Here is a 144,179-nt window from a genome sequence, read left to right as displayed (position 1 = left end):
GACCTTCAACACCGTGGACCACCCCCCTTCCTGCTTCACACCCTCCACTCCATTGGCCTCTCCAGCACATCCTACCTTGCCAACCACTCCTTCTTTGTTTCCACCTCTGGTTCCTACACCCCAATTCCACCCTTCCATTTGGGGTCCCACAGGGCTCTGTTCTTGGCCCTTTGCTCTTTTCGCTATACACATCCTGCCTGAATTAACTTATCAGTTACTTCGGCCTCCAGTACCACCTCTATGCCGACGACACTCAACTCTAACTCTCAACTCCTAAACTCTCTCCCTCGCTCCTCTCTCGGGTATCTGCCTGCTTCTGCCATCTCCTCCTGGATGCCTAGATTTCCTAAACTCAACATTGTCAAAACCAAACTCATTGTCTTCTCTACTTCTGGAACCTCCCCCCTCTAACATCTCTATCACTGTTGACAATAGCACTATCTCACCTGTTTTCCAACTCTGCTGGATGTCATCCTCTACTCCTCTCTCTCCTTTGAGACCCACATTCAATCTCTTGCCAAATCCTGCAGCTTCCATTTATGCAACATTGCTCACATTTGGCTCTTCCCCTCCCTGTGCCACCAAATCTCTCATTGCACTCACTGATCATCTGTCGTTTGGACTACTGTGACCTTCTCCTTACTGGCCTCCCCTGTTCCCATCTGGCTCCTCTTTAACCTATACTCAATGCTGCTGCTAGATTTATCTTCCTTTCTTGCTGCTTCACGTCTGTCTCCTCCCTTTAACAAGACCTACACTGGCTTCCCCTTCCCCTACAGAATGTCACGGACTTACCTGATCCCCGCCGCTCCGTCCAGCCGCACTTCCGCATTCAGGACCATGTGACCGCACCCGGAGGCGGTCACATGACCACAACCCTAGAGGCGGGGATTTTGAATCCCCTTCAGTATAAAAACCTCACTCTGACACTCGCTGAGTGTCAGAGCAACACTTACCTGTTCCTGGCTCCTGCTCTTCGTGGATTGCAGTGTCTTCCAGCTTTCAGTGTCTTCCTGTGTGCGGATCTCTGCCTGTCTGACTTCCCTGGCTCTCCGTTCCCTGTGTACCGACCCGGCTTGCTGACCATTCTCCTATTCTTGTGACCCGTGTACCGAACCTGGCTTGTTGACTCCGAGTTGCCTTCTGATTCTGCCTGACTCCATTCCTGAGTACCGAACCGGCTTGTTTGACTCCGCTACCACCGCTTCACTCCGCTGTACTACATCTTTAGGCGAACCTGGGGACCGCGACCTGCGACTCCTGGCAGCGAAGCCCACCCCGCCTTGCGGCGGTTCTTGGTGAACACCGGGGAGATCGTTAGACTCCGCACCTCAGGTAAGCCAGTGCTAATCAAGATTAGTAATATAGTATCCAAAATCTGTTACAGTTTGCTCTGACCATGGATACCACAGCTAAAGATCTGTTGGAGCATTTAGTAGGAAGGATGGATAAGCAAGAAGCCAACCAAGAGCAACTTTTAAAATTTCTCAATAGTCTATCCACTCGGTTGGATGTTGTCCAGAACACCCTTGTGGCTGGTGGATCACCTGGGCCGGCAGTGGCTCCTGTACCTCAGGCCGCAGCAGCAGCTTCTACCTCGCAGTTACGGTTACCTAACCCACCCAAGTTCGACGGAGACCCTAAATATTGCAGAGGATTCTTAAATCAATGCTCCATACAATTCGAGCTTCTACCTGGGAACTTCCCTTCCGAAAAAACGAAAGTGGCCTATGTGATTTCGTTATTGTCCGGTCAAGCCTTAGCATGGGCTTCCCCCTTATGGGAGAGGGACGACCCCATTCTACATAACTTCAACCTCTTCTTGTCCACCTTCAAGAAAATATTTGATGAGCCAGGAAGGGTGTCCAATGCCGCTTCCGGCTTACTACGTCTCCGCCAGGGAAACCAGTCTGTGGGGCAGTATGCGGTCCACTTCAGAACTATGGCCTCTGAACTTCGCTGGAACGATGAGGCCCTAGTAGCTACATTCTGGCAGGGCCTTTCAGACCGAATCAAAGATGAGTTGGTATCCCAGGAGCTCCCTACGTCTTTGGACGACATTATCTCCCTCTGTGTCAAAGTTGATTTGCGTTTCAAGGAACGTAATTCCGAGAAGGAACAGTCGCGGCGTAGTATGATTCGCTTGGCCCCCAACTTCCAAACCCCGGTTCTCCCTCCTGAAGAGCCCATGCAACTTGGGAGGACCCGCCTATCAGCCGAAGAAAGGGAGAGGAGATTTCGAAACGAGTTGTGTTTATATTGTGGAGAGAGCTGCCATCTTCTGAGTTCTTGTCCTAAACGCTCGGGAAACGACAGGGCCTAACGAGTTCTGGAGCTGTATCGTTGGGCCTCTTTTCTCAGTGTCAGTCAGTTCCCAATAGTAATGATTGCCTGTCTATTCCCATTTCCCTCCAGTTAGGACAAAAGACCTTCCCGCAGTCGGCTCTTCTAGATTCCGGAGCCGCAGGAAATTTCATTTCTGCCACTGTAGTTAAACAATTCGCTATTCCCACACAAGCGTTGGAACAACCCATCTCTCTGATGGCCATTGATGGGGGAAGACTTCCTGAGGGGTCCATTCTGGTACGCACTATTCCCCTTCTGCTTCAGATAGGAGCACTTCATCGAGAGAAGATTTCTTTTTTAGTAATACAGAGGTCTACCAATCCAGTCATCCTAGGACTCCCATGGCTTCGGGTCCACTCTCCCACCTTGGACTGGAAATCTGGTCACATATTGTCATGGGGACAGTGCTGCTTCTCTCGCTGCCTACAGAGAGTGGTTCCTCCGAATAGTCCTAGACGTTCCCAAGAATTTCCTGTGACTCTCCTACCTGAACCATACCAAACTTTCTCTGATGTCTTCTGTCAACAAGAGGCCACTAGACTTCCTCCTCACAGAATCTGGGACTGTGGTATTGATCTGATACCTGGTAAACCCATTCCCAGGGGCCGGGTTTACCCCCTCTCCCTCCCGGAGTCTAAGGCTATGGAGGAGTATATCCAAGAAAATCTAAACAGGGGCTTCATCCGCAAGTCTGCCTCCCCAGCTGGGGCTGGCTTCTTCTTCGTAAAAAAGAAAGATGGGGGTCTCCGCCCTTGCATTGATTACAGAGGCCTAAATGCCATTACCGTTAAAAATCGGTATCCACTGCCACTGATTTCTGAGTTATTTGACCGGATTAAGGGTGCCACCATCTTTTCTAAACTTGACCTCAGAGGAGCGTATAACCTTATACGCATTAAGGAGGGGGATGAATGGAAGACGGCGTTTAACACCCGAGACGGCCACTTTGAATATCTGGTCATGCCTTTCGGGCTATGCAATGCCCCAGCCATATTTCAGAGCTTTATGAATGAGCTGTTTCAAGACCTCTTGTACCAATCTGTAGTCATCTACTTGGACGACATTCTCATCTTTTCTCAAGATCTAGCATCTCATCGTACTCATGTATTGGAGGTCCTCTCTCGTATCCGAAAAAATCAGTTATTTTGCAAATTGGAGAAATGCACCTTCGAGCAGAGACAAATTCCCTTCCTGGGATATATTATTTCGGGCACCGGTCTACAGATGGATCCCACAAAATTGAAAGCCATACTAGACTGGCCCCAACCTTCAGGCCTTAAGGCCACTCAACGCTTCCTAGGATTCTCCAACTATTATCGTCAATTTATCAAGGGGTACTCCTCTCTCGTGGCTCCCATCACAGCATTGACTCGCAAATCTGCTGATGCTGGTAGTTGGTCCTCTGAGGCTATCCAAGCCTTTATATTATTAAAGTCTCTCTTTTCATCTGCACCCATTCTTCAACAGCCAGATTGCTCTCGTCCTTTTGTCCTGGAGGTAGATGCCTCTTCTGTTGGCACAGGAGCCGTACTATCACAGCGAGGTCCTTCTGGAAAACTTCATCCCTGCGGATTCTTTTCCCGTCGCTTTTTACCTGCTGAGAGGAATTACGGGATTGGCGACAAAGAGCTCCTGGCCATCAAGTTGGCTCTCTCCGAATGGAGACATTTACTAGAAGGAGCGCAATTTCCTATCACCATATATACCGACCATAAGAATTTGCTTTACTTACGCACTGCTCGATGTCTAAACCCTCGACAAGCAAGGTGGTCCTTATTCTTCTCACGCTTTGATTTCAACATCACTTTTCACTCGGGATCTAAGAATACGAAGGCAGACGCCTTATCTCGCTCTTTTGATCCAGCCGACATGGAATCCTCAGAAGATAATAAATTCATTGTAAATCCATGTCAAGTATTGGCAGCTACACACCTGAAAAAGGGTTGTCCTCCAGGCAAAACATTCATCTTGCCACATCTACGCACCCGGCTCCTTCACTGGGCTCATCACTCACTCTTCTCTGGGCATGCCGGCATTCGCAAGACCTGGGACTTATTGTCCCGAAGCTACTGGTAGCCTTCCTTGCTGGAGGATGTGAAGAGATTTGTTGCTGCTTGTTCCAAATGTGCTCAACACAAGACCTCTAGGAAAAAGCCTTATGGATGCTTGCTCCCATTACCCATTCCTGATTACCCTTGGTCACAGATCTCCATGGATTTTATCACGGACCTTCCCCCTTCCAAATCCTGTACGGTAGTGCTTGTGGTCACGGATCGCTTCTCTAAAACAGCCCACTTTATTGCTCTCAAAGGCCTTCCTTCTTCCTCCTCCTTAGCCAATATTTTTATTAAAGAAATATTTCGCCTCCATGGCTGTCCTCAACATATTGTCTCCGATAGGGGATCACAATTCATATCAAAATTTTGGCGGTCTTTTTGCAATAAATCCGGGATTAAGCTTGACTTTTCTTCTGCATATCATCCCCAGTCCAATGGGGCTACTGAGAGAACCAACCAAGAATTAGAAAAGTTTCTAAGAATATTTATCTCTAGTAACCAAGACAACTGGGTGGATCTTCTCCCTTGGGCCGAGTTCGCCCATAACAACCATTTCCATGAGGCCATCTCTAACTCCCCCTTTTTTGTTCTGTATGGCTGCCATCCTAGACTACCCACCTTCTCTCAAGTTTCATCTTCTGAAGTTCCAGCAGTGGACTCTCTGTTTCGTAACTTCTCTGATATTTGGGAACAAACCAAGACAAATTTAAAGCAAGCAACTACTCGTTCCAAAAAATTCTACGATAAAAGGAGAAGAATGACTCCAAGTTTTTCAGTTGGTGATAGGGTATGGCTATCCACCCAGAACATTCGTTTAAAGGTTCCCAGTAAAAAATTTGCTCCCAAGTTTATTGGCCCATTCGCTATATCTGAGATTATTAATCCCGTAGCCTTTAGATTGAGTCTGCCTCCCTCTTTACGCATACCCAATGTCTTCCATGTCTCCTTGTTAAAACCGATGGTAACCAACAGATTCTCCACCTCATCCAGAACTCCTCCTCCTGCTGTGGATCGGGATCAAGTTGAATACGAGATTAAAACTATCCTAGATTCTCGTAAAGTTCAAGGTGCCATACAGTTCTTGGTAGATTGGAAGGGTTACGGCCCTGAGGAGCGCTCATGGGTAAGAGCCATTGATCTACATGCTCCCCGTCTACTTAAATCCTTCCATAAAAAATTTCCTTTGAAACCCTATTAGGTGTTCGGAGTCCACCTTTATGGCAGGGGGTACTGTCACGGACTTACCTGATCCCCGCCGCTCCGTCCAGCCGCACTTCCGCATTCAGGACCATGTGACCGCACCCGGAGGCGGTCACATGACCACAACCCTAGAGGCGGGGATTTTGAATCCCCTTCAGTATAAAAACCTCACTCTGACACTCGCTGAGTGTCAGAGCAACACTTACCTGTTCCTGGCTCCTGCTCTTCGTGGATTGCAGTGTCTTCCAGCTTCCAGTGTCTTCCTGTGTGCTGATCTCTGCCTGTCTGACTTCCCTGGCTCTCCGTTCCCTGTGTACCGACCCGGCTTGCTGACCATTCTCCTATTCTTGTGACCCGTGTACCGAACCTGGCTTGTTGACTCCGAGTTGCCTTCTGATTCTGCCTGACTCCATTCCTGTGTACCGAACCGGCTTGTTTGACTCCGCTACCACCGCTTCACTCCGCTGTACTACATCTTGAGGCGAACCTGGGGACCGCGACCTGCGACTCCTGGCAGTGAAGCCCACCCCGCCTTGCGGCGGTTCTTGGTGAACACCGGGGAGATCGTTAGACTCCGCACCTCAGGTAAGCCAGTGCTAATCAAGATTAGTAATATAGTATCCAGAATCTGTTACACAGAATCCATTAAAAGCTTCTCACCCTCACATACAAGACTAATTAAACTGCTTCCTATATCTCCAACCTCATCTCTATTCACACTCCATCCTGCCCAATGCAATGGGCCAATAACCGTCGCCTCTCTTTCCTTCTGATAACCTCATCTCACTCACGTATCCAAGAATTCTCCTGCGCTGCCCTCTTCCACTGAAATGATCTCCCTAGTTCTATCAGAACAACCCCCAATCTGTGCAGCATAAAAAACCTACCTGTTCCTGAAAGTCTATATACCTTGTCGATTACCTCACTCTCTCATCCCTTTTCCCAATCCCTCCTTCTCTCTCTCTCACTCCGTGCAACTCTGTCCCAATCTCACCCCTTGTGTCTTCGGTATGTCTGCCCTTCCCTTTAGGAAGTAACTTCAATTGAGCAGGGCCCTCTCTCCTCCTGTTGTCACCTCTTTTATCTTTGCTCTCCAGGTACTCTGCCCACCTCCTTCTTTTTTTAAATCCTTTATTTTGGTTGGTCAGTCAATAAAGAGTTAACACAGTATGAGGACAAACATTTAAAGTGTATACATATAAGAACATTAACATTGTGATAGGGACCAGCGAAGGTGCCCTTCGATAACTTGAAACATAAATTGACCATATTTTTATTTTTTTCTTGTTTTTGTTTAGGTATATAAGCAAATAATACAAAAGGTAGAATGGGGGGTGAGGGTAAAGGAGAGTTAGAAGGGGAGGGGGGGGACCACAAAGGCTGGTCCAGATATGTGGTTGAAAAGAAGGTATAATGTAAATGTTAGAGAATCAGAAAGTGGCTAAATAGGAACAGAGTCCTGATCACCACTCACGGGTCATGATGAGATTGCTAAGGGTCAGAGGGGAACGAACGTCCTGCAAACTGCCAAGGAGCCCACACTTGGTTGAAATTGTAACCTCTATCGTGTAAGTAGTAAGTAATCTCTTCCATGGCTACCACGTGCCAAATTTGCTTTTTGAGAGCGGATAAAGACGGAAAGGAGCTACGTTTCCAATTAAGGGCTATAAGAGATTTGGCGTCTGTAAGAATATGTGCAGTCAGTTTCCTAGAAAATGTATCAAGGTCTGGGGGAGGATAACAAAGGAGAAAAATCCAAGGGTCCTTTCCCACGGGAACCTCAAATAGGGTGTTGATGAAGCCATGGATCGCGTCCCAAAAGGGAGTAATAATTGGACAAGTCCACCAGATGTGTAGCATTGATCCCCTGTGGCCACAACCCCGCCAACAGTCAGGCGACGAGGAAGGGAACATTGTATGTAGTCGGGTGGGGGTAGAATACCAACGATAATAAATTTTATAGGATGTCTCTTTTAGTTTGGTCGATATGGAGCTTTTGGCTATCCCCAGTCTCATGTCCTCCCAGGCCTCCTCATCTGGGGGGGCCAAGATCCCTCTCCCAATCAGCTTCATGCGGGAGTTGCGGGTGGATAGTGGATTCAAGAAAGATATTATAAAGTTGTGATATCATACCCTTATCAATGGGGTGGAGTTTACATAGGTTTTCGAACGGGGTGAAGGGACGTAGTAGGTATCTGGGTGGGAGGGATCGCTAAAAGTGGGTGATTTGAAAGAACTCGAAAGGGTTAAGCATTCTAGCTGGGGGGCAAGGCTGAAGTTCTACTAGTGGGAGCCAATGGCCCTGTTTTGAAAAATCCGATGGGAATTTAAGGCCGGCCTGAGTCCAAAGGCGGTATCTTACCTTGGAGAGGCCCAGAGGAAATATAGGATTAAACCAGATGGGAGTCAGGGGGGAAGGGCAGATGTGAGTAGAAAGGTTTCGTCTCGACCCTCAATGGCAGCACTCCCCAGGCAATGGCTCTGCTGCTTCTAAGACTAGTCTAATCAAGAGATGCAAATTTGTTTCTTTAATAGTTTTTCAAATTAGTATTTTTTATTTTCCTCTTTCCTCTTCTTGTTTTATAGGAATCTTTCTTCTGTCTGTTAAATGAGTCATCCATCAATTAATTGAATGTTAGTTTTAGACACTTTGTTCCTGAATTGTCAACGAACGTAAAAGCCGATACGTGCCGTACTTTGTGTAAAATTGCACCGTGCATGCTCATACACCAGTGAACGCAACAGCATTCAATTCATCTTCGAGCGCAAAGAACCCTTACTACAGCCTACAATTTAATGGGCGGGACGGGGAGGAGAATAAGAGTGTGCACATAGTCAATGTACATTAAGGGCGTACCAAGCTAGAGTGCACACTGCAGCGTCCGATTCAAGCTTTGGGCATCTCAAAGGTAAGAGATTTTCAGTCGCATCACTTCCACCAGCTACAGGTCTGGTGGAAGTGCTGATTACTAGTGATGACAGCTGTATATGTGTTTTATGCACAGTAGACATTGATAACATCCTAATAAATGTATTTCATAGTGATGGGAAATCTAGTTATTTAGTTCATTCTGATCTAGTTTGCTCAAAAGATTAATTGATATAGTTCAGTTAGTTCATTTAGTTCAGTTAGCGCACTAGCTCTGGAACACTGCTGAGAGAAGTGGTTGGAAACATAGATCTTACACATACAGTAGACATGTCTACTATTAGCTCATTGGATGAGTTATAGTCCTGTTAAAATGATCAGATATGTTTAATATGTCTGATTATTTTTAATATTTTGAAAAGGGCAGTCATTTATACAACAAACTAGTAGGGACATGTTGAGCTCTGCAAAGTTGATACAATTTTCATTATTAATATTTACGTCCATATTATGCAGATGAGAAATACCCAAATTCAGAGTATTATAAAGTGTCACCTTTTTTGCTTTGAAAATACAGTAAATAGATCAAAAACTTAAGTTTTCCACTTTATCTCTCTTGAAGGTTTAATACATCTCCCCCTATATATGGTGGAGTAAACAGAACTACAGTATATAGCATGCACCACTCAGCACTGTGTCTAGAGCTGACAGGGAAGGTATCATGTGACTTGTGAGCTAAATGATTCAAATGACTCAAATGATTCAAATGATCCAAATGAACTAACTGAAATATTGAACTACTGAGCCAGGAGAATGACTCATGAGAATATAGTTCAATTATCAGCTCCACAGAGTCCCAGACAATGTCTGAGCATATCAGTGCCACCTGTGGTAGTTTAGAGGTACTGACTCATTAGTATTACATGAGAAAGCTGAATAGCAATACAGCTGTAGTAGCATCTACAAACCCAGTCAGGGCATCCAAGAGGAATTTGGGGTCTCGGTATAGCAACCTTCTGGGCCAACCTCCATATATAGCTGGAGAAGGGATGTGCGCCGCCGCGCAGCGATGCCGACGGGGGATGTGGCCACATAGTGATGGAGGCATGGCCAACGTGGGCTGCGATTGAGCCTCTTTACACATGACATTATGGGGGAATTTAATTAAGGATTTGTTTTCCTAAATTACACACTACATCCATTATTTTGGTAATTGGGAATTTGTAGTTTGATTTTTTATTGCTTATATTCTTCTATTATAGATATATACAGCATAACAACAATTATAAAGAAATCATCTTTATAGATCAGAAGGCATAAAGTCTCTTCCTGCAACCAGAACATGGGGAAGCCTCGTTAAATTTCACTACATGCTTCTTAAAGAATTCCATCAGAATGCGCTTTGCTAACATTTATATTTTTTCCAGTTTTGATTCTGTGGGGGGGGGGGGGGGGGGGTTGAAATCATAACATTAATAAAATTAATTTAGTGCACCTATACAATAAATTGTCTTGCCCAACATTGTCTCATCTAAAGCTTACAGTGTTATGCAAGTTTTGCCTTGAAAGCTATTACCGATTTAAAATATAAATCAGCAATGATTTTACACAATTATCACAGTCCTGCCAATATTAGTTTGTTAGGTTAACTAGTTAATGTTGGTGCACTTGTAGAAATGTTGGTAACTTGCATTAGATTTCTGATACTTGTAATGTCTCTATATCTCTGACAGGTAACTCAGTCTCTGAAATATGTACAAATTTATGTAAGGACTTCTAACTTGTGGAATTAGAGGCATATTGTTCTTTTTTTAAGGCAGCAATAATGACGTCACAGTGTTCGGTGTGCTCTCCCTCTGGATGAAGATGAAAATCTCAACCACTGTTGGGTCATGGACTAACTGCAAGCCTGATCTTGCTCCCTGTTCCTCACTGCTCAGACGCAATTTGCTAAAAGCGGGAGTCTCCCTTTCTCTGCACATAGGCTCGCTTTGCTGTGTAATCTCCCTCAGGCTACCTGATAGTTGATTCTCTGCAGGGATCTGGCTATAAGACCTTTCTGTACAAAGCTACACCCAGCATCTCTTTTAATAGCTCTGCTGTCTCTCTTTTTGTTTGCATACTCTGTCTTTTCCACAGACTCTTCTACCCAACCTCTATCTTTCTCCTGCAGCTGTCACACACAGCTCCTGGCTGTTCAGCATAAGACAGCCTGGTTACACTAGGGTGAAGGCAGATGAAGAAATCCAGGAGCCAAGAGACAACAGAGAATCCATCAAGAAAACAGGAACTGACCAGAACTAGGAGCAAATGAGGCAGCAGAAATTTTCAGGCAGACTGAACACAATTATGTGGCAAAGGATGTCATATTCAGCTGGAATGTATAACGTTCTTGATTGCAAGAGCAGCTACAGCAGTGTAGAAAGTGCTTTAACTCCTGCCACACTGGAATACATAGAAACTGCAGAAAGTATTATTGAGACTGAAACAAATATTTTTTGAGGCAGCAATAACGGTGTCACAGTGTTTGGTGTGCTCTCCCTCTGGATGAAGATTTCAACAACTGTTGGGTCGTAGACTAATTGTAAGCCTGATCTTGCTCGCTGTCCCTTGCTGCTCACACGCAATTTGCTAATAGCGGGAGTCTCCCTTTCTCTATACATAGGCTTGTTTTGCTTTGTAATCTCCCTACTTGATAGCTGATTCTCTGCAGGGATCTGGCTATAAGACTTATCTGTACAAAGTTTTCAGAACATAACAATTTATTTCTGCTGTACCCATACATATTATACGATATTTTTTGTTACAAAGTGTTTGAATGTTCAGAAAATTCCATTAGTTTGCTTAAACTTCCTGACACTGTAAAGAAAATCTACTAAAAATGGGCAAAAAAGTCTTTGCTTTTTTTTTTTCATGTTGCAATAAAGTGAAATTCTTAGAATTTTCTTCTAGCTACCACCAAGAAATACTTTGTGTTTTTTGGTTTGTCATCAATCCACCATTCCATTTTGGTGTCATAAGACATTTTTATCTTCTTTCTTCTTCCTTATTTCTTCTTACCTTTTTCTTCTTCCTTATTTCTTCTTACCTTTTTCTTCTTCCTTATTTCTTCTTTCTTCTTCCTTCTTCATTTTTTATTCTACTTTCTGTCTTTTTCTTCTTTTTACTTGCGTCTTCCTTCTTTCTTTTTCCTTCTTCTTTCTTCGCTCTGCTCTATTCTTCCTCCTTTCCTCTTTCTTCTTTTATCTTTCATCTTCCTCCTTTCTTAAATCTTTCTTCCTTACATAGCTGTTGAGCATTTTTAAAGGAAAATGTATTCTAGCTGCAGTAAAGAAGGAATTGCAATAGTCAATGCAGGATATAATGAGTGCACAAAATAAATAAAAAAAAATCAGTGTCTTCTGTGAGATATGTGAATATCCTGGAAATATTAAGATGTGTGTAACTGGATTTGGATACAGGTGCGGGGAGCAAAGGCCAGTTCTGATTATATTATAATATTCATTAAAATGTCCTAAGTAAAGCACACAGAACATTTTTTTCACTGGGAAAAATTTCATCACATTGTCATTACTTAATATAATAATAATATGCTCTTTTTGTTTCTCCAACAGTGATGAAAACTGTGAGAAATATCTGCACTTAAAATAAATGACTATTCTGTTCTGGTGGTTCTACCTAACTAAATGGAGTTCTCTGGGAACAAATTGTCTATGAGGAATGCTTTTTTAATATGTATCGCCCAGTTGTGCCTTTCAGCCATTTTGTTTATACTCTATAACAATGTAGATCGCTCAGCAGTAATTGATGCAGCTGCATATATGGACACTAACCTGAAACCAGCTAATCATACTCGAATCATCCTGGTTTGGACTTATCCATTTAATCGTTCATTTCCCCTTAATAGATGTCCATCATTCCTTAATATAAGTGGATGCTTCTATACAGACAACAAAGCATTGTTTTCTTCTGCTGATGCGGTTATTATCCATCACAGGGACATAATGCGCTCTAAAAAACTACTACCCCAGATGCCAAGACCTCCAAATCAGTACTGGGTATGGTATAACTTGGAGTCCCCTTCCCACAGTGCAAACTTAAACTTTTTGGACAACCTCATCAATCTGACCATGTCTTACAGGGCTGACTCTGATATTTTCTCACCTTATGGCTGGTTGGAGCAGAATAAGGAAGAGCAGAACTTCACTATCCCTCCAAAAACTAAACTGGTGGCCTGGGTAGTCAGTAACTGGAACCCACGGTCTAAGAGGGTACACTATTATGAGCAGCTTAAGAACTTTATCTCTGTTGACATATATGGAAGGCAGCATAAAACTCTGCCCAGAGATGAACATCAACAAACAATATCCAAGTACAAATTTTATCTGACCTTTGAAAACTCAGTTCATGAAGATTACATGACAGAGAAACTCTGGAAGAATGCCCTCACATCTGGTGCTGTACCGGTTGTTTTGGGTCCCCCTCGTGAAAACTATGAGCGTTTTATTCCTAAAGACTCTTTTATACATGTAGATGACTTCTCCACAGCCCAGGAACTAGCTACATACTTGTTGAAGTTGGACAAAGATGACAAAGCATACCGACAATATTTCAACTGGAGGTCCAGACTTCATCCTTTTTCAAAAACTACTATGCTCATGGGTTACTGTAGAGTTTGCAAAGCAGTGAAAGAAGCTCCAAAACATAAGACTATTGCACGACTTGGAGATTGGTTCAAATGAGTTAGTGTTAATGTAATGATCATAAAAGTGCAATGACCATTGCTTTTCTAATATTTATATTACTAAGAGTCAAGAAAAGGAAAGTCCTATATTTGCTGTTATTACCTCTAATGTATCTCTATTGTTTTGATAATTAGACTGTCTAGCCACATACAGATATAGTAAATATATCTTCATTGGATCAAAAATTAGCTGATGATTAAATGTTTACAATGTATAAATACATAATTAATATAAAACCAATAAAGTGCAATCTGAGTAAGTTGCCTTTCCTGAAGTAATAGACTCGGGACCATGTGGCCTTTCCCCACATTTGGGCTTGTGATCAGTTGTTATTTTGCTTTTAACACTTTAAATATATTTTGCTAATGATTTTATGACAAATGTTCTGTCAAACAGCATTTTTATGTCCAAATTATTAGTCCTTATAAATAAAAAGATAGAATATCACATTGTTGTTTTTATCATAAACAATTGATTGTATGCATGAAATATAACGAATAACAGCAAAATATTTGTCATTTATAAACAATCAGCATTTGGTTTGAGTTACATGTGAGGCCCTCTTTTTGGATGTTTCAGGAAACAAGAGGGGCAAATGGCTGGCTTTCATGAAGCTATTTTTTTAAGGAATTTAAGTCATATTTGTAAACATTGCAAAAAAGTAGTCACAAATTACAAAAAGTATCACAAAATCACAAAACAGTGAATATATCACACTCAGTCAAATATGTGAGTATATATATATATATATATATATATATATATATATGCACATACACACACACATACTGTATGTCTCTCAAAGAGACCAATGATAGTTAAACTACACAACCGTTTTTGGTAAGAGAAAGTGTTGCATCTTGATATAGATATATATATCGTCAGGAACAGCACTCACCTGAGTCTGCGTGACGCTTATGTGACACAGGGTTAACCAAACAACAACCACCTGGTCTGTCTAAAATGATTAAATCCTTCCATATCTATGCCACACACTAGCTTTGCGATACTAATTACCACCACCAAGGTTTTTCGGACAAGAGCGGACACTCTTATTTAGGAAGCCTTCGGTTCTCCCTAGCATTAATCTAGCACAATTTACTTTAATCAGAATTCACATAAACCACAAAGTTTGCACAGTTTCAATTAGGTAGCGTCTGGACCAAACTGTCGCGTGAATTCGTAAGAACACAGAGACTAGAACTTATTAAGTGTAATTTAATATGGAAAATACATCCACAATGCTTAAGATAAAAAGATAATAAAAGACAGACAAATATAGTGCAATTGTTTCTTATAAAATAAAAAGGATAAAACACAGAATTGATACCTCACTTATAGTCAAGGTTCTGTTGCTGGGAGAAGCAGGAAAAATGGGACCTCTTCAATATCGAATTGACTCCCTCAGAGTGAACCAGGAGTTACATTTTCAATACAGTTTTAAAACCAAGCTACAGGGCCCACAGCTTCCCCCTTCCTGTGACCTTATTCAGCTTGAATCTGTCATTACCATACAACCCTGTCTCTGCAGTCGGCATGTCTGGGGCCTCCCAAACATGTGTTAGATTTCATTGCCTTGCAAGAGATATCCTCAAAGGCTTTCACATTTGCGTCCTGCCATAAATGGTATAAGGTGCTATCCTTATCTACCAGCCCCCTCTGGGTGGTTTAACATACACAAAACCCCTTGATCAAACAGCTTCTAAGAGAACCATGTCACACTCTTTCTAGGAAGTAATTCACAAACATATATTTGCAGATTTATGACTAAAAATTAGCTTGCACATGACACCTCCCCTTTTTAAGAGATGGCAATGGGGATTGACTGACAGGTCATTGCCCAAACCATCTCCCAGAGATCCCACCTGGTTCAAATGGAATAGCTGTTAGCTGGGTCTCAATAGGTTCTCTGGTGAGACAGGTTAAGGGGTTAAATATCTCAGACAGCTGGGACTTCTGGTCCTGCAATATCTGTGGGCTAACCTCTGCATTCTTACCTACACTCTCTGTACCTCTCAATGACGGTGTCTCTTTGTGGGTGCTGCTGGAGAGAACGTCTCCCTCCCACAAAACCTCCTGTAAGTGGGAACCCCTTAATCCTGGCACAGCAGAAGACCTACTTCCACTCGGCCCTGCTTCCCCGCTACAAGATTCCCTGTCAGTGGGATACACTATGTGATTCTGAGCTGAGGGTCTAAGGAACAGGACACTCCCCTCCACCTTGGACTCATCTATCTGGGGGTGTAGAGTAACAGGGATTTTGGGCCCCTCATCTACCTCCTCTAAGCCGTTAGATGTCTGACTAGATAAGTGTGGGCTAGCAACTGACCCCCCTGTCTCTAGAGAAAACTCAGATGAATGGTCAGAACTCAGATGGACATCTAAGTAGTGAGCATTCGAACTACATTCCCAGCAGCAATGTAAGGATTGCTGTCACTCGCTCCTTCTTGTTGTTCAGGACTATGTGTCTCCCCCACATGCTCAACACCCCTGTGTGCAACTGGTTCAGGCACAGACCACACATCTTCACTCTGCCCTCCCGCCCAGTTACCATCTTCTGAGCATATTACCTGGTTAGAAACATGGTCTTTCTCTAGCACAGCAGAATTAATTACATTGTCAGCTGTCCAATTTCTAGCAAGCACATTATCTATACCAGTATCAATGCCAATATCTGCAATTACAGTATCCGCTGTCCCTATCTCAGGACAAGATGTCAGTGTAAAAACAGGTTTAGATTCTAACACAATACTGTTATTGGCATTATCCTTATTATTCGCATTAGGTACAATAATACATTTTCTTTCCTTGTCACCTCCTGGTGCCTGGAAAAACATGGTTACTCTCAGCAGGTTCTGGTCCTGTACCATGGGTGGCATTAAAATCATTACCTACATCAGATATAATAAGACATTCCCTGTCACGTCCTGGTTTACACATTTCAGGTGCCCCTGAACAGACCTTTTCCTTGTCACCTCCTGCTACCTGGGCACAAACTTTGGTACTTTCAGTTGATTCTGGCTCAGTAACAGGGGTGGCATTGACATCGTCATTACAGACATACTGAGACAACATTCTTCCTAAATCTGTTCCCAGTAACACATTTATAGGCATAATTTCCGAGACCCCGACATCCCTTATACCTCTTCCAGCACCCCAATCAAGGTAAATTTTGGCTACAGGTACAGTAAGGGGAATTCCACCCACCCCTTTCACAGAAATACATTTTCCTGGAATGAAGTCCTCTAACCCTACCAGTTCTGAATGTACTAACGTAACATCCGCACCAGTGTCTCTTAACCCCACAGTTACCTTGTCACCCACAGTGACTGTTTGTAGGTTGTCCTTCCGGCCCCCTTCTGGTCCCGCAACACACAGGACAGCTGGTGAAGATTGCAGGGAAGGTACCCCCCCAGCGGAGGGTGAACTGGTCTTCTTCTCTGGACAGGTGGTACTAATGTGCCCCACCTGGTTGGGTGTCTCCCAAAACAGGCTTTGCCCCAACCCTCCCAAAAGATGATGAAACAGTGGGTGATGGTGTTGAGGGGGCTGGCGTTGACCCTTCTGGCCGTCCCCCTTTCCAGGCCGACTGCCCTGGCACAAAGTTCCTCTTTTAGCTGCAGGTGCCCGGATGACAGTGTACTTGTCAGCCAGTCTAGCTGCTTCCGCAGATGATGTAGGGTCCCGATCCACTACCCATTCCTTCAAATCAGCTGGGAACAGAGTCAGAAACTGCTCCTGGATCATCAAATCTTGCAGAGCATCAAAGGTGGTGATCTGTAGTCCTCCAACCCACTGTTTGAAGGAAGCACACAGCTGAGCCACAAGTCCTGAATATGTGTCAGAGGCACTGCATTTTAAATCTCTGAATTTCTGCCTATGCGCCTCTGGGGTGATGTTAAAACGTTGCAACAGGGCACATTTGATTGCCTCATAATATCCGTCCATCTCAGGTGGAAGATCTGCAAAGGCTTCTAATGCTTTACCTCGCAAACCAGGGGTTAAATATTGTGCCCACTGATCTTTGGCCAGTCCATACTGTCGGCAAGTCTTTTCAAATCCTCGCAAAAAAGCATCCAAATCCCCGTCTTTCTCCAATACAGGGAAATTTTCAGGACGGGGTCTGCTAATACCAGCCTCTTTGGCTTCTGGCTGGCGATTGAGCTTGGCAAGCTCCAGCTCATATCTCCTCTCTGCCTCTCGCTCGGCAGCTTCTCTTTCTGCCTGTCGCTCTGCTTGGCGCTCCGCTGCCTCCATAGAAGCATGCCTCTCTGCTGCCTCCATAGCAGCGTGCCTCTCTCTCTCTGCTGCCTCCATAGCAACACGTCTCTCTGCTGCCTCCATAGCAGCGTGCCTCTCTGCTGCCTCCATAGCAGCGTGTCTCTCTCTCCTCTGATGGTCAGCAGCTTCCTTCTCCTGTATAAGTTGCATTTTAGTTGTAATGTCCGCTGCGCCCAAATATTTCAGGGTGGTTTGCAAATAAACGTCCATAGCAGTGTCCACACATGAATCATTACAATCATCCGAAATTAACCGTCCCTGGTTTTGAGGAATATCCACAGTCAGGTCCGCTCCTGAGTCCTGGCTATGCTCTTTCTCGGACACAACTGTGAGTTGATGCTGATCCCTCTGTACAAGAGCTTCAATCAATTGCTCCTTACTTTTTCCACTAGTGGGAATTCCTGCATCCTCACAATCTGAAATCAGCGCCTCCTTTGTCAAACGTTTATATGTAGCAGCCATCTCCTCAGTTTAATGCCAAATAAAAAAAAGATAAGAAAAAAAAAAGAGAAGGGGAGGGAAAGAAACAATTGCTGTATGTCTTATAATGTTTTAAGCATTGAGTTCAGTCCCCTAATTCACTTAAGTTCTTAAAAAATTAAAAATATATCCCACAAGCTTGCCACCAATTTGTCAGGAACAGCACTCACCTGAGTCTGCGTGACGCTTATGTGACACAGGGTTAACCAAACAACAACCACCTGGTCTGTCTAAAATGATTAAATCCTTCCCTATCTATGCCACACATTCAGGGCCGGTGCTAGGGTCCACGGCGCCCTAGGCATTTAGGCATTTTTAAAAAAGCGGCGCCCCCCCCCCGCAAAAATTGGCGCCCCCCCCGCAAAAATCGCCGCCCTCCTCCCTCCTCTCCTTACCTTGTCTCACCACCGCCGCCTCTCTGCTCCGTCTCCTCCCCTCCACTCACTGACACTAGTAAGTGGAGGGGAGGAGACGGAGCAGAGAGGCGGCGGTGGTGACAAAATAGCCTCTTCCCCCCCTCCCCGTCCATCTGAATGCTGTGCGGCGGCCGTGACAGGTATGGTGAGCGGTCGTCGCACAGTTTTAAAGTATTTTAGAATTCTGTGGCGCCCTCCAGAGCCCGGCGCCCTAGGCAAGTGCCTAACCTTGCCTAATGGGAGCGCCGGGCCTGCACACACTAGCTTTGCGATACTAATTACCACCACCAAGGTTTTTCGGACTAGAGCGGACACTCTTATTTAGGAAGCCTTCGGTTCTCCCTAGCATTAATCTAGCACAATTTACTTTAATCAGAGTTCACATAAACCACAAGGTTTGCACAGTTTCAGTTAGGTAGCATCTGGACCAAACTGTCGCGTGAATTTGTAAGAACACAGAGACTAGAACTTATTAAGTGTAATTTAATATGTAAAATACATCCACAATGCTTAAGATAAAAAGATAATAAAAGACAGACAAATATAGTGCAATTGTTTCTTATAAACTAAAAAGGATAAAACACAGAATTGATACCTCACTTATAATCAAGGTTCTGTTGCTGGGAGAAGCAGGAAAAATGGGACCTCTTCAATATCGAATTGACTCCCTCAGAGTGAACCAGGAGTTACATTTTCAATACAGTTTTAAAACCAAGCTACAGGGCCCACAGCTTCCCCCTTCCTGTGACCTTATTCAGCTTGAATCTGTCATTACCATACAACCCTGTCTCTGCAGTCAGCATGTCTGGGGCCTCCCAAACATGTGTTAGATTTCATTGCCTTGCAAGAGATATCCTCAAAGGTCTTCACATTTGCGTCCTGCCATAAATGGTATAAGGTGCTATCCTTATCTACCAGCCCCCTCTGGGTGGTTTAACATACACAAAACCCCTTGATCAAACAGCTTCTAAGAGAACCATGTCACACTCTTTCTAGGAAGTAATTCACAAACATATATTTGCAGATTTATGCCTAAAAATTAGCTTGCACATGACACATATATATATATATATATATATATATATATATATGATGTGGAAGCTGAATTTGAAATATAGAAGTGTTTACCAATCAGGATTACTTGTGTACTGACAGGACAAACATACTGTTGTAGCTAGGTTGCAAAAAAAACAATTCTTTATTCACAAGTTACATATACTGTGCTTATAAACAGGATGTCTCATCATAACTCAGGACATAAAATACCAAAATATTATTATAGTGTCCAAAAGATCATTTCAATGTTGTTCAATGCACTAAAATAAAACTACTAAATATACATGCACTGAAACTGGAGGGGATGTAGGTTCAGAGGGAATTTGAGGAGAAACTACTTCACAGACAGGCTAGTGGATTGGATAAGTTGAATAGCCTCCCATCAGAGGTGGTAGAGGCTAATACAGTAGAGCAGTTTAAACATGCTTGGGATAGACATAAGAATATCCTTATAAAGAATAAAGGATCAAATAGGGTTTGAGGTTACCATAGGTTAATAAAAAAAATGGGCAGTCCAAATAGGCCAAGCGGTTCTTATATGTTGTCAAATTCTATATTTCTATGTTACTCGGGCTGCAGAATCTAAAGGTAAAAGAGACGGGACGCACTATAGTGCAACATTGTTACCTTGTTTAAAAATTAGAGATGAGCGGTTTGGATTTAGAGAAATCTGACAGAACAGATTTTGGGGTACTGAGTCGAACTGAGCCATGACTTGGTGTCTTCCACCAATATTTGACGAGGAAAGCATAATTTCCAAGAAAATGTTAGATCTTGCACATTTTCAATTGAGTTCTTCTATATAGAATTAATAGCACGTGGGGAGGTCCATTGCTGAAATTGTGTACTGTGGGTTGGAGAGGGTGAAAAAGGCAATCAATTCAACTTGCTGTGATTTTACTGCAGAAATCTTTACAAATAGTGTACAGAGCACAGATGCAGGAATTGTGTGCTCAAGTGGGTGTGAGAGAGTGAGGAGCAGATAATCAGTGACTACTGATAGTAATACTAGTATATTAGTGTACAAAAAACTATTAGTATGTAGTCCAGCATCCAAATTGCAAATGCAAACTGATTCCTCTAATGCAATTCATGATTATCAAGAAAAATTCTTACGTCTAGTGCATACTTGTCAACTTGCTAAAGTTGGCGTCTGGGAGCGGTGGGCGTGATGGGGGTTGGGCTCCAAAATTTGCATCATTCCCGGTGAATCGTGGTGTGAATGGGCGTTCGTGACAGTAGGCTTGCTCAAATCCTTCATGTAATCTTAGACAGACTCAATGGTGTATAGGTATGTGGGGATTAGAAATGTTTATACAGAGAGAAAATACAAAGTCCATGCAATTTACTTAAGCTATATGTATTAAAACTTTGAAACATGCAATAAAATGAATCAGTGCACTGATAAATAAACATAGTTAAACAGTAATAAGGGGAAAGGCAATAGAGCAGTCTACATAAAAATGTTCCCTGAGGAAGCATGATAGGACGAAATGCGTAGGCCCGATTTTTCCATCTATTTCTAGCTCATGAGCTGTCATGCTTATTGATTCATCTCACACAATCAGACTGAAGCGCCGAAACGCTGTGCACATGCACAGAAAACTCTTCACAGGACCCGGCATCCAAGAACACATCTGTGCAGCAAACAGAAGTGGCCAGCAAAGCGGAAGCACCCAAGACGTGGACCGGGCATCCTGGGCAGCTATCCAAGAGTATGGATGAGTTCATCGATCACCCCCATCCTGCAAAAAACAGCCGCTGCTGCAAGGAATAGTGTGTGTGAATAATTCTCTCTTTTGGACTAAGCTTGAACTTTTGCCTCCGGCAGACCTATACATAGGAGCGGAGATTAGACTCTACCCCACAAGGAGATGCTAACATACTACCATCCCACTACAGCTTTATTTAAGTGGACTCTATCAGTGATTAGGTGTCACGGATCAATGCAGGAATACAGCCACGAATATGGTGAAAAACACTCAATGTTTATTTGCTGAAGAGTACAAAACAGAAGGTGTAATAATGAGCTTTGCAGTAACTACCAGGTACACGGCTGATGCAGGTAAGCAGGAGGTATGGAGAGATCCCAAGCAGCAAGTAACCCAGAAGCACAGCAGAAGGAAGCAACAATGTAACAACAATAACCAGCAATGTATGCTGGGAGTGACAGGTATACGTAGGGAAACACCTAGGTGCAAGGAATAATTAGTGCAGCAAGGTTAACTCCTAAAGCACAAGAAGCAGGCACAATAGCAGCACCTCTGGTGATCAGAGGTACTGCTGCTAACACATAAAACGAAACACAAATAATAAAGTCCAAAAGTCCAGGAGGCAGGAGCTGCCAATACAAAGCAGCAAGCTGTAGGCAGATTGTTACATTAGGGACTCTAAGGATTACAGAGGAAACGTCTTTCTCACCTTTCTGTATCAAGATTGATGCAATATAACTATGGTGTACACACTTGGTACATCACATTAACGGACTACCCTGACTGCTTTATTGCCTTTCACCCCTGATTATTGTTTAACTATGTTTATTTATAAGTGCACTGATTAATTTTATTGCATGTTTCAAAATTTTAATACACATGGCTTAAGTAAATTGCATGGGCTTTGTATTTACTTTCTGTATACACAGTAGTAATCCCCACATACCTATACACTATCTTGCTGATCCTATACTACCACTGATACAACCTTCACATTTTTTCTATGGTGCCTGGGAAATTTTCCATTTAACTTTCTACTTAGGAATTTGGACCACTATCCTCCAATTAATTCCCGTTGGCAGCAGAGAGACTCAGATTACATAAGGGGAAGTCTGGGGCCCCCTAAAACATTTTTCATATTGGAATGAGGAGCTAAACTGCAATTGACTGCAATTCTTTCATGAGGACCACTTCTAGCCAGACTTCTCTGAACGGTAGTTGGGTGTACCTGGGTCCCACTGTTTTTTTCCAGTTCTGAGCTGATGAAACTGCTGGACATCTTCCGATTTCGAAGAGAAGTAAGCATGATGTGTCTTTTATCTGATGCACTAAGTTTCCTTGGCCAAAGACTGCGCCTATGGTCCTCAACGTTGCCTGTTTCAATACCATGCTGACAGCAAGTTATTCGTATTGGAGAAGTGCTTGGCACTGCAGCTTGACGTCATCGCAACGTCTGTCAATAGAAATTTAAAGCGGCAATGTGGGGACCCCTCAGGTTAAGTGTTTAAACACTGACAGTGCCGCTTTAAATTAATATTGACATCAAGCTGCAGTGCCGAACACTTGTCCAATCAAAATAACTTGCTGTCATCATGGTGGTCCCATCGGAGATCTCCAGCGTTGGGTTGAAGGTAAATCTGTCTATTTTCCAATCGGTTTTTCATAAATTTGGATTTTATTTGTAGGGCTTGTTGATGTCGGATTAGTGGTAACCATGAAAACGATTACCCCCGAGGGTGGTCACACTAAATATTGATTTGATTTAGAGTTCTCTTCTGTTCATTTACTTTGCATTTTGTTATTTGATAAAAATAAAACTATTAAAACTAGGGATGAGCGCACTCGGATTTATGAAATCCGAGCCCACCCGAACGTTGCGGATCCGAGTCGGATCCGAGACAGATCCGGGTATTGGCGCCAAATTCAAATGTGAAACTGAGGCTCTGACTCATAATCCCGTTGTCGGATCTCGCGATACTCGGATCCTATAAATTCCCCGCTAGTCGCCGCCATCTTCACTCGGGCATTGATCAGGGTAGAGGGAGGGTGTGTTAGGTGGTCCTCTGTCCTGGTAGATCTCGTGCTGTGCTGTTTAGTTCTGTGCTGTGCTGTTTAGTTCTGTGCTGTGCTGTGCTGTGCTGTGCTGTGCTGTGTTCTGCAGTATCAGTCCAGTGGTGCTGTGTGCTGTGCTCTGTCCTTCTGAGGTCAGTGGTGCTGCTGGGTCCTGTGCTGTGTCCTGTTCAGTCCAGTGGTGCTGTGTCCTGTGCTCTGTGCTTCTAAGGGCATAGTTATTTCCCCAATATTCCCCTGTGTTTAAAAAAATAAAAAAAAGTTTTTTTAAAAAATACCAAAAACTACTTTAATTTTTTTTAATTACCACAAAATTTGCACAACCAATCCTGCAGTATAAGCCCATTGGTACTGCAATATTACCAAGTTCACACATTCAGCAGTAAAAGTCCAGTGGTACTGCAATATTACAAAGTTTACACATTCTGCAGTATCAGTCCAGTGGTGCTGTGTCCTGTGCTCTGTCCTGCTGAGTTCCGTGTCCTGTTCAGTCCAGTGGTGCTGTGTCCTGTGCTCTGTGCTTCTAAGGGCATAGTTATTTCCCCATTATTCCCAAGTTTTTAAAAAATAAAAAAAAAGTAAAAAAAAATAAAAAATTTAAAAAAAAAAAAATATATATAATAATTATAACCAAATTTGCAAAACCAATCCAGCAGTATAAGTCCATTGGTACTGCAATATTACAAAGTTCACACATTCTGCAGTATCAGTCCAGTGGTGCTGTGTCCTGTGCTCTGTCCTGCTGAGGTCCGTAGTGCTGCTGGGTCCTGTGCCGTGTCCTGTTTAGTCCAGTGGTGCTGTGTCCTGTGCTCTGTGCTTCTAAGGGCATAGTTATTTCCCCATTATTCCCAAGTTTTTAAAAAATAAAAAAAAGTAAAAAAAAATAAAAAATTAAAAAATAAATAAATAAATATAATAATATAACCAAATTTGCAAAACCAATCCTGCAGTATAAGTCCATTGGTACTGCAATATTACAAAGTTCACACATTCTGCAGTATCAGTCCAGTGGTGCTGTGTCCTGTGCTCTGTCCTGCTGAGTTCCGTAGTGCTGCTGGGTCCTGTGCCGTGTCCTGTTCAGTCCAGTGGTGCTGTGTCCTGTGCTCTGTGCTTCTAAGGGCATAGTTATTTCCCCACTATTCCCAAGTTTTTTAAAAATAAAAAAAAAGTAAAAAAAAATAAAAAATTTAAAAAAAAAAAAATATATAATAATTATAACCAAATTTGTAAAACCAATCCAGCAGTATAAGTCCATTGGTACTGCAATATTACCAAGTTCACACATTCTGCAGTATCTTGTGCTACATATAATGGAGACCAAAAATTTGGAGGATAAAGTAGGGAAAGATCAAGACCCACTTCCTCCTAATGCTGAAGCTGCTGCCACTAGTCATGACATAGACGATGAAATGCCATCAACGTCGTCTTCCAAGCCCGATGCCCAATCTCGTAGTACCGGGCATGTAAAATCCAAAAAGCCCAAGTTAAGAAAAAGTAGCAAAAAGAGAAACTTAAAATCATCTGAGGAGAAACGTAAAGTTGCCAATATGCCATTTACGACACGGAGTGGCAAGGAACGGCTTAGGCCCTGGCCCGTGTTCATGACTAGTGGTTCAGCTTCACCCACGGATCTTAGCCCTCCTCCTCCTCCCCCCCCCCTACAAAAAATTGAAGAGAGTTATGCTGTCAGCAACAAAACAGCAAACAACTCTGCCTTCTAAAGAGAAATTATCACAAATCCACAAGGCGAGTCCAAGGATGTTGGTGGTTGTCAAGCCTGACCTTCCCATCACTGTACGGGAAGAGGTGGCTCAGGAGGAGGCTATTGATGATGTAGCTGGCGCTGTGGAGGAACTTGATGATGAGGATGGTGATGTGGTTATTGTAAATGAGGCACCAGGGGGGGAAACAGCTGATGTCCATGGGATGAAAAAGCCCATCGTCATGCCTGGTCAGAAGACCAAAAAATGCACCTCTTCGGTCTGGAGTTATTTTTATCCAAATCCAGACAACCAATGTATGGCCATATGTAGCTTATGTAAAGCTCAAATAAGCAGGGGTAAGGATCTTGCCCACCTAGGAACATCCTCCCTTATACGTCACCTGAATAACCTTCATAGTTCAGTGGTTAGTTCAGGAACTGGGGCTAGGACCCTCATCGGTACAGGGACACCTAAATCCCGTGGTCCAGTTGGATACACACCAGCAACACCCTCCTCGTCAACTTCCTCCACAATCTCCATCAGATTCAGTCCTGCAGCCCAAGTCAGCAGCCAGACTGAGTCCTCCTCAATACGGGATTCATCCGAGGAATCCTGCAGCGGTACGCCTACTACTGCCACTGCTGCTGTTGCTGCTGTTAGTCGGTCATCTTCCCAGAGGGGAAGTCGTAAGACCGCTAAGTCTTTCACAAAACAATTGACCGTCCAACAGTCGTTTGCCATGACCACAAAATACGATAGTAGTCACCCTATTGCAAAGCGTATAACTGCGGCTGTAACTGCAATGTTGGTGTTAGACGTGCGCCCGGTGTCCGCCATCAGTGGAGTGGGATTTAGAGGGTTGATGGAGGTATTGTGTCCCCGGTACCAAATCCCCTCGAGATTCCACTTCACTAGGCAGGCGATACCAAAAATGTACAGAGAAGTACGATCAAGTGTCCTCAGTGCTCTTAAAAATGCGGTTGTACCCACTGTCCACTTAACCACGGACATGTGGACAAGTGGTTCTGGGCAAACGAAGGACTATATGACTGTGACAGCCCACTGGGTAGATGCATCCCCTTCCGCAGCAACAGCAACAGCTGCATCAGTAGCAGCATCTACAAAATGGCTGCTCATGCAAAGGCAGGCAACATTGTGTATTACAGGCTTTAATAAGAGGCACAACGCTGACAACATATTAGAGAAAATGAGGGAAATTATCTCCCAGTGGCTTACCCCACTTAGACTCTCATGGGGATTTGTGGTGTCAGACAATGCCAGTAACATTGTGCGGGCATTAAATATGGGCAATTTCCAGCACGTCCCATGTTTTGCCCACACCATTAATTTGGTGGTGCAGCATTACCTCAAGAGTGACAGGGGTGTGCAGGAGATGCTTGCGGTGGCGCGCAAAATTGCTGGACACTTTCGGCATTCAGCCAGTGCCTACCGCAGACTAGAGGCACATCAAAAAAGCATGAACCTGCCCTGCCATCACCTCAAACAAGAGGTTGTGACGCGCTGGAACTCCCCCCTCTATATGCTGCAGAGGATGGAGGAGCAGCAAAAGGCCATTCAGGCCTACACAGCCACCTACGACATAGGCAAAGGAGTGGGGATGCGCCTCAGTCAAGCGCAGTGGAGACTGATTTCCGTGTTGTGCAAGGTTCTGCAGCCATTTGAACTTGCCACACGAGAAGTCAGTTCCGACACTGCCAGCTTGAGTCAGGTCATTCCCCTGATCAGGCTGTTGCAGAAGCAGCTGGAGAAAGTGAGGGAGGAGCTGGTAAGCCATTGCGATTACACCAAGCATGTAGCTCTTGTGGATGTAGCCCTTCGTACGCTTTGCCAGGATCCGAGGGTGGTCACTCTTTTAAAGTCAGAGGAATACATTCTGGCCACCGTGCTCGATCCTCGGTTTAAAGCGTATGTTGTGTCTCTGTTTCCGGCGGACACAAGTCTACAGCGGTGCAAAGACCTGCTGGTCAGGAGATTGTCCTCTGAAGAGGACCGTGACATGCCAACAGCTCCACCCTCATTTTCTTCCACATCTATGGCTGCGAGGAAAAAGCTCAGTTTTCCCAAAAGAGGCACTGGCGGGGATGCTGATAACATCTGGTCCGGACTGAAGGACCTGCCAACCATTGCAGACATGTCTACTCTCGCTGCATTGGATGCTGTCACAATAGAAAAAATTGTGGATGATTACTTTGCTGACACCATCCAAGTAGACATGTCAGACAGTCCATATTGTTACTGGCAGGAAAAAAAGGCAGTTTGGAAGCCCCTGTACAAACTGGCTCTATTTTACCTGAGTTGTCCCCCCTCCAGTGTGTACTCGGAAAGAGTTTTTAGTGCAGCGGGGAACCTGGTCAGTGAGCGGCGAAGGAGGTTGCTTCCTCACAACGTTGAAAAAATGATGTTTATAAAAATGAATAATCAATTCCTCAATGAAGTACAGCACTGCCCTCCAGATACTACAGAGGGACCTGTGGTTGTGGAGTCCAGCGGGGACGAATTGATAATCTGTGATGAGGAGGAAGTACACACTGTAGGGGGAGAGGAATCAGAGGTTGAGGATGAGGACGACATCTTGCCTCAGTAGAGCCTGTTTAGTCTGTACAGGGAGAGATGAATAGCTTTTTTGGTGTGGGGGCCCAAACAAACCAATCATTTCAGCCAAAGTTGTTTGGTAGGCCCTGTCACTGAAATGATTGGTTTGTTAAAGTGTGCATGTCCTATTTCAACAACATAAGGGTGGGTGTGAGGGCCCAAGGACAATTCCATCTTGGAACTTTTTTTTTGGCATTATATGACCAATCAACAGTCGTTTGCCATGTTCAAAAAGTAAAACCAAATTTTAAAAAATTCAAGAAATTAAACCAAAAGTAAAATGCCGTGTCATAATTTAAAACAAGAGTTTTTGACGTGCTCTAAAACTACTGTATTGTTGTTTATATTTTATAAACACTACACTTGAAAGCTTGAGTCTTTCAATAAAAAAGTAACTGTCCATTGCACGAATATTTGCAACAGGGACAATTTTAGGGTTAAGAAAGCCAACTAATAACACTTCGACGCTGTCTGTCTTTATAAACACTACACTTGGAAGTTGGAGGAGGTATTGTGGCCCCGGCACCAAATTTACTACCGGGGCCACTCCACTGTGCAGTCCATATTTAGGTGTATCAGATATTAAACAACGGTGACAGTTGATGCCCAATTTTTTAATTATATTGTGGCCTTGGTACCAAATTGTGTACCGGGGCCACCACACTACGCAGTCCAGATACTTGTTTGGTGGAATTCAGACCAGTTGAGGGTTTTATTATTATATTGTGGGGACCACTCTATCTATACCACACTACAACTCTATACCACTCTATTTCATACTTTAATTCTATTTAATACTTTAATTCTATTTCATACTTTAATTCTATTTAATACTTTAATTCTATTTCATACTTTAATTCTATTTAATACTTTAATTCTATTACTAATTACCATAAAGAGGAACTGCCGCTTCTATTTAATACTTTAATTCTATTAGTAGTTACCATAAAGAGGAACAAAATAAACCAATTTTACCAAAAGTATAATATGACTTAGACTTACAAACACTACACTTGAAAGATGGTGCCTTTAAATGAAAAAGTCAGTCTTCATTGCACGACTATGTGCAACAGGGACAGTTTTTTGGTTTACAAAGTCAACCAATAACACTTGGACCCTGTCTGTCTTTAACATACTTGATGGGATCTCAATGACGAATTGTCTGTACCATGTTTGGAGGAGGTATTGTGGCCCCGGTATCAAATTGGGTACCGGGGCCACCCCACTACGCAGTCCAGATACTTGTTTGGTGGAATTCTGACACGTGGAGGGTGTATTTATTTTATTGTGGCCCCGGTATCAAATTGGGTACCGGGGCCACCCCACTACGCAGTCCAGATACTTGTTTGGTGGAATTCTGACACGTGGAGGGTTTTTTAATTATATTGTGGCCTCGGTACCAAATTGTGTACCGGGGCCACCACACTACGCAGTCAAGATAGATAGATGCGTATCATAGATAAAGTACATTCAGTGGTGTGGGGCAAATTGAAAAATATTCAAAATGCACTGACATTATCAAAAACAAGAGGTTGTCACACGCTAAAACTCCAACATGTATATGATGGAGAGGATGGAGGAGCAGCCGTATGTGTAGTGTAATGCAGACCTGTTGAAGGTTTTTTATATATTTTATTGTGGTGCCCAGTGCCCACTCCTCTAGGCAGTCCAGGTACATTTATTGGTGCGATTCATAAAAGTTCAGGGTTTTTAATATATTGTGGTGACCTACTCCTCTACGCAGTCCAGGTACATTTATCGGTGCGAATCAAACAGGTTGATGGTTTTCTTATTATATATATTGTGGTGACCCACTCCTCTAGGCAGTCCAGGTACATTTATTGGTGCGATTCATAAAAGTTCAGGGTTTTTAATATATTGTGGTGACCCACTCCTCTACGCAGTCCAGGTACATTTATTGGTGCGAATCAAACAAGTTGATGGTTTTCTTATTATATATATTGTGGTGACCCACTCCTCTACGCAGTCCAGGTACATTTATTGGTGCGATTCATAAAAGTTCAGGGTTTTTAATATATTGTGGTGACCCACTCCTCTACGCAGTCCAGGTACATTTATTGGTGCGAATCAAACAAGTTGATGGTTTTCTTATTATATATATTGTGGTGACCCACTCCTCTACGCAGTCCAGGTACATTTATTGGTGCGATTCATAAAAGTTCAGGGTTTTTTATATATTGTGGTGACCCACTCCTCTACGCAGTCCAGGTACATTTATTGGTGCGAATCAAACAAGTTGATGGTTTTCTTATTATATATATTGTGGTGACCCACTCCTCTATGCAGTCCAGGTACATTTATTGGTGCGAATCATAAAAGTTCAGGGTTTTTTATATATTGTGGTGACCCACTCCTCTACGCAGTCCAGGTACATTTATTGGTGCGAATCATAAAAGTTCAGGGTTTTTAATATATATTGTGGTAACCCACTCCTCTACGCAGTCCAGAAAGATACCTTGTTGCAACGTTTTGGACTAATAACTATATTGTGAGGTGTTCAGAATACACTGTAAATTAGTGGAAATGCTTGTTATTGAATGTTATTGAGGTTAATAATAGCCTAGGAGTGAAAATAAGCCCAAAAACTTGATTTTTAAACTTTTTATGTTTTTTTCAAAAAAAATCCGAATCCAAAACCTTAAATCCGAACCGAGACCTTTCGTCAAGTGTTTTGCGAGACAAATCCGAACCCCAAAAATAACGAAAATCCGGATCCAAAACACAAAACACGAGACCTCAAAAGTCGCCGGTGCACATCCCTAATTAAAACTTCTATTTTTGAAAGCATTCTTATTTTGCAGCATTTTGCCCACACCTACCTAAACCTTTGCACAGTATTGTATATTTGATTTTTGGGGTGTGGTGCTCACAGTCATACAGCACCCCGTTTTTATCCACTAAATAGTTTAGATGTTTATATTATATATATTATACTATACTATACATGTACAACAATCTGTAGCCACTGCTAGTCTACTCTTCACTCTCTAACACGCAATTGATCAGCACACAATTTTAGCAGACTGATCTCTAAATAAACTGCATTAAAATCACAGCTACTGTCATTTACACACTGTCCAACCCTCTACAAGCAATTTTATGAGCACAAAAATTGCAGCAAATGTCCTAACCATATGCTATCACTGAATGGACAGCGACACCCAGACCCGCAATTTGTTAAGCACCCCCAACCTAGTGCTCCACTACAGCTGCTACTGTTTCATTGCTCTGTGATACAGCACCTGCCCCTGCATCAAGTCTTAGGGATGGAAAATAGACATAGTGACCAGACCATTACTGCACTGAAGTGTACTCTGCTTCTCTCCAGAGGCTTCTTCCTATGGCAGGGTTAAGACCAAAAAGCTATAAGCTATTACTTAAGCACATTGCTTTAGTCTAAAAATCATTTGCCTACAAGTATTTAGCACTTTTGCTATAATCAGAAAGGTAGTAACACAAATAGATCTACAAGCTCACACACAGTATAGTTTCCTGGAAGTCTCCTCACCAATGTTTCTTAAGGATCTCTTCAAGCTGTGTGTGTATGTTAGGGAATTTAGACTGTAAGCTCCAATGGGGCAGGGACTGATGTGAATGAGTTCTCTGTACAGCGCGGCGGAATCAGTGGCACTATTTAAATAAATGGTGATGATGATGATAAAGCTGTGGATCCTGTGCTCTATATCCTGAGTAACTATTACCTGCAAGCAGGTAAGATACCAACAGCTCTGCATTTTTTGTGTAGCTATACTGCCATCTTGTGGTGACTGAATGACCAACCAACTTTACATAAGATTTCTCACTGACTCAGGATGAGAGGAGACTTAAATATGGGAATAAAGATCCATCTACCTGCATTCACACTACCAAGTGATGAATAATCACTAAATCCTATGTAACTGGATGGCTAGATTAACCATGGGGGGGAAGTGGTAGCCTTAATCATTAACAGTACCTCCTGCTAATACTCGGAGGCCCCTTTTAGCATTTTGTAGATGGACGAGAGGTCCTTTGCAAAAGGGCCTAGGGAAAATAACAGATACAACCAAATGCTCTGATCTACAACACTTTCTGAAAATATTAAACGCACCAAGCATGAGTGACAATCTCCACGCTACCTCTCCAACTCCCTCCACTACCTCGGACTCACCATACCTAACCGAGGATCAGTTCCTGACATCAGGACAGCCTGTGCACATAACACTACGAACTAAGCAGGACTTACTGACTAAGCAACATTTTGAAACGTTGGAAATGAAGCTGCAAAGATATTGCTAATGTTCAAGCAGACCTCTCGAACCTCACTACTAGACTACCGCTCAAGGAGAAGAGTAAGGTAACCGTTCTGGAAAATCACAACATTACAAGAGAAGATGTTGCCCTGCAAGCAATAGAGCTGAAATTGCTACAAAACAGAACTGATGACTTAGATTAAAGGGGTCACAGAAAGAATCTACTGGTGAGAGATATCCCGGAAGACATCCCAACACAAGTGTCACATATCTAGCAGATTTTGAAGCCTAATACTCTGGCACAAGCCTGTGCAATGAGCAGGTTTAAATAGCTGAGCTGATGAGCAGGTCAGGTCTCAGAACAGAACACATGACCACAGGTTCAGAGCTATAAAGGGCCATGCACCTTCACTTGTACAAAGTATTATTATTATGTCACAAGATTCTGCTCCTGGAGCGGAGTGACAAATAGAGGGAATGTGCCAGACAGCGGGTTTGAAAGTAACTGCCAGACTTCAATGTGTGACAACAAGGCTTGAATGATGTTTTTTTTTAAAAAAAATCTTTAAAAACATTTTACACAAACATCCCAATGAACTTATAACATTTGAGTGCCTGAGTGGTAATCTTTAGGTTACACCAGTGGTTCCCAAACTTTTGCAGTTCGCGGCACCCTTTGAGTCTCCATAATTTTTTCAAGGCACCCCTCCAAAATAATTATCGAGCAGTCCTGTTTTAGAAGTAGTTGGGTCAAGGAAACGTAATAAGTATTTAGGTCTGGACAGAAATACTTATTTAGTTGTATGCAAAAATAATATACATAAATCCAAGGAAATATAATATTTCTATATATTTTTTTCAATTATATTTCTGTCAAAGAATAATTGACAGCTAACTCACACTGTGACCTCCTTCATCTCCATAGATTATGTATCTATTAACCATTGCCAATAAAGCATTCAATAGAATACACTGAACTTTTATGCAGGGCGTCCCAGATCAGTTGGGATTGGGCCAGGTTGGGTTGCATAGGATACTTGCATTACACAGGAATCCCACAGCTAAAGTTAACATAAACGCAGACCGCTCACAACCAATGGCTCCATACAGGGGTGCCCACTTTCACCACTTATCATTGTGCTGGGCATGGAGGCTTTGGCAAGGTCCATCAGGGCCAACCCAGATATTTCAGGGATACAAGCTGACAACACTACCCACAAATTAGCTCATTTTTCACATGACCTATTAATGTTAATTACCAAACAAGTTATTTCCATTCCAAATTTAGTACTCGACTTCAAAATTTGGAGAACCCTAAAACTTTAAAATAAATTTCTAAAAATCAGTTTTACATAACTTCTCCACTCCCTTAAAGGTTGTGGAAGTGTTGAAGCATTCCTTTGCTTTTCTTATATATATTTTTTTCCAATTATATTTCTGTCAAAGAATAATTTACAGCTAACTCACACTGTGAGCTCCTTCATCTCCACACACTCTGCCCCCTCTGCATCCAGTCACTCCGCCCCTCTGCATCCAGTCACGCTGCCTCCTCTCACTCTGCCCTTTCCCACACTGCCCTCTCTCACGCTGCCTCCTCTCCCGCGATCAGCCAGAGAGCAAAAAAAAAAAATTGCCAATCCGCGCGACACCCCGGACCCAGCATCCTCCTCTCTCCCGCAGCATGCCCGACATTCAATGCCAGCACTGCTGCACCCCTTGGAGCCATGGCGCACACATTGGGAACCACTGGGTTACACTATTACACTCAGAAAGAAGACATATTCAAAAGAATAAGACAACTGCAGGATGTAGAGTTTGACTGCCACAAAATACAAATATATCAAGATCTATCGTGGCACACTCTTCAACTATGTAGAATTTTTAAGCCTCTTATGGAGGAACTGCACAGAAACAACATTAAGTATAGGTGGGGGTTCCCATTCAGCCTACAGGCCACACGCGATTGTGCAGGTGTAAATTGTCACTATCAGACGGCAGACATGGTGCTCTTTGTTATGAAAAGTACACGTATGTGTGCCACTAGCTAACACAACAGCTGTATGCAACGAAGATAAAACATAAAAATGCATTGTATGTACAGTACACTAAGAACATTTTGACTTACGGTTGATTTAAAAAAGGTTTTAGAATTTTACATTTAAATACATATTTTTATTGGTTTAGAGTTCATTTATTTTATGATATTTTCTTTGCATGCATTCTGATATGATCTTATATTGCACATACACTTGTGTGTACACTGCACTGTGTATGGCACATGATACTTAGGCAGAGCGTGCATTCACTTGTCAAATGAAAACGTATCTTGATTATATCCGCTTGGATTTGAATATGGGTGGAACTACGCTTAAGTTCGCATGGTATAAGATGTGTATGATAGCTCTTAATTTGCATCACTAGGTATGGCGTTATTGATTTTCAAACTTATGCGTGGGACAGAAAATCACCTTTCAACATGACACAATGATTCAAAACAAATAATCAAGCAATGGCTTAAAAAAAAAATAAAAAAAAAAATAGATAGATCAATGTCTTCAAAAGACTCGATCAGAGCCCAGACCTTAATTCCTTCGAAAACTTGTGGAGTGATATAAAAAGGGCTATGTACAGATCCCCTCACATATTTGCTGGCTTTTGAACTTTTTTGCAGGGAAGAGTGGGATAGAATGAAGTTATGGGCCTGTATTAACTAGCGCCAATTTTCGGCGCTTTGTCACCCTTTTTTTTAAAATGGCAATTTTGTTAATGGCAAGGCCTTCAGGTTTTGTCTTTAATAAAATTGTCATTTAAAAAACAAATTACTGCAAAGAATAGAGAATTGGCAGTTCTTTGGAACCGCCACTCAGTAAATATGTCCCTGAGAGTGCAATGTTTATAGAGACTTCAAAAAAGACTTGCTGCTATAATAAAAGCAAAAAGTGCTTCCATAAAGAATTTGTTTAGTGGTGTGCACACTGTGACCAGGGTATTGTAGGCTTTTTGTTTTGTTTTTTCCTAAAAATTGTCTATTACTTGACTTTTGATTGTATGGTCACATATTAAAGGTGGAAAAGATCTGCCATGATTTATCACGATTTCAGGATTTCCATTATAAATACTGACATTTTCCATAAGGGCATCTGTCTACTGTATATTTTATTCAGCCAAGATGTAATAAATACAGATATAAATCCCTGTTTACTTGTTGGGCGGTGTAAGTGCATTTACCTAAGCTCTTACCTCTGCAACTCCTCAATCTCAGGTGGTTTTGGACGACTGAGAACAGGTGCCCTTGGCTCCCGCGGGTTTAGGAACAAGACATATGTTTGTAATGCAGACAAGAACATAGTAGCAGTATGACCGGATGGGTTTACTTCATCCTTCTTCATGCAACAGACTGGGTGGTGAAGGTATGTTCTTCCTGCACAGCTTGTGGGTCTCTCTCATCCAGTGGCGGATCCGGGGGGAGCGACCTAGCAGGGGCTTGCTGCCGGCGGCTGCACACTATTTTAAACAAAATCAGAGCATCCGGGCAGCACACTGTCCCTACCTGTCACTGCCGAACGGACCTGCCCATAGTGTGCAGCCGCCGGCAGCCTCAGATGTCAAAAAGGGGCGGGGCCTAAATCCCCCCCTCCCCTAAATTGCCCCGGGTAGAAGTATTCTCTAGATCTGCCCCTGCTCTCACCATCAGTAACAGACTGTCTGGTGGCAAGGTGACATGAGTAGGAGTGGTCAGTAACAATCGCTGACTACAAATGCCAACTTCCCAATAGTTGTAAGAGAATCTCTCTGCAACAACAAGGCACAGCACCGAGAGCCGCTCACTTCCGGGGTAGCTGGTATAGCTGCTGAAGCGCCTCTTTACTGTGGGTGGGCTGGTTCCTCCTGACTGCTTACTTTGCATCGGGAGTGCTGGGTAGCGGGCAGAGCGTTGACACAGATGCTGGGTTCAACACAGGACAGCCACACAACAGACTAGACTATAAGCTCTTATCTGTTGGTCGCAGGCAATAGGCATCATGCAAATAAACATCATTGCTTGAAGAGTCAGCCTAAGGGGTCTTTACAAGGACCATTACACACTAGTTAGAGGTACTGGAGATCATCCAGAAGTACAGATGGTACATTATTGTCACACAGAGCTCTTTATATACTGTTTAACACACATGTTGACTGTAGTACTAGGTAGAAAAGGGGACTGGTTTACCTCCAAAGTCTGAGATTACATTCAATGATTAGAGAACATGTTCTATCCTGATGCTAAACTTGGATTTAAATGCAATTTAAACTTATCCACTGATTTCCTAAATGACTTTCTTTCAATTTTGCTGTTAGGTTTCCTATATCTCCAAGACACAGAATGAAGGTCTATTGATCCCCTCCTGTGCATTCAGGCTAAAAGAGGTCTTGGTCACTCACAAATTTACAGGCCTAATTAGAATGGGATTTCCTTTCTTCCAAACACACATTTCCTCCACCATATGCCTACTGCATCAGAAATCAGTACACGTGCAATGATATAAATCAGCGCACTGTGCCACTACTTGAAATAAAGTTGTAAAATAAGTTATTTATTAGTGATCCAGCTACACGCACAATACAATCTCTTACGATTAAAAGAAATGTCAGCAGATTCTCTCCCTAGGTTTCCATTTCATTCTCTAGCACAGTCCCTTGTTTATTTAATAAATTCCAGTATCTCCTTCATTTACAAGAGCTGACATTCTATCAGTATTGGCACTGTTCCATGCCCATGTCTCTGCCCAGCTGGGCCATGTTGTCCTCCCAGCTCACACTCATCACAGAGGTCTCAGTAGTTGGATGTCTCTAGTGGACAGACTCCGCTCCTGTGCACCACCTGGAAGTCCATCAGAGCACAGCACGATGCTCACGCTACACGAGTCATTGACCGGTCAGGCTTATGCCACCCAATACTGGCAACTACCTCAAGCACTCATCTCAAATATCAACAGCAGCTCCAGATCCTCTATCAATGGGTTCCGGACCCTTCCTACAATTGTCGACTACCATCAAAAACTCGTCCAGGTTACAGTCAAAAGAGAATGGTATGTTAAAAGGTAACCTTTCTGATTCTGAAGGCTATTAAAGGGGATTGTTCACCACTATGACCCTTTTAAAGTTCCAGTTTAAAAGGGTCAAAGCAATCTTTGTTCATGGCTCTGTTTTGCTGTACGGTTTAATGAAAACAAAAAACAATGATAAACATTACTGAGGGTGAAGATGTGAGAAATGCAGCCTGCGTTCCAGAGATGGCTTCTGTTGGATTATATGGGTTGTCTGTTTCAGAAACAGCAATAAAGCATTCTAAGCCAACCTCCCACTTACCATCTAACCCTCTATACCAGGCACATCCAACCTGTGGCCCTCCAGGTGTTGTGAAACTACAAGTCCCAGCATGCCCTTACAGCTATCAGCTGGTTGTCTACCGGAAAAGCATGGTGGGGCTTGTAGTGTCACAGCACCTGGAGGGCCACAGGTTGGACAGGCCTGCCCTATACTAAAGACTAATAGCACGCTTACTTAGAAACACCCCACACACATTAACAGTCGCCTCCATCCACCTTAGCAAAGTACCAAAACTGTTACATACATATCAGGTACACAATATATACCCCACTACACACACTTCAACATAATCACATTCAAAGCATTACAACCACTGCTATACACATTTGAGTGCTATAAACACTATGCATAAGACCCATAAAATCCCTGCTATGAACAGTATAAGCTTATATACAATGAGCATTGTTTGATCATTGCTAAATGTTATTACTCTCTCCTTATTCTCCTGAAGCTCTCTGGATGAGGAGTGGTCAACAGTATGAAATGCAGCAAACACTACAAACCTGAGGTCTTCAAGACACACTACTATCTTGGTTCTCATCCTACCAATCTAATCACTCGATAAGTGTTCATTTCTCTGGATCCATCTCTGTTCAGCTTCCTTTTTCAGTTAGGGAACAGCCGAGGAGTCAGTACTGAGTCTTTGGATTTCAGTATCATCTCTATGTGTATGATACCCAAATTTGTCTATCCTCTCCCGATCTCTCACCGTCTGTTGACCCACATTACTGACTGTCTTTCTGCCATTTCATCTTTGATATCCTCTCACCAACTCAAACGAAATCTTCATAATATTCCCACCTGCCATTGAAGTTATCTACTTGACATTTCTATTGACTTGACCATAAATTCCACCCTGCAAACTCGCTGCCTAGGTGTGATCTTTGAGTCATTCATGTTGCATACATCTAAAAACCATTTCCAGAATACTCACTCAAGATACTGCACAAACTTTAATTCAAACACTCAGTTACCGCATTGACTATTGCAATTTCCTCCTTACTGGTCTTCTCCAAACAAAAAAAAACCCCAAAAAAAACCTCACCCCTTCAATCTTTTATGCACGCAGCGGCTAGATTGATTTTACTTGCAAATCGTTCTTCCTCTGCTGCACCACTCGGTCAGTAGAGGTATTTTATATTAGATTCAGTGAAAAAGAGGCAACCACTGTATAAACTAACATATACAAGGCCTTCAACAAAACTACACCAACATTTCACTTTTTATTATTATTATCATTTGTTAGGCGCCACAAGGTATCCGCAGCACCACACACAGTACTAACAGTAGACTATACAGGGTGAAACCATACAGAACAATGAACAAAAAGTACCAATACTTCAGAAACTCCGGCCAGTCATATGCAGTAAAGACGGAGCGGAAGAACAGGTATGGAGACAGGAGGGGAGGGGGCCCTGCTCATATGAGCTTACATCCTAAGGGAGGGTAAACAGACCAGGCACAAGAGGAGCCAGTTGAGGCAAGAGGAGAGAAGGGAGGACGAGCAAAAGGGAGGAGATGGGGGTTAAGTAGATGGTTGGTAGGCTTTGAGGAAGAGGTGAGTTTTGAGTGCACGTTTGGAGGAGCACAGAGTAGGAGAGAGATGTATGGAACGAGGGAGGTCGTTCCAGAGAAGGGGGGCTGCACGGGAAAAGTCTTGGATTCTGGAGTGGGAAGAGGTGATAAGAGTGGAGGAGAGGCGGCGGTCGTTGGCCGAGCGCAGGGAGCGGGCAGGAGTGTGAATGGATAGTAGGTCAGAGATATAAGGGGCAGTAGAGTTGGAGAGAGCCTTGTAAGTGGTGGTGAGGAATTTGAAAAGGATTCTGTAGGGGAAGGGGAGCCAGTGTAAGGCAATACTTTGAGATACTTGTCTCAAAGTATCTCTCAATTAGATGCCTCCATTCTGCACAAGATCTTCGTCTCAGCCACCCATTACCAGTTACAGGACTTTTTTCAGACTGCACCTACTTTATTAATTCCATTCCTTGCACAGTAAGACTTTCCTCTAGTCTTCAAACCTTCAAGTGTTCTCTAAAAATCCACCTCTTCAGGCAAGCACATAAAATTCCTCAACTACACTCTCAACCTCCCTAGGTCACCTTATTACCAATCGTTATATGGTTCACACAAGATAACTCTTTGACCAACATTGCTATGTGAATGGATCATATATTCTTCAGGTCTGCATTCTGGCTGCACTAATATGCAATATGTAGCAAATATATCTCATCTATCAAACTCCCATTGTCCGATAGATTGTAAGCTTGCGAGCTGGTCCCTCTTACCTCTCTGTCTGTATTGCCCAATATTGTTGTATTACTGTTTGTACCCAATTGTAAAGCGTTGAGCATGTGCTGGCGCTATATAAATGATGATGAAACAACGAGACACTACGAACTATAGACATTGGGAGCTTTAGACTCCCAACTATAAACATTACAAGCTATATACAGAGCACAAAAGAGCTATAGACTAACAAAAAAAATTGTTATACTTAAAGAAAACTAGGAGACTGACTCCAAGGATAACCGATACAATTGTATGAGAAACAACCATCAGAACTTCCCTGGAAGGTAATTGACACATTTCCCCTTATCACTCCAGAAAGTAAGCACCTCTCTCCTCCCTCCACAAAGAACATTCACCTGACCCAACGGCATTCTATAGAGAACCCTGCAAAAAGCATCCACTAATCCATAAAACACCCTCACGAACATATAAAGAAGCCACATGCAGAGCAAGATCACCACATCAGTCAAGTAAGCCTGCCCATCTCTTTTTAGTCTATACAGGCCTACTACCCACCACACGACACCGCCACTTCTACAACAACTGCATTATGCAAACAGCCAATGAATCACAAGTACATCAACATGCTTCATACTCAGATATCAAATTCTTGCATTTTAGTATTGTTTCAAACACTAGTGCATTGCAAGAAACGTCGTCTGAAGATGGAAACCAATGATCCCGGACCCACTTCTGATGTTTTCATGTTCGGAAGAGCTCCTATAGTGGTGTGGTTTTCTTAATGTTGCCTACTCCATTAACTGCGTTGAACAAAAATTACATTTCATATGACGTTTGATTGGCGTTTTAAGAATTCGAGTTCAAACGCCAGTGGGTACCTGTCCTAAAACAGCAGAATACTATTAAACAATATTATGGTCAGTCTAGTAGACTTTTACATTAACCCACTCCAGTGAGAGGGTATTATATTAATGAGAACAATATTGTTTTGACGTGAAATAAACTAAGTTCTCATTATTATATTGGCTTAGACATCAATTTAATCTAGACGCACTATTTTTTTTTTTTAAATATATGTATTGTATTACTCAAATAAGTGACTTAACCTTGGTCTAAGCCTATTCCCCTGGGAGTTGTATCCGAAGCCTACATACATTACAAAGCCACTACATTCAAACCACTGGCATGTGAAGTGAATAACATTGATTATCTCATTACAATGGCACCTGTCAAGGGGTGGGATATATTAGGTAGCAAGTGAACAGTCAGTTCTTCAAATTGATGTGTTGGAAGCCTGAAAAATGGGCTCTGAGTCCGAGTATCTCCAAAACAGCAGGTCATGTGGGATGTTCCCGGTAGGAAGTGGGTAGTACCTGACAAATGTGGTCCAAGCAAAGACAACAGGTAACCGGTAACAGGGTCATAGGCTGCCAAGGCTCATTGGTGCACATGGGGAGCGATGGCTAGCACGTCTGTGATTCTGGTCCAATCACACAGAAGAGCTATTGTAGCACAATTTGATGCAAAAATTAATGCTCTCTATGATACAATGCACTGTGTGTTCTGAGTGCCTGTGCCGATCCCTTGTCCACTACCAAATGCGCCTATAATGGGCATGTGCGCACCAGATCTGAATCATGGAGCAGTGGAAGGTGGCCTGGTATGATGAATCAAGTTTTCCTTTACATCATGTGGATGACCAGGTGTGTGCACGTCATTTACCTGGGGAAGAGATGGCAGCAGGATGTACTATGGTAAGAAAGCATGCTGACTGAGGCATTACGATACTCTGAGCAATTTTGACGTAGGGGCCCAGCAATACTGCTTTAACGCTCAGGGGGTCTCCTCTGAGCATAGGCAGCCGATGCATGCGCCTCTCAGAAGAGAACTCTGCCCTTTTCAGAGCAATGTGGTAGCCTGGGGCTTGCACCAGTGTTGCCAGGCCCACCCTCACCTGCAGGCCCCGTAGTGGTTGCATTTACAGTAGTGCAGTCACTGATCAGGGTAATATCTATTATACTGAAGAGCTCCAAACCACCCAATAATCATCACCATTTATTTTTATAGTACCACTGATTCTGCAGTGCTGTACAGAGAACTCATTGACTTCAGTCCCTGCCCCATTGGAGCTTACAGTCTAAACTGCCTAACACACACACAGACACACACACACACACACAGATGCTGGAGATACCTTGAGAGAGTCCATGGAGTTTCTGATGGACCATGGTGGTACCAGGGCTCCATGTATAAAAATGGGAAATTAGATTAATTATTGCATGGTTGATTTGGCATTTTAGATCAGTTAGAATAAGTCAACAAAACAATAATGCACTAGTGTTTTTATTAGCAAACTCATTAATAATCACTAACCTGTATTACACCGTGATTTAACAATTTAAAAAAATATTCAGGTCCTGATTTCACATACAACATAATGCCCATAATAGTTTGTTTAAAAATTCAAGCCATTGTTTGGAGCATTTATTCAAGATGAGGAGATAACAATGCATGAAAATTTCACCACTCAGTTTGCGTGTGTAATCAGGGACTTTGCAGTGTAAAAACAAGATATATATGGAGTGTTCAACCTCTTGAAAGACAGACATCCATATGGGTAAATGTAAGCTAGTTTCCAAGGGTCTAAACTGTAAACAGGAAAACTTTGCAAATTTTTTTAATATGGCAAAAAAACACTATAAAATGACATATGCTGACACCTTAATTTGCAATCAAAGACTGATGTCCACCTCCAGTTTCCCCAGGCACTTTAGAAATTTTACACCCAGTGATTAATAAGAATTGTTCATACTCCCATTCTCAGACACTCTTCAATTATGGCCATACTGCCATCTAGTGGCAACTAAGAGGTAATTTGTAAGTACAATACATTGTCAGGGTTATCCTGGTAAATAAATATGCTCCCCTTTGGTGAATACTGAAAAAAGGATTACATAACATACTAAAAGGACAACTACCGCAAAATTTAAATTAAAAAAAAAAAAAGGTTTTGAACAAAAATATATTTTCATAGCATAATTCGCTTTAGAATTTGGGCTACTAATTAATATTGCTTTACTTTTGAGATATTAAACCAGTGGTGACCAACCTGATTTTGAGAGCATTCCATATTCCCCCTGACTCCTCTAATGATGAAGTTGAACCATGTTCACATTATTGTTATGACCACAGTATGTTCAACATAGGTAAATCTTATGTGAACCAGGGTATGTTGATATTTTAAATGACAATTAAAGCATTATTACATTTTATAGTGAATTGTTCTAAAAGTAAAATAGGACTAGTATTTTTATAAGTTAATTTTACATTTTGTTCTTGCATTCAGTTGATGTTGGCTTTGATATAAAATTCTGCTATTCCGATGCCGTAACATTACAGATGTCTTCTAGCGCACGGCTACCAGATTGATGAGATCGCATCTGCATGCAGTGCAATCTCACAGCAATGGCTCCTTATAACACTTTTCTATTGAATCTCCCTCACGGGCTACAGATACAGGCAAAGTACTGGCAGGTCACCAGTTGAGAACCAGCATTTTAAAAAAAATGGCCATACTTCGAGATATTTTTAAAGATTATATTAGTTTTTACATTTTGCTACAGTTGTCCTTTAAGTATTTGAGAGTAACTATATTGTTATTGCTTATTTTGGGTCATTATTGTCATAAACACGGGACAGCTTAAACGCTACTCCTGAGTTGCACTGGGAGAATAACTTATTTGCACCAGTATAAAGAATTGTCTTTTTGTAACTGAAGGAATTTGGAGAGTATTACAAAGCAGTCACAGGTACAAAGCTGAAATAACTGTGGCACATGCTTGCAGTGATTGTAACATGCTTTTGGCTCATTCAGATGAGGAGCTTAGTAATGTTGACCTCACCTAGAGTTCTCAAGAAAGCACTGAGAAAATGCAGTAAACTTGGGGATCATTTAACACTGGCTGTCGTGCTCACATACTTTGTACACACATCTGGTTTTAAAAGCTAACCAATTAGTTTTGATAATCAGCAGAACTTTGAATAGGGGTAAAAATCAGCGCCGTAGAGGGCTGCAACTGATTGGTTGATAGGGCCTCATAACCAATCAGATGCTGCCCTCTACAGCACTGAATACTCCCCTTCTTCAAAGTGCTCCCAGCCAAGCTCTATCAATACCAGCAGTTAGTGGGCATATTCAATTAGCAGTGGACTGCGTCCAGAACAGTCCAAAGGCACTCCGCGGTGATGTAACAACATAGATTTCTCTCCGCCCCCCTCCCAGAGCGTGCGAGGAGCAATCTGCATTGTTGAGGTACCGTAGTACCTGCAAATGTGCACAGCCACGTCTAATTTTATATGCCCCACAGGTAGATGTAGAAACGCTATAAGGCACTTCTTGAACAACTTGCTCATGTTTTTGTGCCACATCTCACACAATATTTTTCAGAGCTTTAGTCAAAATTCAAATGAGCGGAAAAATACTTGACCACAGCTCTGAATGAGTCCTTAGTGTTTACTAATCATGTCAGCAGAATGTTATTCAGTCAGCATGGGCTGCAGCAGTCACTGAATCATACATAAACAGGCACTTATTATGAGGTGCATGTACCTTATGGTGTAGACGGTGGTAGTCAGCATATCGATGCCGACTACCCCGGCAAGACTTACCCAGACTTCTTCACACCGAACGGCTCCTTCCCGACTAGGCTGCAGGACGACTGATGTGACAACCGACTGCAAGGCGTCGCGATGAATGAAGCCGTCGAGACTTGATGTCACTGGCCACCGCAAAGCTTTTATCAGTGCTGTTAAGGGGGTAAGTATGCAGCCATGGACAATGTTCTTTGGAAAGCTTTGTACATTGTCCATGCTCGCATACTTACATTGCCCCCTTAACAGCACCGATAACGGCGGCGTGGTGGCCAGTGATGTCATCAAGTCTCGCCGGCTTCTTCATTCATCGCGACGCCTTACAGTCAGTTGTCACACCAGTCGTCCTGGAGCCTGGTCGGGAAGGAGCCGTTCGGTGTGAAGACGTTGGGGTAAGTCTTGTCGGAATAATCACCATCACTATTCCGTACCCCACCCGGTGTAGAATATAGCCATATATATTTTGGATGATTTCTAAATATTTCAAGACAATTCTCCCCACTTCTACTAACTGGAAGAATACTAATAGGTCACACATAAAGGCACTGGCGGGATCAGTAGTGGTGGCTATCGGTAGAACCATGGCACTTATAAGTGGCAATATTCAACATTCTAAATATACAACTACATTAGATAATCTCCTGTAAATCATACTACTATAATTGGAGAACAGTGATGCCATTATTACATTAATCATTATGTGTCAATCTTGTCTACACACTAGTCAATGCAGTTATTTATAAGGAGATCGCCTTAGGCTTGTGACATTTCTTCACAGAACTAGGTGACCTGTAATATCCTTAGAATGTACAATGGAACAAACATCATTGACCTATTCAGTATTTGTTTCACAACTCGCACATCTCACGCTATACCGGCTCGGAACTATCTTAAAAGAATCAACCATTGTTGGCATTACAATTTAATGTAATCATAATCAGCTATATTGATAGTTTTTATACAACCTTACATTTCTGTTTTAGATATTAAGATAGTGTTGTACCTGGATTTATGTGAATATATGGTAACTGTTGTGGGATATTATAACTAGATATGGCCTATATGTCCTAAAGTATCATTTTGAACAAAGTGGACATTTACATTTAAGGCTACATCCAGCTGGACCTTTTCGCCCCCTTAAAACTCTATCCCTGAGCACGGAAAACAAGGCAGTGATCATTTTCTACACCTGTATCGGGCATTTTCTAAACCAAAATGATCTCGGAACTTTCAGCTTGTCTTTCCTAAATGAACGGTATGGAGTTTTAGGAGCATATTAAGAGAATCCCTGAAACATCAAATATGCTTAAAAACCCATCCATGTGAACAAATCCCAACAAGAAAATATAATGAAGAATTTGCTTTTTTGAAATGCAACCTTAATTAACAATAGACTTGACCTAAGAGTAAAATGTGTGTTTACAGTTTTCAAATTTTGACTGAGCTGTTTAAGTTTCCTTTCTGCTATAGGGTTAGGATTGTGAACCGGTTAAATCATATTAAAAACATATGAGACTTAACCATGATCAATGAGCAGAAGACATTTTCAAGAGCAGTAATCGCTTTCCAGAAGCATATTTGACAAAATGCTGTCATTTCCATCCGTAGTGTAATTATTTGATAGGTAAAGCCATTTTCACCAGATACATTTACTCTACAACTTTGAAAGTTTCTAATAAAAATAATGTTGTTATTTCAGCAAAATGACAATGTAATTTTTCCCCAATACTGTACATTTCAATCTTAGTCCAAAAGTCCATCGTAGATCTGAACAATTGAAAAATCAACTTAAAAACTCTATTTTAATATATTTAAAAATCAAGGTCGTTGTTCAGTTGATACATATCCAGCAAGACCCCAGTGATTTATGCTCCCATATCCCACTCCGCTACAATCTCTCTACAATAAAGGATTGTTACATCATCGGTGTGGGATGCGTCTGATATTTTCTGTTACGTTTATATATCGCTCCATAATTTCTTCCTTCCACTAATAATCCGTCAATTAACCTTTGCAGGGTCTGCAGAAAATGGTCTAGAAGCCCTTTACAGTATTATACTATTACACACTTGTAGGCTTTGCCTATTCAGTCTAATAACATCATTAATTTAATTTAATTTTTTTTGTTTCCACTTTAAAAATGCAGTCATTAAAATAATGAATATCTGCATTGAATACAGTAGTTAACCAATCTGTAGGGTAACGAGTTCCAAAATATTCCCAATTCTGTCTATTCATCAAGATATGTTATCTTGGATTCGCCCCGGCACATTGAGCTGCTCGTACGTGGGGAGAGTGTTCTTAGAAAGATGGTTCTCGTTGTTCAAGGAGTTGCTCCGATGCGGGGACCGGCTTGTTGTCTGACCTCCCGGCTGGTTGCTAACAAGATGGTGAAGCATGTCCGTTATAAGATTCAGCTTATGATCCATCTGGGTCACCTGAAAAGCCAAAACAATACTGGTCAGTGTAGGTGTCCATCAGAATGAGCTCACGGTGTTGCAGTAAGTAGATGGATATTACCAACTGACCAAAATGTGCACTAAGAATTAGATCTTATACAGCAGTATTACAGAGTCTACAAACAGGATGCGGTCACATCCTCCAGCACTGGTCTTTTAATGTCAGCAATCACACTGTATACATTTTCAACCCCTCCCCACAATGGAAGTGTCAGCATGCAAAACACTGGAAAAAAAACAGATCCTCCTTCTAGAGAAGAACTCCTTAATAAAATGTGGTATTTGGCATCCATGGAAAAAATATCTATTTAAATAAAACAATCTTACTTAAATTTGGTATGATTGGTTTCTATTCAATAACCCCTCTGATTTAAATACATAATATAACTACAATCAAGACATACTGACCTTCTTTATGGAAACCAAAAGTTCATTTTTATATTACCTTACATTCCTATATTAATACCCACTGGCCACCGGGGACCCCAGGTTAAATCCCAGACCCCCTCCCCCCCCACACACACACACCTTTCCCTTCTCTTTTTTCCCTCCTACTCCTAGTTAATAAATCCAAATATCATAGCACATCTATACGTTTCATTGAGATTCTTTGTTTATATAAATTTGTGTAAATTTATAATCTCCTTGTATTATATGATTATTCTATGTGAAAGGAATTCATTTTGATGTTCAATTAATCATTGTCTAATTTATTGACACCTAATGTCAATAATAAGTCATTGTATATTAAACAATATTTTAATTGAAACTTTAAAAAGAAAAAATGAAGTGTCGACATTTAGCTTGCCAACATTTTCATGTCGACAGGCTAAATGTCGACATTTCTAGTGTCTACATTTAGTACCCAACCCAATAAAACACTGTTTCTTACCTTGTCTTCTACACGGTTTAGTCTTGATCCAATTGTATTGTTGCCACGATCTTTCACTTTATCTGGAAAGATCAGGAAAAAGCTAAACTAAACCAGCAGTTGATATTAATCTTCCAAAATTAGCATAAACATCCCATTTCATATTCCCTGATGTATACAAAACCCACAAATGAATTAATCTCTCCTCCCATTTCTTTCAAAGTGCTCCAGATCAATTATTGATAACTGTAATATCACTAGGATATAAGTAATTCTTTTCACGGCATGAATTGTGCCAATTCCAAGCGCTGCTGAATATATCATGTAATATAGCACTTCATCAGTCCCCTCCTTTGCTCAATACCCTTCTTCTTTGTAGCACACATTAAGGGTTGCAGAATTTATTAACCTAAACCTTGAATCCATTCTAGTCCTTTTCCAATCGCTCTCTCTGCACAGACTGAGTACTTTTCCATGTGAGTGCTGAGATAACAGCCTAGACGTTTCTCTAGCCGCAAGTAACGGTACTATAGTCCGCACTACTTGCCTTTACTACCAGGAGGACATTTCCCCAGGACCAGGTCAACCACTGATCACCAACAAAAGCACAGTTATTAGCGGGTTTTATGCATTATATCCCTGCATCATCATTTATTGTTATCTGTGCTGTCTCACGTTGATTGTTTTTAATTTGGCTTCATTGTGAGACAGTCAACGACTATTTACTGTATACAATTAGATACATTTGTGCACAAATAATCACTTAAAACAACAATATAATAAAGCACCATTCCCAGGTAGGATGACATAAAAATCACCCTACATACTGCTCCCCCTCATTGGACCCCGGTAGCTGCTTCAATTGGGTCACACCGCCACTCAATTGTTTCTTACTGACCCTCCTCCCAGTTCAGCAGTCATTTTAGACTGGTTAACAACAACTCCCACAGCCAACTGGGATTGCAGACTTACATACGAGTTGGAATAAGTAGAGTTTGTTATCATTCTCTATCAAACCCATTCCCGTTGTCAGCATTACATTTGTGTATTATTCACAAAGTTAAATGAACTACGCATGTCAATCTCAGGGTTTACCTGATCCAGAGAGAAAGAGAGAAGGCTTCCCCAATGACTGGTCAAGCCTATAGAGAGAAGTAAAATAAATAAACATTAATAAATACATAATCACAAATATATAAGCACCACGTTCACCTGTCCTGGGCAGTATACAGTGCGGGTACTACACATTCATGAGAAAGGAATTCAGCCAGGCTGTAATACCTTATCATTGCCTGGGAATTTGGCACATGCTCAGTGTGTTGTATGGAGATAGAAAAGTGAGATAGGTTCTTTAGCTCGAGGGCAGTCCTCACTAATGATCTGTCTAATGTCTTAGGCAAAGTTGCTGCATTACAACCACCACCAGCATTTATATGAGCAAAAATTTGTTTAAGAAAAAAAAAAGCCCTACCCATGATAAACCCAAACCCAGAACTTGGATAAGCCTGGCCCTCCTGTCACATGTATTTCTGCCCTCAGGAACACAAGTGGACAGACAGTTCACCGATTTCCACCAGATCAGCGCACTCATTTCCTGACATAATATGTGCTGCTGTGAGCATTCTGAATGACTGGCTACAGTCTAGTTTATATTTATTTTATTTTTCATGATTGATTTTCCTTAACAGGTGTTAAAAAACAACACAATTTGAAAACACTTTGCTGAAAGGTGACTTATGTAACAAATCAAAGCAGGAATGCAGATCATATCTGCTGAACAATACACTCTGTTCATAAGAAATAGAAAACAAGCACAGCACCTTCTCTGAAGCTCCTTGATTCTGACCATCAGGTTAAGATGACCTTGTGAATATTGTTCAATCACATCACGCACATCATAGGGCTTTCTTGCTTGCTGCAAATATAAGGGGAGGGGGTGAGGAAACATACAGTGTGGCAAATGCTATGTGGACTATGATTAAGTTGCCCAGCCAGGTCTAATAGTAAAGATACAATGCCTCTATGGAGCTATATCATAAGCCACAAGAAGGATTGGCAAGTGGTTATAAGATCCCTAAACATAAAATACAAGTTGCATGATATAAAAGAACTAATAATAACATTAATATATACATGTAAATGTTCTAATACCTTGAAAGAAAATTAGATTTTTTACATCCTATTTATATCTTCCGTTCATCTCAGTCCGGGGTGTCACAATAAAGGAGAAGCAGCTATGGGGCTCCAAGGTGACACAAGGTCAAGATTACCTATCAATTAAACCACTCGCACAAGGATATACTTTTTCATTTGTTTATTGGTCAAAGTGATCCAACATTAAATGTCTTTGTAAAAGTATGTGACCCTATGCTTTCAGTAACTGGTCGGACCCCTTTGAACAGCAATGCTATAAACATTTGATTGATCAGCCCCTCAGCTTGGCAGCATTTTGGCCCATTACTCCTTACAGAACTGCTTCAACTCATGGATGTTGGTGAGCTTTCTTGCTTCTGGTCCTGTCAAAACATTTGGGGGTAAATGTATCAAGCGGAGAGTTTTCCGGCGGGTTTGAACAGTGGAGATGTTGCCTATAGCAACCAATCAGATTCTAGTTGTCATTTTGTAGAATGTACTAAATAAATGATAGCTAGAATCTGATTGGTTTTCAAACCCGCCGGAAAACTCTCAGCTTGATCCATTTACCCACTGAACTGGATTAAAATCTAGGCTTTGTCTTGGCCATTCCAAAACAAAAAATTCTTCTGCTTCAACTATTTTTATTGTGGACTGACTTCTGTGTTTGGGTCACAGTTCTGCAGCAAAGCTCACCTTCATTCTGTTGAGCTCCAGACCCCAGACAGATACCCTGCCATTCTCCGGTAGAAATTGCTGGTACAATCCAGAAGTCACAGTTCCATCAATGATAGCAAGCCAAAATGATCCCGTGATAGCAAAAAAGTCCCAAACCATGTTACTGCCACCACCGATTTTGACAGCTGGAATGAGGTACTTATATTGGAATGCAAGGTTTGGTTTTCTCCAAACATAATGTTTCCCATTTAAGCCAAAATTTTCTAATTTAGACTCCTCCATCCGCAGAACATTCTTCCAGTAGTCCTCTAGTTCATCCAGGTGCTCTTTAGCAAACTTTAAACAGGCAGGACAGTGCCTCTTTTAGAGTAGTGCCTTCCACTCGTATCTTCCCACTATTCTTGTTCAGTGTTTGTCCGATGGTGGATTCATGAATATTGACATTAGCCAGTGCATGAGAGGCCAGCATTGTCTTTAACGTTACCCTGTATTCTTTGTGAGCTCTGAGAATATTCTATGCTTTGCTCTTGGAGTGATTTTTGTTGGATGACCATCTTTGGGTTGAGTAACACTGGTGTTGAACTTTCTTCATTTTTATACACTATCTGCCTAATAGTGGATTGGTGAAGTCCAAATACTTTAGAAATTATTTTGTACCAACCTGATGAGCAAAGATTTTTGAGGACCCCAGGGTTGGGCTACCCAAGCTCACACTTGATTACCCTATTGATCGACACTTCTGACTTATCCCCTTAAGTGAACGGATAATCCTATAGCTATCCTATATCCTATATATCATACTTTCGTCGACTAAAAAAAAATTAATGTTGGATCATTTTTATAAATGAATGAAAAAGTATGGTTTTGTGTATTATGCAATTTATTGGGTTTTCTATCTACTTTTTTAACTTCTGTGAAGCTATTTAAGGTCACACTTACGCATAAATTCAGAAAATTCTAAAGGGTTCACAAACTTTTTAGCACCACTGTATATTTATAAAATGTAATTAATATATTTTATAGAAGCCAACTTGTATTTTAGTTTTAGTGATCCTGTAAGATACCAGAAAAGATTGCAAGCTCAAGTAAGCGCTGCCTACAATAAACAAACAAACATAATGTGACCATTGCTGTATAAAATTGTATGTTCTATAAATAACACTAATCATGTACTACAGACTGCCCAAGCTTCATGCAATGTCTGCCCATTTTCAATAAATGGGCAGTCCTTATGGACATGGCCACCTAAAATATACACCTATCCCAGAATATTTAATATATATTTTTAGATAATTTATTTTGTAAAATACACTTGTATTGTTGCATTTCTTTTCCCAAATATGTCAGATACTGTAAAATGAACACACCTGGAACCTTTTCTTTGCCACAAAGTATTGCATCCTGCGAATAACTTTTATTGCTGCTCGATGATGTTCTCGTAGCCTGCCACAAAACACAACGTTAGAAATGGGGATTCATCCAATATATAATAACCGCTGGTTAAAATTACACTGTAACATAAAAAGGTTCTTACTCAGAGATGTGAGTTATTGGGGTCAGCAAAGTGTCCGCTTCCGTGTCAACATCGTCTGTGAAACTGTTTGTTCTGATAAAAGGTCCAGAACCGATATCCAACAGCCCAAAGCTCTTTTTTGTTACTGTAGGGACAGACACATAAGAGCATATTCACTATACTGTTCTTGAACAGATAACACTTTAAATGGATTTTCCACCTTCAATTCACATTATTTATTTATTTTCCACCCAAGGGAAGAGATCTACACCAAAAACAAATATGAAGAGATTTAAGTGGCTTTAAAATGAACGAGCCATTTAAATGGCTGTACAGCCGATGAATCAAAGCACATCTACAGCCAATTGATTTTTACTTTAAGTCAATAAAGTTTCCAAAGGAAAAAAAAAAGAAGACCTAATTGAGAGTAAAAACACAAACATTAAGCAAACACTCCATGTATAGAGAAGAAATAGAAGCTGATAAACAGATGCAACAATAAAAACAATATGATCGTGGTCATGCCTTGTTTGAAAAATATATGCAGGTGATTAGATTTTTGACTTAAAACAGAAGTACTACCATTGATGGGAATTCTGCAAAGATTGCGTTTGTTGTGAACAGCTTCCACAAGTGACTGGTGGCGTTGTTGGCTGACAATAAGTACACCCAGAAGGCATGTAGCTGCCCATGGAGAGCAAAGATTTTGGTGGAGCATAAAGAGGTTTATTTTATCTGTATAGATCGCAATATTTAGGTAACTGATGTTATATAATGAATGCTAAGAAACAGTTTTGTCTTTGAAGATAACCAAAAAAAAACACGTTCATGAAATAATCTTGATTTTATACAAGTCATCTCAATAATATTATTACCTGTATTCTCGTATCCTTCCACTGAATAGCTGTCATTTTTTCTGTCGTCTGCAACATGGTCGTATGTGATATGTGGAATGTTTAACATTTTCTCTGTAGAACCCTCTTCTTTCTCTGTGCGGATTTTCCTTCTCTTAACCTAAAAACATTTTCAGAGTTACATATTTAATAACTATTGTTACAATTGTTCCTAAATTAGACAAGTTGGCAACAAGGCAATATCAGTCCAGACATGCACAGCGGAAGCAGATGTGTTATGGACTTAATGCAGTTTATCAATTCGCCGTAATCCGATGACCTCCATCCAATAGGTGCACCTTAAAAGGATTATTTTAATAAAACAAATTAAATATTCTATGAACAACTTATAGCAGAGGTACCCAAGCTCAGTTCTCAAGAGCTACCAACAGTCTCTATTTTGTTTTTCTAGTTTTTTGTTTGTTTGTTTTTTAAAAAATGGAACACTCTGAATGTCAACCACATTTCTAAAATGGGATTATTGGTTAATGTGGACCTACTTCACCAGCAATATACCTTACTAAATAGTTTTCACCTATTGCCTTAGCAACAGAGAGAGATAATTGATTTATTTTTACTGCAATGCCCCATTCTATGGAGTAAGACTTTAGAGTTGAACATTTAGCTAGAAGTCCATATTTTTCCCAACGGAGGTGTAAATTGTTCACTGCTCAGCTTTCCAGGAGGTGAATAGTAATTATCTCTTTTCTAAACAGGGCCCCAACATTCCAGAATCCGGCCAAGCAGCTATTGAGCTTAAGACACCAGCACCAGGTAGTCAAAGCTGCAAGAAAAGGCAGGAGTGCAGCACAGACAGTGGCGGATCCAGGGTGGGGGGATTGGGGATCGCCCCCCCCTAGCAGGGGCTTGCTGCCGGCGGCTGCACACTCTGCAGGTCCGTTAGGCAGTGATAATGTGCTGCCCGGCTGCTCTGATTGTGTTTTAAACACAATCAGAGCAGCGGGACAGCACATTATCACTGCCTAACGGACCTGCACATACTGTGCAGCCGCCGGCAGCCTTAGAAGTTAGAAAGGGGGCGGGGCTTAAATCGCCCCCTCCTATATCGCCCGGGGTAGAAAAAATTTCTAGATCCGCCCCTGAGCACAGAGTTGGAGGATTGCTCTTGTAGAGGGCTAGGTAGGTCCCCACTGCAGGATGGATATGCCTCCCTGGCGGTGAACCACTACAGAGAGGCAGCATATCTACTTCCACCAAGATGTAGGGCAGGAGGGGAGAGAGATAGGGCACTAAAATATCTAGTTATAGCTCTGTACATAAAAGATAGACATCAGCAGAGAGCTATATTAGATTAATGACCCAGGCTGAGTGCGCAGGTCTGCAGTCTAATGCATAAAGCATGCTCAGAGAGCCACGCCCATTTCCGGTGTCCATGAATTAGGACAGCCGCTCCAAAGTAGGGTGTATTTGGAGAATATTATAGAATAAAACGTTATACTGTACCATTACAGTTTTCTTGGGTTTCGGACTAGGGGACACAATGTGCTGATTCCGCGGTGCCTTCCTGATGTAGATTTTCCATGTTGCAGAATCTGGGTTTTCCGCCGCATAACACCTCCATGCTGTCTGGAACACAGAGGACACGAATTACAAGGCAGGATAGATAAGGGGAGAGGTACAGCTACATGTACGATTAATAATGACTGTGCCTGCAATGAGGAAAACTACGGCAATTGCCTCAGTAGAGGTTGTGAGGCAGCAGAATGCAGAGTTAGTTAACAAAATACTGATTTCTCTTGCTGCATCAACGTATGTGAGAGATTCACATTTATTAACATTTCTATGAGGAACATAATAATAGTAAGGTAGTGTATAAATGTTCAAAGACCTACTGTAGAGTGTGGGATTATAGATATATAAGAAATAATCCAGCATTCTCCAGCTCTTATCCTTACTATTGCAAACCTAGATCTATCTAGCAACATGAAAGTATGAAGTATTAGTTCATAATTTGATCAAAGTATTTAACCTCGCCACCCAATCTAAGAATAGCACAGACTTTTTAAAAAAAAATTCTGTCAGTATAAACATAGAGTATATTAAACTGAATGCCGTACCGAGGATGGATGCAAAGAAAGTGGACGTTTATCCACCCCCCTTTTTAATAAACTCATCTCACATAAGTAGTCATACATTACTAGATCATGCCTGAAGCTTTGCTGGCCTCACTGTACTTGCTCTGCTTTTCCAATCCTTTGCAGGAGGCAGTGCGAGTGCCTCCAGAATGACCGTGGCCTAGCAATAATCTGGGAGTGGTTTGTGTGAATCTGGGTGCGGTTTGGATGGACCATGAGAGAGGACTGTGTGTCTAACAAGAAACCTGTGAAACGCTTCAATGCAATTAGTAAGGATGGATAATATATGGTTGGGTAAGAATCATAGGCGATCGTGTTATATTATAGCTAAATATAATGGATTTTAATTTATATAAAATATATTACTGTATACCTAACAGTCCAGCTGCCAGGGGGTGGGTACAGATTACTGGGGCCTGGTAATCCATTTAAAGTAGCCAGGTAATTTTGTTTTCCATTTTTTTTTTTATTATTGCCCCCCCCCCCCCCCCCGAATCAGATGGCACGCCCACAAGGGAGAGGGGGGAAGCGAGCCAATAGCTGCTCCCAGTCCCTGGACAGTGTGTGATATCACACTGTCCAACAGCCAGCAGAGCAAGTTAAGGAGTTCTAAATCTCGCGAGAGTAAGGCTCACCCTACAGGACTATGATGTCAGCAGCACCAGCACAACATAGGTATGTACATTGGGCTGGGGTGGGGGGGTCCAAAATGTGTCTGGAGAGGGATGGTCAGAATGTGCCTGCAGGAGGGGGGGTGCGATAACTTTTAGGTTTTATTATTATGTATGTATTATATACTGCATGAACTGTGTTATATATGGTGTTCACCTATTGCTTAGTTTTTCTTATTCCATGTACCTATACATTTTACAAACCGGTCCGAAAATTCCAGGATCCATTCAAGAATCCAGTACCTGGTGTGTAACCTCCAACAACAGGCAGGGCCGGATTAAGGGAATGGAGGCCCCTGGGCTAAGGGGGCCTCCATTCCCCCGTGAGGGCCCCCCCCCCTCCTGCACTTACCTCCTTCTCCGGCGCGATGTACTCTCTTTTTACTGAGGAGATCTCGTGAGAGTTCGACTCACGAGATCTCCTCAGTAAGGAGACTACAGCGCGCCGGAGAAGGACTGCAGGGAAAGTGCTCAGCAGCACTGATCGCGCCGGGGGCGCCCCCGACCGATCAATACTGCTGCTGAGCACTTTCAAGGGCCCCCTGGATGCCATAGGCCCCTGGGCTGTAGCCCAGTTAGCCCTATGGTTAATCTGGCCCTGACAACAGGTAAGTGAGAGCAACACAGTTTTAATATATAATATGACATGTCTAAGACGCCCCATGTTGACCACCCCTAAAACATTGTTTTCACGCCCCTTTGGGACAGCACACAACCCTTTTACTGCTCATCTATGGAGGGAGTGGAGGGAAAAATGTTGCTGCACGGGGCCCCAAATGCCTCTTGGTAGGTTGGGTACGTGTTAACGGGAACAAGAACTCCGACAGGCTTCACACCTACACCAAAATTCCGATTGCATCAAAAAACGAATCCAATATAAAGAGACTTACCTGAAAACCGAAGATCCAGCTTTTCGACGGCAGCGCATGAGGACAGGCAATCATTCCGAAGAGGCAGCTTTCCGGCACTTCACTTTCACCTGAAAGTACCGTCGGAAAGCTGGATCTTCTGTTTTCAGGTAAGTCTCTTTATATTGGATTTGTTTTTTGCTGCAATCGTAATTTTGGTGTAGGTGTGAAGCCTGTCTGGGTTCTCGTCACCGATAAGACGATTACCACCGCTCTTGGAAGCCCTGTATATGGCAATCTATATTTTACTGTTCCTGTGCATGCTCCTAAGAGCAGAGCAGGGGCATCGGGATGATGGGCCAGAATCTTTAGACTCACCCCCAAAATCTGCTATAGGACTCGGAAATGCGTGTTCTGCACCCGAGTTGTAGTAAACAATGATGAGGAGACGCCAAGAAGGAAGGATTCACTTGACATGAAGTATAGGTTAGTACTTTCAAAAGGAAACTTGAGTGGTTTTATATTCCCTAATGGAAAATTAGGACAAATCAGGACAACATCTCCAGTCCAGCAAGAAAGTGCCTCTTTCTTGTGAGGCCACACCCATTTGGACCACGTGAAGTAAGGACTGGCCCACAAGAAATTGGGACTTTTAAAAGGTTTAATGACAATTTCTTGCACAACACTAATAGCTAAAAATCTATGAATGGTCAGAAATGTGTTGGCTAATATGTGACAGGCAATCACACATAGGGATGAAAGTACTTGTGGAAAAATCAGGAGTATTGTTCCATTTTGATTGTAATTTTTTTAAAATAAATCCTAGCAAGTGAGCATGTCCTAATATTTTCTAGAATGAGAATTTTTTTTGCGCTTCGCTTTAACTGATGTATTTAAGATTATTTTTAATGTCAAAACAGTACCGCACTGGGGCTCAAAGATGGTCTTGTTCTATGCAGGGCCACTGAAAACTGTCTACATTTAAACTCTGTCTGAACACACATTTAGCAACGTTCAATGCTAACTAGTAAAAGGAAGGCTGCGAGAGTCTACAGGGTCCAGCGTGACCCGCGAGAGCTAATTCTGCTACCTGAATAAGAGACGCGGCGGCTGGTATTTGACGGTTAAAGTGCTTCTGTCTCTGCTTCTGCTGTACTTTTAAGGCAAAACCAGAGCCAAGGATTCCCTGTAAAAGGAAATAGATAAAATGATAAACAACTAGACAGTTAAACATCCCTGAAACAAATGACTAACAGGATGTATAGGTAAATGTTTATAGCACTATTAGAATATGTTATGTTAAAAGTCCACTTTAATATAGCACAGAGATAAAAAGAAAAACACATCAGGTGGTGTTTTAAAGAATATCATACATCATTGATGACTATATGGAGAAGTAGGTTCCTACCGCTGGTAATGCGAAGAATGAAATGGCGAAGACTGAGAAGCAGGATGCTATTGTTTTCCCAATCCACGTCTGGGGAACCTTATCTCCATATCCAATGGTTGTAACTGTGACCTAGGGGCAAAAGGTAGGTGTGTTTCAGGATATATGTAAAAGGACACAGACAGGAAGTCAATTACATAGAGCACTGCACATGCCCCCCAAAACATCTTGGTTTTGCACAGATAAGCCTGCTTGATTTCCCATCAGGGGCAGGCTGGGCCGGGGGGCAGGGGGGCATCAGTCCCCCGGGCCGCTCAGTTTAACCACTGTTAGGGCCGGCCGCCCAGCCAAGGGATGAACTATTACCTAATTATTAACGGCGGGCGCATCACATGACACGCAATGGGGCCGTGTCAGCGCACAGTCGGGCGCATCACATGACACGCGATGCGGCCCCCTGTGTGCCCCCCGGGCTGAAACTTGCCAGCCCGCGCCTGTCTACCATGATACATCACAGCGCATGTCTACTCTCCTCGCTAGAGAAATTACAAGTGTGCCTAGGTGTGCAGAGGATGTAAAAATAGAAGGGAAAGCTTCTACCACTTTAGGACAACCCTTTCATTAATTAAAACGTTTCAGTTTTTCTCATAAGATACAGCTTCTCTTTAGTCTCATTTAAGGCTTAAATTAATCATGAGAGTAAGTTTACAATGGGACCCCTCTGCACAGTGAAACACCCCTAACAATAAGCTCTATACACCCTTTTAAATCCTTTCAATAATTTTCCTCCATAAAATTAAATCTTAATTTTCACTGCTCAGGCAACAGTAGATGCATCTGTGTGCCTACTCTCTACTTCTCCAAGGAACACGCTCGCACCAACCAATTAAATCACTGCAAACTTCTGCCCTTTGCCAAAGTGCATATGTTTACGGATTTCCAAGAGTCCTCGGTGCATTTGCACATAATCGAGGTGCACAGCTGGATCAATTTAATAACTGGGCACATGGGGCCTGAGCTACATGCAAAACAGCACTATTTGCGTATGATCAAGGATGCATCTGTACACGTCCGTATTTTGAGTAGCACACATCTTAAGATAGGTGCAGCCTTAAATCTAGGGTATAGGTGTATCTGGAGCAAAGATGTGACCATCATCATTATCAACTCTAAAATTTGCACCTGATTAAAATAAATGTGTTTCAAAATCCATGTAACCCAACATACGACGCATCTGAAAGGGGCACGCTCAACTTACGTCCGCACACACGAACTGTGCTGCACGTCCTGATCAACCGATCCAAGGGCAAGATACATACAACCAAATACTGACGCAAGTTGTAGTACAGTGCATACATTTTTCATCAGCTCATTGTTATGTCATGCAAATGTACTTAAGTACAACTCTAAATAAGGCCTATAGTGCATTAGAAATATTTAACATTACAATGAAAGGAGAAATATAAAATACAGGCAGGGGACAGCTAAAAGGGCAACCTACTCTGTTCTTGCTTACCATTAAATTCAACAAAAAGGCACCAGTGCAAAATATGAGACCTTTAGGGGTCATGGACCAATGATAAATACAAGTACATTGACTGTAAGAGAAATATATATATATATATATATATATATATATATATATATATATATATATATATATATATATATATATATATATAATATATATATATATTATATATATATATATATATATATATATATATATATATATATATAGTTTTGATAGTTTGCAAGACGACTTTTCATACTGGACCAACTTTTATTTTTTATTTAACTTCAATACAATTGAGGTATTTTATTGGAAATTGGATGTTGTAACTTACTGCCACTGGGCCCATAACAATGACACAGGTCAATTTTCCAGGTGTGAAAAGTCAATATCCCATTTTTTCTTCAATACATTTTGGTTAACAAACAGCTAAATTAAATAAGGGATCCTTGCAAATTCCTATATCACTGTTACAAAAGGTGCTAAAACTGGGTTACCGTTGCTCATTTCGCTAAAAGAGCCCATTAGGACTGCCTAGGATCCTGGCCTATAAGCTAAGGGATCCTACTGTACCCTTGGCACATCAAGATAAAGGGAGTGGATGCCATGCAAGATTACGGTTTCCTGCATAATAAATCATCGGGTACTAGGTGTACTTACGACTCCCCACCACAGAGCATCAGCATAGCTCCCAAACTGGTATTCTCCAGACTCATCGATCGCATCTTTTTCAGCAAGATACACGAAATAAGAAGAGAAGATCAAGCCCAGGAATCCAATGTACAGTGTTGTTATCAGTTCCTTGAAGATAGAACACAAATAAGGATAAATAAATAATACAAAATTAAATATATAATTATTTGATTTCAAGATAATTACAAAATATGCTAAATATGTTCAATTGTGACACATTCAATAAAATATAACACAATGTAACACACATTTTTGTATGCATCACCTCATAAAAGGATTTGTATTAACCTAATGGAGGAGAATTGGAAGACAGAATGAGGACATGTAGAAGTAAAAGTTGGAAAAAGGTAGGAGAAAGGAGTGTAGGGAATAGGAGTGTGTCACTTGTTTACCTGGAGGCAATTATTTATAAAACCTTGCTTAGGAGGAGCCCGTCCTCCTCTAAGGGTCAGCATAATGTAAGGGATTATCTAAAGAGTGATCAGTAAGCCAAACAGTACAGATGACTCTTCTATTTATTGACTCCATGGGCTAGATTTACTGAACTGCGGGTTTGAAAAAGTGGATATGTTGCCTATAGCAACCAGATTCTAATTATCATTTAGTACATTCTACAAAATGACAGTTAGAATTTGACTGGTTGCTATAGGCAACATATCCACTTTTTCAAACCCACAGTTTAGTAAATATACCCCCATGATTTGAGGAATAAGTAAACCATGGATCCCATATTTAGGTAAATCTATCCGCTTTATAGTGTAGAGAAAATGTGATCTTCTCCAAAGCAGCAAAAAAATAGATTCTGCTCTAAACAGCTTGAATCGGAGGCGGTAAAGCCTACTATCAAAATTCTGCAATCATTCAATTTGCTGCATGCAAGACACAAAGTGCTAATTTATCAGAGCATCTGCTAAGAACAGAAACAGTTAAATATCTGTTCGGAACCTGGTCAGTTCTATTATGTCTATCTGTAGAACTTCGACCAAAAAATGTTGAATTTATCTAGAGATTTCCAGTAGAAATCTTGCGACATGTCTACCAAACATGATAGAAGTCCCCTCATTGAATACAACCCTGCCACCAAACGGGATATTATTTTGAAGTGACAGTTACTTGTCTTAAGCTATCCTAATGCCAGCATCTCTGTTCTGCCTGATCACCTATAACCGAATGCTTAGGGCCAAATTACACAGGTCCAGTCTTTGTGCAATCAGTACACATGACAAGTTCTAAAAAGTAAAGAGGCGATTTTCTGTGGCCTGTGTTGTCAACATAGGATGATGGGTTTCATTAATCTGACAGTCTTCCTGTGAAAAAAATTGATACATTAAGAATATTTGTGATTACTTAAAATTATTGTTTGGGTTGGCATGTGTGGCTAGTTTACTTGAAAAAAATTTAATTTGCTTACCAAATCTGGATTTCTGTGCTAGCTTTAGAAGTTTGTTGGGTTTCTTTTTAAACTTAGTAAACAGATTAATGGGCAGAGCTGCAGCCTTTCGGAATGTTTACTAGGCTCCAGGTGCCCATACACAAGCCAATTTGGCCACTGCGCCCAACTGCCCAAATGGTTCGCTCTGGGTCAAATTTGGTCACACATGTACGCAGCCATACAGAGCTTGGGCTGATCAACAGGCAACATGACTCACTATTAATTTGGGCCCAAACATGTTGGTTTGTTTGAAATGGACTAGGTGGTGGTCAAAAATCACAGAACAGAAATTAATATGACATACCTGTCTGTGTATGAAAACCACTGATCCAAGTAATCTCCATGTGCCACCTTGTCGGTCAACATGTAACATTCGGAGGATCTGGAGAAATCGGATTCCCCTGCCAGACAATACCAGTTTAATGGACATGTGACCTTCATGAGACAATGAGCCTTACTGACATCTAACATATACTCTAAACATTAAAGCAACAAAAAAGTAAAAGTAGTTAAATACACACATATTATATATATATCAGATTTAGAGTGATGCATGTTGTAGAGCGATGCTTGTTGTAGAGCAATTTCCACTAATTACATCATTGATACATTTTGAGTCATTCAATACATTGTCATGCAAATATCGCTGGTTCCTCTACTATTCATGCTGAAATGTAGAAGTGCTAGGCACATCCCCTTCTTACAGTGTCCAAATTGCAAATATTGGAATATATAGGAAAGACCAGAACACAAAGAAATTAGCAACCAACACAACAGAAGTAGTACTAGGGAACTGGTTGATACCAATAAACCTGGTCATTGTTCCCAGGGATATATCTATAAAACCGGGAATGATCCCAGAAATCAGAGACTGATGGCAACCAGAGACAAGTGAAATAAATCAACGTTTTTAATTGGTCAGATTTCACCAATTTGTTTTGTTTTTTCAGGCAACTCTCAAAATTAATTATGAGGTTGCACATAAAGATTCCCATTTATTTATTTATTATGATTTAGCATTCTTCCGACACCTATTAAAAACAGTTTGCAAAAATAACCACACAAAGCTGGCTCTGACAGTAACTACTGGACAACCTGTGACTTTTTTCCCCACAAATTAGACTGAGGAACTTCGATGAGAAAAAAAAGTCTTGTGGCTTTCAGCATTTATCAAATGCATTTTTCTACTCATCATATTCTTAATCGTTCATTAAAAAATGTGTACAGACAAAGACTTACCTTATTGCTGAGGTTGCAAAAACTTGTCCATTTGATCCCACGCAAAGGACTATAACGGAAGCGACAACTACAATTAAATCTGCAACAAGAAAACATAATCTAATCAATTAAAACAGCTTGAATACCTAGTATGGTCAATAAACTGAATAAGCACTTTCTATCTAAAGTTGGCTACACAGACATCAATTATTTTCTTTTTTGTTTCCAAACAATTTCATTCCTGTCCAATCATTCAAGTACAATAAACGTAAATATGTTACCATCAAATGTGTTTATAAAAGTAATCTTTGTTTTTAACCAGATGATATGCAAATAGCTAGTTATTGCAGAAACAATTTTTTTGCAATTCATGCGCAATTTAGGACAGTTATGGTATCATAATAAATCGCATTGATACAAATACAATATGGACTTCAATAGGCTTCAATCCATTCACTTTTGATGAACATGTTTTCATCTAGAATTATCAGATTATTGATCAGTTTGGCCATCTACACTTGATTGTACTGAATGGTTATCCCTGACCCGTAAAAAAATCATCATACTGAAGGTTTAGATTGTGTTGTGTGCGGTCAGCTTAAAAAAATAAATGTACCCAAAATTTGGTATTGGGTGCTGTCCCATAAGTTATCATCACACAATATTACTTACCCGGGGTCCGGCATTGCACCAGATTTGTTGGGTCCTCTAAGGTCTGCCGTGGTCCTCTGATGCTCTCCTCAATGACCACAACCTCTCAGCAGAAGCTAAGGGAGCATCACTGGACCACAACAAATACTGAGTGACCCTCTGAATTGGCGGTACAATAGACTGTAGCCAAGTAATATTCCCTCATTATATTTAAAACTGATAATTAGTCATTAAATGTGTGCTGGATACATCTGAGCCCCACGTACCTATAACAGAAATAGGTTTCCTAGCAAAGCGAAGCCTTCCCCATACCCCGACATATTTGCTTCGACATCCTGCAGACCACAATCGGATAACATATTCTGTTCCAAAAAATACCACCAACACAATTTCCTGTAAAGACAAATATAAAAATATGTTATAAAAACTATACATTAAAAGTCCATAAACATGAAGTGAAATTACTTTAAGCACATTTAAATATTATGTGAAACTAGAACAGGTTTGCTTTAGAAATTGCCAAGTATATGAGAAAAATATTAGACTGCTGCGAACTCATCACCATAGTCGCGGACTAGAGTTCCCAGACTTCAGTGGCATCTCACATGTACGTAAAGCACCACTAAATAAACCTAACATACAAGTTGCCTTACACAAAGAAGCTAAAATTACATTCACAGATGAATATATATTTTGAGGGGAATGTAGTGTATATTTCTCCCAGACTCCCCTACTGGTTTTAAAGCTCCAATACAAACTGGGCAGAAGGAACTAATTACTTACTGAAACTGGACATAAGGATTTTTGTTTTTAAGTCTCATTTTTGCTTATCCCACGTGGAAAATCTCTTTCCTACAATCACAAATCAATAAAACTAGCTATGACCTATAGATCTGTGAGCAGAGCCCTCTTACCTCTGTCTGTATTACCCAGTATGTGTTTGTCCCCAATTGTAAAGCCCTACGGAATTTGTTGGCACTATATAAAATGTTGATGATGACCTAGTTAACATTAACTGGTGGGCTCTCCCTATATTTTTTTGTATGTTCCATAAACCCCCAGGTGACAATGATCCTGTCGTATTTATTCCCACACAAAATGTAAAGGTTCCCAAACCTAGTCAGAAATTAAGATATTTCATATTATATTAACATATCTTGTGCAGGCGAGTGTAAACAATTGGTCTATGTTATCAGCAATGGAAGGCTGTGGAGACACTTGCTGCAGCATCATTCAATAGCATTACTGGATTTACCTGGATTATCTTTGTGTATGTTTAAAGAGCTTATCAGAAACAAAACCTGTATTTAATTTCTTTAAGAACCTAGGCTTACATTTTTTTGTTGCCCTAAGCAACATTATTTGACTGTCCCAATCCCCTGTTCCCCAGTGCTGCAGCTCTCTACAGAACCAGCTTCCTATGCATCTTCTTTGTATAAAATAATTACATGCACTTAATTTAGCCCAAACTAAGTCTATGGTTAGTGTTTTAAATGAGTAAGTAAATAAAGGATTGTTAATATTGTGTCTGGATCCACTTCCCCTTATACAAACATGGGAAGAAATAACTTATTGTATACATTTATATTACTGGCACAGTGAACCTTGTGTATATTACTGTAAATGCAGTTAACAAATCAAGAGACTGACATTTCTGAGACAGGCACAGCATATAGCATGTTGATTGAGTATCCTGGTCTGAGTCCAGATAGAGGTGGTGGCGTCACCTTGACCACTACATTCTTGTGCTGAAGGAGTGGCCATAAAACTAAAGGGGGGGGGGTTGTCAACCTGCATTATGAATGGTAAACCAAACCTGTGTAAGGAATATAGAGAGGAGAAGCCAATCCTCATGACTAGACCAGAGATGAATTCAACTGCACGAGGGGAAAGTTCTTGTTCATTGGCCCAGTCAAATCATCCTCCGTGAGACTACCCCCTCTCCAGATTGGCCACACTAATCACATCAACCAATAGGATTGGTCCAGTATTTCAAGTACCTATTTGTGACTTTATGGCAGCGATAGAACCATTTTTAGGCTCTATATAATGAGCACATGTTGTATATGTGTCTTGTCTGTGTGTATCATCCCGAATGGTAAACCAAACCTGTGTAAGGAATATGGAGAGGAGAGGCCAATCCTCATGACTAGACCAGAGATAAATTCAACTGCACATGAGGGGAAAGTTCTTGTTCCAGTCAAATCATCCTCCGTGATGTGTAACAGCTCTTAAGAGCGACTATTGAGCAATACATACTACTATTCTTAAGATCATACTCTATTCATTTAAGACACATATCTGCTAAAATCCTGTCATCTACCGAAAAAAAAAAAAGTTAACACTCTAATCCATCCAATAGGAGGGGTCAGTAACAGCAGGTTACTGATGGCAAGAGGTATTTTAAAATGCATTAGATGCCGTTCTTACAAGAAATGGTATCCTTAGCTATAATTAGTAAAGTATATAATGAGAGTGACTGATCTAGGGAATTTATTTGATTGTCAATTTTGGAGTCAGCAAGGAAAAAAAAAAAATTAGGGTCACTTAACCATGTTGTGCGTTACTGTACTTTGTTACATATCTGCGATCGATTATCTAGTGCAATAGGCAGGTCAGCACCCCATCCTTATTGCATTGGGTACCCGCCCCCACTGCTTACCTTAGCAGGCAGGAGATGTGAGTGGCAGCCGCTTCACATGTAAGAAGCTGCTGGCTGCTTCTCCTTCGTGTCAGGCTATTGCTCTGTTTGGGGACACCCCAATAGCATTAAACACAACCTCTAACCATTGACAATTGCCTAGGTTTGCCAAATAGTAGTGCCAGCCATGGGAATATGATGTCGACAGCATTTATAACCAATGGAATAGGGTGTTGAAACTGCTGAATCAACTGAAACTGTATCACTGGTCAGCAATAATGTCTCCTCCCAGATGTAATCTGTGTGTTCTTTTTTCTGGGACAGTTCACCAGTGTAACTGGTCTTTGTTTGAATACCCCAAGCTATCCACATTTTGGAGGGATAGTCCTGCTTTCCATATCCAACAAAAGTGATGTGCTCTGCAATTGAGGATCTATCTTCGTAATTTGAAGGTGTAACTTGGGTGGATTGAGGCATGACTTGGACGGATGAGGTGGGACTGAAAATTTTCACATTTCCAAGGCTCAAAAGGTCTGAGGTATTTGCCAGTAAAATTCCTTTACAGAAGCACAGAGCTTCCATTCTCTCTCGCTCTAAGTTTGTCTGTGCTTTCATTTTTTGCAGCAGATCATCCCAGCGTATTTGAAAAGGGTAATCTATTCAACCTTCTTCAATAGAGCTCTATGGAATCAACACAGTACTAATTGAGTACCGCAGTACTAATCGAGTACCGCAGTACTAATCGAGTACCGCAGTACTAATCGAGTACCGCAGTACTAATCGAGTACCGCAGTACTAATCGAGTACCGCAGTACTCCAGAAGCGTGAAACACAGCATGATTGGCGTCCCAGCTTCAGCTAATGGGGGACTCTATTTACTACATGTGGCGGGCAAGTTATATAAAGCGGACTGTCTGAAACGTCCCCTTTAAGTTTCTTACAATAGGTGAGCCAAATATGCAGCAATATGACCCAATGTAAATAAACCTTTACCTAGTCCGTGAATACAAAAATACAAGTTCATGTTACGCTCAATAGATTTGTTGTTTTACATTTTTCTGTGCCAAAGAAAACATTCACGTATAAGAACAATGAATTCCAGTAATGGATTATGATGGGTAACAATGAAAATAAGTGTGAGAGTCTCTCAGCGTTTCTTCACAACAGCATTGCAGCAACTCCCAAACCTCCCACAGTAAGAATTACTTTCTGTTCGAGATTACCACAAAAAGGAATGTGAAAAGATAAATAGTGTATGAACAATAGTGTATCAGGCATTAAATATTACCACAGAGAATCAATTAATACTTTTTTTGTTTGTGTTTTATAAAAGTGCGTCAAGAACTGTACTTAAGTCTAGACAATGATGCACAAGTAGTTATGATAAAATAGTGACCAATAAAAGCATATATCATTCTCTAGAGGAGGAACAGTTGGAGAGCAACTGAAGCTTGCTCTAGGCAGTATACAGCCCTTTTTCAAACAGATTATTAGTTTGTCACCCTGTTCCGTCCTACTGGTTTTAAACTTGGGCAGGATCAACTTTATGAAGGAAGAATAATTTGTGGGGAGTAAGAATAGTCCTTGAAGTTTGAATGTGCTCCAAGTATGGACATACTTGCCAACTTTTCTAAAAGCAAAACTGGGACACAAATAAGCACCTCCCACAATCCATCCAAACCACACCTCTTTCTGGGTCCACCAATCCAGTCAGTGCCGCCAGGAACTGTTGGAATGTGTGGGTACAGATACAGGGGCATATTCACCTAAGGGCATAAAGTCATACTGCCAGTGAGAAGGGGAGTTTTCACCAGTGATATGGCTGTTTAGTCCCCGTCCCCCCAGTTTATTTAATACATATTTCTTTATTAGGACTGAAATGGGAGAGTGGTGGTCCAGGATGCTGGTCGGCCAGGAAGCACTCCACTCCCTACCTGCTTACCGGTAGATAGGATGGCTTGGCTGAAAAACTTAGTGCACACCTAGCCAGGGCAGGGAGTTAATTAGTTCTTGATGTATTGCTAGCATCTCTCCTGTTCCTTATTTCCCTTCATTCCTGAACTCACCTTCCTCTTCTGTTCCTCCACTCGTCTTTTTACAGCGTGGGCCAGCTTCCCCTCCAACGGCTGGTGCTTGCTCCAAACATGTGTCTGCCCCCCACAGCATTCAAGTTCTGCAGAACAACTTAGCAGGTAAGTGGGGATTAAGAATCAGGGTCTCCAAGAGGCTTCTCAAGCTCCCTGTAGGCAGCATGTACAACCTCTGCAAAACAGCAGTAATGTGCGTACACAGCCTAAGGGGCCTGTCCGTATACATCTTCAGCAAATGCAGATGTGCTGTTCAGTCCAGGGGCAAAGGTGTGATCACACAAAATAATAGGAAGCTCCTGATTGTGGGTGGGGGGAGAGTGACTATATTCCATCTAGCACCGATGGGGCTGGATTGCCATCTGCGCCCACATAATCAGCACCGCCAGGTCCCTCAAGAGATGCCCGGGCCCTTTGCATCCGCCCCCCCTTTGATGTCCGTGGGTGGACTGCTAATGTAATGTGGTGGGTGATATTAATGTAATGGGGTTATTAATGTAATACGGGGCTACTAAACTTATCTAATGTAACTGCTGGTGAGGACTGTTCATAAAAAAAACAAAAAACATTAAATTAAATGTGGAAGCTATTAATGTAATGTGGGGTTGATGGTTGCTATTTATGTTTTGTATATAATACAATGTTGGGTCTCTGTATATGATGTGTTGGCTAATAATCTAATGATATGCTTGGGGGGGGAAAGGTGCAGTTATTGATTTAATGTTGGGGGTATTCCTTTTCTGGTGGGTTAGTCTAGATTTTGTCAAATATGCTTCCACACAATTCTCTTCTTGTTTCATAAGACTCCCATCTTCCCTCCCATTGCCACATAGAATACAAGGACGACTGGCGGCCATGCGTCACAAGGGCATGGACGACTGGCGGCCATGCGTCACAAGGGCATGGACGACTGGCGGCCATGCGTCACAAGGGCATGTGTGACAGAGCTGGAGACATAATGTGTGACTATGGGAGGTGAAGGATCATAACGACCCTGAATTAAGAGACGTGCGTGCGGCAGTCGTCCATGCCCTTTGTTATATTTCAAACTTACTGCAGGTGTGTGCTGTATGCCGCATAATGTATGTTTCACATGTAATGGAGACTCCCACATTGGGAGGGCACCATATCACCCTAATCTATCGTATTGTTGCAGTACTTGTACCACCACTATTCTAAACCCACAAAATCCTGAATAAAAATGGTTTATTCTACTTAATTACTTAATTCATAAAAGGTTTCCAAATAAAAAAAATTCATTTAAAAAAAAATAAAAAATTAGATTTTCAATCTGTAATTTTACACAAACTGTTTTTTAAACTGCGATTTTCAGTTCCAAGCAAGCTGGCTCACACAAGTGCACACAAGGGTGGAAACCGGCATGGCAAAATGGTTAGGCAACTCTGATCACTCCAAGCCAATATTGACTGGCAGCTGGGAAAATTACTGCGCAAAGTATTTTTTATTGCAATGATCAAAAAAAAAAAAAATACCTCTCTCTACAATCAGGGCATAATATATAAGCTCTACAATCCTGGTTATATTTCTAACTTTCGTAGTTCAATACTGAATATAGTTAGCCGGTTAAGGTGTAGAACACTACTGAATAGCATGTTAAAAAAACAAATACAAACCAAAAAGGAGCAGTACAACATGTAACTAAAAGCAGTATATTTTACATACCATCCAAAATAAGGTCTCTGTGGCCAAATTTGAATACTGCTGTATTGTAGAAAGCACACTGAATATGAGGCATATCAGCACTATAAGAAATCTGTAAAGAGAAGAAAAATGTTAAGTTAACCAACCAAACTACTGAGTACTAAGTAAATTTCATACTACTGTCCATGCAACAACGGATTGTCAACTCCAGTCCCATAAAGACACATATAGTGAGATATTTACCAGAAATGATGAATTAACCTGTAATGCTATTTTCAAGAAAATTACACCAGAATTGTTGCTCTACATTTTTTTTAAAGCCTTTCATTTCCACCAAGAATGGTGCCTAAATCAGTATAAGTAGAAGAGAAAGAGAAAGATAAGAAGTGTGGTTTAAACATGCGCTAGATAGGTAGATATATTATACAATAGATAGATTTGAGATCGATAAGTATGAGCAGAGGTGGAACCCCAGCCATTGCCAGGGGTGCAACGGTTATGGGCCCGGAATAAGGTGATGCCCCCTCACCCACTATGCCCACCACTGCTTTGTTCTTCTGGAAATGCGTAGTGAAGCCCAGTGGGTCCTACAGGGGGTGGGTATCAGGCATAGCCCCCCCACCCTGATTTAGTGAAATCATTATCCACTTCATACATTTATAATGTATGTTGATAATTCAACTTCTTCAGAAACACAAAATACCTAAACTGTATAATGCAGGAATAAGTTTTCCCGAATTTCCTTGCATTTTGGAGAGGTAAGCTCACCCCTGCAGTAGAACTGGGTAGCCTGCATTTAACTAGGAACACTTTCCTCAGCTCAATTTCTCAAATCAGAACATGAACTCTGCACCCAAGTGCATTTGCATCAAAATAAGAGTCTTGACATTACAGAACGCCATATCTGCTGCTTATTGCTTACAAGCTGGAAGCGGTAAAATGCTTGCTGGCAGCGGTAAGGGGACTCTTACTTACTCGCCAGCCAGTTTTTGGCCCACTGCCGTCTTGCTTATGTGCACTGGAGACAGACTTGGGCTTCCAATTCCAGATTCATTAAATAAAAAATTTAAAAATATAGAATAAAAGTATGAGTATTTGAAAAATATGAAATATAAAAAAAGCAATTGAAAAAAGTAATTTGCATAGAGAAGTTTCGCCGGAGGCCCATGGTGATGCCTGTTGATAGCTACCACCGGTCCGCGGCTTTGTTATAAAGAGAAGCCCTTAAACTTGGTAAAAACTCCAGTTTTTGCCGGAGAAGGGGATTTTCTCCCTTTGTTAAATAGACCCCTTTTTAAGAAGTTTTTATTTAAAAAACAAAACAAAAAACACTATTTGACATTAATATAACGTTTGTGAATTACTGAGATGAATAATATACTGCGCTGTAGTTGGCTGATGTCTGTTTACACATACAATAGTGATCAATGGCCATCCACATTTACTAACCAGTCCCAAATCCAGTTAGACTTTCATTGGGCAAAATAATCTTTTGCATGGCAAACAATGTTGGGCCAATGTGGACTAAAATATCCAAATTAGCCAATCTGATTGTAGTATGCACGGCTAGCTTAACACTCACCTAGGCAATACTCTACAAAATTATTAAAAAAATACTTGGTTGTTCCACAATTATCCAAATAATGTTACGAGCCGCGGCAGTGCCCATAGCCCCGGCCATCCCCTTGACAACCGGGACGTCACTTCCGGCCTGATTATTGTAAAGGCAAAGGCCGGGATGCCCAGATGTCAGTTCGGTGGGGGAATTAGCCAGGCTAGTGCACAGTAGGGGGAAATCTATTATCAGCCTCCTGGGTTTAATTCTCTTAGGCTGTGCCTTCCCAGTTGCGATTGGCTGTTCGTATTGTATTTAAGGCAGGGAGGACTGAGCCTCCCTGCCATTTATAGCGTTCAGTATCCTGGCTGCTGACCTGCTCCTGTACTCTGTTTCTGTACTTCTGAATTGATCCTTCTGTGTATGACCTCTGGCTTGTTTCTTGGACAGTTCTTGACTTTGCGCATCTCCTGCCATCGTGTCCTTGCCCGCACTACGGTTATATCCATATTACTATAAGCTTGTACTACTCTGAGTTTAAGACCTGGGGGCACCCGAGTACCTATGAGTGCAAAAAGCTCTACGGGAAAGGCGGCTGCTATAGGTGAAAACCTCTACCAACTGTTCTACAAGCTTATGACAATAGCCGTTAGCCATCGCAAATAATGGGTATATTGTTATTGTAATCATCATTCTTTAAAATAACGTAAGAGCATTACTGATCTTCTATAATGTTTTTATTTCCTCACTTCATTACTCCCCTTCTCTGCTAAGCTGTACATGGTAATTTTACAATTCTTTTTGATAATCACTGCTTGCTCACATCTATTGCCCGCTTCATGGGTGATATAGGAGAGAATAACATAGCTTTCACTCATCAAATTTAAAGCACATTTTTTTAATGTGCCAGTGCATTCAACTGAGCTGCAGAATAAGGAACATTGTACCATCCAATTCTTAAGAAAACTCCATTATAAGTTGAGTTTTCCTGCACTTTCCTTATGAACACTGCTTACAATGTGCAGATGTCTAAGAGAAGGATCCACAAAGTAAAATTTAAGGTGTTGTTTTCAGAGCACCCTCCCCTTTGACAATTACCTGGTGGCTCCCTATGTCCAATAACTGTAGGGGGTCAGAAGATGGACGTTCCGGTTAACTTCATTCCTTAATAACCTACAATCAATTATCCAGCATTCTTTCTAAAAGAAGGCTTCCCATTGGGGGAATTACTTTTTGAGTGTTCTTTAAAATTCTTTCATACTAACTTCTAGATGTCATACACACCATATATAGGTTTTATTAAAACACATATGCACACACAAAACTAAAAGCTGTGTGATACAGAAATGGACACATTTACCAACCTTAAACTGGCTCCCCTTCTACTAGAGAATCCTCTTTAAACTCCTCACACTCACTTACAAGGCCCTCTCTCTCCAACTCCACTGCTCCTTACATCTCCAAGCTTATCTCCATACATATTCCCTTCCGCTCTCTACGCTAATGACAGTCACCTTTCCTCCCATCTGGTAACCACTTCTCACTCCCTTATCCAAGATATCTCCTGTGCTGCGCTCCCACCACCAGTACAATCTCCCTCATTCTATCCGACTATCCCCTAGCCCATTGTTAGCTAACCTGTGAAACTACAAGTCCCAGCATGCTTTGCCAATATATAGCAGCTTATTGCTGGAAGGGTATGCTGGGACTTGTAGTTTCAGAACACCTGGAGTGTCACAGGTTAGCCAACACTGCCCTAGTCTGTATTGCTTCAAATGGTCATTGAAAACCCACCTGTTTTGAAAAGCTTATCTGTCCTCCCCTAAACCATTTCACCATGTACTATACCTCACCTTCTTTCACTCTCCATCTCTCCCACTCTTGCTTCTTGCCCTCAGATCCCCTTACATTGGCTCACCCCATGTGTCCAACAGGTTTCCTGCCCATTTCCCTTTAGATTGTAAGATCCAGTAAGCAGGGCCCTTTTCCCTCCTGGCCTCATTACCTATAACTTTTGCTCACCAGCTACACTGCACACCTCCATCTTGGGCTCTCTGCCCATTGACTCCACTCCTCCATTGTCTTTGCACCTCTTTTGATGGCTCTAAAACTGTTAGTTGCGCCCACACTAATGGGCACTGGGGGTGATTATATCCCTTGCACCCTAGTAGCTATGTTGAGAGTTGTAGTGTTATTTATTTACTGTATTGGGTTAATATGGAGCACTACACTCTGTCTCCCATTTTGGTAGTGGTGTCGCCTGATCTAGTGAAGACAGGAGCAGCCTCCAGCCGTCCACATTGCTATACCGAGCATGCCCAGACAGGAAGTTTGGCTCTCAGCAAGCTCTGAAAAGACACGATAACTGGAGCTGCATCCTTTTTGTGTTCTCTTACTTATATATAAAGTGAGCAGAGGCGCAAAATATATATGAGCAACATGTTTTCTGACATTGCTCACAATACAAGCTTACTACCATCTGCATATATGAATGTACTACAATAGAGTTAAGTACATTAACAGCATAAACTTGTCATACTGCCTTTCTGTTACAGTCGATATCAACTGTGAGCAACTGTGTATATGTATAGATCTGCTACAATAAGTTCTGAAATAAAACCAACAAGTCTACAAGCTTCTTGTGGTTTAACATCCACCACCAACGCCGCTGACACCCATTACATATAACAGCACAAGTGCCCTAATAATAGGTTTCTGCCAATATATTGCACTGTTATACCATGTAGAGTCTTGTTGTTGACCTCTGTATAGTGCTGCGGACCTCATGTGGCCCCCTATAAATAAATATTATTATACTGTCTCCTCTCGCTTCTCTCCGCTCCCCTCAGTGACTCTCAACCTGTCATCCGTGCCCACCCTCTTGGGCCATAGTTACCTGCCTGTACTCACTTTTCCCCTCCCTCCCTCTCTTTCATGCTGTGCCTGAAGCCCCCAGAGTTATAGTGCTTACTGTTACTTGTACTGTGCTTTTTCACCTTGTACTGTGCCATTGTTTGTCCTTGTACGGCGCTACGGATACTTTGTGGCGCCCTATAAATAAAAATTAATAATAATAATTTATTATTATTATTAATAATAATAAATAAATAATTATAAATAAAAAAAATAAAAAAGACACATTCCTTAAGAAATCCACAGAACTCTATTAGACAGAAAACACAAGAAGATGGCAGCCTTTTCAAGGAAATTCCTAAATCTTGAGCAATTCTTAAGCAATAATAAGCAGTAATCCCAAACCTATTCCAAACATTTTGGAAGTGTTCCTTTTATTATTAGCACCACAATTAAAGCACTTTGAAACTTGTACTCAGACGTAAGCAGACATTTCTTAATCCGATCAGTTTAAACTGGTTATAGTACAGGTGGAAATAACTTCTTTCCAAAGCTATAATTATTCAAATCAATAAGAAAGCTTCATTATATTATTGTTGTCCTTTATTTTACATTTATTTATTTTTATTTTATTTATTTTTATTTATTTTTACTTTATTTATTTTTAACTTTATTCTACCAGAAAATATGACATTATATAACAAATATGACAATGTGTCACTTACAGATACCAGAGGATGGACTAACAGATCTGAAAAATTCTGTTTTTATAAAGGTAATATAGGCTTTTGTTGAATGCCTCTTTATTGAAAACTTACATTTTTAAGACTCATACTGATTTAGAAGTGTGACAGGATGGACCGCCTATGCTACCCTGTCTGGTGCTGCTGGGAACCGGCTGGACTTACTTTGCCACCGTTCCCTTTCGTTATCCAAAATGCACCCTCTTGCCGCAGTAGGAGGTGCTTACAAATGCTGCCACCACTGGACTCCTATACCGGAATCCAGAACCGGGTTTCTTCTGGGTAACTGACGCAGCGAGTGTACCCCGTTACTGGTGTACCTGGGCTGGTACTCCTGATCTATTCCTATAGATCAGGGTTGCTGTGGATATATCCCCCCTGGCCTATCACACTGACCAGGGCTGCAGTGTAGCAGGCAGAGTGGTAGTACCGGAAAAGCTGGGTCCAAGCTCAAACAGCCAGAGAACGGATTAGATTTAGGGTCTAATCTGCAGGTCACAGGAATACAGCAATATTGAAGATGTTTTCAAGCAGGTCTTTGAAGCAAGTGATGTTTATTTGCTCTCACACTGGTTGGAGGTACCAGTGGTCAGGTCAGATGAAACAAGAACGACGATACATTTCAGTGTACAAGACAGTGCTTTTTATACGGATTTGGACACAGGCTATTTTTAGAATCAGGATGCAATGTGTTTACACAAACATGGTTTTACATGCATTGCAAACAATATTTACACTTATCTGTGAAATTCTAGAAACGTTGTGATGTCCTGCACCTTGTTTTTAGACACAGGAAATCTAGCAAGTCAAAAGGTCTTATTCAGATGAATACTCTCTTCAGTCGCAGAATACACAATCCCAAAGAAAGGTACAAACCCCAAACAAGTAATTTCCCAAACATCACGATACACAAAGAGTTTCTAAACAAAGGTTCATTGCGTCAGATATATACATCAGAAATAAGGCATCTCCTTTAGCATGGCTAAAACAGAAAAAAGCAAATTTTCTACCCTGGTCTCAGAAATAACGATTTCCTATATCAAAATATCAAAGATAAGTTCATTGGCAACTATATAAATAAGCGCCCTGCGCTATTTCCTTTGAATAAATTTATACCACAAGTTATTTATAAGTGATCCAGTCACAACAAGCTTTTTAACTTTTGCACTAGGCAGTGTCATTTGTAATTACTTAAAGGAACAGTAACCTCAAAAATTGGCTTTGCTTTACTGTGCCTCATACAAGGCAATGCATACTGTATCATGAATAGTTTCATGTTGTTTCTTTACTATAGCTTTGAGCAGGGCCAGTGAATATTTTTCAGCACAGGCAGGCTTGGCAGGGCGCCTTGGTAAGCGCAGAGCCCTCCTGCCGTGCCTACCATGTTCCCCCGACAATGACGTTGAGCAAACTTTTTCAGACACCCCCCTCTGATGCAATTCACGTTGCAGGTTGAACAATAGGGCTCCACACACAGCAGGGGAGATAATCTTTGACTTGGATTTCCAGCACACACAATTCAATATGATCATATAGGATTGGGTTTTGATTGTGAATAGTCATGGTTTTGAAGTCCAAAGACAGTGTTATTGTTGCTTGGCTCCATTATGTGTGGTCAGCTTTATAATGACTAGTAAATTCTTTACCATTCATTGTTGGTCTACTCTATTCTTACATTGCATTGCAAGCTCGACAAACGCATAAGCCCTGTAGCTTTTAAAGTTTGCAACTAGACCCATCGCTCGACCATAATTGCCCAATTTTCAGAGCTCTGTGAAGTTGGGGGTTTGAAGGGGGTCATAATTCCCCACCCACCACAACATGAAGCAGCCTGAACTGCAGCCATCACACTGGGTTCCACCCACTGCTTCTCTGGCCTGGAGTTAGGAAGGTTTCCAGACTCTCTTGGGAGTCCAGGAGATCATCCACTATTTCGGAAGTTTCCCAGACATTCCAGGGAATTTGGCAACTATGCTCTGGACCGTGACCCTTGTTACCCTCATGTGTCATGTCTTACTATATAATTACACGACAAGAGTTATTTACCGGATGGATTAAGAAATACTAAAATTTGGAGGTGGTAGTTTTTTGAGTTAGAGTTGGAGTCGTACTTGCTCTTTTTAAGAATGCTTGTTCTGACAAATATATTATAAGTATATTATATATTGAAATGCCACACTTAGTGGAAATTTTATGTTTTCTCCACATTTGAGTGTCTTGCAATCCAGTCTGTGAATTCCACCTATACAATTGCTGTAATAAGACCTATAGCCCTGTCTCAGGATGTTTAATTTGGCAGTCTTTTTGTTGGCATATCACCATTTTCAGTTGGCTGTAGACAACATTTCCATGCACATGCTTCCTTCTTAAGAGTAAATAATATGCACTCCATGCTAGTGACAATCTATATTACAATGTGTAGTCATTTCCTGTATTTTTAGGGCGATCCATTAACGATGACGGTAACCATATACTTATTGTCTCAGGAGTGTAATAATTCTGTTTGACGCACTGACTTTCTAACACAAAGGGCTAGATTTACTAAACTGCGGGTTTGAAAAAGTGGAGATGCTGCCTATAGCAACCAATCAGATTCTAGTTATTTATTTAGTACATTCTACAAAACGACAGCTAGAATCTGATTGGTTGCTATAGGCAACATCTACACTTTTCAGACCCGCAGTTTAGTAAATATACCCATAAGACTATTTTACCTCAAATAGAATATTAACACTTTAAATTGGAAATAGATTATAAAGAGATAAACTAATACAATTACCTGTCTCTATAATTTTGATAGGTATATAGGTGAAGGAAAGAACATATTTGGCAACACGGTTTTTGAATGACTGATTTAAAGTCTGTAACTTCAGCTGACATCATAAAATGGTCTCTGGGGACAACTGTCTGCATGCATCTAAACAAGCAATGTGGTCTTGGTGGATCTTTGAGTACTGTAATCGCCATTGCATCATATTGACACAATTCAATTATAATGTATGCTTTTGCATTGTAAGCCTATTTAAGAGGTATTGCTGTATTACATGTACCGCCACAACATCCTTTCCCCGTTTCAGGATGGCCATAGCAGGGTTAATTCATAGAAAAAATACTTTATTGAAATAAAACAAAAATTCCCAATAAGTGTTGCAGAATTAATAATAATTATTATTTTACTATTTAACATTTGTATTGGGTCACACATATACATGCATGACTGGCAGGCAAAGTGGTAAGAAGACTATTTTATAAGTAAATTGGGGTGATACAAGATTTTTTACCACATTATAGTTAACAAGTTAACCCGTGCATGATACTTATGCATTCTAGTCAAATCAAGCTACTTAAGGTGTTAAAAAGGTTCTTGTCATGCATTTGGGCCTAGCCCAGGCCTCCTCAGGGGAAGAGCGTTACTTCCCGACGCAAGCGCCCTTTTTTAACGTGGTTTTGTCCACGTGTCACCGCCTCATCATTTTTCTCCATCACCTCATCTTTCATCTTCATCGCCACATCCTTCATCAAGCTACTTAAGGTGTTAAAAACTCCCCACTGTCACCCCCGGCAACCACCAACCACTCCCAACTGTCACTTCTCCTTCAAGAAATATATAGGTCAGTGTATAACTCTGCCCAGCAGGTGGCGCTGCAGCTTGTTTTTTGTTTTTTTTCACACACGCCACTAGGCATTTATATGGTAGATAGAGCCTTAATGCTTTCTAATTCATTGTAGAATAAAACAGTTTTGCCATTTACAACGCACACTTTTAAATCCTTAGGCATGCCAAAGGCTACCGTGTCCTGAACCTGTGAGACTTCCTGCTCTAGTGGCAGCATGATCCGGGTCAATGTTCCACGTTGGAGTCATGCCCCACTTGTTGACTGCCGTCTGGATCACTTCTGGCTGCAGTGAAGCCTTTTAGTGCGTTTGGGAGATGCCTACACATACAGGCAATAGGCGCTACATGTGGTCATCTTCCAACAGCACCTTCCTTTCAATTTCGAGAAATCATCTGCAATGTCACAGCCTCTATGAGCACCGTAAGGGTCATCATTTAGCAGAACTGCAAGTCTCAAAAAGAAAAAAAAATTAATAATTGTAATGAGAAACTGTACTGGCGCCCATGGGCCATCCAGGGTTGTAAAGTGCCAACTACGCCTATGTTGCTTTAATTATTATTAATAAACAGTAAAAAAAAAAAATACGCAATGTCACTCTCTGGTAAAAGCACATAGGTACTCATATTCCCAATCCTAGTTCTTTCCCAATCCTAGTTCTTTTGTAGGCTTTGCTATAAATATTAAATATAGGAGGATGACCTTTCCAAGCACAGCTAAGAAATAACTGCATAGTATATCATACAGACAACTTTACAGTAAGATCAGGTTCCACCTATACTTGTAACTATTATGCCAAACGTACGTGTCAAGCGCTACATGTCTAACGCTTTTGCTTGTTAACTGCCAACAATATGCAAATAAGATTAAATAGAAAAAAGAAAAAAAAAAAAAAACCTCTCCTGGGGAGTTAAAATTGCTTAAACCCACTAGTATTATGTGATTTATGACTATGTACATGCATCAACTCTTCCCACGAAAAAAACTAAAAAACAGGAACTGTTAATGTATGTAAAGCATAGTTGCGGGAGACTCCTGGATTAGGGCGAGACCTCTCAGACACCCAGGAGCAGTCTCATGAAAGGGCGCATACCTGCCTGAGAAGTGGGTGGGATTTGCTGTGAGGACGCAAATCATGTCTTCAAGATTCAATGACCACTGCGTGGTCAGAGGTGCAATGATGAAATCAGCATAATGCCTTGTCCACCCACTTGATCACAGATTAGCATAATCATGTTACACCACTTGACATTAGAGATGAGCGCACTCAGATTTTGTGAATCCGAGCCCACCCGAAGGTTTCCGATCCGAGCCGGATCCGAGACAGATCCGGGTATTGGCGCCAAATGAAAACCTGAAACCGAGGCTCGGAGTCATAATCCCACTGTCGGATCTCGCGATACTCGGATCCTATAAATTCCCCGCTAGTCGCCGCCATCTTCACTCGGGCATTGATCAGGGTAGAGGGTGTGTTAGGTGGTCCTCTGTCCTGGTAGATCTCGTGCTGTGCTGTTTAGTTCTGTGCTGTGCTGTGTTCTGCAGTATCAGTCCAGTGGTGCTGTGTGCTGTGCTCTGTCCTTCTAAGGGCATAGTTAATTCCCCATTATTCCCCATTTTCCAAAAAATAAAAAGTTATAAAAAAAAAAATGAATTACAACAAAATTTGCAAAACCAATCCTGCAGTATAAGTCCAGTGGTACTGCAATATTACCAAGTTCACACATTCTGCAGTATCTTGTGCTACATATAATGGAGACCAAAAATTTGGAGGATAAAGTAGGGAAAGATCAAGACCCCCTTCCTCCTAATGCTGAAGCTTCTGCCACTAGTCATGACATAGACGATGAAATGCCATCAACGTCGTCTTCCAAGCCCGATGCCCAATCTCCTAGTAGAGGGCATGTAAAATCCAAAAAGCCCAAGTTAAGTAAAAGTAGCAAAAAGAGAAACTTAAAATCATCTGCGGAGAAACGTAAAGTTGCCAATATGCGATTTAAGACACGCAGTGGCAAGGAACGGATTAGCCCCTGGCCCGTGTTCATGACTAGTGGTTCAGCTTCACCCAAGGAACTAAGCCCTCCTCCTCCCCCCCCCTACAAAAAATTTGAGAGAGTTATGCTGTCAGCAACAACACAGCAAACAACTCTGCCTTCTAAAGAGACATTATCACAAATCCCCAAGGCGAGTCCAAGGGTGTTGGTGGTTGTCAAGCCTGACCTTCCCATCACTGTACGGGAAGAGGTGGCTCGGGAGGAGACTATTGATGTAGCTGGCGGTGTGGAGGAACTTGATGATGATGATGCTAATGTGGTTATTGTAAATGAGGCAGCAGTGGGGGAAACAGCTGATGTCCATGCGATTAAAAAGCCCATTGTCATGCCTGGTCAGAAGACCAAAAAATGCACCTCTTCGGTCTGGAGTTATTTCTATCCCAATCCGGACAACAATTGTATTGCCATATGTAGCTTATGTAAAGCTCAAATAAGCAGGGGTAAGGATCTTGCCCACCTAGGGACATCCTCCCTTATACGTCACCTGAATAACCTTCATAGTTCAGTGGTTAGTTCAGGAACTGGGGCTAGGACCGTCATCGATACAGGGACACCTAAATCCCGTGGTCCAGTTGGATACACACCAGCAACACCCTCCTCGTCAACTTCCTCCACGATCTCCATCAGATTCAGTCCTGCAGCCCAAGTCAGTAGCCAGACTGAGTCCTCTTCAATACGGGATTCATCTGAGGAATCCTGCAGCGGTACGCCTACTACTGCCACTGCTGCTGTTGCTGCTGTTAGTCGGTCATCTTCCCAGAGGGGAAGTCGTAAGACCGCTAAGTCTTTCACAAAACAATTGACCGTCCAACAGTCGTTTGCCATGACCACAAAATACGATAGTAGTCACCCTATTGAAAAGCGTATAACTGCGACTGTAACTGCTATGTTGGTGTTAGACGTGCGCCCGGTGTCCGCCATCAGTGGAGTGGGATTTAGAGGGTTAATGGAGGTATTGTGTCCCCGGTACCAAATCCCGTCGAGATTCCACTTCAATAGGCAGACTATACCAAAAATGTACAGAGAAGTACGATCAAGTGTCCTCAGTGCTCTAAAAAATGCGGTTGTACCCACTGTCCACTTAACCACGGACATGTGGACAAGTGGTTCTGGGCAAACGAAGGACTATATGACTGTGACAGCCCACTGGGTAGATGCATCCCCTTCCGCAGCAACAGCAACATCTGCATCAGTAGCAGCATCTACAAAATGGCTGCTCGTGCAAAGGCAGGCAACATTGTGTATTACAGGCTTTAATAAGAGGCACAACACTGGCAACATATTAGAGAAACTGAGGGAAATTATCTCCCAGTGGCTTACCCCACTTAGACTCTCATGGGGATTTGTGGTGTCAGACAATGCCAGTAACATTGTGCGGGCATTAAATATGGGCAATTTCCAGCACGTCCCATGTTTTGCCCACACCATTAATTTGGTGGTGCAGCATTACCTCAAGAGTGACAGGGGGGTGCAGGAGATGCTTGCGGTGGCGCGCAAAATTGCTGGACACTTTCGGCATTCAGCCAGTGCCTACCGCAGACTAGAGGCACATCAAAAAACCATGAACCTGCCCTGCCATCACCTCAAACAGGAGGTTGTGACGCGCTGGAACTCCACCCTCTATATGCTGCAGAGGATGGAGGAGCAGCAAAAGGCCATTCAGGCCTACACAGCCACCTACGACATAGGCAAAGGAGTAGGGATGCGCCTGAGTCAAGCGCAGTGGAGACTGATTTCCGTGTTGTGCAAGGTTCTCCAGCCGTTTGAACTTGCCACACGAGAAGTCAGTTCCGACACTGCCAGCTTGAGTCAGGTCATTCCCCTGATCAGGCTGTTGCAGAAGCAGCTGGAGAAAGTGAGGGAGGAGCTGGTAAACCATTGCAATTCCACCAAGTATGTAGCTCTTGTGGATGTAGCCCTTCGTACGCTTTGCCAGGATCCGAGGGTGGTCACTCTTTTAAAGTCAGAGGAATACATTCTGGCCACCGTGCTCGATCCTCGGTTTAAAGCGTATGTTGTGTCTCTGCACCGCTGTAGACTTGTATCCACCGGAAACAAAGACCTGCTGGTCAGGAGATTGTCCTCTGAAGAGGACCGTGACATGTCAACAGCTCCACCCTCATTTTCTTCCACATCTATGGTTGCGAGGAAAAAAGCTCAGTTTTCCCAAAAGAGGCACTGGCGGGGATGCTGATAACATCTGGTCCGGACTGAAGGACCTGCCAACCATTGCAGACATGTCTACTGTCACTGCATTGGATGCTGTCACAATTGAAAAAATGGTGGAGGATTACTTTGCTGACACCATCCAAATAGACATGTCAGACAGTCCATATTGTTACTGGCAGGAAAAAAAGGCAATTTGGAAGCCCCTGTACAAACTGGCTCTATTTTACCTGAGTTGTCCCCCCTCCAGTGTGTACTCCGAAAGAGTTTATAGTGCAGCGGGGAACCTGGTCAGTGAGCGGCGAAGGAGGTTGCTTCCTCACAACATTGAAAAAATGATGTTTATAAAAATGAATAATCAATTCCTCAATGAAGTACAGCACTGCCCTCCAGATAGTACAGAGGGACCTGTGGTTGTGGAGTCCAGCGTGGACGAATTGATAATGTGTGAGGAGGAGGAGGAAGTACACACTGTAAGGGGAGAGGAATCAGAGGTTGAGGATGAGGGCGACATCTTTCCTCAGTAGAGCCTGTTTAGTTAGTACAGGGAGAGATGAATTGTTTTTTTGGTGTGGGTGCCCAAACAAACCAATCATTTCAGCCACAGTTGTTTGGTAGGCCCTGTCGTTGAAATGATTGGTTTGTTAAAGTGTGCATGTCCTATTTCAACGACATAAGGGTGGGTGGGAGGGCCCAAGGACAATTCCATCTTGCAACTCTTTTTTTGGCATTATGTGACCATTTAACAGTCGTTTGCCATGTTCAAAAAGTAAAACAAAATGTCAACAAATTCAAAAAATTAAACCCAAAGTAAAATGCCCTGTCATAATTTAAAACAAGAGGTATTGACGTGCTAGAACTACTGTAGTGTTTATATGTTATAAACACTACACTTGGAAGTTGGAGGAGGTATTGTGGCCCCGGTACCAAATTTAGTATCGGTGCCACTCCACTACGCAGTCCATAAACTTTTTCTTTGGAATTCAGACCCGTGGAGGGTTTTTTCATTATATTGTGGCCCCGGTAAAAAATTGTGCACCGGGGCCACCCCACTACGCAGTCCAGAAACTTTTTTGGTCGAATTCAGACCCGTGGAGGGTTTTCTTATTATATTGTGGTGACCACTCCTCTACGCAGTCCAGGTACAATTATTGGTGGGATTAAGACCATTTGAGGGTTTTCTTCTTATATTGTGGTGACCACTCCTCTACGCAGTCCAGGTACAATTATTGGTGGGATTCAGACCATTTGAGGGTTTTCTTATTATATTGTAGGGACCACTCCTCTACGCAGTCCAGGTACAATTTTTGGTGGGATTAAGACCATTTGAGGGTTTTTAAATTATATTGTGGTGACCACTCCTCTACGCAGTCCAGGTACAATTTTTGGCGTAATTAAGACCAGTTGATGGTTTTCTTATTATATTGTGGGGACCACTCCACTACGCAGTCCAGAAAGATACCTCGTTGCAACATTTTGGACTAATAACAATATTGTGAGGTGTTCAGAATACTCTGTAAATTAGTGGAAATGATTGTTATTGAATGTTATTGAGGTTAATAATAGCGTAGGAGTGAAAATAAGCCCAAAAACGTGATTTTTGAACTTTTTATGCTTTTTTCAAAAAAAATCCGAATCCAAAACCTTTCGGCAGGTGTTTTGCGAAACAAATCCGAACACAAAACACAAAACACGAGACACCAAAAGTCGCCGGTGCACATCCCTACTTGACATCTTGCATACACGATGAATGAACAGTAGATAACTAACACAAAGGCACTCATCCTATTTTTACTTTTCTTGTGTATTTGTAATGTAAATATTAAGGGATCAAATATTCTAGATATTTTGTGAAGGTGCAGAGCTCAATATTCAGTACAGTTGCCATTGTTTCCAGTCCCCTCCCAACCATTCTATTTAGGTGTGATAATGACATGATTAAAGGCAAAGCAGGGCTGAAAATATCACCATCATTGTTTATATAGCACCAATCATATTACGCTTTACAGAGAATCTGAAATCATTCACATCAGTCCCTGTCCCATAGGAGCTTACAATCTAAATTCCCTAACAACCGCCCTAGGGTCCATTTTGTCAGAAGCCTTATTTTTGGAGTGTGGGAGGAAACCGGAGCACATGGAGGAAACCCACTCAAACACCAGATCCACACAGATTGAATGCCTAATGTGTCTAACATATGCTTTCTCCTGCCTATAAAACCAGAAAATGCCATTAGGACCATCAATTATGAACCTTTGTCCAAGCACATTACTGCTAACTAAATCTTGGTGGTGATAGAGGAAAAACAGTCACCAACATGATATAACCATTGAAAAGTCATAACATAATGTAACTATTAACACTGCTCAAATACTCTTTAATAATACAACATTTAGAAGAAGATGCAGTATTCTCATTTAGAGTTCGTAGTAAGTCCATCTCAAAGGTGCAGTTATACACCTTGGCAAACACATGTTGTACTGTAGGGGAGGCGATTTTAAAACATGCCAAACACTGAGAATTGCACACAAAATCCAGAGAGAAGAGAAGCAGTACTGTGCACTTAGTGGTATATTACAATAAAAACTGGGCACTGTATGGGATAAAAATCCAAGAAAGCGTTTAAAACTTGGGACTGCTCGAAAATGGGAGACAGTAGTCACTTTAACATTTGATAGGTCAAAATGGGAGACAGCACAAATAAGGGCCGTCTTTTCCATAGGGCACAATGGGCAAGTGCCCGGGGGCCCCACGGGCAAGGGGACCCCATAGGCAGGGCTCGTAATTGGAAAAAAATAATCCTGGGGGGGAAAAAAAAAACAAAAAAAAAAAAAAAACCTTACCTTTTTGTGATCTCCTGGCGATCCTGCTTCCTCCCCGTTGACATTTACTGCAGCCACCAATGAGACATGAGCACGGGATCAGCTGACTTGTGTATACAGGAAGGTCAGCTGAGGAGTGTGAACCACGAGTGAGACACCAGTGATTGAACGTCCGGGAGGCTGCAGCACCACCAGGAATATGAATCGACCATGCATATGATCTTCTCCATGAGGTAATTAGGTCATCTAACTGTACTGATCCAGAGGACTGAATCATCATCACCAGAAGGTTGTGTAGAAAATATGGTCAGACACATTATTATCAGTATTATCCGTACCATGAATGCATAGAGGAATTTTCACCACAATATTAGAACAGGACTGTTTGTTTGTCACTTATTTTGCCAATGTCACCCTTTTTGAGCACCGATTATAATTTTGTTTGCATGGATTTGTGAGGGATGGGGGTTAACCCCTTAGTTTTGTTGTTCACTCGGGCTATCCTATATCTTAGTGTGTTGCGCAGACCTCAACTATATGGAGGATTCAAAGAAACATAAACTAAGATAGATATATATATATATATATAAAAATTCTGTTATGTTATTCTCTTCTGTAGTTATAGCTGGGAATCTGAATTTTGGTTGGTAGGGGGGCCCGTGCACTGTTTTGCCTAGGGGCCCATAACATTGCGAAGTTGGCCCTGGCACAAATTATCCCAAAAACTACTTACATCAGGCCTGTCCAACCTGCGGCCCTCCAGGTGTTGTGAAACTACAAGCCCCAGCATGCTTTGCCAGTAGACAACCTGTTGATAGCTGGAAGTGCATGCTGGGACTTGTAGTTTCACAACATCTGGAGGGCCGCAGGTTGCACAGGCCTGACTTACATAAACATTTACACAAGTGACAGCCCACATGTCTAACCTCGACTTCCATAACCCTAATTCTTCAGTTGTTTTTTTGCTTTGTTTCCTGGAAAAGAAAAATGCTTATAATGGTGTTTCACTGTGTAAAAGGTAACTTATTTCTTTAGCGTAAACTCAGCTGCCTGTATGGCCTCATCTATTTAAAGTAAATCTGTAGTTTTCCACATGACATCTATAAGACATTAAATAAGGATTGTCATGATTATTAAATAAAATGTCTAAAAAAAACTGCATAATCTCACAATGCCACCTCTTTATCTGGGTGGCTGCCAAGTTTTATACATATAAATATTTTATGCTTTTCTCTGCCTTTAATATTTGCTAAAGATCATCTCTGTGTTCTGCAAACACTGATGTGTGAACATGTATTAAGTAGGTAGTCATGACCTTGTCCATCATATTTTTAATTAAAACACCAATGCTGACTGATGCGTTGTTAGAAATGTAGTAAAACCTATTAGTGCTCACTGTTATCAGGACAGGTCATCAAACGCATAGTGTTACATATGATCAGGGCCGCCCTTTGCAAGTACAGGACACTGCGCAATATCTATTGTGGAATCCCTAACCCACAAGAGGGGGAGTGTTGCTATGGCTACTCATTCTCTCCCATTAGAATTATCCTCTCCTCATAATTCTCCTATCAACATATTCCCTTAATCATTTTTACCCCTTATTGAAATAACATTTTTAATTAGTTTTGTTGAGTTTTCATACATATCCAGTGACCATTCTTCGATTAAAATGTACATTTAATTGTATATATACCTCTTTGCAGAATTAAATTGGTGCCACTTAATAGTATTAAAGTATTACTACAAATAAAGGATAACAATTTTAATAATCTTCTACAGAAATATTTTAATGCAATAAATTTATAAATATAAATGTATTTCAAAACTGTCCTCCGTTCAATCCTACGCCACTTTGGTTCTGTCTCACCCCTCCTATCTCCAGCAGTTTTCTTTGATTAGTTTACCAATATGGCAATACCATAGGATAGGTGGTTATGCGTGGTGCCTGTGTGGTAACGGAATGTGGAGGCAATACGCAGCGAGGACAGCAGCAGGATGATGCCATTTGCTACTTATAGGGAATTGAACAGGAGGCTCTCCCAGTAGTTTGGGAGTCTCCCAGGCATTCCGGTCTTTTTTTGGGGAGATATATATATATATATAGCCAACATATTCCATAGTGGGGTATTGTGTTCGTTAAGTGGTCAGAGAAAACGGGATTTATACTTACGACAGTGGGCGTATTAAAATATGTACAATGAATACAAGAAAGTTCTACAAATTCTATAGTGCTGGACCCTGTTTAATTTGACTCTCTTTCATCCATCTGGGGGACACTCCTTAACCATTGGGTTGAGTCGGGGGGAGGAGTCTGGCACCCAAAGAGTTAACTTTTTTCAGCTGACAGCATATCACCCCGCCAATTCCCACATATCTCAGTTTGATTACAAAAGCCATTAGGAAGAAAGGCCAATCAACCAAGACACACCACTCAACAGAGGGGGGAGTGGAGACAAAACAACGAAAAGACGGGGGGGGATCGGAGTGTCCCCCAGATGGACTCAGAGAAAAAGATTTATCGTAAGTATAAATCCCGTTTTCTCTTTCATCCATCTGGGGGACACTCCTTAACCATGGGGACTTACAAAAACAATCCCTCTGAAGGGTGGGACTGCTCTGATCTCCTTGCACGCAGAACACTACGGCCAAAGGAGGCGTCCCCAGACGCAAATATATTAAATTGGTAGAATTTCGTAAAGGTATGGACCGAGGACCAGGTGGCTGCTCTGCACAGTTGGTCCGCCGTGGCTCCATTACGAGCCGCCCAAGACGCTCCAACCGACCGGGTAGAATGGGCAACAATACGTTTCGCACAGGGAGATTAATACGGACATAAGCCTCCCTGATAGTCAGGGTAAGCCATCTGGCAATAGTTTGCTTAGATGCTGGCCATCCCCGTTTGGAAAAGTCAAACAACACAAATAGAGACTCTGTCTTACGTATCTTTGCAGATCTCTTAACATATATACGTAATGCCCTCACTACGTGCATATATTTATTTGTCTTTGTTCCAGGAGTCTGAGGGTCCTCTCTCTACGGGACCCTGTAGAGCAGGTTTTACCTGCAGCCCCAAGGCCTTGCTAGGACGTCCCTTACCAGTGGATCCCTTGTTCTTGCGCAGAACTCTGGGACTTCCCTGTCTTTTGTTCAGTTCTTGTCCAGCAACCACCAGCTGAGGACCTACTTTCTCCACTGGTAGCTCGAACACGGGAATGCTCCTCTGGGGTGGGGCCCTGCCCAAGGTAAGGTCGCGAAAGATGTCACCATCTTTCCCAGCAGCTTCAAAGACCTGGCTACTGACAGCCTCTTGTCTGACAGGATCCTGCCTGCCCACTCCATCTAGGACCTAAACTTGTCCTGTGAAGACAACCTTCTGCTGCGTACCAAGTCCCTCACTAGTCTCAAGAAACTCATTCTTAGACAAGGGATTCTCTGTGACCCTTTCAGACTCTAGAGGTTCGGTCATAGACTGAACAACTCATCTAGCCTTATTTTTATTTATTTATTTTTTTGGGGGGGTTTTTATCTTTTTTTTCCACGATATTCTGGACCTACTCGTCTACCGAGGACCCTGTCTGCTGCCGGGCAAACCCAAGCAGCCGTCCTCCCACCCCACCCTCTGGAACCAGAGATGGGTGGTAGTCATGCTGCTGGTCTATCCGGCAGCTTGGCGGAAGAAGCGCTCCGCGCCACAGGGGCAAAGGATGACCTTCACCTACGGGACTGTCTCCTAAATTCCACGGCCCCTGGACTGGTAGTCTGGCCTCTGCCAGACCCGCCCCCATAAGGAGGCTGTCTGAAAGAACTAAACCTAGGCCTAGCCCTAGGTCTTGGAGTATTTACAGGCAAGGACGTCTTCTTGCCCCCTGAAGCCTGTAAAATCCAAGAGTCTAATTCTGGACCAAATAACATCCCACCCGTATACGGGATGGATTCTAATGATCGTTTCGACTGTGAATCCGCATTCCAAGCCCTTAACCATAACGCCCTTCTAGCTACTACAGCTGTAGCTGAAATAGACGAAGCTATGGAGGCCGAATTATGGGCCGCTTCATATACATAGCCTGCTGCCTCCCTTAGCTGCATGGCCAGGGGCAGTAAATCTGAATCCTGCAAGGCAGACTATAACTGCCCTGCCCAGACTTCCATGGCCCTAGCTACCCAGGTAGAGGACAATGCTGGCCTGAGGCTAATACCGGCGGCCGAGAAGATCGACTTCAGCAGGGATTCTAATTTCTTGTCAGTCACGTCCTGTAAGGTCGCTGACCCGGGTACAGGTAGTGTAGTCTGACGAACCAATCTCGCCACAGGTGTATCTACCTTTGCCACCTGTTCCCAACGGGTCATATCCTCCTCCTGAAGGGGATACAATACGCCAAACTTCCTTGGCATAGAGAACCTTTTATCTGGATATTTCCAAGAGGCCTCTACAATATCCCTCAACTCAACTGAGGGAGGGAACCTGACCACATGCTTAGAAGCCTTCTTAAAGAGGGAGTGGTCCAAGGACTTCATCTCCTCTACTTCAGCAAACCCCAGGGTCTGACGAACTGCTCTTACCAGGTCGTCCATACCCTGGTGCCTAGAGTTTCCTTCTGACACTATAATGGACACATCTGAATGGTCCAACAATTCCTCCTCTCAGAGTCTGACACTGACCACAGCGCTTTAGCTGTTTGTCTACGTCTTTTAACACTACGCTTGTGTCTGGGGTTCTCCGGTAGATGGGTAAGCCGGTCCAGGCTTTTAGCCACCGCTGACCAACCCACCTCTCCCATCTGGGAAACCCCCGGGAGGGCTGGGGAGGGAAATACACCGACCCCTGGGGAAAATGACTCATCTGTCATTCCTACTGTTATACCCTGCGAAACCACAGATGTAGCTGGGATCTCAACTGGTTTAGATAACAGATTTACAAGGGTATTAACTCCCTGTGTTAAGGCAGCCGCCCACTCAGGAGGATCTACCGTTATGGTGGAGGTGTCTATAGGCTGTTTCACAGGAGCCACAGTGCAGGCTGCACAGAGCCCCCCCTGATCCAGCCGTTCACTTGTTAGTTGAACATTACATTTTGAACAGACATTATGTTTGGTACGTGTTGTTTTGCTTTTATCTGCCATCACAAGATAAGAAAAACTAAATCACGTTTCAAAATTCACAAACACTTCTCCAATTTATCAGAATATACAGATTAGGTTATATTAACATATCATAGTATTTCTGATTTAAATAAGACAGGCTTGGAGAACTTTATAGTTTTCTCATAAACAACAGTTCTCTCAACACATCATTGTCTTATAATATACATGTCTACACATGCACACACATACACACAGAAGAAATAAAAGTGATACTCAGCGGGGAAGATATGTGTCAACAGTGCACTTCTCTTCAAATAATTGCTGCAACTGTCCTCCTTTTGAAGCTTGGCGCCAAAAAGGGATCTTCCACATGCTCACTCAGTGGGGGAGGGAAGAGGTGTTTCTCAACACATTCCCCTTCCACTGGCTCTTCTTCTGTGTTGTTTACTTTAACAGCGTTTTGCCCTTTCTCTTATTTTAGGGGAAAACCTGTTCGAATGTGTTCTCCGCTAGCGCTATTAAAAGCGCGCCATCCTCAAGAATTCACTGCCATCCCATGGGAGGAGGAACTTGGTATACTCCACCTGGCTTCTGGGGAACCTCAGCAGTAAAGGCGCTTTCTGCCTAATGGCAGCGCCCGTCCTGCATCAGCGGGGAGAGTCTCTTGCCGACTGCTTCCCGCTGTGAGAAGCGCTTCTTACCTCTGTCAGCGGGGCCGCCCCCCCCCCCCCCCGACAGGCGCTTCTCCCACGAGTCAGCTCCGTTTACACGGAGCCTCTCGCCACTGTCAAAAGAAAAAAACTGCAAAAGAAAAGGGAAAAACCTATAACCAGTGAACCCTGTTCACTGTCTCTCCTGGAGCTCTTCAGGTGCAACCTTCTTCCAAGGGCACCCAATTCAAACTGAGGTATGTGGGAATTGGCGGGGTGATATGTTGTCAGCTGAAAAAAGTTAACTCTTTGGGTGCCAGACTCCTCCCCCCGACTCAACCCCATGATTAAGGAGTGTCCTCCAGATGGATGAAAGAGAAAGTCAAATTAAACAGGGTCCAGCACTATAGAATTGGTAGAACTTTCTTGTATTCATTGTACATATTTTAATACGCCCACTGTCGTGAACATAGAGAACTTACAGTTATAAGGGTTAACCCATCACATAAGTGTGGGGAATAAGGCCTAAATCATAACTGCAGTGTTTATTTGATATATCAACTGAATCCAATGATAAATTGAGCTACTATGATGTAAAATGCGAAGTCCGAAGGACTGTTGTATGTTTATGAGCTATATCCTGACACCCGAATAGACTTTTTGGAGCCGTTCACAGCTGACATCCTTGCAGACAAAGGCAGCATTTGAAGGCTGCCAATATTGGTATATAGAAATATGAACTTCAAAGAAAATTTCTTCATATTTCATATTTTGGGAAAGCTGTGTGCCACTCCAGAAATTGCACCAGGGTTGTGAATTACAGGTACTAGCATTATCAGGGAACATCTGTAGTCACATGTCTTTGGGAAAGATATGTCACATCATTATAATTCCATCATGTTTGGTATTTAAATGTACGCGAGATTATGTATGGTTAATTGAAGGGAGAGTTATGTCTCTGGGATATCTTTGTAAAGAGTTACCAAAGGTCAAAACTTTTGGAATATTCTTGAGCAAACTATATTGACACCCAGGGGACTTTCCTGCCCCCAAATTAGCATCAACACTGCCCCTCTGAAGGCCTTTCCCTTTCATTTTGCTTAAAAAAAACTGTGCTGTGAAGGGGCAAATTGGCGTGAAGATGGACAGCTCATCAATAATGATTGATTTCCCAAAAGACTGACAATTTTCCTTCAATTTCCCAGACAATTTTCCAGAATATACCACTTATCTGTAAATTATACTCTGAATTTAATCCCTCTATTTTAATCTGTTTTGCTTGTTATGCATGTCATTATCTTCGTTGTTTTTAATAACCTGTAAGCATTGTACATTTTGTATATTAAATCTAAAAATTTAATAGTTCATGTCCTTATTGCTCTAAACGATTTCATTGCCTGTGTAGAAGAGAGAGATTGCTTGGCTGGGTTTACTCTTTAGATAGAGTGTGAAGAGTTAACTGCTTAGCTACCAGAGCACAGAGTGTGCGCCATTGGATAATTAAGTCATAGGTTTGCTACAAGCCTTATACGTAGCTGGTGGCAGTTTGCGGAGAGATATGGAAGCAGGTGTCTGTGTTGGGAAAGGGACCAGTAAATCTGTATCCTTAGAGAAAGAGGTGAATGTGAGATTTGGGATGGAATCCTATGTATGCCCTTACAGTAGGCTTCCAAGTCACGAGTGCACCGAGGGTAGTTTGTGACAGATAAAGGGGATCAGGAGCGGCTTCCTGACAAAATAAAGGTGATATATTGATAAGAAATTAAATTAGGGAGTAGTTAGAGGGGCTTATTCCTGACACCTACAAACAAATAGGACTGCAAAAAAAAACAAAAAAACACATTTATGCAATTTTATAGAGCATTCATATGATTTGCATACATTTTGGATGTTTTAGTTAATTGCGAATATTTAAAAATCATATTAACAATCATAAAAACACCATTAATAAAATAAAAAACAACAAATCAGTGAAGCATTTGACATTTAGGACAAAAAGTAATCTTCATTATATTTTGCCCCACATTGTTAATTGACTTGAGTTTTGCTCCAGGAGAGATTTTTTTTTTTTTTATGTACTACAGTTTAAATTCTGATATCGGACAGGATTCTATTCTTCAGATAACCATACATTATTTCCTGTTTATCTAATACAGTGTAGAAAAATAGTATGCTAAAACATGGAGATAGCACATTAGCAATTATAAAATGCTCACTCCTCAAACAGTTTAAATCCCTTGAGATTAAGAAGGCACTTGATCAAACATATTTAGAAGGTGTCTGTTACATCTATTAAATGGCTTGTGGAAAGAGCAGGACTCTGTTCAGTGTCTTTCCAGTAGAAATCACGTGTCCAATAAAGAATTATTGGCTAACTGGGAATTCTATACAGTGTACATTCCCAAGATGAATATGCAGAGCCCAGTTAGTTATACTTAGCACTGTAGGATATAGAGGGCTACATTTATGAAAAGGTTTTTATTTATTTTTTTACTAGTAGTGTTTAGAGAATAAAAGCAAACTGCTGATTGGTTGTTATGTGTTACACCCTGTTCTCTTGTGCACTAGTTTTGAAAATATTTACAATTTGGGGAAACTATATAAGATGTTTAAAATAGAAGTCACAGATAATACAATACTGACAAAGGAACTAATGCAGCAGCAGCTTCAAGCCCTGAACCTAAAAAGTCATTTTAATTTTTTAGTCATTTATTTTGTTACAAAAAAATCCACCTTGGTATTAAAAGTAAATAACATTGTGGAATGGCCACCTTACTGGTGCAGACCTCAATAAAGGATTAAAGAACTAGGCAAACTAAGAAACGTCCCCTAATCATGTTTTCAAGAATAAATATAAATATATCGGGATTATAAATTTAAAAAGGGCTAAAAAATATACCCCAAATTAATACTCATGCTGGACACTGCAATTTACTAGAATAACACCTAACGAGCTTATTAAACAGTACGACCAACCAAATAAAAACAACAATCGGCACTTTGGGGTGACTGTTGACCATCATGTATTTATACACACTAAGCCGACACCCAAACGAATGGTCGTAGGTCAGCTGTTTTCCACGATGATTGGATGAAAAAGCTCCAGTGTGTTCCTAGCCTTGGTAAGGAAGGAAAATACATCTCACTCTACCAACCAAATGACAACTACAGTTTGTTTCTGAGATTCAACGAGTGATTTCAAGCAGAAGTCTTATTTCAAGTAGCAGGAATTTCTCCAGTAAGTTGCAGCAGCCGCCATAATGACTTTAATTCGGCAACATCACATTTGAGTAGCGTTCTACTTTATCAAGGTGCGTAAAATGAATAGTTGGCAAGGACCACATGAACTAATTACAAGGTATGAAAATACTGTACATTAGAGGGGGGGGGGAAATTTATGTAGGTCCATTGTGCTGGAGTATATGTCTAAACTAAAGCAGCTAGTTAGGGTATTTATTTCTAAATAAATGAATATACAGAGTCTGCAAAAGTAGAAAATGTTATGAAAATTTACTTTTTTAAATTGTGCAAATGGGCAGAAATAACATGATCTGTAATAGCATGCATTGATTTTTCCACTATAATTTTGCACTCTCGTCATTCCAAGCTAGTGCCTTCATGATCTGTATGGCGTTTCTCAGAAATATGGCAAAGTTTCATAAGCAGCTAATCATTTAATTATTTTAAAAAGTGAACTAAACTGTGATTATATGCAATTCACCTCTTACGACAATATGGATGTTTTAACTTGCTTAACAGGCTTGGTTACTGCCACAAGCAAATACTTGCACTGTATTTTTCCCTCCAGCAATATGTTTTCTTGCTTTCAACAGTTCACACGATAATGCTCATCAGCAACTTTCCAGAAACCAGAATAAAGCAGCAGAAGCAAGAATAACAGATTTATCTGATAGTGAACACAGAACATGCCGTAATAGCTGCCGGTCCCGTATTGATTCTTAAAAACGACAGGAATAGTTATGTATCAAAGCTGCCTGCAAGACATATAAGGCCAATGGATGCACAAATTGTACATGACGCTTTTGCATACAGAATAGGTAGAGTGAGGACAGGATAGTGACCACATACACAACACACTGAATTCCTCTACATCCACGGTTTCGTGTTTATAACCTTTATCCTTTAATTTTCAGGACGTTGTACAGTGGTTATCTGCAAAACAGCATTCAACAATACGTTCAATATTGATCAGATTAATTTAGATTACCAGAAATCAGATGTGATATTGTACCATATGTGGCTAACATTATCAAACAGTGATTAAATCAAAAGCATGTGATTTCTCCCTTGGTCCAAAAACATTGCGATCGCCAAAGGTGACCCTATGATAGACAGGGAGAAGCCTATTTTTCGTCAGAGGTACTGTTTTTCCCAAGTTTGATAAATAGACCCCATAGCCTTTCTTAGTACTTTTTGAAATCACTTGATTCAATGCTGGTCCAATCACATCCTGCTCAAAAGGAATTTATTTACTCCTATCAAATTGACAATAGACATTTTTTATTATATATAGTGGAGGTGCAGATTTAAAGAATAGTAACATCAAAAGTACTATGGTGATTATTACAAATCTGAAGCAAAGAAATTAAATAAACGCACAGAATTAAACTATTTCATTTAATATGAAAACTATTATGCAGTTTGTGTTTTGCACTACTTGTTATTTGTAAGCATATTATGATACATACTGCCAATTTTTTCTAAGACTCAGCAGCCTACATAATGCTATTTTTTTTTAGTGTCACTTATGATTAAAATATCAGGACTATAGTAAAAAAAAAAAAATGCAGTGTGTAAATTATATTCTATTAATGTATTAAACAGGCTGTTTTTGTTTCAAGGTCACATTAAGAATTTTTTTTGGCTTGTATTTTTAACACATTTTTTCACTATCTTGAAAAATATGATTAGACATCCAGCATACTGATTATCTTATTAAGAAATGCTGAAATGTCAATGAATAAAATGAAAGAAGAGAAGAGACGTTTTAGAAAACAAAAGCAGCGAAAGGTAGACATTTCCTTTATGGGTATAAACTTACACATAAATGTTACTTTTGTTATTTAGTTCATAGTTATGTATTAGTGGCGCTCAAGGACCGGAGCCCAGGCCAGCACTGCATCCGATTTTATTCACATATTTTCGTGTCATTTATTTATTTTTAACACAGAAATGTTTCCTGCTGACGGAGAAGGGGAGGGGGGATTGTGCGATTGTGCTGGTGTTGTGATATCTGGTATGTATATCATCCATGTCGGCTCCTCCCACCACAGAGCTCCTAAGATGACATAAGCAGTATCTCACAATGCTGTCTCTTGGATCAGTGTGGTGATTGCTGCTGCTCCCGTCTTGCACAGTAAGGGATGAGCACACAGGTGGCTATACATACATGTTACTAGATACCATAATCAAGTTCATTTATTTTCTCATATGTAGTGAATGTTTGATTTCGTCTGTCAAAAAAGTTGCTGTACTGGGGCCCAAAATTTCTCTTGGAGATCCTGCTCAGTGGTTACGAGCACTAACCATAGAAAAATAACGGAGACTTGGTTGAGTTGCTGGTTTGAGTCCCAGTGTTTTCGTCTTGTGACAAGTCACTATTCAAATACAGTATGTTAAGGATCTGGGCTCATCAACAAAGTGTCAGTGGAAACAGTGTAATATTGGCAACTATAGGTGTAGTGTTACAGTATGAGAAAGGCTCATATTTAGGACTTTGGGTTTAAGGCTGACTCCACCTTAAATGTCCAAGTGTAGTAAATATTGGTGCTTGGCTTTTGAAACATTAGTGTGTTGATGGGTGGAAGAGGCAGTGAAGCAACAGAACACGCATGAAATCGCCTATTCAGTGAATTGGGTCATCTTTTGTGGATGTCCGGTTTAAATCAGGGGAGCCAAACAATGCAGATAAAAGTGGAGATAGACCACAATACCCTCCCCAAACCTGACAATGAAACTTAGATACTTTGCTGGGCTAAAACAATCCCCAGACCTTGGAGGTCATCCAATGAATGGAAAGGTTCACACACTACTAGAGATTCTCTCTCCTTCGTGTCACACCACCTCTCCCAAAAAAAAAAACCTTTCTTGCAAACTTCCCATTCCCTTGGAGAAACACAAGCATCGGGTTCTCAGGTTTATGTCTGAACAGCATTAATTACACATTAGTTAAGAAATACACAAAACATGACTGAAGAATGGCATGTGAGTGCAGGCCCAGAATTATGGCTGGGCCTCTCAATTTTACCCTACAATAATATTGTCCACTACAGATCATCATATGCATTTATTTCCCAAGTTATTTAAAATAATAAAATAAACAAAAAGGCCATTAATCGCAAATCAATCAACAACTTAACAAACGGCAACAAACCTTCATCCTCACATCTTAACTGCCTTAAATACAAAACACAACAAAAACAAAACGCATCCCAGGGCTACTCTAAGATATTAATGTATCCATTATGACATTAGCAGGTCTACATACCTCTTTGTAAAACACAAGTGGGATTTTAAAACTAGCACTCTTCTCAACAGAGCAGTCCAAGGAAAGCTATATGCTTTCACCTTACCACCACTGAATATAATTTCTGGGGTTTTGCTATGGTTCACTTATCTTGGATTTTAGTTTGTCAACATGATGGCCAAATTAATGAGGTATAAATAATTATGAATGAATACATAGGAACTGGAGACGAGCTAAACCAATAAAAATAAATTATGTTTTTAGAAGGGATAGCAATGGTTCTTCACAATTTCACCTTCGTATTGAAGATCCATTTGAATATGAAAATAGGAGAGAGCTACCTAAAACATACAACACACATGCTGAGATTTTTGAATGATACAGAATACAGTGAAGGATATACCCCCACCAAATGCGATGTGCAATACATGTACAATTGAGCAGCACAGTGGCTAAGTGGTTAGCACTTCTGCCTCACAGCACTGGGGTCACGAGTTCGATTCCCGACCATGTGTGGAGTTTGTATGTTCTCACCGTGTATGCCTGGGTTTCCTCCGGTTTACTCCCACACTCCAAAAACATACTGGTAGGTTAATTGGCTAGTATCAAATTGACCCGTGCCTGTCTGTGTGTCTGTGTGTATGTTAGGGAATTTAGACTGTAAGCTCCACTGGGGCAGGGACTGATGAGAGTGAGTTCTCTGTACAGCGCTGCGGAATTAGTGGCGCTATATAAATAAATGATGTTGATGATGATTAGCCCACATGGCAGGACACTATCAGGTGAAACAGATTTTGAGGAACAATTAAACAAATGTTACAATGAAACTTAAATACAATTTAGCAGATCTACTATACAATTTGAAATTTACAGACAAATTCAGTAAAACAATACAAAAAAAAAAATCACCTTTTTGCAGTGGGAAATTTATGTAGAGGATAAAATATTAAACAAACATTTAATAATCCAGTGGATTGCAGCAACTATATTCTGGCCAATAGCAACCACCAATTCAAAATATCTCACAAATATACAAAGGGGCTATTAAATGACAAATTGCTTAAAATATAGTAAAATGTCTTTGTAAAAGAGAAAAGTGAGGGGGGGTGTCTTAATATGTATTCATTAATAGAAAGAGAAGGTTCCTATTCTAATAATAAAACTAAATGAATATATATTCATATTTTTTATCAGATTTTTAGGGCCCGAATGCGTTAATTAATAGGATACATGTAAGATTTAATTATTTTCTCAGGATTAGTAGCAGCACCCAATGTGATTAGTGAGAGCGTATTTTTATTTATTTATCTTTTATATTCCTTTATTCATATATGCTCTTAATTACATATATCTATTGTATACTCCTAGTAAAAATTTAATATTTCAAATGCACAACATGGTGTGTGTCACAGTGAATTTGAGTAATTACATAAGTGCAACCCCATCACTGTTAAATCATTAATTTTGTATATTTTCACCAGTCACTGGGTCCCTCAAATCTTACTGTACAGTTTTACCAGTCGATATAGGTCTTTCAGATGTATAGTGTTGTGGGTCACAATTTATCAGAGTGATTACATTAGGACTGAAAGGGATACAAATAAGTATGTAGGGATAAATGAACTTGTAAAGAAGTAGGGATATTTAAATATTCTGAACTAATGCAGGTTAGAGAATAAATATCAATTAAGTGGAAATTATGTAATGGCACAAATAAATCGTGACACAGATTGCTGTGTGTACTCTTGCATTAGAAGATCAAATGAAGTGTGGACTGCAAACAGCAATAATATCAGGGATTCCCTACAGGATCTGTGTTGTTTATGGTTTGGGAAACAATAGTTTAATTACAGACTCACTCTCTAATACCTTGTTAACTGTGATATGTATGTAACTGTGCACTTGGATATGTTGATTGAAAAGTGTAAACTCCGCAAGGAAAAATCAAAGCCATCTACTCTTGATTATCTTTTTAAAACCAGGAATTGAAGTCTATTCTGACAGACAATTCATATTTCTGATGTCAATTGTGTTATTTTTTTTTATTATTATTATTCAATTATTTATTAAATTTTTGTATTATTTTTATACACTTTAACACTTTTCTTGTTGAAAAGCGCTTCTTCATAGCGCTTAAATCGCTTCTGTGCTCCCCGGTCACACAGGAAGATTTCAGCCCTGAACATACCGACGCAACATTCCCCCTTTACTTCCATGTGTCACCATTGGTTTAACCGAGCACTGAACGTTAGCGCTTTTATAGCTGTAATACCCCATTCATACTGCACCAAAAACCCGGGTGTTCTGTTTTTGCAGGGGCACGCTGAAAAACCCGGGTCTTGGTGCAGTATGAATGGGGTAAGCAGTATGAATCCCGGGTCTAAAATCCCGGGACTTAGACCCGGGATTTTACGAGGGGTAATTCCCGGGTCTCACCATTCATACAGAAAAAAAAAAAATATCAATGTAAAAAAAAATTATTTTAATTAATAAAAAATACATAACAAATGTTTACTTTACTTATTTTCAGCCAGCGGTGTCTCCGGTGCGTTGCCGGCAGTCCAGGGGGACCTCTGGGTACTTAAATGACGTCATTTCTAGTCCATTAGAAATGACGTCATTACTTTAGAGATGACCCACTGTGTGTAAAGTCATCACATCTAGGTTTTCCTAAATGTTACTACAACCAAATTCCAGTAGTTCTAAATCCTACCTACTTTTGTGTTGGCCCCACCTACAGTTATTTTGGTCCCGCCAACATGAGGCCACGTCAATAATTTTTTCCAGAGCCACTTTAAGTTCCCAATCCGCCCCTGTACCTAGAACCAAAGCGCGGTGTGAAGATATGCAACACGGGTTGAAATCGTGTTCATTATCCCGTGTCTGACTAAGAATTTAGTCATTTTGGCCCTGCCCCTGTGACGTCATGACGCAAACGCATCATTTGATAGCGAGGGGCGGGGCCAAACACCGCGATTCACCGGGAATCGCGGCGTTTGGGACCTAATTCTGCCCACTTCACTAGGAAGTGGGCAGAATTCGGGAGATTGCCACACTCACCCGGGAGTCCGGGAGACTCTCGCAAAATGCGGGAGTCTCCCGGACATTCCGGGAGAGTTGGCAAGTATGAATAAATTCCATGTATTACTTTGAGGATGGAGCTGAATGAATATTCAGAATTTCATTAGAATCTCTACAGCAAAACCATAGTTTAGACTTGGCAACAAATGTACAAATTGGCACTTGTACGTAGTAACTATTTAACAATAAGACCTATACAAACACAGACAATAGGCACTTCTTACCCTGCACACTTAAGGTTGTGCCGACTAAATAGAACATTTCAGGACTCGTGTACAGCTTTAGCCATGACTGCAGCAGATGGCAAAATGGTACCAATCGGTTCCAAACGGACAACCGTTTGTTATGGAAACTTATATAAAATAGCACATTATCCCAAAACTATTAAATGGTACATGACGTACAGTAAATCAACATTTTAAAAATTTCACACTCTTAAATGTGTGATACTATTCAGACTAAGCAATAAAAAAAAAAAATATTTAGCCTATACCCATGTTGAACTCCCGGGGAAAAATATAGTCCTGTGACATTCCACATTCCCAACCTCTGGTTTACATGTTCTTCAACAAATCATCGTCTGTTTGCTAAGCACAGACAGACAACCTCTGTAACCTGCTTGGCAGAGAGCAGAGTAATTATGAAGAGGCAGGAAGCTATTCTGGGCCGTACAGCACACTACAGTGGATCTCTTAAATGTCACACGTGTCCAGCTGCAGAATGACTAACCAATTGCCAGTGGTGCACAGGCTGAAACACTGTTAAAAGAAAAAAAAAAAGACAAAAGGAAAATCAAGAAATACAAGACAAAAATAAACGTAGTGGTTCGACAATTGACACATAGGGTCCGATTCATTAACGAAAGCAAAGAAGGGGAGAAAAAAATAAAAAAAAAAGAGTAAATTTGCTCCTGGACAAACCATGTTACTATGCAAGGGGTGCAAATAAGTTTATTATTTTGCACGCAGGTTAAATACTGGCTGCTTTTCATGTAGCACACAAATACTTGATAGCTTTATTTTTACACTGAAATTTAAAGTTGATCTATGATATGCCCTACCCCAACTATAAGTCTGTCTCCACATTTTAATTTTACTTCCCCCTCCAATGCAACATGGTTTTGCCAAGGTGCAAATTTACTCTTTTTTTTTCCCTTACCTTAATGAATCAGGCTCCTAACAACAAAAACATGCTAAACCGTTAAATGAAGGGAGAAAGGCCCAGAAGAGAAGAGGGTAAATTCAATTAATCTGCGCACTTTTACATTACTACAGTAGAAATATCAGCTCATTTTTCCACCTCGCACCTCTATGGAGCAAGAGGAAAAATGAGCGAATATTTCTGTAAAAATATCTACTGCAAAGTGTCTATGGAATGGTCGTGAGACAATCCATTGTATTCCCCCCAAAGAGTAATATTCTGTCAAATGTAGAAGTTACCCACTTATTTTATTATGAGAGTCCCAATATATGACTAGAAAGAACATTAAGCTCATTGTTAGATGGAAGTGGCCATTCAGTCAGGAGCAGACAATGATTAAGATGTTTTGTCATAGAGGTTGAAAAATTCAGGTTATCATCTAGATAAACTTCCATAAATTGACCAAAAAGGTCTCTGCAGATATTGTAATAAAATCTTAGAAAACTGCTGTAGCTTTACCTAAACCAAAGGGGAATAGCCTCATGTTCGCAATGTCAATCTATAGCAATTGTAGCAGTCTTCCACTTGTCACTGTGCCTAATGCGTATTAGATAATAAGCACCCCTCAGATCTATGTTAGATCATACAGCTCCGAAATGAATAAAAATAGCTATTTATTATTTGTTACAATCAAAACCTCAATAATCAATGCAGGCATACAACACCCCACTTCTTTTTACACACAAAATAATCCCACCCCAGCTACTGACGCAGACAGTCCCTTTCGTTGTATACCCTTTGATCTATTCTCTGGCCCTGGCCTCCAGGCCTGAAAGGCATATAGACTGTATACATTGTGGAATAGAACCAGGGATCAAATAAATAGAACAATACTACATCCTACGAGGAGCCACAATTTTGGCAGCTTTCAACCAGTTATTTTCTAGTTTATTACAGGCAACCCCTCAATAGACATGGAAGCGATGTTCACACGTTATGCAAGACCATTTTGGTGACTGTTAAGACTCCATTTAATAAAATCTCCTATTCTTTAATCTACAACAGGATTACAGATATACAACCAAGAGTAGCTCAGGGAATGAATGGAAGCAAATTAAATAAAAGTAAATCATTTAAATATGAATTCTGGCCACAACAAGGGTTGGAAAAATTCTCTGAAGGTCTTTGGTATACTAAAAAAATATCACTCCATCCCCTAATGGATGTTCATCAAGAAGAGTAACAAAAGTTACCTGCAGTACCACAATTACTTGTACTCCAACAATTCCGAAAAACATAATTTGAGCCAAAACAGCCAACTTCAACAAGTAACAATTTGTCAATTTTAGGGGGGGTGGGAAATACATGTCATCCTAAAGAAGCTTCATCTAGGCACTGAAGTTTCCCTGCTTCTACGGGCAATTCCTACTGAGATGTCCTCTCTCACCACATTATAGACAAAAGCCTAAGAGGTGGCAGCGTTTTATCTTATTAGGTGTTAAATGAGTGTCTGTAATAAGTCTGAAATATGCAGGGGGTACAGGAGCAAGTACTGAGGGGTTCTGCAAAGCTAAAGCTACCTTCTATTCCTTCCCTTGATATTAATCTTGATAGTAAGTTGCATAACCAACTCCAAAAGATTTGGGAGTCGATTCATGGACATCGCAACATCCTACAAACACTTCCTGAATGAACGAAGGTTGGTCTCTGCAGATGAAACTCTATATGGATCATATAAAATACTTATCAAGGAAGGAGTCCACAGCGGACTCTGGATTCTAAGGGGGAGATTCTATTGCCGGCGATGTGGCGCACAGACACTGGTCTCTCTCAAACCTCTCCGATTGTAAGATCATTTGGGCAGGGTCATCTTTACCTTTTATTTACACAATGGTTAGGACGGGAGAATCCGAAAAGGACAGTGCTGGACAAGTACAGTGGCCAGGTGTATAGCAGAAGATCAGGGAAGGCTGCAGGTATAGGAATCTGGTAACAGGCACAGTTCAATGTGGTCTCAAATTCAGGCAAGGTCAGCACACAGATAAAAGTCTCAATCCTGGATACAAAAGAATGTGAATCTATAAACGGACAGTAAACTGAATAAATGAGCTCCTGTTACATAGGCTCTGTGCACTGCCCACTCGCTGATACTCATCCCCAGAGAGCAAGTAGTCAACATATGGGCAGTACAGTGGCCTAGTGGTTAGCACTTCTGTCTTACAGCACTGGGGTCATGGGTTTGATTCCAGACCATGGACTTATCTGTGTGGAGTTTGTATGTTCTCCCTGTGTTTGCGTGGGTTTCCTCCGGGTGCTCCGGTTTCCCCCCACACTCCAAAAACATACTGGTAGGTTAATTGGCTGCTATCAAAATTGACCCTAGTCGCTCCCTCTGTGTGTGTGTGTGTGTGTGTGTGTGTGTGTGTGTGTGTGTGTGTAGAGAGAATTTAGACTCCAATGCGGCAGGGACTGATGTGAGTGAGTTCTCTGCACAGCGCTGCAGAATTAGTGGCGCTATATAAATTGATGATGATGATTATTGCAACAGCAAAACCTATACAAAACAATGCATCACTAAATATACATGAGTTGCACCTCTGTTTGTATTAAGTATTATATAAATCGCATATCTAGTTTATGTCAGGATAGCACATACCTGTGTATCAACCACAAACAGAATAAAGATAATCCCATGCAGTGCTGTCAATAAAAATTTAAACATTATATACATGTCATGGTATGCTCGAAAACACACTGTAAATTTAGTGTGAAAATCATTTTGAAGTGGAAGCTTAAAGCTGTATCTCAGATATAACAGTCTGACATGAAAGGAGAGCTCAATTCGTCTGTAAAACTTGTCAGCTGAAACATCCAATCACAAAACATTTTAAAGGACATTGTTTTTCATGAACTCAGACTAGAGCTGATAAGTGCTTCGGCATTCTCATTTGCCATTTGTCCAGGGAGTACATTGTTGACAGGGAAATCATTTAGTAAAAGGCACCCAATGAAAACTCCAAGGACAGTGTGTGCCAGAGACATTCCAACACTTCTAATGGCAGTCGCTCTACAGCAGAGCTTGACACACAGACACTGCCACACAAGCTAAACCATTCGGTTGTATATTCTATATACGAACAGCTGAGTGGGACAGGTTGTGTGGATAATACATCTCACATTAAGCAAAACATTATGAGGACTAACTGAAGTTAGAGGGAGGTATTGAAAGGAAAAGTACTGAATAAGTGCAGCTGATGTGTTAAAGAATAAATGTCTAAAGATTTACTTATCTGGGGTCCAGTCAAGAGCAGTGGTGGAAATACCACTGTAGCAGGGGCTGCAGCGGATTTAAGGTCCAGACGTGAGGGGGGCTTCTGCAGATCCTGCAACCGCTGTAGTTTCTCCACCACCTCCGCCCACTGCAAGCAATGTGAGCTCGAAGGAGACAGAATCACCATGGAGTGCTGTGCTCGAAGACACAACTACCCAAAATTCGTGAGTCTCCTGGACATTCTTGGAGGAGTAAGCATGTATACCGGTAGCAGATCTGGTGTAATTATTCACCAGTTCACGGACTTTACGATTTGCGTATGCACTTGTGCCGCATCAAAGGGCGCCAAGATGGAAGACCAGCCAATGTCAGGCCTCGAAAACTATTTGAAGCATTCCCTGTGTTGGAAAAGGGATTACCACTTTCATTGAGACTGTGCAGCGGAAAGGTGCACAAATCCAACACCAAAAAGAAGAAGCGCACCCGCTCTAGGGGTGCTTTGTTGTAGGATGGATTTCACTGTAGTTGGTGGTTAGTCTTTTTAGTACTGTTGCGGAGAACGTGAAATAAGGAGAGCAATAGTACAGCAATCAAGAGTCTGTGTGATAAAGCTTTCATAACGTGTGTGTGTGTATGTGTGTGTATTAGGGAATTTAGACTGTAAGCTCCAATGGGGCAGGGACTGATGTGCGTGAGTTCTCTGTACAGCACTGCGGAATCAGTGGCGCTATATAAAAGATGATTATAACCGAATCAGAAGGGTTTTTTCTTTTACAATGTTTAGTTTTCAAGCAAAAGGAAATAGTCAGCCCCCTGAGCAGTGAAAAGAATTTATAGCATGGATGAAGGCGTCTTTTGTGACCAAGGAAGACCTGTGTACTGTCCAGAGGATAAAGAGAGAAAGGTCTGAGACAAGCATGAAATTTGTACCTAGATACTCTCGGTCAGAATGGGATTTTTCAGAGAATAAGACGACTCCTCTAGTAAAGAATCTGGAGAGATTTAAAGAAAACACAAGAATGTTTAAATCTAGATAATGTGGCATTTTTGTTTAAACATATGCACAAGTCTATGGGGGTTCGGTACACAATGTAGACACTGGAAAGATTGGTAGTTATCCTGTAGACATGAAAATGTCGGCAGGCTAAATGTCGACCCTTCCGTTGAGGAGGCAGCTTAAAAATGTCCACAGTGCGATTGTCGACATTCACAATGCCAACATTAAAAGAGTAAAGCTGGCGGTTCCGGCTGTATAGCCGCCGGACGTGCCGGCAGTGCTCTTATAACGTCGGCATTGTGAATGTCGACAATCACATTGTGGACATTTTCAAGCTGTCGCCTCAATGAAAGGGTCGGCATTTAGCCTGCTGACATTTCATCTCAACAGGATCACTGCCAACATCTTCAGTGTCGGAAATTTGACCGCATTCCGCCTATGGGTATGAATGAGGAAGCAACTGCCACAGAGCCTTATAAATCCCTGTTTGAAGAGCCTCAATTCTCCATGGCAGCCCAGATTCCTACCCACGTTAGATAGGTTTACATTTTAGAGACAGCTTGACAAGTAACTCAAAGACGCAGAGTAAAAGGAGGAGCCGCATTACATACTGTCTGACTGTGTTTAGATCACCTTTCTCTACCTAAACTAAAGAAAATTCCCATTGCAGACTGCCATAGAGTATTTCAAGGAAAATGGATTAATGGTGACCATCATTCTCATTTATTTCTGCTTGATTTATCACCCAACAAATACAGGAGGATTGGGAGGACAACCCAGGGCGAGTTAGGAGGTAATTGAGGCTAGGATGGAGTTGAAACGGTGTCCAGTTCCAGACAATATTACTTATTGTGTGTCGAACAGTCTCCAGTTTCTGCTCCTCTCTTCTTTAAAGTTGATACTAGTGCTTGCAGAAACAGCGGAAATTGTTAAAGCCACTGCCACTCCACTAAGAAACTTGAAAATGATTATTTTTTTTTAAAAAAAAAAGTATATTTGAACCCAGGCACTGGCTGTTTCGCGTCCTGGTTGCGTGTTAACAGAGTGCCACATGAGCAAGTCAGACCAACGATGACATAAGCCACTGTAGCATATGTACCCAGTCCCAAATTGAGTCCCTTTCCTTCCTCCCCACCAATCTGGAAAGGAACATGGCTCTACAAGCACAAATACTAGGTAACCACCCACACACTGATCATCAGAACACCAGGGATCCTCCTATTGAATTTTTATGGAGACTGCTCCATATTAAAAGTAATATATTTTAACATAAAGACCCCGGCTGACACACTAAATGGTTCTTGTGTATGCAAACCTATATTAACTCACCACATCCCTGACTTGCAATTGCAAACTTGCTGGATCCACAAGAGGTTTGCATAAAAAAAACAAAAAAAACACAAACTAAACACAAACTAAACAAACATCCTTTAGCACTGTTAGCCTAATATTTGCCTAAGATGTGTAGATCTAGCATCTGACTGCATTAACTGTGACTTTGGCTCTCAGACCCACACATATCTCTAAGGTTTACTGGCTCAGATTGTCATTTTATTTATAACCGTTTATTTAATTGCATGTATCACCACCTTTACCTTGCAGTATCTTGCCCCTTCTGACCCCCATGAGACTGCCCTTGCAGGAGTTTTTCAGAATGAACCATTGTGTTTGACACACTGTTTAGATTACAGTTCTCCCTCTAGAAAAATTAAGATGTGTTACTGAGACAATGAAGAAGTCCTTCAACATAATGGGGCCTATCAACAACAGCTGTTTTTGTACTGAGAAATAGAGAGCACCGAGCCACAAGTACAGTACACTTAATCTGCACATGCACTTTTCACCACACACATGCAGTAAACACAATTAGGGCACCTGGAATTATTCCACTCAAATGCGGGGAAAACCTACAAGCTCCACACAGATGGTGCCGTGGCTTCTGGTTTGTGAGGAAGCAATGGTAACCACTGTATCCCTGTCATGGTCATCTAGAAAGTCTGCCAGCTCAGAAAGATATCACAATTACATATTTGAAATACTTCCCGTGTTTTTAGACGGAATCCACATAGCTGCACACAAGCCTCAGACCACCATGTGCATTGCCGACCGCCAACTGAAGTGATGTAAAGCAGACTCCACTGCTCCAGAGCGCAGTGGCAAACACATCATCTGGAGTGACAAATCGCACTTCACCATCTGCCAATCTGCTTGATGAATCTGGGTTTGATGATGCTAGGAGAATGCTTCCTATCTGAATACATACTGTCAGCTGTAACGTTTGGAGGAGGAATAATGGTCTGAGCTATTTTTCATGGTTTGGCCTGGGCCATTCAGTGCAGCATACAATGTTATCCTAGAGAAGTGTGTACTTCCAATTCTGTGCCAACAGTTTTGGGAAAGCACTTTCCCGTTTCAGCATGACATTACTCACATGCACAACAAATGGTCAACGTCATCGAACACCTTTGGAATTAATTGGAAAACAGACTGCAAGACAGGCCTCATCACCCAACATCAGTTCCCAACCTCACTAATATTCCTGTGGCTGAATGAATGCAAATCCTCGCAGCCAAGTTCCAAAATCTAATGAACAGCCTTCAAAGAAGAGTGGAGGAGACTGGTATAGCAGCAAATGGAGGATAAACTCCATATTAATGCCCACTGTTTGGATGAGAAGCTCAACAAGCACATATGGGTGTGATGCTTGGGTGTCCACATACACTACGTGGACAAAAGATGCACATTGGTTTCACCTAAAATGATTTTCAAATGTACCAAGCTACCTATTCTCGAGCTTTATTTCACTTGAATTTGGTTGCTAAACTAAGTTGGGTCACCAATCCTGCAACTTTCCATTAGTCACTGCATTGGCTCCTTGTTTCTGGTAGAAAACTATTGATATATAAAAGGTTCTTGCCACTTAGTTTTTATTTATACTCACACTCATCTTCATACCATTGCTCTGCCAAAGAATTACACATTCTATCATCTGTTATTACCTCTTTTTATTCTCACAGTGAACACTTCTCCCAAGAAGCACCTTTATTTTAGAATGCCCCAGTCATTCTATGAAACTGGCCATTACCCTTTAAAGTTTTTAACTGGTCCTTGGAAAAAAAAAAAAAAAAAAGTAAATAAATGTACCCCTTCACAGAATCTTCCCAAAATGTCCAAGCTACTTTTGTCTGTGAACCAGCCCCGTCTCCATTTCAATACCAATTCCTAACTATCTGTTCATTCAGTACTCCTAACCATTTGACGTTCCTATGTTAAGAGCCTAGGCCTTTACTTATGAATTTTTATGAAACTCCATTTTCTCCTGTTTTATACCAGTGTTTGCTTATTTCCCCATTATATAATGCTGCAAACTACATTGGCGTTTATAAAAGTTGATAATTGTAATAACCAGCAACGCTACCCTCAGTTACTGCTTTAACAGGTATATTTCAGGATGTGTTTTTGGCACAGACTGGGTTAACTTAAATCACCTTGACAAGTGTTCTAGGTTATATTCAATTACCGATTTCATTACATGATTTATTTGCATGACAGATAACCTTGGTAAGAGTGCACATGACTGGCCTCAGTTCAAAACTGCGCTGGAACGTCTTACAGGAATACTTTTCATACTGAGGACACATTGTGCTGTTTTATGAAATGAATTCATAGGAAACCATAAATTCCCCTGAATTTACCATTGTCTGTCAAGGAAGTATTGCAAATACAATACCTGCTTAGCTTAAGCCAAGTTTATTTAATCCTCGTGTCCTCCAAAACCAACTCCAAAAACAGGTATCTCCAGGTTGAGACTTGTCTCAGACAAATTAGGTCACAAGATCATGAACATAGTCATTATAAGGAATATTGGTCATCAACCTCCAGATGGGGCTGGACCGGCCATATATAATGCAACACGCACAAGTTCCTACGTAGCCGAGTGTAAGCTACTGTTCTCTGGCATCAGTTTTTTTTTCCAAAAGAAGGTGAATAACAGAAGGCTACAATATCCTACAGACAGAAAGTCTGCTGTGTGTATGAAAACATTTTCCCTCACAGGATCACAACTATCTCAGATATTCAGTTTAATTTTTCTATAAAAGATATTATATGAACTTATATTTTAAGCATATTTAAAAACTTAAAATTCTCCCTCCGGAAGATCCTGAGGAGGAGGTCAAGTGACAAGTGTAGGGGCACGTTGCACCATAAATCATGTCATTTAGATGCTGCTTGAGAATAGGCAAGTATGATTATAAGTGCAGCAGTCCTTTAAAACATCCAGGAAGACATGTTGAACTGTGTCATTTTGTACAGCGAAATTCATCTTGAGAGGGAAATATATATATATATATATATATATTATACATACACACACACACACTTCTACATATATTCTACACACACACACATACAGACACACATTATATATATATATATATATATATATATATATATATATATATATATATATATATATATATATACACACACACACACACACACACACACATACATACACACATATACATACATACATACAAACATACATATACACACACACATATATATATTCCACACATACACACACACTCTAGAGTCTAGAGTGATATAAAGCTTCTTCTAATATTTAGCTGGATTTATACTTTACACTGAAATATTGCATATGTTAAACACATATCCAGGTTTCATGTCCCTTTAGTAGTGGTCTGTTAGGGTCCCAGAAAGTGCATTGTGTTATTAGATCAGGTGCGGGTTTGTCCTACTGCCCAATGAAGTGGTTTTTCCTCAAAAATGCAGCGTTACAAATCTATTCCCCGCATCATATTTAGGGTGCTAATGGTATTCAAACAGAGGAATATGACTATCTCATGAGGCTGATGACGACCGCAACTCAAAAAGTAGCTTTTTAAAGATGACAGAATACTTGTTACAATAGGCTAATAAAATAAAAAGTTTTATCTGCTAAGAACAAAAAAAAAATACATAGAGTATTAGATCATACTTGCCAACTTTTATTACCCATAGGGGAGGTCAGGTGACAAGGGCAGAAGGGAGCATGGTGTGGCCCCGGCTCTTAACATGAATGGCAGAGATTCACTGCATTGCATAGTAAGGGTGGGGTCTGATGATCATTAAGCCCCGCCTCCACCTGGATCCAGGAGGGAGCTTTCTCTTCCAGGAGTTCCGGAGTACTCCCTAAAGTTCTGGAACTTCCAGGGCATTCCGGAAGAGTAGGGCAGCATGTACTAGATATATATTATGGATAATTATGGCCCACTTTTTACTCCAATAGCACATTTTGAAGTAGCAAGCTTAACAATATACACAGAGCTGTACATACACAGAGCTGTTTCAGGCCACTTGTCCACTTGAGATGCATTTTTTTTCAATCATCTCCCCTTCTAGTCGTACCCCCCAACTCTCCAGCACCAAGTGTGACTTAAATGCAGTAACCAATTAAGAAAACTAAACTATTGGGCCTATTTGTGACGGATTCCTCATTTCAGCAATTGATTGTGGCTTGGAATACTAATAGTTAATTTGGCGCCTGTCTTGGGGTTTCCAGCTCACCCCTGTGACCTCATGCAGCAGATATTCGGGAATCTCCTGAACATTCCAAGAGCATAGACAAGGATGAGAAAAAGTAGGGACATAACAGTCCTGGAGGGCTTTCTAGTAATTTTTCTGGACCAGATTTCTACCCATTACGACATGGATTCCACCCCACAAATACACACATAGAAACATGCAAGTCTTTTATACACAAACTACACTCTACCTTTTTATTACCCATTTAAGGCAAAACAGCAGCTCACTCAATAACAGATTTTTCCTTTATGTCAATTTACCATTTGCTCTCTATATTCATAGTTCATCATGTTTCCCAGCTCTCCTGCTGGCACGCAACAGACACTTTTTTTTTTTTGTAAAAAAGAGAAACCAAACAAAATACTTCTGAGATGAATGAGACAAACACTGCGCAACCACTGTACTCGCAGACACAGATGAAACCAATTAGTATAATGCATGGTATCAAAGGCAGCCTGAAAAGAAAAAGTAAATATCTGTACGCAAGCTAAACTAAAATAGAAAAAGTATACAAGCACAACAAAAAGTTCTGTTCCTCGCTGCTTGATTGGCAAAGGATATCCTGCAATTATAACAGAGGTGTTGATGATCAACGAGCAGGAAAGACATTGTATAAATATCAGCTTTCATGTTCTGAAGACGTTCAATTGAGAGTGTTGATTGCTGGAACCTTAAATTTACCACTAAATTAATTCTGTCATCTAAGTTGTTTAAAAAAAAATTAAAAAAAATAAAAAAAAAAGAACAAAAAAAAAATAAAAAATATATATATATATATTTTACTTTTTTGCTTTTAAAAAGACAGATAACCAATTTGAAAATTTGAAAGTTGGGAAAACAGATATGGTATAACTTCCCATTTGTTTTACAAAATAATTTGAAAAGCTGGTCCTATATCACAGCGAATGATTATCGAAAATTTAACTATAGAAAAAACTTACTTTTCAGAGTTTTAATAGTATTGAAGGATTAATTGTAAACATACTCGTCTACTCTCCTGGAATGTCCGGGAGACTCTAGAAATTCGGGTAGGTCTCCCGCACTCTCGGGAGAGCAGGCAAGTATCCCGTAAACGCCAACTTGCTTGTCAAAATGACGCGATTCACAGTGAATCACCCCTCCCGCCCTACAGGCATGCCCCCCCCCCCCCCCCCCCGCCTGGATCTCCCGGAATTAAATTTTTAAAATGTTGGCAAGTATGCTCTCCTAGAATGTCCGGGAGACTATTGGAAGATTAGACCTCCCTCCCAGATCCCGCCTCTCCTCTTGTAAAGAGGGCAAGTCAAGGCCTTTATGATGCAAGCCGAATCTTCATGAGGATCCATGTGAACGGATAGTGATTGGCATCATCATAGCTTCATCCCCAGTGTGCGTTGACACGATCACATGATCACACCCACAGCATCTGCCCTTTGGCACTCTCCTCCAGGTTCTCCCGGGATTGTAAGTTGTACGCAACTCCAGAGTTTCCGCAGGCAATTCTGTTCAAGTGGGAGAGCCATGTGGTGTCCAAAAATTAACAGCAGCACAGCGTGGGTTAATTATTATCTATTAATTATCTATTAGAGACAAGTTCATATTTTTAAACTGTCTCACCTTAAGGGGAATGTCATTCCGTCATATGGATCAGGATTTCTGTACAGATTCCTGGACAGTCGGGATATGTGCCTTGCAGACGGGAACCCCTAAAATGCAGTGTGTACCAGCTGCAGGTGCTCTCAGCCTTGAAGGTGTGTATTTAGAGAAAGAAGAGTAAATATGGGCAGCACAGTGGCCTAGTGGTTAGCACTTCTGCCTCAAAGCACTGCGGTCATGAGTTCGATTCCCGACCATGACCTTGTCTGTGTGGAGTTTGTATGTTCTCCCTGTGTTTGCGTGGGTTTCCTCCCACACTCCAAAAACATACTGGTAGGTTAATTGGCCGCTATCAAAATTGACCCTAGTCTCTCCCTCTCTCTCTCTGTGTGTGAGTGTGTGTCTATATTAGGGAATTTAGACTGTAAGCTCCAATGGGGCAGGGACTGATGTGAATGAGTTCTCTGTACAGCACTGCAGAATTAGTGGCGCTATATAAATAAATGATGATGATGAAGATATACCCTTTGCTTTCATCCTTGGTTAAATGGGCCCACAGTGTGTACAAAGACTTATGAAAATCTTTAGGGCAAATTACAGTACTTTATTGGAGAATATGTATCATCATCATCAATTTATATAGCGCCACTAACTCCGCAGCGCTGTACAGAGAACTCACTCACATCAGTCCCTGCCCCATTGGGGCTTACAGTCTAAATACCCTAACACACACACTAGGGTCAAAAAAATAATTATAATATATATATATATATATATATATATATATATATATATATATATATATATATATATATATTATATTTTTTTATTATTTTTTTTTTTTAAAGGAATTAACACCCCTAATATTGAATGCAAATAATGCTCGTAGTAAATGACTATAGGACCGCTGCATCACAACAAAATCTATAACAACCACACGACAGAACTAAAAAAAGATATTGCATGCTTTCTTCACATTAACCGTGCAGCGTAGTGCAAGCTGTTCAGTTATTGACAATTTCTGGTGCATAAAGTATATAGTGTTTTTTAAATGTTGCTACATAGCCATATTTATAGGAAAGAATGTATTTCAATTATAAAGAGAAGTCTTTGCATCCAGTTCTGCAGAAGGAGGGGGGCAGAATTGTTCCACAAGCCTGAAGAGGATAATCCAAAAAGTGAATAAAGCCTATATACTGCAAAAGGAAAGAGGATGACTGTTGTGTACACCCTGGAAATAGGGAGAGTAGGATATGTGATAGACCTTTAAAACATCAAGGAATGTAATTTGTGAAGGATGGAAGGATTTTCCGGATAAAAGTTCCAAAACAAGATGTATGACGCTCTAAAATGTCGGGGGTGTAGACTTGGAGGAAGTGTGATAAACGTCTATCTCCCCTGGAATGGGAGCAGATGCCTCTCTTGGCCGTGAAAGAGAATATATAGAAGCAGCAGAGAAAAATATGTGCTCCCAGCCTATATTTAGACAGGAGGAAATCTTGACCAAGATAAAAGGGACTTGGTGAAGCAGTGTGTGCTGCAAGTACCTGACCTTAGGTTTCCACATCAACTGTGGAGGCAGTTTAAGCACTAAACACACTACATATTAAGCCATTCATCAACTGCAGTTCTTTAGAATAAAATAAATGCTTACAGTCACAATGCAAATTTAAAATGCATTTAACAAATATTAGCCAGCTGTAACACTTTATTCAAAGAAAAAAAACAAAACATTTTTTTCACTGATTTTCTTCTATTATCCTACTGAGAAGTTTTTCCCGTCCCCTATGCATGGAAGGCTTTGCCTGTTGCAGAGCCAGCAAAAAGAGATTAAAAACATTTCAAAATGCTTTATTCTTTTAGCCAGCTCACCGATGCAGTAAATTAACCCTTTGGGTCGGTGTCATCAGGCAGCCGAGGACTGCTCAGCTGTCCAGACAATATATATTTTTGTTAAATTGCAGCGATAAAAAAATAAAATCCCAACAGACACAGGGAGCTATTTATCACTGGGAGTTGGGGCTTCTCTCAAATACAGTCATAGCCAAAGGTTTTGAGAATGACACACATATTGATTATTACACAGTTTGCTGCTTCAGTGTTTTGAGACCTTTTTGTCAGATGTTGCTGTGTTATAGTGAAGTAAAATTACAAGCATTTCATAAGTGTCAAAGGTTTATATTGACAATTACATTAAGTTAATGCAAAGCGTCAATATTTGCAGTACGGACCCTTCTTTTTGAGGACCTCTGCAATTCACCCTGGCATGCTGTCAACCAACCTCTGGGCCACATACTGACTGATGGCCATCCATTCTTGCCTAATCAATGCTTCGAGTTCTCAGAATATGTGGGTTTTTGTTTGTCCACCCGCCTCTTGAGGATTGATCACAAGTTTTCAATGGGATTAAAGGTCTGGGGAGTTTCCTGGCCATGGACCCAAAATTTCAATGTTTTGATCCCCGAGCCACTTAGTCATCACTTTTGCCTTATGACAAGGTGCTCCATCATGCTGGAAAAGGCATGGTTCGTCACTAAACTGTTCTTGGATAATTGGGAGAAGTTGTTCTTGGAGGATGTTTTGGTACCATTCTTTATTTATAGCTGTGTTCTTTGGCATAATTGTGAGTGAGCCCACTCCCTTGGCTGAGAAGCAACCCCACACATGAATGGTCTCAGGAGGCTTTATTGTTGGCATGACACAGGACTTATGGTAGTGCTTTCAGTTTGTTATTCTAACTCAATCAGCATGACAGAGTGATCTCCAGCCTTGTCCTCATAAACATTCTCACCTGTGTTAATGAGAGAATCACGGACCTGATGTTAGCTGGTCCTTTTGTGGCAGGGCTGAAATGCAGTAGAGATGTTTTTGGGCTAAAAGTTCATTGTCATGGCAAAGAGGGACTTTGAAATTAATTACAATTCATCCGATCACTCATCATGACATTCTGGAGTATATGCAAATTGCCATCGTAAAAACTGAGGTAGCAGACTTTTGTGAAAAATAATATTTGTGTCATTCTCATATTTTTTAGCCATAACGGTACATCAAGGGGTTACCTTTCGCGATTGAAGGTGCAAGTATCCCGCATACATGCCAACTTTTGTGTCCTCCGGGAGATCCAGAAAGAGGGGTAGGGTCGGGGAGTTAAGGAGGCTGCCAAATGCCTCATTTTGGTCCCGTCCCTGCGATAGAATCCCCATTGTGTCGCAGGGGTTGGGGACAAAATTGAGGCTCTCATCAATTCGGGAGTCTCTCGGACATTCCAGGAGTGGGCAGGTATGTCTTATCACTCTCAGGATTTTGTCTCTCCACCCTTACCTCTAGGACATAAAGCTCTCACTAGCAGGGCCTTCTATCCTTGTGCTTTACTTTATACCATTGTTCCTCTAGGCCAGTCTCCATGGCCCCGTTTCTCAAGCTTATCATCCTGGGCACAACTCTACTTCACACCGGTCTTGTCAATAGCTAAATATATACAATTCTATGTTCTGATTATATACTGTTAATTCTTTGTTGACTAGTCATTGTATAATTATGTATTATTTGTAGCCGTCTGTTTACTCCTTATGTACGGCACTGCGGACCATTTGTAACACCTTATAAATGAAAGAAGCACCATTACCACCTTAATATCATAATCATCAGCTATTTAGATAGGGCCACTAATTCCACAGCGCTGTACAGAGAACGCATCCACATCAGTCCCTGCCCCAATGGAACTTGCTGTCTAAATCTGTGTGCATACTGTGTGTGTACGTATGGAGGTGATGTTTTGTGAATGTCATTTTATCATGGGAAATAGTCATTACTTCAAAAACTACTTTTTTTAGAAAACTTTCCGTTGGAGTTCAGAGTTATCCATATATGAGCCCTTCGCCCACAAATGTAATATACACCGTCTAGAAGGATATAAGGCACAAAACGGTTATAGTATCACACAATGATTTAGTAAAGTTACCCATACCCAACGTTTCCATCTGTTTAATGCAGGTCTCATCTTGGATAACATTCAAACAGTAACCCAGAGGTACCTTTCCAGTAAACACTCTCTTAGGTCTGTTGACCTGGCCTTGTCTACGATATCCCAGCATTTTGACGATAGCAATGGGTTTGTCATTAACACTTGTGGAGCGGGCGATTGTCTGATCATACTTTTCCATGTATTCTCCAGCCCAGACCAGAAGAACTGATGCAGTTTTGAAGGCAAAGGGTGGTCACACCAAATATGGATTTGATTTAGGTTTCTCTTCTGTTTATGCACTTTGCATTTTGTTCATTGATAAAAAAAATAAACGACTTCTATTTTTGAAAGTATTCTTAGTTTGCAGCACTTTTTTTCCACACCTGCCTAAAACTTTTGCACGTTTTTGTGTATGTGTAAAATATATATATTTTAATAATATAATTTTATTATAAACACAAGTAGAAATGAAAGCCCAAGTTCCACTGTTCATGCATAAACCTGGTTGGGCAGGTTACTCATTGGCATATGCCCAGAGAGCGGCTCGGCTAAGCATTAAGGTAAACCTCACCTTACCAGTATTGTCGCACATCAGAGAGTTTTGCACAGCTGCTCCAGTGATATTTTCTTAGTAAATTGCAGTGTCTATCTCTATCAGTAACCACTTGATAACTAGGGGGAAGCCCCACTGCCAGTGAAAACGCTTGTTTTTGGTGGCCAAATTGTTTTTTCCCTTTGATAAATAGACCCATTAGAAACATACATGAAAATATTGCCTGGAACTATTTAGAAGTGGAATATGAAGGCCAAAGTAGTTGTATTTAAAAGTCCAGACTGATTAAAACATCCTTCACCAACCAACATAACCCACCCCTAATTAACTAGGCCCCTTACACACCCCCCCCCCCCAGTAATTCCCTTATGGATGCATAAAAATACTTGAGCAGAAACCATGCAGGATGAAACACCTTCAAAAAGCCATTAAAATGATTTCAAAATAAAAAGGAAACATATATCCACATCCTGTAAATGCATCGCATTTATACTGTGCGTTTGTACTGTGCAACAGAGAAAGCGCAAGCACAGAAATTCTTTAAGTGTGTGAGAACGTGCATAACAAAGTAATATTTATTACAGTCTTCTATAGTAACCAGGTTTATATTTCTCTCCTGTGTATTTATAAAATACATAGCACAAATAATTATCAGTTTAGAGCATTGGTTAACACGCTACCCAATCTGTTATTTTATGGGACTTATAAATATCCCAGACTCAAATTACAGCCTTACTCAAACTGTTGTATTGCATGTGAATAAATGACAGGCCTCTTCTCTTCAAATTTCTAGAATATTAATTTAATATGTATTGCTGCTGTTTCCCGATTGATAATGCCATATCAGGACGGTGTTAGCAGGGGGTGCTCACTGGGGGAAAAAAAAAAATGCTTAAATTATTTTATTTTATTTTATTTTTATTTTTGTAAAATTTGGAATGGATAGCCCAAGTCTTCCAGTACACATACACTATATGGGCAAAAGTATTCAGACACTTGACCATTGCACCAAGAGGGACTGTAATGACATTTCATTTAAATACATATACTTTAATATAGAATTGGTCCCCCTTTTGCAGCAATAACAGTTTCCACTCTTCTTGGAAGTCTTTCCATAAGATGTTGGAGTGTTTCTGTGGGAATTTGTGCCCATTCATTCTGTTGAGCATTTATGAGGTCAGGCACTGATGTTAGACGAGAAGGCCTGGCTCACAATATCCGTTCCAGTTCATCACAAAGGTGTTCTATGGGCTCGAGGTCAGGGCTCTGTGTGAGCCAGTCAAGTTCTTCCACACCAAGCTCATCAAACCAGGTCTTTGTAGCCTTTGCTTTGGGAACTGGGGCACAGTCATGGTGGACAAGGAAAGGGTCTTCCTCAAACTGTGGCCACAAAGTTGGAAGCATAGCATTGTGCAAAATGACTTGGTATACTGAAGCATTAAGATTGCCCTTCACTGGAGATAAGGGGCTTAGCCCAAACCCTGAAAAACAGCCCCATACCATTATTCCTCCTCCACCAAACTTCACAGTTGGCATAATGCAGTCAGGCAGGTAACTTTCTCCCGGCATCCGCCACACCCTGACTCACCCATCTGATTGCTAAATAGAGAAGCATGATTCGTCACTCCACAGAACACGTTTCCACTGCTCCACAGTCCAGTGTCGGTGTGCTTTACACCACTCCATCCGACGCTTGGCATTGGTCATGTGAGGTTTGCATGCAGCTGCCATGCAAACCCATTCCATTATGCTCCCACCGTACAGTTTTTGTGCTTATATTAATGCCAGTGGAAGTTCGGAACTCTCCAGATATGGAATCAACAGAGCGCTGGAGACTTTTACGCACTATACGCTTTAGTAACAGTTAACCCCACTCTGTGGTTTTCCGCTTCGTGGCTGAGTTGCTTTTGTTCCTAAATGCTTCCACTTTTTAATATTATCACTTAGAGTTGACCGTGGACGATCCAGCAGTACCACTCTTGAAGTCACTGAGCTCTTCAGAATGACCCATTTTGTATCACAAATGTTTGCAAATGGAGACTGCAGGGCCAACTAATTTTTTTAATTGTACGGTAAAATATTTTCTACTGTTGTGGTACTCAGCAATAGATAACCTAGTTATCAGGGGGCACTTAATAAATAGGCCCCAAAATGTGGTTCACAATGTTTATAGTCATTTGTATTTGTTACTTATGTCACAAGAATAATAAGTTATTTACTGTTTTTTTGGGAATCTTCTAGAATATAAGTTGTAATCTGTATCTTATAATTAATATATATTGTCTATAATCTTATATTAATAAAGTTTTAAAAACAGTATACATTATTTGTGATTTCCTGTTGTGAATCATGTGGTTACAATGGTTAGGATTATTCTCCCAGTCATGAGACATGTTGTTGCATCGTTTTTATGCCAGTTTCAGAATGGACCATTCTCTGGTTAGACGCGTATGATCATGTTTGCTGCGGTCATTTTCCTGCATTGTGGTCCCATTAGCGTGACGTGGAATGTGCCAGGATGTAACGTTCAATAAAAAGCAAGAAAATAATTTTACTTTAAATTACTTTTGAGTAGAAACTGATTTATTAGTGCTGCCTATACATTTGTAACTTTGAGTATACACGATAGGAAGTTGCAAAAAGTGTGAGTAGTAAAGGGGTAGCAACCAATATAATGTTAAGAGCTTCCACAGTGTAAAAATAATCTGCCATTAGTTTAATGCCTGGCTCCCCTGAGTTGCAATGGACATAAATTTGAGCACCTCCCCAAAGCTGAAAAACTTTCACTAGGACCAAACCTATTAACAGTTTGTCCCTAGTACCGCTGAGAGCAGACCATCCAATCCTGGATTTATGTTGTTTTCAATTAACCTTATATAAGCACCACGGACAACAGAACTGAAATTTTTACATTGTATTAAGTTGTGAAGATGCTCTGCCGAGACCAACATATTTTATTTTATTTATTTTTATAAACAAGGATGAAGTGTAATAGAGTATTTCCTCTAACCCCACAGCAAGACACATGGCAAAAGAAAAATTGCTAACATGTGATGATGAAAGAACAAAAAAGGCCTATGCAGCACTTGAGCTAGGACACTGCACACCTGATAATCAGCCTAATCCAGGGTTTCCCAAACCCAGTCCTCAGGGCTCCGTAACAGTGCAGGTTTTCCATATCTCCTTGCTGGAGCACAGGTGTATTCATTACTGACTGACATTGTAACAGATCCACAGGTGGTCCCAATTATATATCACTTGTGATCCAGAAAACCTGCACTGTTGGAGAGCCCTAAGGACTGGGTTTGGGAAACCCTGGCCTAATCCCCATCCCAGGGTGTTGGAAGTCAAAACTTCCACCCTCCTAAACAGCATTTTAAAAATGGCAGCAGTCAGCGAAAGAATGAGAATGACAGATATATAGAGCCAATGTACCTGCACGCTCCCAAGTGCTTCACAGCTCACCTGGTATACCATGCTGCCTCCGTTAACCCTTAACTTAAGTGCAGTGTCCAAAATGCAATATTGGTGATCCACGTGGATGAATGATGCAAATGCAATAAATACTGCTATTCTAAGATAATGGACAGATTTAATTATAAATGAAAAAAAAAACAACAACACATTTTAGCATACCTCCCAAAACAGAAGTGAAAAAAAAAAAAATTGGATCCCTCCAGCCACATTTTAAATGTCTGGGACCACACACTCAGACAGAAGATGCCTCTTCAGTCCACAGGAAAGAATGGACTAGTCACAAGCATGATTTCAGATCTAGAATGTCGTTTAGTAACACAGAGTATGATGTATAAACAATGGTTTTAATTGGCATTTTAGAGCGCAAGAAAAAAATATTGCAAACCACTCATTTTGTTTTCCCATAACAGCCTTCTAAAATAACCACTTAATTAACTGCAATGATACATTGTATTTTCTATCACAGTACAATATGCTTACTGTGATTAGGTTAAACAAAGAGTCGTGTCATCACAGAGTACTTCCACAGTGGCATGCTCTCTTGGAGTCCTACAAATAAAACGGCTGCGGAAAAGTTTATAAAAGGATTAGAGTAAAAAAAAAAAAAAAAAACCGCTCTGTAAACACGTGTAAGAACGGTTCATTTATAAAAGGTCTTAGCAAGAGCCACTACAAAGAGCTCACCAAGCCATCACCAGCAATCTATCAGCAGCTAGGGCTAACATTAAATGCCTAGCTAAACAGGGCTGCTTTAAGACATCAGTTGACCCAGGGCAAACATCACATTAGTGGGAGTCATAACAACAACATGAAAGGGTAACTACATCACAATAGTTACACCAAGTACAGAAATAGTTCCTTTGCTTTCACGGCTACAAACTATATTAAGGTTTCTTAGGGGCATATTCAATTGTTGGCGAAAAGCGCCAAAAATCTCGCGGTGCGCGCACTATTACCGTTATTACGGATATAGTGTGCGTAAATACCGTTATTACGGTAGTTTTCTCGCTGGATTTCAGCTCGCAGCTCCCTGAGCTTATTGTATGCTGGTGGGTTCATATTGTATTTGATTACAGCGCATATGAATTGCAAGTTTTCAGTTACATTAGATGTGTACAACAATTTCCACACCTTAGAAACCAAGCCCACCGTTTGGCCATTACCATTTTGTGCTTTGCTGCGGTCAGTGTTCCCAGGTTCATGTAGCAGGGGTCTATTTTATATATGGTGAAGAGCCAACACTCCGGAGGAAATAAAAGGCTATTTTTGCTAGAGAAGCTCAGTCATAGCTTCGTACAAGTAAGCAAAAAATGAAAACAAATCACAGATATATTCGCATTACCACAGTCACAGCCAGATAACGCAGTCCCCATACACCTCTATAGGGATGGAGGCTTGCTGCAATACTTGTTTTTAAATGTATATTCCATGTTACATCAAGGTTATACATCTTCTGATATGAACATTCTAGAGGCAACCATTGAATATTATAGCACAGGTGTAGGTAATCTTTGACTAAAATCTAGTTATATATTGTGTGTATATAAATATATATTACATAAAAATAAATTTTCTTATTTTAGGATACCAATGTCAAGATAATTTTAATAGTAATGGGACCAACAAATAAAAGTTCATGTTATGACACACAGCAGTGCCCCCAGTTCGTAATATGCCAAAGTAGTACCCCCAATTCATATTATACCACACATAAGTGCCCCCGATTTATATTAGGTTACATTAGTCAGCTGTGTGTGTGACTCGCCTCTCTTCAACACACAAGTCTTCAGGTCCGCAACAGGACTTAGAAGGAACTGCAGCTTTAATGACAGCTGGTCCGGCGTACCAAACAACACAGCGCTGCGTGCCATGTCCGACATGTGTGCCAGGAGAAGCCGACCCCTGTTATAGCATCTGTTTTGAAGAACCACAGGAATGTAAAATCTGTAGTAATGACTTTGTGACTCTGTCGCCGCGCTTGTACGGCAACAGATGACAATGAAGTACATAGAAGATGAAGCCTTTCATGTCAGCATTAGGCTGCTAGCGAAAGAGGAGCGGTGTACTACAGAAGTGGCAATTCCACAGTTATTGCCCGGCATCATTCGATTAATAGACTAAGTACTGCTATCAAAATACGACAAAAGATATCACTGGAAAATAAACAGACTCCCCAATTTCTTAATATCTCCAAAGTTTTATAGTTTGTAAGGCTGAAGGGAAAAAAAAAAAAAAGACACAGGTCTATCAAGTTTAAAATTTCAGGCCATGATCCAGAGCGAAGCAAAACAACAATCCTAGTCCTTGGTACGAAAAGTTTGTTAGGCAAATATTTGTATTGACTTGAATATATTTGTACATATTAAATTAGGTCACCTCTAAGGTGTCTTTTAGCCAGGTAAACAAACAGTTTTTCTAAACTGTCTTATACCTTAACCATTTAATTACAGAAGATTTCTGCCTGTGAACCCAGTCCAGTGTCCCTATGTACTTCTTACACGGTGTCATCCAAACTTTACACCATATCAAAGCTGTCATCTAACTAGTGACTCATAGAATAGTAATTACTATGGGGTTTATTTAAGAAGCCAAAAATCCAGAGGAAACAGTTGTTTGATGCATTGTGAGAAGAGTTGCTATAGCCATTCAGAGATTTCTCCTGCCTTGAACTGTTTTACGATGGTAACTTTAGTCTCCATGGGCCTTTGGGAACTGCAGTCTTACCCAAATTAACAAGCTTTGCTTTTGGCCGCCAGCCTGAACGAAGAACTAATGCCATCTCCAGATGGCACTCTTTTTTTTTTTTTTTTTTTTTTTATGAGGTCCATCATCACCAGAGAAACTGACCTGGATCCCTCGTCAGATCCCATCACTATGTGCATTCGTGAATTTAGCTGCGTGCGCGCACCAACTACAGAGGGTCACGTCCTCCTCTTGCAGGCAGTATTAGGCCGATGGTAAAAGGTTTTTTTTTTCGCTCATTTAAGAGAGAAGATTTCACCATGGCTCGCCAAGGAGCCCTGGCTTGGTAAACAGCAGTGGTACAATATTTTGCATTGTTGCAACTTAAAATGATAGTTATTGCTGCCACTAGCCACCAACAGTAAATAGGACTACTGTGCCCACATCCAGGGCCACCATCAGAAATCGTGGGGCCCAGTACAATGAAGCAGTTTGCGTTCCACTGCGGGAGTTATGGCTGAAAGTACAGTCACGGCTCTGCCCGCTGTCCTTCAGTCCCGGCGTCTTCGCTGCTGTCTTCTTGAAGATAGCGGCCCCCCTGGTAAGAGTGTGCCGCCGGGCCCCCTGGTGACCCCGGGCCCTGTACAAGGGTACCCCCTGTACCCCCCTGATGACGGCCCTGCCTACATCATATGAATGTATCTCCTTTTATTGCAATCCCATGATTTTATTTGCCTTTGTGTGGAACTGCATGCTCAGCTTTCTGTCAACTGGTATTCCTAAGTCTTCTTTCAATTGTATTCTATTGTCTTTAAAGTGTCCAATTATATCAGAAATGACCAGTTGTAAATACTTTCACAATCCTCTCCCAAAGCACAATGACCCAGATCATTTTTCAGAACACCAATGAGTCTGTCCCTACTCCTCATTTGCATACTGTGGACCATACTTTCCTACTCTCCCGGCATTTCCAAAGGGCACCTTTATAATGTCTAGGAGCTCTTAATAACATGATTTGCGTCATCAAGCTCCGCCCCCGCTGTGTAATACCTTGAATCGTCAAACTGCACAGCAGAGCGCGGGTCGACAGCCAACTTCTGGCACCTCCCCTCCGAAAACTCCAGGGAAGGGAGGTCAAGTGGTAAGTATGCTGTGGCCACTGGCATTAGATAGACAGGATATGATAAATCTTTTACAATAAAATAATGGAAGTGTATTAAGAAATGGGAAGTTACTACCCAGTCTCTTACTTTATTCATAAATGAGTCATCGATTCTCTTCATCCGTTTGAATGAAAGCAGCAAATGTTAAAAAAACAAAACAAAAAAGACCTGGGGCCTGATTTATTAGTGATCTTATCTTGTGCAAAAGTTAAGATGCTTATTTTAAGAAGAAACGGGGAGATAAGAGTGAAGTTAAGATAGATTTTCATCTTAACTTAAGAAATTCTTCACTTACACAGTGGATATTGCTTCTTATCTCCCTTTTCTGAGCATGCACAGTGTGGATTTGCTTAAGATAAGCAAAAAACGGCAGACTAGTGAATCAGGCCCCTGGTGATGTATTTTATTTAGTGTATGTGGAAAATGATTGCTCAGATTCCAAAACAAATATGCTATGTAAAAGGGAATCTGCCATGACATTTATTATTGACAGATATAACGTAGATGACAGATTAACAAAAATATACTTATATATTGTGCAAAACTGTGTTTTACGCACATAACATGTTTTTTTTCATATTTGTTCTTTAGTAAGAGATCTCAGGTATTCTACCTCCCGTTCCGCATCCCTGATAGGCCCTTCATAATGCTGGTGGGATTTCATGCAAATTAGAGGGAGAAAGAGTAACAAGAACTCTACCACCGATAAGATTTATTGCAACAATTAATTTATTTTCCAAAGATATGGCTAAAAAAAGTCATGTCAATCAATATGGATCTATTGATCCATGGCAGGCAAAACAAACATGCTATTATTTCATTATTTGAAAAAAAGGTTTAGATGAGTAGATGAAACATTTTGTTATGATGCAACTCTGTTTCACTATCTTATGTCACTGTTGCCTTAGTGTGGTCAGCAGGAGCCAGCTAGGCAGGGGGCCATCTGCCTCCGGCTCGGTCCCATAGTGGGCTACCTTGGGCAGGGTCACCTGCATTTTTTCCCCCTTTAAAATGTTCCTAATATGCTGCTGAGTTGAGTCTTAACAACCCCCCCCTCCCCTCCCCCAAGGTTAAAATTTGCCAGCCCATCCCTGGTGGTCAGAAACTAAAAGTATTTTATATGCAGCAATAGCAAATGACGACTGCAAGAAAACATTCCTTTAAATAAAAATGTCAGTTCAGAATAAAGAAACGTATAACCCACCTGGCAGATACAATTAGACAATGTATTAGTACTTCTACTTTTATTAGGAACCTTGCCCTACAGGAACTATAACCTCAAAAATATATTATTTTCTGGATTTTGCTTAGTACAGGGGAATGTTTCAGCAGGACCTATTTTTAGTTCCAATTCCAATTTGCCCAAGTATAGCATGCTGTTTTCAATTAAGAGTTTTGTCATGCTCACTTTTGAGGATATATTGCAAAATATTGTTTTATAGCAGCATAGCATGTAAAGCTGGGTAAACTTTAGAGGTTTTTCCACCCACTTATCGTGCTGATCACATGACAAACAGCCATGTGTGTTCAAGCAGAGTCGGAAGATATCTGTACAATGTACAGAGTCACAAACTGTTCAGCAGATGGTTATGCGAGATGAAGAAGACATATCTGAATGTAAATCATGTTGGTGTGTACGCATACATCTGCAGGCTCATCGGGACTTTCAGTTGTTGGTAAAATTGTTCCAGAAATCCCATCTGCAGTAATTTCTGTAGTGTGTACCCAGCTTAAGTGACAATTAACAAGTGTCTAGTATGTTTGTACGGCCCAGAATAGTCCGAAGGTTACACTGTACAATCTATATATACAAAGTTGTAATCGACGCCACTGGTTAGAAGTGGCATCAGGTTTTATTTAGTTTTATTACTTTTCTATGTTTTGGCAAGTGATCCTTGAATTTCTTTTTAAAAAAAATTTGGGAGAGGTAATCACAGTCCCAAAATATGCTAAACAACTGTCGCGTGCACAATATAATTTGCAAATACAAGGCCCTGTGCAATATCCATGACGGGAGGAACCCCATTAAATTGTAACTTATCAAGCTTCTCCTTTCTCTTAGTGGAGCCAGAGGAACCGCACGCTGAAACATTGGTTCCCAGAGCTCCGTAATTTCTCTGCAATGGGCCCCCGCTTATTATTGTTACAAGTGTTATCTGCCTGAACATGTCTGTCAGACCGGATTGTGCCGCACACATCAATAGAATGTCCGCACACATCAATAGAATGTCCGCACACATCAATAAACTTTCTCTGCTTGAGACTGGGAAAGGGTCAGCTCAACTAATTTAAAAAATAAATAAATAAATAAAATGAAGGGGCCTGTGGATGGCCCCTCAAAATCTGACAATAAGTGTCTACACACAATATGGTTTTTAGTCATACTTGCACTGAAGTCCGGGAGATCCCGCACAGGGGGCTTGACTAGAGGGCGGGAGGGAGCGGGGCTCGGTCAATCGCGTCAATTTGGCCCCGCGTCAAAAAGTATGTTTGATCCGGGGGGCGGGGTCAAAATAATGCGATTCACCGCAAATCGCATAATTTTGGCCAGGTATATGCCGGATGCGGGAGACTTGCCTGCTCTCCCTGGAGTCCGGGAGGCCGACCCGGATTTCGGGAGACTCCCGGACATTCCAGGAGAGTTGGCAAGTATGTTTTTAGTACCCAATGTTTATACAAATACATATTTCCCCAACATTACAAACGGTGAAAGATTTGCACTAAAAAAATTGGTATAAAGACAGTCTCCACAGGCACCAGAACAGACATTTGGATGAAAAATGTACTAAAGAACAACTTCGTATATAGACACTGATCCACACAGAGGAGCATATGAAAACACAAACTATTATATGGAATGGATGTAATAAATACATTTTGACGCTTTTGGGAATCAATTTGTGGAGATTTTTCTATATATGAAAAAAAAACAAAAAACCCCGCAAAGGATGAACCAAGTGGAAAGTATAAGTAGGATAGAAACACAGATAGATCTTCTGTAGTAAGTTAGTACTACAAAAGGTGGGTAAACAGCTTATGCATGGCACCAAATACACAGATAATTGACCACTTTGGGCTAACTGAATTTTTTTTTAGACATCTTTACCATACGTAGGGGGGGAATTCAATTAGCCGCGTTACTGTTAAAAGTAACGTGTCCTGTGCACTATTCCCGTAATTACCATTATTTCGGAAGTTTAAACGCCGGCCTTTGCGAGCAGAAATCCAGGTTAATATTACTGTAATAACGGTAATATTTTTAACGCTACGGTACTTCGGGGGGAATTGAATTTCCCCCATAACTTGCAAAACCTTTGTCCCAAATTCAGGATAAACCCCAGCATGTACCATAGGTAGGGAAGAAATATAGAACGGTTTCATCAATCGGCAAAAAATACCGCCTGCAAAAGAGGTACAACCACTGTTATCTTTTAAACAATTCTCCAAAACATACTGATAAAACTGTAATAGTTTATACAACAAAGTGTCACATTGGTACTTTTCTCACAATGTTATTTTGTTTAACGGTACAAACGCTACAGCAGAGGTGGATCATAGCAACGATGTAGCCGTCTCTACTTAGTAAGCAGCTTGAGAATACCTAGAAATGAGGACTGAGTTTAAGGCCAATAAATCTGACTGACAAAATTGGTATATGCAAAACAGATATGGACAAAATTGGTATATGCAAAACAGATATGGACAACAATCACAGATATATATGTAACAGTTTCAAAACGGAAAATATTGGAGATAAAGTTCTGATAGTGAGCGGACATATTTTCACACAGCGGGCTTCCTGTGCGTAATACCACTAGAAAGTACGCAACTAGCCTCTTTTAGGCTAGCCACCCTTAGCTAAAAAGGTCAGACAACAGAACACCAAATTGCATTGAGCGGCCTTATTATTAGTGTAAATTAAATGTAAAATCTTTCAAATTCCTTCAAATTATGGAAAATGTAACATATATGCTGATCAATGCTATTAATATCTATATTATAGGACATGCAAGTTAGATTTAATGGCCTGTTAATGACAACTACATCAGTAAACGATGTACCAGTCACTGTATTTAAGTTCAATCATAAAAAAAGGTTGTTTCTCAGCCGATTTCAAGTGACCATCTTCTTCACCAAAACTTTGACATGAAGTCACCCCTTGCAACCTTTCAGCCAAGGCATCATCTCATGTACCCAGTCCTGTTTGGTTCAAGAAAAGTCTGATATATAATAAAAAAAAAAACAAAAAAAAACAAAACAATCTTCTTTTGTTCCTGGGTAGCTTTGTGTAACTAAGGAAAGTATTTAATTTAGGCAGACGCTTGCAGGCAGCAATACGCCACTGTGATACCTGCTGCTACGCTGCAAAAATATTTTACAACAACAATACGTGCCATTCCTAAGTGTTGGTATTAGAGAAATAAGCCGACTGAATGATACACAGGCAAAATTCAGGCCAAAACATGTCATTCTACATCACAAGAACACAACTCAACGATAAAAGTTGGGTTACATAATTATTGAAGAATGAAGATCACAGTAAGCCAGGACAGATAATATTATTATATAATATTGTCTGAACAAGGTTACATCACTATTTTTTACACTAAGACTGTTGGTAAACTACTTAACATTTTCACAAAGCAATTGTTACAGTGAAATCTAGATTCTTTTCCCAAACTATACAAAAGTGTTCACTTGTTTACCAATTTATGAGTAATAATAGCCAGATATACCATCAAAACAACAAAGTTATAGCTGCTTATTTACCAACAAAAATTTTCACGGACCTGCTGGTATTTGTAGAAAATATTTTTTTCTGGCTGAATATTCAATGTTTCCTGAAATATTCAAGACTTTAACTCTGCAGTCACTCTGACAATGTAAAGAAAAAGTTTTAAACCACCAAATACATTTGCCCTTAAAAAGCTGCTCTCAAAAGACACAAACTGCTACAAAATCACTAAACCCATAACAAAAAAAAAAAAAATACTAATAGAACATTAAAATAATATAAATAATATCCATAATAATGGTTACTCACACGGTAAAGTGATAAACAAAACACTTCCATCCTGTAGGTCTTTCTAAGAAGTTATAAACTCTGCCTTGTATGTTGGTTCTGGTCAGCAGATTTCGCCTGGCGCTATAGATGGAAACTCTGGGGTCCAGGTTTATAACTGGCCGCGGGGACTCGGTGTTAATCAGCACATCACGTTTCAGTTCAAAAGTACTGGTAGCCCGTTCCTGACCTTGCTGTCCATTGCTGTTTAACCCTTGTGGTAAATGTATGTGCTCGTAATGTGTGTTCATGTTTTCATTCATCTCCAGGGTATTCTGTTTGTTGTGAAGATTTTTTTGGGAAGTTAACTGTCCAACTTTCCAGTTTCTTTTTTGCAATTTAGGAAATGTTGACATTGAAAAACATAAAAATAAATAAATTAAAAAGGGTTTTCTTGCCAACAGCTAAAAAGAAACCGCATCCATATAGAAAATCCCCCAGTTCTTCTTTTCCACCGAAGTCTTTAATCTGGTTGGAAAGGAAGAAGAAACAAAATCTAGTTAGTAACAAACACACACGAGTTATGAGGTCCTGCCCCCTTCAGCTTTCTCCTGATGACTGTAGAAAGGGAGTGGTGTGAGCTGGATTCCTTACTCACCACAGCTCTCTTACATGTCTATACAGTTGTTGATTTTAGAGGTGTAATCCCCAACACCATCCTCAGAAAACTGAGTGTTTGGAAAGGTCACCTCTTCATTTTCAACTTTCTCTCTATCCTACAGAAAATACAGGGCCTCATTTAGAGATGGGAGCAAATGCAATGGAAAATTTGCTCCTGAACAAATCTTGTTACGATGCAAATGTTCCTTTTTTTTTTTTTGCATGCAGAGAAAATACTGTCTTGTTTTGCACATAAATACTGAGCAACTTTACTTATACAATGCAATATATAGAGTTGAGTTAGGACGCTGTCCCCTACTAGATCTTAATCTCTCTGCACATTTTAGAGCTCCCTCCATTGCAGTGCAACATTCTTTTTGGGTGCAATTTTCATATTTGTTTCTCAAGAGTCATCATTTTACTACCATGTCATATGTGTATTCTCCTGTCTTCATAATGAGCAGCATGCCAGCCGCACGTTGGTACCTCCAAATTCCCCAACAATCATTATCAGAGTGCTCCCTATCTTTACAATTTAGCAAAATTGCTCTAAATGACTATTTACGCATTACATCTTTTCCTGCTTAAATTAGGATCTCACTCATCGTAGATTTAACATTTCCAAAATATTTTCAATATTTGAAAGTGTTTTTCTATTCTGAGCCACTTTATTTTTCTTTACCAGCATTTAAACAAAACAAAAAAAAACAAAAAAAACCACTTCTTACAAATATTTCACAAGTAATTATCATGCAGGTGGATATTTCAAGAAACACTGCTGGTGCTTAAGAATGTAGAGGGAAATTCTTGCTGCTTAAAAATCACAGCTTGAAACAAATCTCAATTCCAACAGGCGCGATTGGATCGGTTTAATCTCTGTGTGACATGCTTTCAGTGGTTCACATCTATTTAAACTGGGAAGCACTTTTTTTTTCCCACAGCTATCTTGTAGGGCCATAAAAATGCATTACATTACATTAAGAACTCTAGGGTGATAGACTAAAATTAACTTCAATGATACAGTATTTTGGCAGAAAAAAACAAACAAAAAACAAACAGTAAATGAAATAGCGGATAAAATTTCAATGCCTAGTCATATTTACTTGTCCATTCTAGTTGGCTCTATTGATATGCCTTATCAATGCCATCAACCAGCACTTATTAATGCCATTAACAACCATTCTGAAGTATAGCTATGGAAAATAAAGGGATTAAGATAATGATGGGCAACAGGCAATTTGTCACGAACAGCACTCACCTGAGCCTGCGTGATACGTGTGTGACACAGGGTTAACCAATAAAACAAGCACCTGGTCTGTCTAAATGATTAAATCCTTCCCTATCTATGCCACACACTATCTTTGCAGTACTAACTATGCCACCACCAAGGTTTTCTGACAAGAGCCGACATTCTTATTTAGGAAGCCTTCGGTTCTCCCTAGAATTAATCTAACAATTTACTTTAATCAAAGTTCACACAAACCACAATGTTATCCCCGTTTCACTTATGTAGTGTCTTGACCAAACTCTCGCGTGAATTCGTAAGAACACAGAGACTTGAACTTATTAAGTGTAATTTAATATGAAAAATACATCCACAATGCTTAAGATAAAACAGTTAATAAAAAGGCACACAAATATAACGCAATTGTTTCTTGCAAAATAAAAAGAATAAAACACAGAATTGATACCTCACTTATAATCAAGTTTCTGGTGCTGGGAGTAGCAGGAAAAATGTGACCCTCTTCAATCAAATTGACTTCCTCCAAGCCTTTACCCGCTGTCTCCAGCTCCTTCCCACTTTATTGTCAGATTTGTTTGTTATAGCTTGTAACACTTGTTTAAATGCCTGGCATGGTATTACCGATAAGTGTCTCTTTCTTTGATTAAATTTGTTATTACGAAGATTGAGGGTTATGTACAGACCTTTTGAAGGATTGAGGGCTGTACCATGTGGCCCATGAAGTGAATGCTGTACAATTCCGTTCGAGTGCTAGCTTTTCGCTGCAGCTATAAAATGGGTAAATGGCCCAAGTAACCTGTTGTTCTATGGCAGATCTATGTTTATTACAGACATTGTTATATTTGTATCTGCTGTAGGTATGTTCCAAGCATCTCCTACAGTTGATCAAATTATTTCCCACAATATTTTCTAACATGTTCTTTAATAGAATGTACAGTTACTTACATGTTGTAAGATTCACAGGTAGTTTTACGTTGCCATCTTGTGGTTAAAGGAGCAATAAATTCCATGTTTAAAAAAATATGGGTAACTGTGAGGAAAGAGTGATGTAGCCCATAGTAACCAGACTTTTGCTTAATTGTCTAAACTGTACTGGAAAAAATGTGTTTGCACCGTTCCTGGTGTATCGGTTTTAAGTGTTCCATTATATTATACCATTAGATTGTGCCAAATATAAGTCTATAATGCAATTTTATAACAAACTTTATTTTTAGCATTCCTATTAAGTTATAATTATGACATTTTAAATTGTATTTTAATGTGTTCAACATAAGAGATTAAGGGGCCTATTTATCAAAAGGAGAAAAGCAAAGGTGTTTTCACTGAAGATGGGGCTTTTTTAATTTTACCCTATCCATCGCTGGTAACAGCACTGAGATCACTGCAGGTAACACCTGCTAGCGATCAGATTCATTGAGTTTTTCTGGCAATTGCGTCCCCCTTTAAAAAGGTTCACAGTGGTACATGTATCACCGTAATCCTGCCATCGGAGGATGGCAATAGAAAGAAAATCAATGAAAAAATGCTTCATGGGCACATCCCCCCCGAGCCTGGTCCATCGGAACAGTAATTTAAGCTCCTTAGCACTCCTGATGATTTTATTGATAAACAAGGGCTGTAAGTGATTTTCTATTGCTGCGATAACTGATGATAGAACACCAGCCCCATCGGCGCGTCTTAGTAAAAAGACCTATAAGACAGATCAGTGTATTCCTTTGCATCACAAAATGCTTGATACATTTTTCCTTGTTTAAAAAATATAAACAACCCACATTAAAGTAAATGCTGCACACTAATGCTTGTCTAAAACGTTTGTACTTGCTCCCCCCCCCCTTTAACCCATGATCTCCCCCCGCAATAAAACTTGCCTGAAATATAGATAGGTCAAGTCACAAACCCTTCTTCTACGTAAACATTCCCAAGCTCTGGCCACTGGTCATCCATTCAGAAATATAAAAAAATGTTAGGAGACCAGAGATGGGCTTCAATGCTGAATAGATCTGAGCACTTTCCCAGCTTATAATTGGCTTTATATAGGAGAGAATAATTAATTGGAAACAAAAGTCTAAAAAAAACAAAAATTTGTTTGCAAATAAATTTTCATTAAAAAACTGACTCCATTAAGATTGAGTGAAAAATACTTAGAAAATATATAACTTAACGCAATATATTCTCTAAACATAATTAAAATAGAAGACATCTATGAGTAGACACATGGCTATGCAGATTATCTGCATATTTTAAATCACAAACACTATTATACATGGTTGATACACATATTGTTTGTAATATTTCGCTGGTGACCAAGATCAGGGATCATATGATATTTTTCTCTCTTCCTGTCTTCACCACTTTTAACTCTGCTCGCCAGCTACCCTGCCTTCCTCCTCGAGGACCCTCTTCCCGCGTCCCCTCTCGCTCCCTTCTCTTGCCCCTCGGGGTCTCCCTCTCATCTGTGCCCTCCCTCCTAGGTGCCGTTGCTGGCTGACCTTCCCCTCTCCCCTCTAGCTGTGCCTTGAGCTCACTGAGTTACTGTGATTATTGTTTACTGTTCTGTGCTGTCTCACCTCGTATTGTAATCTTGTCTGTCCCTGTACGGCGCCGCAGACACCTACTGGCGCCCTATAAATAAAAATTAATAATAATAATAATAATAATAATAATAATAATAATAATAATAATAATTTTAACGTGAACGAATAAAGAATTGTCATTTTAATGAATCATGTATTACATATTTCCTAGGAGTGCCCCATGACAAATACACCCTTTTCTCTTTTTTATTTTTTGCAAACAATTTACTAGCTACAATGATAACTTCTGAATCAATTCATAAACCTGGCATGAACTATAACAGTGGAGTTCCTGGGTGTATGACGGAGGCCATGAATAAATTTTTTTAAAAAAAAATAAAATAAAAAAGAGAAATATTACTGTATAAGCAGTTTCTACAATTTTATGTAAGAAAATTAAAATGAAGGGTCATTGCTAGCAGAACATACTAGTTCCACAACATCTGGGCACACAGGCTTCCTATCTTAATATATACTAGACATCTATGTAGATCTGATCTTGAAGAGAATTTAAAATTATGTTTTTATCCTTCTGTATTTATCTAATAAACATAATAAAAGGATACATGAATGTAGAACTCTATTCTTATTACACTTTGCCTAGTTTCTAAGATGGTGCTAGTAGGTCTCCCTAAATAGCTCACTATTTGGTACAGTATCATAATTTACTTTCTGTAATGTGCCCAGGAGCACTGGAGGGTAAATGGCATCCTTGTGATGTGTGAACATATGGGACTCTCCAAGGGGGCGTGAATGAGTGGCTGGTGGGACCCAAGGGTTTAGAAAGGCTGACTTGGAAGTCCCGTAAGACCTTGGGCTTTAGACCTGTCAAGCGTTAAAGCTAATCTTTCACAATGAGTGTCTGGTTGAGACAGAGTCATTACTCCTCCGGCAATGGGTAATGGTCAAGTTAACCGGCTGCTATGTGATCAAAGCGTACCCAATTTCCTATCAGAAGGCTCTGAAACCCAGGTTTCAGGTTGAGAGGAGAAGGTGAGAGGTTCGGGGAGCAAGACAGAGAGAATACAGGTAAATTTAAAGCATGTGAGAACAGCAGCTCGATATGCCAACAGGTGTTATGTGTTACATAAAGCTAAGTAACCAAGAACTTTGCTGGAGTGTAGATTGTTGGAGGTGTGAATAAAGTTATCTCACTTTCATTTCCATTAAAGAGAGAGATGGTCTGGCACCCATCATTAGATCAACTGGTAACTGTACATTGCTCTTCTTGCTGCACCTGTGCAGGGGCTCCTGCACCATCATGAGGACCTTAGGTAATGGTTCTAGCAGAAACCAGGCGCCGGTAACCTCAGAGGTAAGTGCTAGTGATAAATACACCTACACCACCCATGGGGGGCTCCACTTTCCCTTCTCCAGAGTCCCTTTAACTCTATTCAGAGATCCGCTGTCAATCTTAACGAGTGGTGATAATCCTCCTACGATACGATAGCTTGGGACATGGTCAAGGAAATATGTGACGTCATTGGGAATAGGAAGCAAAGATTTGATGATGGAAAGCAGGTAATAGAAGCAGACAACCCCCAAGTTTACTTCTAGCCTGCAGATAGGAATACTTCTTTAAAGTATGCACACAATTAAGAAATGTTTTTGAAGTTACAGTCGCACAGGGATCAATGTTACTAGTAATGTTCTGGACATTGAGATAAATGAGGTCAGCTAAATTATGGTTTTTTTCTCTTATCTTGTGGGAGCTTTTAGGCCAAAGCTTTCGGCCAGTGTTTAAATGAAGAGAAAACATTTTCAGATAAGAAGCTGATCAATACATGTCTGGATATGGGAGGACAGTGCAAATAAAGCATTGATCAAACAGTGGATCAGGATTGGAGACTTAAACAATGAGTGATCCATCAAACTTTTACAACAAAAATAGTCTGATAGAAGGTAATCTTGTATCTATAGGAGGAAGGAATAATTATCTGTCAGCTTGCACAGTGTGGAGGAGATCAGAGAGAGTACATATACGGTTCTTGGTTTTGTTTAATGGGACATAAATGGAGTATGTGCAAGGAAACCTGGATTATACTGAACAAAATAAACATACAATAAAAACAAGATAAGAGACAATACAATGTTGTCGCAGGTTCTTCATTCACTTTATATATGTAGCTCCATCCAATCCCTAAGCACTAGCAGCTGGCCCAATATCACAGTACACGTGTCCTGAACTATGTCTACTATTCCATATAACAAATTATAAAGTAGTATTTACAGAAATGCTTGATAAATGACCAATCAAATTATTATCAAACATCACAGTCATTTTCAGGTAATTAATGACCGCTATTGGCCGGTGTGTACATTCTTTTTCCAGCCAGTCATGCCATAAGTGACCAGGCAGCTTGGCATGAGGTACCACACGTGCGAGTGCACAGTGATTCGGCTGCACGGACAGATCACTGCTGCCATCACTTAAACCATATATTGCAGATAGAACAATTGCAACCATCTGTATTAACCAACATTCACAATAATGATCCTATTGATTTGGATAAAACTATTATACAGCACTGCTGTCATTTTGGGGCCACACACGTAACAATATTGGTTCAAATGCTCAGTATTGATTATGATGCTGTGGCTTGCGTGGCCATCAGAAGGCAAAGATAACCTGAACCTCCTCAGGGCTGCATCCCAAAATGTGCACTTTCCGTTAAATATTGGCAAGACTTGTTTCTTAGAGTCGAAAATTGTAGTAAATATAAAAAGTATCAATACTCAGGAGCAGGCTGGGCTGGGGGACATCTGCCCCCCGGGCCGGTTCTATAATGGGCTACCTTGGGGGCTGGGTCACTTGAATTTTTTCCTTTAAAATAGGCTGCTGAATCAAATCTTGCCCCCAGGGCCACAAATTGCCAGCCCTCCCCTGTCAATACTGAACACTATCATCATCATCATCATGAGGTGCCTGTAAGAACCTGAAACATTCAAATAAATACATAGAAAAACCTGACAAACTGCACACTCAGCCAAGGTGTGTGCAGCAGATGGGTGATCCACCATCATTGTCCAGGCATATTGCACACAACCCTCTTCCCTCTTGGTTCTCCTGCCTGTAAGCTTTTTCTTTCCTTCTAAAAAGGGATGTAATGTAAATTTTACCACAGTTGTATTGTTGCACGATTTTAATGTAAACCACGTGTGACGTGTACTGTAAGTGGAAGGGTAAAGCACATATCTGTTCCTGAATTAAATGACGCAACTTACATAATCAGGCCCCACCACCATGGTGCATGAATGATATACATCATTCTGCAGCTATGTACGGGGCCAGATGATGCGAATTGCATCATGCACCGCAACCTGCTGTATGATTATGTGAATTCACGTCATCATACCTGTGACTGGATCACATAGGAATAATTTATTGTAGTAATTTATTTCAATTAGTGATGCAGGCGCCGATTTATATAAATTGCAAATGTCCTGATTTTTGATACCGTGTGTTCTGTAGCAGAAATATACTGATTACTGAGACAATAATATATGTGTGGGGGAAATGCGTTTTCTGGACTGTCTGAAGGCAGGTAATCTCATGTTAATTAGATCTTTTCATCTCAGTGACCAACACTTGTTTAGCTTGAGTACATAGCAGGAGGTAATTAGATTTACTATTAGGCCTTCTATCTCTGTAGACTCAGGATGCAAGTAAGTTAGGATATCACAGATCAATGTGAAATTGCGTTAAATGCAAGATTTGAGAATATTATATCCGGATTGTAAACATTCAATGTAAAATCGAAGACGTTATGGTGCCAGCTAAGACAGGGGCTGTTTTACCTCCTGCCAGGCTAGGGCTCCAAAACTGTATAAAAAGAGCACTGTTAGACCACATAATGTATTATTCCATCTGTAACTTCTGGAGAATCGCTAGTATGTCAAATTAGCGTGTAAAAGTCCTTGTCAGGGCTCTTGAGCAATTAAACATCACTGCTTGAAGATTCTGCTCATGATTATTACCTGTTCTACCCTGTGACCAACAGATAAGCGCTTACACTCTAATCCGTTCCACGGCTGTCCTGTGTTGAACCCGGTGTCTGTGTCAATGCTCTGTCCGCTACCCAGCAGTCTTGATCCATAGTAAGCAGTCAGGAGGTATGAGCCAGCACACAGCAAAGTGGCATTGTAGCAGCTATCCCAGCTACCCCAGAAAGCGGTTCTGGGTGACGCAAAGGAGCCCAGTGGTGGCAGTCGAATTCTCCTACAACTATAGCGCAGTCAGCGAGTGTCTGGTGACAAGTTGACACCAGTAAGAGTGGTCAGTAACAGTCAGCTACTGATGGTGAGAAAGAAACCCAGATAAACTGTGCAGGAAGAACATCCCTCCTTTCCTTTCCTTCTACAGACCGAGTGGCAAAGTAAGCCCATCCAGTCGCAATGCCTCTAATACTTGCCCTTCAAACTTCAGAGATTCCAGAGAAAGGTCAAAAAAGTAGTAGCCCCAAGTAGACCGTACAGTATTGCAAGAGGGTGTAATATATATATATATATATATATAAAATTTGATATAACACTTGATATATTGACAGGGTGTGAAGATATGTGCAAATTATACAAAAAAATCCTATTAAACTCTTTGAATGTCAATAGATTTGCTAGCCCTATGGGGCTAGCCAAGTAGGATGTAAAAGTAAATAGAGGCAATTCTGCTATGTATCAATTGCGCACAGAACAGAAGAAATACAATTAGAATAGGAAGAGGCCAGTCAATCACAAATAGTAGCTTTCACAGATGATTTCCCTAGATCAATACATAAGTGCTAGAGGGACTGTAAGCTTCTTTCATAAGGATATAGCTACAAGTTAACCCGTGCATGATACTCATGCATTCTAGTCAAAACAAGCTACTTAAGGTCTTAAAAAGGTTCTTGTCATGCATTTGGGCCTAGCCCAGGCCTCCTCAGGGGAAGAGCGTTACTTCCCGACGCAAGCGCCCTTTTTTAATGTGTGTTCATGAGGTAAAATTACCTTACGAAAATGAGTTTGAGCCCTCAACTCGTAAATTTAGCCTTTACTACCCCTCCCACAGGGGGAAGGGGGGATGATGGAAGTTAACTGACTTCACTATTCAAATTTTTTTGTCAAATAATGTCAGTATACCAAATTTCAGGTCAATTGGATGAGCCCTTTCTGAGAAAATAGTTTTTTTCCACACACACACACACACACACACACACACACACACACACACACGACGCTAGGCTTTTACTTTTATATATTTAGATAATGCTAAGAATTTAGTAGGTCAGTGTATAACTCCGCCCAGCAGGTGGTGCTGCAGCTTTTTTTTTTTTTTTCACACACAGACTAACACACGCTGCTAGGCTTTTATATTATAGATAGGGCATTTGTTCCATTCTGATTGGCTTATTTACATTCTATACACTGCGATTGGTCTGAATCTCCAGAGGGTGCAGACTATTCTGCAAATTTTGAGTCAATAGGTCTTGATTTGCAAAAGACAGATTTAATTTGAACATTTTTAGGTGCCCAAATATATCTATCTGATCATGCTGGATAGATTGCCACCCGAACACTTCATCATCATCATTTATTTATATAGCGCCACTAATTCCGCAGCGTTGTACAGAAAACTCACTCACATCAGTCCCTGCTCCATTGGAGCTTACAGTCTACATTCCCCAACACACACACACACAGAGGAAACCCACGTAAACACGGAGAGAACATACAAACTCCTCACAGATAAGTCCATGGTCGGGAATTGAACTCATGACCCCAGTGCTGTAAGGCAGAAGTGCTAACCACTACGCCACAGTGCTGCCCAACATGCTGCTAAACCCTCCCTAACCATAGCGAAGAGTTTCAGATATAATGATATAGCAGGGTGTCTAACACCTTCATCGACCATATTACATACTTGCCAACATTTTTTTTTTTTCTTCCGGGAGATGCCGGCTGGGACGTGGGCGTGCAGGGGGCGGGGCTGCGAAATCGCGTCATTTTGGCCCCGCCCCCGTGACGGAATGACGCAAATCGCGTCATTTTACAGTGGGGGCGGGGCTAAATGCCACGATTCCGGGTGAATCGCGGCGTTTAAACTAAATTTTTCCCCCTTCCTATCAGGGAGATTGCCACACTCGTCCGGGAGACTCTCGCAAAATGCGGGAGTCTCCCGGACAATGCGGGAGAGTTGGCAAGTATGCCATATTAAATGGAATCCTCCTTTTGGTCGGCAGCTGACCAGGTTGAAGTGTTCATGACATTTCAGGACTTTGATACTACTAGCCACTGAGTGCATTAGCATTAGTTTGTCAATGTACACTGCATTACTCCATCAGTGTTCTTATGGAGATGTAGTCACTCTCTCTGCCCTCCCCCCTTAAAGTAGAAAGACCAGGAAAGGGTCTGCAGTTCAACCTCATCAGCCAGGCATGCGCTCGTACACTCAGAAAAAGGGGCCATGATTGCTAATCCAGCAGGGCTTCTCACTAAAGCCCTGCACAGCTGGGGAAAGTGGAATGTTTGAATTTATTATGGGGATGAGCAAGAGACTTTCTCTAAAAGATTCCTATCCCTTTTAGCAGCATGCCCAAAGTGGATGCTATTACAGAATGCAATGATAGGATTATCTTATTAAGACAAAAGGTTATTCAGAAAGCACCAAAAAATAGAAAAGAAAAAAAAAAACAACACCACGTAGTTCATGCCCAGCTGTCATACACACAGACACGACCCCTTAGCTGATCCTTCTATGGTTACTGTGAGGTTCACTGATAATTTTTTTAAATGTAATTTAGTATATAGTCAGTATGGTGCTCCAAAATACAGAAATGTCTTATCCAGAAAACCCTATTATTCTGGGTAATAAATCCTGTATCTAAACTGAATTCAAGGACATGACAGATATATTTTTGGAGATAACTGATATACGCATGCATTATATCTCTGTCTAAAAACTGAGAACCCAAAATGGAGTTATCCTATTGCCTCTTCTTAGGACAACAACTCCTTACAAACACGGAGGTGCATGTCTAGCTTTTCAGCTGCAAATTTGGAGAAATGTCCATCCTTATTCTGGTAATCTGGTTGTCTGAAACCCCACCAGTAACCGTTAGTATTAGTGTCTGTTACTGCGTTATCTCACAAGTAGCGTAAAGCATATAACCATCAACGGATAAAAGGATGAACTTCATAGTACACATATAACATAAAGGGGGGTATTCAATTGTTAGCGTTAACGGGGAAAAAACAAGCGCTCAAAAAATCTTAGCGTTAATACGGTAATTACTCGGAAAATTTCAGCTCACAGCCCCCTGAGCGGCGAGCTGAAATTCCGCGAGTAAACTACCGTATTAACGCTTTTTGAGCGCAATATTACCGTATAAACGGTAATATTTTTTGAGCGCTCGTTTTTTTCCGTTAACGCTAACAATTGAATACCCCCAAAGAATGCACTTGCAAAAAATATATAAAAAAAATAAGTTATTTCCCAGGCAGCCTTTATTTGTAAGTAAAATATGTATAAAACTCTTCTGTGCTGCTTTTCTCACATTTTCTAACATTACTGTTGGTCCATGGGTAACGCACCTTTGGTAGAGATGCCAAGATAGTAACCCTAATTGATGTTATGGTTTATAACATCTGTTTTCTGTGCATCACACCTTTTATTTTTTTAATGTTGCCCCCAACCTAATTAATCTGTCAGAAAACACAAATCAGAGACTCCATCCTTAATGAAGTGCAAACACGCTGCCTTCACATTTAAACACACCACAAAAACTCACAAATTGTACACAGTGTAAACATAATTAGCCTCAATTCAACGTCCAAAAGAAACCAAGGGATATAGGTGTAAATTTATCAAGCTGCGGGTTTGAAAAATTGGAGACGTTGTCTACAGCAACCAATCAGATCCTAGTTGTCATTTTGCAGAATGTAGTAAATAAATGATAACTAGAATCTGATTGGTTGCTATAGGCAACATCTCCATTTTTTCAAAACCGCAGCTTGATAAATTTACTCCACAGTCTTACAATTCTCCTTAAACTACTGAAATAAGACACAAAGAGAAAGGATAAAGGGTCAGGGGGATTCAAATCCAAAATGGGTGTAGTTGTGGTGTGGATGGTAAACACTTATAATGTGCAGTATTGTATTGACACAAATAACCATTTAATGCAACAGACTATCTTTGTTTTGCTTAGCAATAAATAAGATTACATTTATACCAGAAGACCACATATAAGCAAGCACAATCCACAAGTAATGCACAAATTTAGCTTGATATTAAAAGATCAACAAAGCACTGGGTAAAGCAGGGGCTGGCTGGCAAATTTTATCCCAGGGAGGGAGGGCAAGACTCAGCTTAACAGCCTATTTGGAACATTTTAAAGGAGAAAAAAATGCAGGTGGCCCAGTGATCCAGGCTAAGGTAGCCCAATAGGAGATCAGCCTTGGGGTTAGACAGCCAGCCAGCCCCTGGTCTAAATACACTTGTGGAAATCAGTTGTTGTGAAAAATTCTCCAGTCCTCAGACACAATATTACATCAGTAGTAAAAAAGTGCAGTCACACTCATGAATATTATGTAAACACTTATTTCTTACAGCTGTATCTGATGTCTAACTCACTGAGGCAACTGTGAAACATTGAGATTCCTCCTGGTTATATTATTGTACCCAATTACTTAATATACAGACACAATGCATTACATACACCTTTAATGCAGGGCTACACAGCATACAAATACTCTTCATTACTCATATTTATTTACACAAAAAAAATATTAAAGTGTTACCTTATTTTACTTTACATCAAAGTGCTGCAATTCCTGGCTTTTAATGTCAATTGTCTGCAAAGAACTGATACGCCCAACTATTATGAAACTTCATACACAGATGGTTTAAGAAACATGGATCTACAATCTCAGGACAGGTCAAAAATCATACCTATTTCCCCAGCATTATTCCACAGCTTGCTTGAAGATCACAGTGGAGCTTAGAGAGGAAAGAGATCTAGGAAGTGCTAAGGTTTCCTCTTGGATCGCTGTCCTGCAGCATGTAAACTTTCAGATACAAGTTGTGCAGAGCTCCACTTCCTAGTTGGTTTCACTGCTTTTGTACCTCATCGTTTAAAAAAAAAAAAAAAGAAGTGTCTTCCTCAAAATGGAATTTAAGGCTAAACTATTAAATGCTAAGATGTGTGTGTGTGAGCAGTGATACAGGAAACATGTCCATTAGCACAAAAGGATCTCATGCTGCTGGCAGCCATTAAAGTTATTGTAACCTGAGACTTCTTGTTACAAAAAAAAACTCCCTGACTTGTCTTCTCCGCTTGGTTAACCCTTGAATTCCTGCCTTGCAGCTGATAAACTAGCTGTGCAGCACCGTGTAAGAACTTGTCAGTTGTACTCATTCAGACATTACAAGTGAAGCGTGGTATATGTTGCATTCATAGCCTTCTTTAAGCACTTTATTGGCATTTTTGCTAAAACATCTTAGAATTCCTGAAGTACATACCGTTATGTGCAAATTATAATGCCACATATTTACAATACTGTAGGAAGACAATCTCAACGTGATACTTACCTAGGGTATCTGTCCCTTTAGTGAGAAGAGCCAATGCTGAGACGATCAATTCACTGGGATCTGATGAGATCACTGAATTATGAGCTCAGTATCCTCAGT

The 144,179-nt window shown here is 40.8% G+C and overlaps 2 protein-coding genes across 3 annotated transcripts; one reads left to right on the top strand and one right to left on the bottom strand.

Moving 5' to 3' along the window:
• Positions 1-12,158: 12,158 nt before the first annotated feature.
• On the top strand, positions 12,159-13,214 carry LOC142104116 (4-galactosyl-N-acetylglucosaminide 3-alpha-L-fucosyltransferase FUT6-like). The gene has a single exon (XM_075188608.1). It carries the CDS (start codon positions 12,159-12,161, stop codon positions 13,212-13,214), a length of 1,056 nt encoding a protein of 351 aa, XP_075044709.1.
• Positions 13,215-41,748: 28,534 nt separating this feature from the next.
• On the bottom strand, positions 41,749-143,606 carry KCNQ1 (potassium voltage-gated channel subfamily Q member 1). 2 transcript variants are annotated; one of them, XM_075187999.1, is made up of 17 exons: positions 143,442-143,606; positions 130,079-130,564; positions 69,539-69,629; positions 63,394-63,520; positions 62,498-62,576; positions 61,563-61,659; positions 59,794-59,934; positions 57,642-57,752; positions 57,324-57,419; positions 54,083-54,205; positions 52,601-52,739; positions 51,747-51,870; positions 51,580-51,655; positions 49,222-49,316; positions 48,497-48,543; positions 47,423-47,484; positions 41,749-46,509 (listed from the first exon to the last, which is right to left on the bottom strand). In XM_075187999.1, the coding sequence occupies exons 2-17, from the start codon at positions 130,450-130,452 to the stop codon at positions 46,309-46,311; spliced, it is 1,983 nt and encodes a 660-aa protein (XP_075044100.1). In that variant the 5' UTR covers positions 130,453-130,564; positions 143,442-143,606; the 3' UTR covers positions 41,749-46,308. The 2 variants fall into 2 exon arrangements, with proteins under 2 accessions (XP_075044100.1, XP_075044101.1); XM_075188000.1 differs by lacking the exon at positions 143,442-143,606 and having other exon boundaries at positions 130,079-130,641.
• Positions 143,607-144,179: the final 573 nt, after the last annotated feature.

Source organism: Mixophyes fleayi, chromosome 10, assembly GCF_038048845.1.
Source record: "Mixophyes fleayi isolate aMixFle1 chromosome 10, aMixFle1.hap1, whole genome shotgun sequence".
Classification (NCBI taxonomy): Eukaryota; Metazoa; Chordata; class Amphibia; order Anura; family Limnodynastidae; genus Mixophyes; species Mixophyes fleayi.
The sequence above is the reverse complement of the archived record's forward strand: the minus strand, read 5'-3'. Positions and strand labels throughout refer to the sequence as shown.

Bases quoted from the DNA above. Each gene is read 5' to 3' on its own strand.
- LOC142104116 (XM_075188608.1), top strand. From the start codon at position 12,159: ATGGAGTTCTCTGGGAACAAATTGTCTATGAGGAATGCTTTTTTAATA.
- KCNQ1 (XM_075187999.1), bottom strand. From the start codon at position 130,452: ATGTCAACATTTCCTAAATTGCAAAAAAGAAACTGGAAAGTTGGACAG. The intron at 59,935-61,562 runs GTATGTCATATT...TCTATCTTCAAG, and splicing joins TGGTTTTCATACACAGACAG to GAACTGATAACAACACTGTA. The intron at 51,656-51,746 runs GTAAGAACCTTT...GTTTTGTGGCAG, and splicing joins CCAATAACTCACATCTCTGA to GCTACGAGAACATCATCGAG.